The sequence below is a fragment of the Lichenostomus cassidix genome, chromosome Z, assembly GCF_008360975.1.
Source record: "Lichenostomus cassidix isolate B80296 chromosome Z, HeHo_3.0, whole genome shotgun sequence".
Lineage (NCBI taxonomy): Eukaryota > Metazoa > Chordata > Aves > Passeriformes > Meliphagidae > Lichenostomus > Lichenostomus cassidix.
Window position 1 is genome coordinate 74,493,193 of NC_139511.1, and position 120,892 is coordinate 74,614,084.

General features: G+C 45.3%; 1 protein-coding gene and 1 long non-coding RNA gene across 11 annotated transcripts; one reads left to right on the forward strand and one right to left on the reverse strand.

The window, feature by feature from the left end:
* Positions 1-8,141: 8,141 nt before the first annotated feature.
* Positions 8,142-13,939, forward strand: LOC146425255 (uncharacterized). The gene is made up of 3 exons (XR_014846849.1): positions 8,142-8,883; positions 11,461-11,829; positions 13,591-13,939. It is a non-coding gene; the product is annotated as an uncharacterized LOC146425255 (long non-coding RNA).
* Positions 9,997-105,853, reverse strand: NEDD4L (NEDD4 like E3 ubiquitin protein ligase). Of its 10 annotated transcripts, XM_085042715.1 has the most exons (32): positions 105,645-105,853; positions 76,403-76,476; positions 59,799-59,880; positions 56,408-56,446; positions 55,548-55,601; positions 34,213-34,263; positions 33,345-33,406; positions 33,125-33,227; positions 32,707-32,873; positions 31,678-31,810; positions 30,997-31,173; positions 29,435-29,509; positions 28,221-28,280; positions 25,822-25,953; positions 25,259-25,378; positions 24,389-24,586; positions 23,927-24,004; positions 22,546-22,600; positions 22,400-22,456; positions 18,709-18,767; positions 17,561-17,626; positions 16,862-17,091; positions 16,087-16,208; positions 15,259-15,329; positions 15,060-15,155; positions 13,933-14,006; positions 12,861-12,921; positions 12,502-12,561; positions 11,949-12,056; positions 11,616-11,712; positions 11,291-11,363; positions 9,997-10,387 (listed from the first exon to the last, which is right to left on the reverse strand). In XM_085042715.1, the coding sequence occupies exons 1-32, from the start codon at positions 105,690-105,692 to the stop codon at positions 10,285-10,287; spliced, it is 2,985 nt and encodes a 994-aa protein (XP_084898841.1). In that variant the 5' UTR covers positions 105,693-105,853; the 3' UTR covers positions 9,997-10,284. The 10 variants fall into 10 exon arrangements, with proteins under 10 accessions (XP_084898841.1, XP_084898842.1, XP_084898846.1 ...); XM_085042716.1 differs by lacking the exon at positions 22,400-22,456 and having other exon boundaries at positions 105,645-105,850; XM_085042720.1 differs by lacking the exons at positions 59,799-59,880; positions 105,645-105,853 and adding an exon at positions 95,732-95,954.
* Between the last annotated feature and the right edge of the window lie 15,039 nt (positions 105,854-120,892).

The following is a 120,892-nucleotide window of genomic DNA, read 5'->3' on the forward strand; positions in this document are numbered from 1 at the left end:
TGGGGTTGTGTTTGGAGCTGAGTGGTCGGTGTGGCAAGATGCTGTGTGTTTCACAGTTCTTAAATGCTGGTGGAACATTCCTAAAGGCTGGTGGAACATAAAGTCCAGTTGTAATTTGGGATCGGTGAGTAACTTAGCCAGACACAAGTGCTGTGACAAGCAGCCTGGGAGATTCCTGGAGTTTGCTGAGGAGGATTTTTTTGTCACAAGTGCTCAGCTAGCCAAAATAGGAAAGGTGCTCTGCCACGAGGGTTTGTGAATAGAGTCATGGCAGGAGTGACTCTTCTGGTCACAGTGGTCATGAAATGGTTGGGTTTGAATTTTTTGCTGTAGTTTTCTTAAAAGCTGCTGTTTACAGAAGTAAAGCACCAGGGAAAAGAAGATGACAGGGATGGTAGGGAACATGTTGTTGTCCCTTGTGCAAACAGGTGGCCCTCAGTTCCCCCAGCTCTAGGTGGGCTGCAGAGGAAGGAAATTCCTAGACTTTTACACTAGGTTACTCCCCTTTGAAGCAGCTAGGGGTTATTTAGTGGTTGTGTTGTGTAAAGAACCCCTGAAACTAAAGGTCTGTTCTGCACCAGCACCCTAAAACATGCAGAGGGACAGCAGAGAGGTGTCTGCCCATGGCATGTGGCTAATATTTGCCAAGTGCTGATCTGGTGTGCATCTCTGTTATCTTTTAACTTTGGCCCAGGGTTCGAAGTTCCCCTTTTGTTTAAAAACTGATTTCACAGGGAGGTCATGGCTTTTAGCTAATCCAGCAGCACTAGAGGTCTGTGAAATGTAAAATGGAGCTGAGGAAAGCCCTGAAGGCCACACAGAAAAGCCCTGTGGGTGAATCCCCAGTCATGGCAGTGTGCAGAGAGCCTGGGCAAGTGACAGAGGGGAGGAAGTGATTAATCTGCTGTGGAATGTTCTAGTGTTGGCACAGCCAGCCTCAAAGCAGAGGATAAACCCTGATAAATCCACTTCAGGCACAGCTCTCTGACAAGTAACATTTGAGATGTTTAAGTGTTAATGACAACTCTCCTGCCTTTTGATCCCAGAGATTTGGTCCTACAGTGCCAGGGCAGCGAGGGAGAACAGGCACTTCTGTAATTCATGGCAAAGCTTCTGTTATTCCTTGTGCAGCCTTTCAATTCTGCTGTAGGATTTACTGTCAGGTGTCTTTCTAACAAAAATTGTTGTGCTTTGAAGCTGCTTTTAAGGGATGATCAGAGAACATTTGGGAAGCTCTTCCCAAAATTCCATTGGGAGCTGGATCTCCCTCCAAGTGCAGCAGAAATTCCAATTGCTGTGGTTTTTGCTGAGGATGTGGTGGTCACCCTGAGAACCAGATTAGAACTGGGGTTATGGTAAGAGGGTCTGAGGAATTGCATCCCTAAATCTGGCAGGATCCAAATGAAGTCCCAACCCCAGGGGCTGATGGCTTCTGGTCACTGCTGTCCCTCCTTGTCCCACACAGGAGCTCCAGTGACACCTCTGCGCCGTGCTGGAAGTGTTTGGGGCTTGAAATGGGAAGGATTTTCCTTGGGAATATCCTTTGGGTCCAGAGCTTCTGGCCTTGGCAGCTGCAGAGTTGGTTGGAAAAGTCACTGGGAAGAACAGTGACTGGGAAGTTTCCCAGTTCAGCCCAGCAGGTCTCAAAGGCTCCGAGAGGAATGTTTATTCTTTCCTTCCTTTTGGCATAACTTAATCTCCATCCTGCCATGAGCTATTAATTAATTAATTAATTTTTCACGGCAGAAATATTTTCTGAAACCTTTCCTCTTTCCTCCTTTGGACTTTAATTCTGATGTTGTTCCCTGATGTCATTTTGGAGGCAAAACTTGACAAAACCTCTGGGGAAGAGAATGAAGACTTTGACGAGGTGATGAGTAGTGGAGAAGTAGGGAAAATTGTGGGGGTGAATCTTGAGAAAAGCTCTGTGGTGTTAAATAAATATTAAATAAATATTTTGAAGCAAAAATGAGGGAATCAGTGGTGGAAAAGTAGGGGAATTTGGGGGAGGGGGGGAAACTTAAAAAAAAACCCCTAAGAGCTGAGAATGAGTATTTTGGGGTAAAAATGAGCTAAAAAATTGTGTTAATAAGGAAAAATCAGATGATGAAACTGGAGATAATCAAGAGCTGAGAATGAGTATTTTGGGGTAAAAATGACCTAATAAATTGTGGTAATAAGGAAAAATCAGGGGATAAAACTGGATTAATAAAGAGCTGAGAATTAGTATTTTGGGTAAAAATGAGCTAATAAATTGTGATAATAAGGAAAAATGGGGGATAAAACTGGATTAATCAAGAGCTGAGAATGAGTATTTTGGGGTAAAAATGAGCTAATAAATTGTGGTAATAAGGAAAAAATTGAGGGATAAAACTGGAGATAATCAAGAGCTGAGAATGAGTATTTTGGGGTAAAAATGAGCTAATAAATTGTGGTAATAAGGAAAAATTGGGGATAAAACTGAAGATAATCAAGAGCTGAGAATGAGTATTTTGGGGTAAAAATCAGCTAATAAATTGTGGAAATAAGGAAAAATCAGATGATAAAACTGGAGTAATCAAGAGCTGAGAATGAGTATTTTGAGGTAAAAATGAGCTAATAAATTGTGGTAATAAGGAAAAATCAGGGGATAAAACTGGATTAATCAAGAGCTGAGAATGAGTATTTTGGGGTAAAAATCAGCTAATAAATTGTGATAATAAGGAAAAATGGAGAATAAAACTGGACATAATAAAGAGCTGAGAATTAGTATTTTGGGGTAAAAATGAGCTAATAAATTGTGGTAATAAGGAAAAATCAGATGATAAACCTGGAGATAATCAAGAGCTGAGAATGAGTATTTGGGGTAAAAATGAGCTAATAAATTGTGCACAATAAGGAAAAATTGAGGGATAAAACTGGAGATAATCAAGAGCTGAGAATGAGTATTTTGAGGTAAAAATGAGCTAATAAATTGTGGTAATAAGGAAAAATCAGATGATAAAACTGGATTAATCAAGAGCTGAGAATGAGTATTTTGGGGTAAAAATGAGCTAATAAATTGTGGAAATAAGGAAAAATTGGGGGATAAAACTGAGATAATGAAGAGCTAAGAATGAGTATTTTGGGGTAAAAATGAGCTAAAAAATTGTGGAAATAAGGAAAAATCAGGGGGTAAAACTGAGATAATCCAGAGCTGAGAATGAGTATTTTGGGGTAAAAATGAGCTCAGAAATTGTGGACAATAAGGAAAAACCAGGGCGTAAAACTGGATTAATAAAGAGCTGAGAATGAGTATTTTGGGGTAAAAATGAGCTAATAAATTGTGGTAATAAGGAAAAACCAGTGGATAAAACAGGATTAATCAAGAGCTGAGAATTAGTATTTTGGGGTAAAAATCAGCTAATAAATTGTGGAAATAAGGAAAAATCAGATGATAAAACTGGAGATAATCAAGAGCTGAGAATGAGTATTTTGGGGTAAAAATGAGCTAATAAATTGTGGTAATAAGGAAATATTGGGGGATAAAACTGAGATAATCAAGAGCTGAGAATGAGTATTTTGGGGTAAAAATGAGCTAATAAATTGTGGTAATAAGGAAAATTGGGGGATAAAACTGGAGATAATGAAGAGCTGAGAATGAGTATTTTGGGTAAAAATGAGCTAATAAATTGTGGAAATAAGGAAAAATCAGGGGATAAAGCTGGATTAATCAAGAGCTGAGAATGAGTATTTTGGGGTAAAAATCAGCTAATAAATTTTGTTAATAAGGAAAAACCAGTGGATAAAACTGAGATAATCAAGAGCTGAGAATGAGTGTTTTGGGGTAAAAATGAGCTAATAAATTGTGGACAATAAGGAAAAATCAGATGATAAAACTGGATTAATAAAGAGCTGAGAATGAGTATTTTGGGGTAAAAATGAGCTAAAAAATTGTGGTAATAAGGAAAAATGGAGAATAAAACTGGAGATAATCAAGAGCTGAGAATGAGTATTTTGGGGTAAAAATGAGCTAAGAAATTGTGATAATAAGGAAAAATCAGGGGGTAAAACTGGATTAATCAAGAGCTGAGAATGAGTATTTTGGGGTAAAAATGAGCTAATAAATTGTGGTAATAAGGAAAAATTGGGGAATAAAACTGGACATAATCAAGAGCTGAGAATAAATATTTTGGGGTAAAAATGAGCTAAAAAATTGTGGTGATAAGGAAATATTGGGGAATAAAACTGAGATAATCAAGAGCTGAGAATGAGTATTTTGGGGTAAAAATGAGCTAATAAATTGTGGTAATAAGGAAAAATCAGGGGGTAAAACTGGATTAATAAAGAGCTGAGAATGAGTGTTTGGGGTAAAAATGAGCTAATAAATTGTGGACAATAACGAAATATGAGCAGGCAGGGATGCAAGGGGCGTGGCCAGCACAGGTGAGATGGGCGTGGCGATGGGAGTGACGATGGGAGTGACAATGGGAGTGGCGATGGGAGTGATGATGGGAGTGGCGATGGGAGTGATGATGGGAGTGGCGATGGGAGTGACGATGGGAGTGGCGATGGGAGTGACGATGGGAGTGATGATGGGAGTGGTGATGGGCGTGGCGAGCACAGGTGTGCTGGGCGTGGCGACGGGCGTGGCGAGCACAGGTGAGAAGGGCGTGGCGAGCCCAGCGCGCCGGCGCGGGGCGGGGCCGAGGTGATTTAAGCCCCAGGAAGTTGTTTAGTCGCCATTTGCCCTTCGGCGCCCGGAGAGGTAAGCTGTGCCCGCCCCGGGCTCCCCAGCTCTTTTCCTCTGTGCCTCTTTCCTTCTGTATTTCTCTTCCTCTGTGCCTCTCCTGTACTTTTCTTCCTCTTCTGTACTTCTCTGTGCCTCTCCTGTGCTTTTCTCCCTCTTCTATATTTCACTGTGCCTCTTCTGGACTTTTCTTCCTCTTTTCTTCTGTACTTTTCTGTGCCTCTCCCGTACGTTTCTTCCCCTATACCTCTTTTCTCTGTGCCTCTCCTGTACTTTTTTTATTCTGTACCTCTTTTCTTCTGTACTTTTCTGTGTGTCTCCTGTGCTTTTCTTCCTCTATTCCTTCACTTTTCTGCTCTCCCTTCCTCCATCCCCCTCACTTCCCTCCCTCCCTCCCGGCCCGGCTCCCCCCTACCCTTCCCCTCCTTCCCCCTTCCTTCTCCGGTCACCCCGGGTCCCTCCTGTCCCTGCTCCCCTTCCCCGCCGCCACTTTCCCTCACCTGCCCGCGATCTTCCCTCTCACCTGCCCGCAATCTTCCCTCTCACCTGCCCGCAATCTTCCTCCTCCCTCCTTTCCCCCCGGCACGGTGTCTCCCCCTGCTGGCTCTCCCTGGGCATTTCCCTCCAACCTGCTCTCCATCCTCCTTCCTTACCCCTCCCGGCCCGGTCACCCCCCTGCCCCTCATCCCTGGCACACCCCAACCCTACCCCTCATCCCTCCCGCTCCTCATTCCACCCTTCCTTTCCCCCCTGTCCCCTCTCCCTGATCCCTTCCCTTCCCAATCTTCCCCCACCTTCCTCCAACCTTCCATCTCCCGTATTCCTCCCCGAATTCCTCCCCACCTCCCTCCGTCCTTGTCCCACCCTGACCACCCTCTCTGCCCCCTGTTCTCTTCCTCCATTCCCCCTCCTTCTTTCCCCGCAGCCGCGGGGCTGGGGGCGCCGGGGAATAATAAAGCCCAGAGGGCCGGAGCCCGGCGCCCCCCTCCCTCCCTGGAACCCCCACACGGGGCCGGGCCCGCTCGGCGGGTCCCCCCATGCAGTTCACAAGCACCGCCCGACACCGCCGGGGCTCCGGCTTCCCCCACATCACACTGGGGCTCCCCGGGAGGGTCGGGGCTGGGGGTTAGGGGGGCCCCCTCCTTAGGAGGGGGTCCCGGGGGGGCGGGGAGGGAGGGGGGAAGGAGGAGCCCCTCCGGAGGAGGGGGCCCGGGGGGGTGGGCCCTCCGGGAGGGGGTCCCCGGGGGTTGGGGGGCCCCCTCCGGAGGAGGGGGTCCGGGGGAGGGGGGGGGGCGGGAGGGGGGGGACTTCCCCCCCTCCAGTCCCCGCCCCCTCCTCCGGACCTCCTCCTCCGGAGGGGACCCACCCCGGCCCCCTCCCCGGGACCCCCTCCCCCGGACCGGGGCCCGGGGGCAGAGGGGGGAGTGCGTTCGTTTGACTGGCGATCTCTAGAGATGTGTATTCACGGAACAGAGTGACGTGACCCCTCCTCCTCCCCCAGGGCCCCCTCCGGGGGAGGGGGGTCCCCGGGGAGGGGGCCGGGGTGAGCCCCCTCCGGAGGAGGGGGTCCGGGGGAGGGGGCGGGGCAGGAGGGAGTCTCCGCCCCCTCCCCGGACCCCCTCCTCGGATCCCCCCCGGGGCCCCCTCCCGGAGGGCCTCCAGGACCCCCTCCTAATGAGGGCCCTTCCTAACCCCCACCCCCCAGGACCCCCTCCTGAGGGGCCCTTCTAACCCCGCCCAGCCCCCCACCCCCAGGGACCCCCTCCTAAGGAGGAGGCCCACCCTGACCCCCCCGGGGAGCCCCCAGTGCGGGCACAGCCCGTGTGGGGGGCTCCAGCGAGGGCGGGGGGCGCCGGGCTCCGGCCCTCTGGGCTTTATTATGCCCCGGCGCCCCCAGCCCCGCGGCTGTGGGGAAAAGATGGAGAGAGGGGGATGGAGGAAAGGAATAGGGGGCAGAGAGGGTGGTCAGGGTGGGACAAGGACGAAGGCAGGTGGGGAGAGAAGGAGAGGACGGGGAATGAGGAGGAATAGCAGAAGATTAGGAGAGGTAGAGTGAAACGGGAGGGGAGAGGAAAGGTCCCTTTTCCCCCAAAGGGAGGGTGGACAGAGCAGGGAGAGTAAAAGGGGTAGATTAGTAGGGACAGGAGAGGACGGAGGCGTGGGGAAAGAAGGGAAGAGGGAAGGGAAAAGGGAGGAAGAAGGGGAGAAGGTAGAAGAGGACGAAGGGGTGAGTGGGATAAGTTTGGAGAAGCAAGGGAAGGTTTGAGGGGAGAGGGAAGGGAAGAGGAAGAAGAGGAGAAGGTAGAAGGGGACGGAGAGGCAAGGGAGGAAAGAAGGGAAGACGGGAGAGGGAAGGGAAGACGAAAGAAGAAGAGGAGAAGGCAGAAGAGGACAGAGGGGTGTGCGAGGAACGAAGGGAAGACAGGAGAGGGAAGAGAAGAGAGAGAAAGAAGGAGAATAGGTAGAAGAGAGGAGCGCGGACAGGGAGCTCCCGTCCGCGCCGCGCTCTCTGAGAGCAAATGGCGGCGGAGGCAATTTCCGGCCTTTAAGTCACCTCGGTTCGCACAGGTGAGCCAGGTTAGCGCTTCGCCCCGCGCAGCCGCACTGGAGCCCCGCACACCTGAGCCGGGTTGGGGCTCCGCACACCTGAGCCAGGTTAGGGCTTAGCCCCCGAAGCCGCGCCCAACGCACCGCCCAGCCTCTCCTGGCCCAGCCCCGGCTCCGCCCCGAGCCCTGCCCGGTACGGGGCAGGACCATCGCCCCGGCTCCGCCCTGCCCGGTACGGGGCAGGACCATCGCCCCGGCTCCGCCCTGCCCGGTACGGGGCAGGACCATCGCCCCGGCTCCGCCCTGCCCGGTACGGGGCAGGACCATCGCCCCGGCTCCGCCCTTCCCGGTACGGGGCAGGACCATCGCCCCGGCTCCGCCCTTCCCGGTACGGGACAAGACCATCGCCCCCGGCTCCGCCCCGAGCCCTGCCCGGTACGGGGCAGGACCATCGCCCCGGCCCCGCCCTGCCCGGTACGGCGCACGACCATCGCCCCCAGCTCCGCCCTGCCCGGTACGGGGCACGACCATCGCCCCTGCTCCGCCCCGAGCCCTGCCCGGTACGGGGCACGACCATCGCCCCGGCTCAGCCCCGCATACCTGCACTGTCCCCGAAGCCGCGCGCCCGGTACCTGCCGGGCACCTCCTCCCGGGGACCCTCCGGGATCCCCCCCAGAGCCCCGGCCCCACCCCGGGCCCGCAGGAGCTCGGAGGGATGGGGATGGATACCGGCCGAGCCCGGTGCTGTCACTCCTGCTCTGGCTGCGGTCCCACCGCGGTCCCCCAAAGCCCACCGGTCCCAGCAGTGGCAGGGGAGGTTTGTTTGGGAATTTTTTTTTGGCCGGCGTTGGCAGCGAATTCTTATGGAGAAAGCCCAAAAGGTTTGAGGGTAGGGGAAGGGCTCTGCTGGTAAGTTAAAAACTCCTTGGGAAAAATCAATCTGTGGAACAGTAATTTCCTCAGTACTTAGAGTTCATGGGGTGGGCTTTGCCTCAGTGCTGCAATCCCCAGTCCCTTCTAGTCAGATGGCACTGTGCATGTCTAGGGGGCTGAGAGGGCTTTGGTGTAGATAAACCTGTTTTAGGAGAGGGGAAGGCCAGGGCACACCAGGAGGAATGGTGGGTTGTTAAACATAACCTGCCTTAGCTGGTGCTTGCCTTTGTGCCTGACAGGGCACTGCAGCTTCACCACCAGGAAAGGCCCAGCAGTCCCTATGTTCTGATGGATGGCAGCAAACTTCACCAAAAATCCTCCCTCCACAAGACAAAACAAATTTTGGAGTTGGACACTTTCCTCAAGGCATTCCATATTAGACTCAGCTGTGCTTAACATACAGGGAGTAAGTGTCTTTATCTATTCTCTCCCCAGAGGCAAGCAGTCAGTCCAGCATTCCTATCTACCACTGCCTTGTGTTCCAGTTCATGCCTCAGTTGGAAAAGGTCAGGCAGGAACGTCAGGAAGCATATTTAGTAGAAGAGGAATCTTGAACTGCATTCAAGTACTACCTCTAATCTTCCTCAGGCATCTTGGGACCATTTGCTGACTGTTAGTGGCAGCAAGGCTTCTTTCCAGCTGGGTGTTCCTGCATGTGGAGCTCTGCAGTGTGGCTGGACAGTCTGAACACACAGGTAAGGGCACTGAGGTGGAAGTTTGTTTTGGCAAGTGGTGTTTTGCTTGGTTGCTGGGGAACAGGCTGGGGCAGAGCTGTGGGTCACCCTGCTCCAGCAGTGCTGTCACCATGTCACTGCACTGGGGCAAGCACAAATCTGTCACCTTTAATCCGCCACAAAACAGATGCAACTCAGACATTATAGTTTCGGCATGCAACATGTCATAGGTAACAAAATGGATTCGACAGCAGTGTCTATGAAATAAATCTTTGTGAGTAAGTAAAAAAGAAATCACAGAAGCAATTGCTGAGGAACATGTCTGCAGGCTCAGGTCTAGAGCTGGTTGTGTTTTCTTTTATACAGCAGCAGCCAAATTCACAGATCCTGCACCAGGAGGACATGTGCAGTGGGAAGGAGTAAAATCCCATTAATGTTTATGCTCAAACCAGGTCTGCCTTCCTGGTGGTACAGAAAGTGCCTTTAGAATCAGTGCAGTTATAAACGAACAACCCCAGTGTTAATTAGGTTCATTTGCACACAAACAGGAGCCAGAACAGAGCTGTGTTCCAGAGTGCCAGATTGCATTCAGAACGCCTCTGTTGCAAACAGGAATGAGAAAAGGATGGAAAACCAATCACTGTACAGAGAGAATGACAGGGTTCAGCACATTTTCCTAAAAGATTTAATGCCAACCCCAGCCCAGATGCTTTGTAGCACATGTACAGCTTGGCAGTAATGAGGCAGTTTTGGTAGAACAGAGATCTGGACATGCTGTGTCAGGGCTCTGCTGTGCCTTGACACTCTTCTAGTACTTATACAAAAATGCAACATCCAGCCCATACTTCTGGATACAGAACAACAGTGATGTGCTTAATGAAGAGTTGCTTTCAAGAGAGAGTCCGTGGAGAAACAGCTTCCAACAGAGCTTTCTCCTACTCTCCTAATGATTTAGGAACACAAGGCTCAATGTGCTTTGAAAAAAAAAAGTCTGGTATGAAATTAAGAAAAATGCTCATTTTTCCAAGTATATGATATTTAATTGTAATGAAAGAAAATCTGAAAATGGCTAAATCAATTCAGAAGTAAACATAAGTTGTAATACTATACCTGTAAAATGATTAATTCCATTCATTGTCATTAGAAATTGTGTAAAATATTTATTTAAGGGCTTTGCCTACAGAGGCACAACATAAATAGAGTAAGTCCTGCTGAAACATGATCAGTTCGCAGCTGCTGCGGGAACATCAGCAAGGCCACCCCAGGTGACAGTCCCAGCCTCGGGGCTCGGGTCCCCACACTGCCAGGGTTTGCTCCAGAGCCCAGGGCCGGGCAACTGCTCTGCCACAGTCCCTCGGAGTCCCTCGGGCAGGTGCCAAAGCCAGCAGAACGTGCTTGGAGAGGGAATGGGCTCAGTTCCAGTTAATCCACCCCTTCAAACCCTTGGGCGTTCTCCACGGCCATGAGGAGCTTCTCCCGCAGATCCTCGAAGGATTCATAGAGAGGTAAGTCTAGGCGGTTAAAGCTGGAAGGAACAAGGAAAGGAATCCTTTAATAATCCAGGGAAAAAGAGAGTTTGGAAAGAAATAGAGAAGGTTGGAAAAACTAGGTGTCCTTGATAAAGAATGCAGCTTGTGGTCCACCACATCCTGCCCAGGGTGAGCTCTCCAGTAACTGTGTGCTGCCTGCCTTTGCAAAGCTACAAGCAGGAATTTGATAAAAAACACCTAGGAAAGGAAAAAAAACAGTGGAAAGCCCCTCGCTGTATTTAGCTGATGGAAAACAATCTTTGTCAAAAGACCCATTTCTTCAGGCTCAGCAAAAGTATTCTGGATTTAGAGGACAGAGCCTCTGTTCTCTGTGGGAGGAAAGAAAATTAAACATCCAAGAGAAAGTCTTCCAAAGGTAAAAGCTAGCAGAGAATTGGAACCCAAAGAGGATGGGTTGATTTTGGAGTGTGTTCAGGGTAGTGTTGTTGTGGTTTTGTTTTGAGGTTTGTTTTTATTAAAGCTCATTATTCTTTGGAATGATTAGTTTCACAGAAAGATCCCCAGTCTGTACTGACAGTATATAAATTAGTTTTTCAATTCACACAGTTTTTTGTTAAAAAGCCACCTTCCTGAAATGCAACAGAGCAAGATAGACTTGTACTGAATGCTTTTAAATGTTTGCAAAATCTATAAATCAGGGTTAAATTATCTTACAACCTTACATTTGTTTTAAATTCTCCAATTTATGTGTTTTCTATGACTGGTGACATCTGACTTGCTGTAGTTCATTACATCCACTTACTAGGATGCAGAAAAACAAAATATCCTCCAGTTTCTCAGTTTGTGAAGGCACTGGAGACCCACAGGATCAAAAGCTGTCTGATCCAAAGCTGATCCACTGCAGGAGCAGCTCTGAAATTCATGCTTTGGTGACTTACCAGGTGTGAGCTCGGGGTAGCTTATCAGGACTTCCCCACTGCTCTATTGTAAACAGCTGAGGACCATTTGAACCTGGGTGAAAAATGACAATCACATGAAACAGAAATTAGAGACTGCCTGAACATTACTTTTAACATGAAATGTTGACTGAATTTTTTCCCTTTTACAGGTACATTAAAGCATCAGGAACGTGGTGATTTCTTTCCAAGCCCGATGAGCTGGTTTCAGAGTTGAGGAAGTGAGCTCAGACATCAACATTTAAACCTCAGTGCTGTTTGGGGGTTGGAGGTTGGCTGGATTTCCATCGTGCCACGAGCAGCTCACCATAAAGTTCAGCAAATCCATTCATAGGCACACGTGACGTCCCGGTCACAAACTGCAGGAGCCGGATCCGTTTCTCAGCATCCATCAGCAGAACAGCCTGTTGGCAAAAGGGAAACCATCAGCCTCATCTTCCCACCCTGGCCTGGAAGGGCAGGGCTAAAGAGCAGCCCCAAGCCAGTGTGGATCACCTTTTGCACCTTGTCTGTGCTCCCAGGTATAGCTATACCTGCCCTTCACCTGTGGGAACACCCCTCCCCATATTCTCAGCAGCTTTCAGGAAGAAAAATGATTGCCAAACAGGTTAGTAATTTTGACTTCCAGGGCCAGTCTTACCTTCCAGAACCACTGGATAACAGGATGGTTGGGGCAGTAGCCATTTTTGTAGATGGTGTGTTGTCTCCAGTCGTTGACATCGACGTCACCAAGGCCACACATCAGTAACTGCAGGGAAGCAAAACGGTGGGATGTTAATGAGGGTTTGTTCCTCTTAGGGTAACAAGGTGTCACTGCCTCTCAGGGCTCTGACCTTCTGACATTTATGCTAACACAGGGGAGACTCAGACCTTCTCTTGAGGAGAATTCCCAAAATATTCCAGTTACTGGAGGATGGCTGCACACTGCATAATGTGTTTGGCTCAAGTGTGACTGGCAGAGGCATGATGGCAGTGATCCACTAAGTTACTTACCCCCAACCACCTCCCTGAGTAAGTGCAGTGCTTTGAATGTCATTTTTATTTATTAATTGGGGAGAAACATGTGATTTCCCACTCTGAGCGAGGCAGCTGTGTCTGCACATTCCCTCAGGGAGAGGGGTGGATGACTGAAGAGCCCAGAATGTGGCACATCTGTCTGAGAACTGTCAGCTCAGGGCACCTAATTGACTCACCTCTAGTTCATTTTCATCAAAAATTTTAATCAGATCAATAGGCAGCAGTTCTGTGAATCCCTAAAAAGAAGCAGAGCAAAGTTAGAACTTTTACCCCACGTAAATCCTAATTAAAAACATCAATGACCAAATTACTTCAAGCTCAAGTAATTAAACTTGAAGGAGAATGACCTCATTCTCATAAGGAGAAGATGATATATTCTTACACAAGGTAAAACTGTAAAATCATAAACTGTAAGTATTCCATTTGCATTCCCTGCCAAGCTCCTCACTCCCTTCATGCAGACACCAGTGGGTAAGAAATCTGCATTAGAAAAAAATCCCTATTTTTGTGAAAGAAAGGAGCTAAAGAGCCTCACCTCCAGAAAGGCATTCATTTGTTTCTGCACTCTGTTGACAAACCTCCACTGGATGACCAAGCTGCAGAGAGAAACAAATCCCCATCAGAAACACAAACTCACCAGCAGGTCTCAGCCAAGTGTTCAGAGGTTTCAGCAACCCCAGTGCTTTCAGTTTGTCATTTACAACTTCAGCCAGTTCAGGAAACTGAGCTGCTTTTGCCAATTGTTCCAATTAATTGGCTGTGACTGATGGAATTTTTGAAGAAACAAAAAAAAAACCAAACCCAGGGACTATGACCAAGTCACAGTGGGAATATTTTCACTGCTGTAGGTGAGTGAGCAGACATTTTATTCTTCCAGAGCACTGGGTAATTAACAATTCCCAGCAAAGTCTACAAGCTCTGAGGACAGCTGGCAGGACACAGCACCTCACCTTTAAATAAAGAAATAATCTGCAGCATCAAAGGGATGCCTTGCTTTCAGTGCCAGCCACCCACAGCACAAACACCTCACAGGTCCAGGCATCAAAATTCAATTCCAGGCACAGAACTGGTCCAGGTCCAAGCAATGGAAATGAATTCCCAATTTGCATGAATGTAGTAATTTTAATGTCTTTCACCTTGGAAAAGGCCCTAATTAAAAATGCCAGCGGCAAAAACTGAATTTAGCATTTTACATCCTGCTAGGCAGAAAAACTGAGAAAGCTGAAAAGTAAACCTAATTTCAGATTTGGCCATTTTTTTGGTAGGAACACTGGCACTGGAATCCAAGCTCTGGTCTGTGACTGGCAGAGGAGGACGATGGGATGAGGACCAGCCTGGAGAGTACCTTCTGGCTCATCAAAGCTTGAGCCAGATGTTGGAGAAGATTTCCATGGTCAGGAATTTCAGGAAAACCAAGCATGTAATTTAATTTAGTCTTTATTTTTATTTTGGTTCTTATATTGGACTGGATATAAACAATCTTAACAGTAAGATTTGTCTTTTCCCACACTCCCTAGTGTAGTACAAACTACAGGAATTGCAGCAGGGTCAGTTGTAACTACAACTGTTCTTCCTTCCCCCCAGACATATTCCCTAATGATACTCACTCAATGTATTCCCTCTTGTTTTCATTCGTTACCATGATTTCAGACCCATTGGGCTTCAGGTCCACTTGATATGTCTGTGTTTCAGAAGACCAAAAAACCTGTTATTTGAGGAATTGTTTCTCCCAGAACTCCCTGAGCAGTGTTTTACAAGCAGTATCAGGAAATCATTAGTAAGTTGATTTATGCTTTTGAACCAACTTGCCATGACAAGAGGGAAAGCTGGCAGAAAGAGGCTGGCTATTTACTAAAAAGTTTATTATAATTATTATTTATAATGACATGATACATTTCTATACAAATATAACCATGAAATATGTACTTTATATATAAAACATTATAATAGTTATTTATTTATAATGTGAAAAATAAATGCATAAGTGTATAAAAATAAGCAAGATGTATAAATGTATAAAATAAGCAAGATCACACATAAAATTGCCCAAACCCAACCAGTGCATTGCAAAACCTCTCTATCCTTTGGCTTCAATACTCTGCCTAGTTCTCCTTGTAACCCATAACCTTATATTGCTTCAGGAAAAAGGCAGGAAGCACTGGGAAGTGAGTCAGAATGTTATTGACAGGACATTGAGTGCATGGTTTAAAATGTTCCAGTCAGTTTTTATAGAAGGCCCTACAGTCCTCAGGTTCAGTTGTACCTGGAGCCAGGATCTAGGTGAACAAAGGGAAGATGCTAAAAAAGTCATAAAAACCTCCAAGCCAATTAATTTATTAATGTCTGCAACCTTTTCCTTTGTAATGGGGAAAGATACCCACAGACTACAACCCTTTAAAATCTGGCAGCTTCTCTTTGTGCTACCAGCTGCCTCTGACAGGCACTGCAGAGAGCACCTCACTGGTGTCACTCTGCCACCTCCTCTGAGAACACCTTCAGCCTCACAAAGCCAAATGGTCCCTGGCCTCAGACTGTCCCAGCTGGACTGTGGGACTCTTTATTCCTCCTCGTTGCAAATATTTCACTCAGCTGCACATCTGGCTTGTCCCAGAGATGTCCCAGCTCCCTGGCAGGAATGTGGCATCCCCAGTCCCAGCTGGGAACACAGTGAGGCTCAGTACTGAGGTGCTTGTTGGCAACAACCAGTCCTGAAAGGTGAATAGCCTTTACATACCTGTCCAAAGTTTTCCTCATCAATGCAAAACATGAGATCCAGCTCTGTAGGGTCATTTTCCAGGATCCACTTCAGGGAGTTGTAGTATTCGCTGTCCTAGGGCAGATCACAATTAGGCAGGTTGAAAATGGGCACATCAGTGCAGAGTTCTAGAAACCCACAGGTCTGTGAGCACTGCAAGGGTTAAACAGGCTCTTACCACTGACTCCATGTCTTTCAGAGTTATGGGCTTCCCCAGCATCATCTTGTAGAAAGGTCTGATGAAGAAGCCTGGGAGAGAGAGGAGAGCATCACCTGCCCTGCTCTGCACCTTCCAAAAAGGTATGTTTGCTCGAGGGTACCATCCCTAGCATTTCCTGTTACCTCCTGACTCTAACAGCCCTGCAACTGCTCACAGCATCACAGCAGCTCAGGTTTATTTAGGCACAGAATGTCCAATTTTTCAGTTTCAACTATTATCCGCTAATTACCATGCTCCACTGAGCACCCTTAATGGCAGAGAGGCCCAAAAGCTGGGGAATTGAGCTCAGGGCACTCTATCCCTTTTAAAATCATCCCTCCTCTCTCTCCAGCCTGAAGACCAGGCTGATGAGCTTCTTCTGTTCAAGTGCTGCATCAGGGCTCAGCAAAATCTGGACAGTAAAGTCTGTTTGGCGTGGGATTTCAAAATTCAGCAGAAGTCTTATTTTCTCATTAAATCATTCAGTAATAAATTTACGTATCAGAATATGCTACAGTTGACCTCCCCAGTTTGGCTGCAGGTTTGCACGGAAATCAACTGATACCAAATTCCATGCATTTCCTCCATGGACAGTGCTCATGCTGGTTCTGGAGTTTTAACTCAAGTGGGGAAACGAGCAAAACTCTGTATGAAACCCATTTCTCAAATAAGCTACTGTAATTCATGAATCAACACTCCATTCCCCACAGTGACAGTCCCAGACTGTCCCCAGAACCCGGGGCTCTAAAGCAGGTGGATTTTCTTCCCTAAAGCCCCGTGGAGCAGCAGGGCAGGAGCAGGACTCACCGTCCAGCAGCTTCCCGTGGTACACTGCCAGGCCAGCCACCCGGCCAATGAACGTGAAATACGACAGATGGTCTTCGTTACAGAGACCTGAATTAGGATTAATCTGAAGTGTATAGTTGTCCCTTTTTTGAGGAAAGAAAAAAAAAACCAGCTCAAGAACCAAGTCTTTTAATAAGCAGAGAAACATGTTAATAAGTAACTTGTGCTTAGGGGCATTTTCCTTTATTGTGGGGCTGTGTCCAAGTCCTTTCCAGTCTGTCCCACACTCCCCAGAGGGGCTGAGCCTGATGCTCTCACCATGGGCTGACACAGCAGCAAACCAAACCCACTGTGAGCTAGACAAGAGGCACCCTCTCTCCCTTGGAACTAAGGGATTGCTCCAAGATTTTAAAGCTGGGCAGCCCCCAGTTGGAAGTTCTGGGATGCCACTGCTGGGCAACTCCTGCAGTGTGAACAAGCAGTTGCATTCCGAGCTCCCTCTACAGCAGAGCTGGAGGAAAAGGCCGTCGTGTGACATTGGTCCCTTCTCCATTACTGGCCTCAAAAACTGCAGGGGTGTTGAGAGCAATATTGTCTGAATTGTCTGAACAATGGACATGTTTTCTGGGCTCTTAAGGACAATTCCAAAGGCTCTCTGACATGCAGCAGCAACAGGGCACTGGGGCTGCCCAGGAAACCTGGGGAGAAGGAGCTACTTCTGCCCAGAGCAACTTTGCCTCTTATGCAAAATGTAGCATTTATCCCTTGAGAATAGAAATACTTAATGCACACTTACGTTGCTGAGTATTCAAAGAGACCATAGTAAGGGTTAAACATCTCCTTGGACAAGAGGAAAAACCACTCTCTGGCCACTCCTCCATAGTCAAGTCCTTTTTCTGACTCAAATTCAATCCAGAGCCTAGCTTTTAGTACATCGGGTCTCTTCACAGACATGATTCTTCTGTAGGACTCCTCAAAAATATTATTTCTGTGTAATTTCATCTCAAATCTGTTGGGTATGTCAGCCTGTGTCAAAGAAGATTAGATTATCCTTGTTAGTCTCAGGAAAATAGTCTTTGGGTAAATTACTGACTGGTAACAACTCAATGCCAGATCAGACACCTGATGTTCCAGTTTAACTCGTTTTTATTTCCCAGTGCTGTCTCAGGCCACTGGTTGAGAGCATGGGGGGAACTGGGCCAGTTCCAGAACAGTGCTGCAGAGACTTCTATGGTAAATATTTGATGAAAATGAGAAGAAAAGTATTAAGCAAACAAAAAAAAAAAAAAAATTTGACTTTGCTCTACTTTAAGGGCATTTGCATTCATCTAGAAAAATGTGAGTCTTAAAGACTTTGAGAAGTTTTTTTGTTGAGGAACCCATCCGAACTCAAACATTTCTTTGTGTTTTGTCCCTGTTTGAGCCCTTCAGGAGCAGCACAAAGGAGTAACCTGGCAGGTGTGTCCTGCAGCCCCCCCATGCTGGTTGTACTCACAGGTTTCTTTAACTTCTTGCGGAAATAATCGTATTTCTGCTTGAACTCCCTGGAGTATGGCACTGCCTGTTGGGAGCACAGGGAGGACACATCATTCCAGCTACTCAGCAGGTTGATATCCAACCTTATTTAAAAGGTAGTAAGAGCCCATGAGGGACACCCACCCACGAGGGACAGCAGCCAGGAGAAATTTAAAAATCCCACAGAACTACATCATTTTACCCTGATGATAATAGGACTTTTCTACAGCTGTTAAGTAATCATTCTGTGTGTTTCCTTTACTTAAACACAATGTGAAATGCAATTTGAGTAATTCTGTTTGTCATGGCACCAGAAATAGCATTATTGAAAGCATTCAGGTGAATCCTTAGTGCTTCTGTGAAATGGATTAGCTCCTGCTTTCCCTTAAAAACCAACAAACACAAACCGCTGTCAGTCACTCAAGGGGACTGTGATAATCTCATTTCCTTTAAACAAGCTCTCTTGAATAGTCTCTCTCATTTATGCTCAGCATTTCTGGGGAGAGGCCCATCAGCAATTTGCACAGTGCTGTGTGTGAGGATCTCAAGTTTTAAGTGCCTGATAAATGGGTAAATCCCTCCAGAAGCAACTATGGTCTAACAAGTGACTATTATTGATATTATTAATAAGCAATTGGAATTACACCGTGCAGCAGACTCATCTGCTGTGTCCTGAAACCCCTTAAATGTCCTGAGGATTCACCCAGAATACAAAGCCACTCTTGGCCAGGAAACATCTTGGGATTGGATGTCTGATCTCTCAGAACACCATAAACTCACATAAACTGGCATAACTCAGCATGAAAAGTCAAAGAACCTCTCCTCAATGTTTTAAAAATCTGATACTGAAGTAAAATGCTGTGCTGATTTTTTCTAAGGCTGATAATCTTCAATCTCTGTTTACCTTGCAGGAAGTTTTATCTCTTAAACTGACTGACCCATTTTTTGTCTTTTTTTTTTTTTTCTTTTAACACTTTGAATCCACCTAGAGTGGAGATTCCTTGGTGTGACTTAGGACGTGGAGCAGCAGAGCTCCTGTTTCCTGGGCTGCCCATCCCTAATCCTGCTGCTGTTCCAGCTGTACCCAAGTCAGGACATTTAATGGAAAATCCCACAAGCAGTACTTACTGGGCCTGTGATGGCTGGGTTCTGCAGCCTGGGATCTTCCCACTGGGTAATTTTATTATCTGCAAATAACAAAAGAAATTATCCCATGGCTTCTCTGGTACCACACTGTGAATTTCTGATGTTTTTTTCTCCCTACTGCTGCACAGCTCTGTCTGTCAGGGTTAGCAAAGGCTGTGTCCACCCACCCTCCCCAGCCCAAACACACTGTTTAGTTGAAAACACTCACTGAAAAATGCAAAACGACCCCAGAACCCAGGGAATTTGCACTGCTTTGATGGTAACGTCGGCAGGAGTGAACATGTCCATTTGAACATGGGCTGGGATTGGAGATACATGGTCTGACAGGTAAAGGAACCCAAAACCTTTGCCAATGACACCCTAAGTTCCTGTTTGGAAATTTTGCATAAGACAGCCAAAACACAATACTTAAAAATTTGGAGGGAATAACATTTTTTCCTAGATTCTGATTTAATGACAAGGTCAAGGTAGGCAGAACTGTCCTGTTATGGTGCAAAAGAACACCCAGTTATGACCAAAGGAGATGCTGGCAGCAGCACAACACAGCCCAGTTCTTTCCATCTACAGCTTTGAAGAGCACCAGGAGCATGACAGGAAAGGTTCTACAGGACCATGGTGGGACCCTCCCTTCCCTGCCTCCAGACAGCTCCTCCTCCCAAGATTCTGAACACGATGGAATCACAACAAAACGATGGTGTTGCAACAATAAGACAATGCTCCAAACCCCAACCCAGGTGCCACCTGCACTGGTGGGGTATTGGTCACCCACAGCCTGTGCTCCCTCTGTTCGTTACAGACACTGCTCTGGGTCAGGAACTGGATATTAGGAGTCAAGATTGCATTTCCCACATGTCTAGAGCTGGAAAAGCCCTGTAAGTTTTGAGCATCCCAAGCTGGTTTAAGAGGGACTGGGATCTGAAAGGTGTCATTCAGGAAATATTAACTGGAGAAAATTCTAAAGGATGCAAGCATATTTCAAGCCATTTGATATATTAGTTAATTTAATAGTAAAATACTGTTTTATTTCCCTTCACACATTAAGGCTCTTTATCACTTATGGGAATGCTGGAGGGCTGCCAGCCTGAGCTCGAGACCCCAGAGATGCATGGAGCAGAGCTGCCATCAAGGTGAGATGCCCAGCCTGGCCCTTTCCATCTTCAACCCCTTCTGCAAAGTTCTCTGGTTTCCTTCTTGACACCAGCAGTTACAAATTAGTGACAATTTGCTGTGAAATCAGAGATAACACAATCTGGAAATGACTGACAGCGTGTCAGCTCTTTGCTCGCTGTACTTTGGAGAGCACGATGCCACCAACAAATCTCAGGCTAAGTTTCTTTTCAGAATCTTACAGGGATTTCATATTAAAAATGGTGTTTCAGGGCTACAAGGGTCTAGCATGAACCACTCCACCTGGAATTGTAGCTCAGGATTCTTTGTCTTATCCCAAGTGGACGTGGGTAACAGACTTATTCCTTTGCAGAACATTTTCAAAAGTATCACAATTTTCAAAAATTGGCATCTTCCCACCAATACAAGTCTCTGTCATAAACCAGGCTCTCAGGCCTTTGAGGATTCCCTCTTTTCCCTCCCTTTCCAAGGGGCCCGCTATTTCCCTGAAGTTTGGGATGCCCTGCCAGATACAAAACTCTCACAGCCAAACATTCCCAGTGCTGATGGCATCAGAAGGGTTACTCCAGCTTGGATTTAGACACTCCTGTCAATACATCACAGGGTGAGATAACTCATGACCAGGTGATTGTATTTCTCACACCCTTTTCAACCAAAATTCTGCTAATGATTACCATTCCAAGTAACACTTTGCAATTCTCCCTACAGACCCTTTTCCTGCACACTGCATTTGCCAGACTCCCTCTGACTTCCCATCCCATTCCAGTGAGCCTCTCTCCCCTCTCCTGCACTGCTGTTTCCTGCTGAACTAAGGGTTGCCTCCCCCTAATTCCTTGTGCAAATCATGGATGCAGACTGTGAATATTACCAGGTGCTAGTAGATGTGGACAGACTTTGAGGGGAACCTATTTAATGCATCCATCACTCTGTCTGTAAACCACCAGGAACTGTTTGGAAAATGGTTGCAAAATGGTTGTTCTCCTTCCAACAGGTAGCTTGGGAGGCTCCCAGGAACAGCAGCAGTGTGTGTGTGCTGCAGGGAACAGGGAACACAGTGTGTCCATGGAAGGTAAGGTGACTGAGGGCCCAGAGAGCCAGGGAGGGGTTCACTGTCACACACAGACCGGTACCAGTAACACCAGTAACACCAGTAACTGGTACTCAGCACTTCTGGTCCCTGTTTCTCCCAGGAATGAGAAAAACATTTCAAAAATAGGATAAACGGCGTTGGAGGATTATGCAGCAGAGTTACAAAATGTATCAGGGAAGGAGGACATGACTGTCAGACTTGCCCTGCTGGATTTGTGTCCTGGCAGTGGCACTGTTCAGGAGTCCCTGGCCCTGCAGATCCCCCAGCCCACCCACCACAGCAGCACTGGGTTGGGACCAAAGGGACATTTGCTGGAAACAGGCAGCATTACCAAAAGCTTCGCCATGCTTTTGTGAAAACTGCTGAATTAAAACTAAATCCACTCGGATCAAAAGAGACTAGAGGGAGAATTCAGATGCAAATAAATTTTGCTTTCTAACAGTTGCAAACTCTTTGAGGAATTCTAATTAATGTACAACTTTAACATTCCATTTTAGGGACTAACACATGCTCAAGTAGCTTTAGGAGACTGCAAAATTTAAGCTTTTAAAGAAAGGTTGGAAGGCTCAGCAGTTACACAGGTGTTTGATAGGGGACACTTTTATCCTGTGACTTTATCCTCAGTGGCAGCTGGTTAGAATTATTCCAGATCTCTGTTGGGAAAAGCAATTACAGCAGGGATAAAGGATAATAACTCTGTTCTGAAGTTTGGAAGAGATTCATTGGTATTACTTTAGAGGCAATCTTTTAGAAATTACTTAATACTGTCATCTCTATGGGAGTCAATGTCACTGATACTGAGGGACAAACCTAGTTCTGCCAAACATGGGTAAGTTTAGGTTTTAACTCTCTGTGCATGTTCCTCTGATGGTTATGAGAGGTAGCTATGGCTGTGAAGAAATGTCACATTATAAGTCTTAAAATCTTGAAAAAAACAACCAAAAAAAAAAAAAAAGAGTAAGAAGACCCAGCCCAGCCTTTGTGGGCTGCTTTGTTTCCAAACACCAACAAAACTCACACAGCAGTTCTGAGATGCTCTAGGAAGACAAATCTACAATGAAACATCACTTACACTAGAACTCCACTAACAGAACTGGAGAATATTAATGGGCTGGTGCAGTTTCACATGCTCTAAATAGGAAATAAGATCAGAATCAGCACTGCCACAGACCTTCTGAAAGCAGAGAAAAATACTTCTCGGTGCTAATTGCTCCACTGCCTATACGTGGAGCTGTGGCTACAGGATCTTTTCTCATCTTATTTTCTATTCCTAGTGTATATTTTAATTTATTAAGTGCAAATAAGCCATGGGATCATCAACAACAACAACAACAACTCCAAAATATCAACAAGAACAAAAGAAACCACAGAGAGGAAATGTTAATGCTTCACAAGTCAGAGAGGGACAAAGCTTGATGAGCCAATTAAAGCAAGTTTCCAGTGAATGTACAGTACCGTAGGAGGGCACTAAGTCTCTCGTATCAATGTCTCCACATATCAACACCTGGCTTCCTAAATGAAGAGTAAAATCACAAAGCTTTCACTTCAATACTTAGTACCTCCCTTTGTCTATTTGCTCTAGTACCTGAGTGCTTACTTACTATGGTCTATATAAAACGTTCTTCCATCCAGGTGTATTCTTTCCTCCCAGCCAGGCTGGAAATGGGAAACAAAACCAAATAAAAAGAGAATAAGTGAAACAGTACCAGTCTCACACAGCCTGAAGCAATGCATCACCCACACCTACTGGAATTGTCTGAAAGATGCTCACGAGGTCAGAAACCCCAAGTGACCAGATGCATTATGGCAAAGCCAGAAATCCAGGCAGACTCAGGCCTACATAGTACACAGGTGACTGCATCCCATGTAGGGAATATTTTTTAAAGCTTGGAAGTGGAAACCTCTTGCCTCAGGATTCCCACCCATTTCCTGCTGTGAGCACACAATCACAGAGAACAGATGGTCCATGGTGGCTCAGTTTGAAAGTTTCTGCTCCTACTTCTGAAAGCCACGTGGGTTATTTAGTGTAAATGTGTAACCCAGGCTCCCTGTCCGGTGGCACAAGAATGTCCTAACCTAGTGCTCAGTGCTTCCCTTTTCATCTGATCCCTTTTCTCACATCCCAAGAGCCTGCAGGGCAGAAAGGAGAGCGGATGGCAGGCTGCAGGGACAGGCAATGCTGGCCAGCCTAGGGCGCCAGCAAATACACAGGAGAAATTATTTCACTGCAATCTTGTTGGAGACACTCATGTTAAATCCTGTAGTCGTCCGAACCTCACTCCAAACCAGGGGGTTTAACTGAGGTGAAATCTGTTCCTAATGATCTGTTCCCAGTGACGAGTCAGGCTATCCTGGTTTCACTGTGTGTCACCCCTTGCAGTTAACAGGACACATTGTAATTTGCCCTGCAGTGCCTCCAAGGGTAACACATGGCCCATGTACCTGGACTACTGCAAAAGCATAGCTGTTTCCTAAAGCCAAAGATCATTCCTGCTGCTGTGAACAGGAATGTGTCAGCTTTCACACTTTACTCTCTGCCACTAAAGTCTGGTGGTATTTTAAAAACAAAGCTCTGCATTTGACATGTCTGTAAACCTCCATTATACTCTAGGTTACAAGTATGACAAAATTCCTGACATGAAATTGATTATTTTCCCTGCAAAACATGGAGATTTCGTTGAAAAATCAAAATTTCTTCAGATTTCTAAATGCTTGAATATGCTGGTGCACTGACAGAGCTTGCTTGGCACAACCTGCTCTGTTTTTCCTAAGCAATAAATGATTATCTAAGAGCACAGTCAGAGATTCAGCCCAGGTGAGTGTGTGCAAAGCTCAACACTTCAGTAGCACAGACAGAGGCCATGAGTTAGAGCACTCTGGGCTGGCTCTGGACAGCCTGCAGTGCCTCCAGAGACAGGCTGCAGCAGCCTGTGCCCAGAATACAGCAGGTGTAGGTTAGAACACAGGCACAGCATCACTTACAGGAAGAGGGCCCAAGTCATTGGGGTTCAGAGATGCTTTGGATCTCAAATGCACTGGAAACTTCAGCCGTGGATCCTCCTGGAACACAGGTATGGAACTGTAAACCCAACAGATCAAGGCAGATCTACAAACTAAGTCAGGGACAGACTTATCTGGAAATCCTCCTACGTTACAGTTATTCTTTAATTTTCTGAGATTAAAACAAAACATGCCTGATTAGGATTCCTACAATGCAATGAATTTTCCAGTGCTGAGCGAGTTAGGGTGATACAAGACCTGACTCCATTAAGTGTGTATGCTTCACAAACCACAGCCCTGCTCTCAGGATGCCTGCACTCCGCAAGGGCTTTCAGATCCACGTGCACATTTTTGGCTCTTCAACCCACACAGACAAGGGAGCATGCAGGCAGGAAGACACAAACAGGAGCGTGGCTCCCAGCGCCTCGGCCGGGCTGCCCTTACCCAGGTGGTGGTCTTGGTGTTGTGGTCGATGAAGAAGGGGCGGCCGTTGGGGGCGATGCGCATCTCCCAGCCCGGGGGCAGGAAGCTCTGAGCCCCCTTGTGCTGGGGCTTGGGGGAGTTGTAGGGGGACGGCTGTGGGGACTGGGGGTTGGAGAGCGTGTCCTTCACCGCCCTGCGCACCGGAGAGTCCTTCATGCCCTGTGGAGAAGGAACCAGCACCATTGCTCACACGGCACTACTGAGGGATGCAAAACGAATCCAACGTGGCTTCACAGCAAATAGCTTTTCATTCCAGACGGAATTAATACTAGAATTAAATGCTTGGACTGATTTACTAGAACTTAATTAGCTCTATCTGCACCTTCTAACACACACAGCCTTTTGCTGTGAAGGACATGGTTTTCTGTGCCTTCCTCTGCAATGACAATATTGCCAGTATTTACTGGGACTGTACCTTCCTCTGCACCTGCTCTGAATGTGTCCCTATTTCATTTTACCACGAAAAAGACAAAAGCAGTGTTTTGTGCTTCAGAGGCAATACATCTCATTTACAAGAAAGCCTTTAAGTGCAAGGCCATGTGAGCCACAGCTCTTCAAATTTTTAAGTGTGAAGAGAACACCTGAAGAAATGGCTCTCTTCAGCACAGCCATGTGTAGCTGAGGCAAGAGCTTGAATCACACTCTCAGAAGTCAAACCCACCCAGGCTTTGATGGCGTAAGGAGCCACTTCATCTACTTTTTAGCCACAACACAATGAACATCGTTGCACAGCATTTGGAATGACTTGGAGAGAGATTTAAAAGAACAGCCCCCATCTGAAGGACAAAGCGTTTAGGAGTGGCTGTGTGGGAGCAGTGCAGAGGGGCTCACCTCCAGGGGTGCTGACAGGGTGACAGTGGGGGAGCTGAGGCTGCGGGGACGCCGGATCTGCGGCTCGCTCAGGTGGTTGCTGCTGCTCGCGCCTGGTGCCACCATCCCGTCCTCGGCCAGCTGTGCCAGAGCAAAGCCAGGTCACAAATGTCACAAACCATGCACACAACATGTTAAAACTGATGTCATTGCTACCACCATTACTGTTCTTCTTAAATGTGTTTCCTTCAAGGCCAAGTATTTAATGCAATCCCATTGGAAGGGCCAACAATGTATGGTTCTATCAATGGCTCGAGCCAACCTTCCAATTCAATCCTAACAACACATTGGGCCTACTTTTAATATTTCCTCTGCACCTCTGGAAATTCCTTCCCTTGCAGCAATCAGTCGTTAAAAGAAGTAACCAGAACCATCCCAAACTGTCGCAGCTTTCTCTGATTCATTTGTATTGTCACTGCAATGCTTAGGAGTTTTCCTTGAAAGTTCAGAGCTCTGCAAAAACTGCTTCTACTGCAGTGACCCTCAGCCAAGCCAAGTGTTTGCTCCCTGGATGCAGCAGGTACCTGCATGATGGGCCGTGTCCATGTCGTGGTCCTGTTGTTGTGGTTGACGTAGTAAGTCCGGCCCTTGGCGTCCTTGCGCTCCTCCCAGCCCGAAGGTAAGCCAGGGGTGGTGTGCACGTAGGCCACAGAAGGCTGCTCAGGTAAAAAAATCACTGAATTCTTATTTTATAGTAGCTAAAATAACATTTCAAAGTCTGTTGTTTGTAAAAAACCGCAACTTGTTACACCCTTCTTAATCACAACAACCATATGGAAAAATCCAATTTCTGATTTAATTTGAACTCTTTCTCATGTGCCTTTGAATCAACTAATTTTTCTCTCCCAAGAGATCTTTTGGGTCAGTTTGACACAGATTCAGCAAACAACAAAACTTATATGCCCTCAAATATTCTATTTTGTTGCATGGAATGACAAAAAGAACTCTATGATTAATTAATTTTCCTTAAGAAGCTGGGGTTTGTTCCTTTTATCAGGATGGATAAGTAAGAGTTAAATAACCATGCAATCAAGACCCCCCAAGATCTTGTTCTCTTCTTTACCCTGGGGTGTCTTGAATCATTTTCCAGAAACTACAGTGGGTTCAGGAAGTGAACTTTAACCATTTTGCTCTGTCACAAATGCTGCAGTCAGGGTTCCATGTCCCAACAACAAGAGATAACCCCAAACTGCAGCCTCAACTTTAGCATGACGAGAATTTTTACTAAAAGCTCCACAAGTCAGCCCCTGATCTAAGAGAAGTGTACAGGTAATGGAGGAGTCACATCTGTGTCACCCACAGGAGCTGTGGCTGTCATTCTCTCGTGTCCTTCCAGTCTGGAAAATACCCAAGAACAAGTTCATACACATGAGCTAGGAACTGGAACCAAGATGGAAAAACAACCTGCATTAACTCAGAGGCTGATGCACTACAACTGAGGTTTTGCCATGAACCACTAGAGGCCTCTGAAAACGCCTTCTGAAATCCAGGAGGATTTAATTCTTTTCCTCTCCTCTATATTCCTTGCTCCAGCAAGAAAATGAACTTAATTCTTGTTCTTGCTTCATCTCTGTGAGACCTTTCCCAGAGCTCCTGCTGAAGGCAGTGCAGGTGCTGTTTAAGAGCAGAGCACAGCTGACACAAGGAGCTGGAGAACTGCAGGGAGCATCAAGAAAGGAAAGGAGAGAAGATACTGGATGGGTCAGAAATCTGACATATTCCCATAGGGAATAGAAACCAGAGGGAAACAGATGAAGAACCTAAGTATAAACTCTCCAACTCATTTCCTTCTCTAGGAAAGACAAGAAGGAATTAGTGACTGCAGCATGGTGAGGTAAAACATCTTGGTACAGCTGTACTGATGATGAGTCACTGATGTTTGAACGCAGTTATTAGCAGGAAAATATTAATATTTTGCTCTGAAAAGTCTAACCAAGACAAGATGCTCTGCCAAGAGAGTACCACTGCACTGCAGGTTCATCTAGCACAATTAACTAACCACTAATGAGTCAGGTATTTTATTTAGACTTTGCTATTTGCAACTCTGCTCCTCTGGTTCTAAAATTAAAAAACCAGGGAATATAGATAGTATTACAGAACAATGCATCAGCACCCAAAATAAGATTTATTTATATCCCAGATGTAAATAGCAAACATACCAAGTATAAATTAAATTTCTTTCTCTGATCAAATTCTCTAGGAGGGCATAAATTCATAAAAGCTATTTATGATGGTTACTGTGAACTATTTCCATGAAATAACTCACTTTAGACTGACAGGTTAAAGAATGAGATTTTTTTGGACAAAGTTCAATATAGATTAAATCCACTTTCCTTGTATTATACTTTCAGCAGAGCATGTAAGGAATTTTATTGGATGATCAAACTACAAATTCACTTGGACTACTGAGGAACTGCTGGAAAATGAACCTAGCATTCAATAAGATGGTTAAGAGTTCTGTGGTACATCACTGTACCTCCACAGCTCTCAAATCAAGGCCAACTTTAAGAATTAAAATTAATTAGTCTAATGGAGAGTAAGGGAAGATAGATGCAAGATGCAAACACATCAACACGCACAATTATTTGATGTCTCTAATCAAATCTAATACTGCTTCCAGAGTCACCTTTTAAAGAATTAGCTGTTGTATCTTTCATTTTTCAGGAGCCCATGCCATTTTCTTAGTGCACAGCTTCCTCATAATTCCATGTCACATCCATGTCCCTAAACCATGCCAGTACTTGAGTGCAACTGCAGTGTTTTGAGAAATTTTGAGACAAAAATATGCAACTTTTCATTCAATGGCTGTATTTCATTCAACACATGGCTGCTTTGTGAAAAAAAAGGAGAATTCCTCATTGTACAAGACCTAGATGACCCCCCATTTTATTTAGAGATAGTGCTTGATAAAGAGTTTTATTACCGTTGGCTCCTCTCCACCTGTGACAGTTGAAGAACGAGCTCTCCTAGAGGGACCACTCTGCTGTTAAATGATAATTAATGTTACATGTATTTACTGAAAAAGGTCACAGATTACTGTCACATCTTTAGGAGCAAAGCTACTAAGAGATAACAATCAGCTGGATAATAGCAAAACTAAAAGTCATCAAGCCAGAATCCCAGAGGAGCACTGGATTTAGGAAGAACATGGACTCAGTTGCCAGAGGAGAAATGCTCATTAGCTCAGGAAGAATGAAATGTGCTTAAGATCAGGTAAGATGGTGTTTCAGAGCAAAGCTCTCAGTGCTGCTGATTTGAGCAGGAAATGTGTGTTCCTCAAGAAGCAGGGGAAAGAGCTCTCCCCAGCCCAGGTACAGCCCCAGCTCCAACAGCACTAAATAGAGCAACAAAGCAGCACAGCAGGCTTTGTTCCCCCAGCAGGCAGGCAGAGAGCAACAGCTGAGGCATGGCTGCACTGGGACCCACCCCACTGCTCATCCCCAGAGCCAGGGACATGCTTCAGCTACACGAAATAACTGCTGCAGCACGGGAAAAACCCAGCCTAGAGAAAACCTCTGCAGTTTCTGGAAACGTTTGCCCAAAAGTAGCAGAGAGAACAGCAACACGGAGACAGCAGCTTCAGTAACAAACTACTTGGTATGCACAGGCTTTCTACTTGCAGATTCACATGGGACATATCTATAATAAAAACTCTTGGAAGAAAAGTATAATTTTTTAAACTATTCTTTTGCAATCTGACCAATTTTACTCGAAAGCACACCTTTCACACTCCTGTTTTAAGTGGTCTCTCTGTACCTACTGCTGAGAGGTGGCAGAGAGAACAAACCTGCCACCTCTGCAGCCCTTGTACTTGGGCTGTAGGACAGGCACCACTTTCTGCCAGCTGGAGCAGGCATGTGCATCATTCTGATGGGAGAGAGCAGCTTTGTTTAGAATAAATCTTTGTATCTTTTCCTGTTTGAACAATCTCCTTAAATAAACCTGCAGAAGTTGCTTCACTTAGAATGTCCTCCTTTTTTAGCTCACAAGAATCTGGTCTCCATGACTGTTTGGGACAATCAGATGCCCACCCTGGTCACTGATCCATGTCTGACTAGAGCTGACCCAAGGCAAGGTGTTATCCAGAATCAGAGAATATCCAACCAAAAGGGAAGAGCTAGAAGGATTCTGGCTTACCAGGGATAACTGGGACTGTTCGGCGACTGTGTCTGTTACACTGCAGGACCTCAGTCGTGAAGAAGGTTCTCTTTGCTGGAAGGAAAAAAGGGAGAAAGGAGAAAGGAGGAAGGAGGAAGGAGGAAGGAGGAAGGAGGAAGGAGAAAGGAGAAAGGAGAAAGGAGAAAGGAGAAAGGAGAAAGGAGAAAGGAGAAAGGAGAAAGGAGAAAGGAGAAAGGAGAAAGGAGAAAGGAGAAAAGGAGAAAAGGAGAAAGGAGAAAGGAGAAAGGAGAAAGGAGAAAGGAGAAAGGAGAAAGAAAAGGAAAAGGAAATCTCCAAGTTAAGGTGTCTTAAAACATGACAGTTATTCAGTACTTTCAGAAGATTCAGCAATTACAGGCACTAACCTCTTGGTTACAAAATCTCCTGTAAGCAATTGTTATCTACTTCTGTTTTACCACAGAGTGGTATATCCCATTTCTCTGCTGACAGTGACCCTTCATATTTACTACCAAAAAATGGGCCCCTTCATTTTTCTGAAGGAGAAAATGTTAACATAAAAAAACCTCATGAATTACTGAAAAAATAAGGCATTAAGAAATAAATCCAAAATCAAATACTAGGGATGAGAATTCAAAGTTCATTTACTTAAAAATTGATGGTATTTCTTTAAAAAAAAATCAGTCTTGATTTTCCTCTTTGCCTTCTAACTTTTGAATTAATTATGTCTCTTGCCAAGACACAGCCTTCATGACTGTGAACTAGAAACAAACCCCCCCAAAAAAGCAGATATGCAGCATATCTGATTGACACTACAATGTAATTTCTTCCCACCAGTCCAGCTGGACATTCCAGGGCTCAGCAGTGTTCAGGAAAACACAGCATGGACATAGCTGCAGTAAAACCAGTGGAGGGCTGCTAAAATTTCAGTTCTCAACACAAACCCATGCAGATCCAGCAGAGCATCAGAGCTGTCACTTGCTGACCAACCTCCAGGTGACACTACCATCAGTCAGAGACCAACTGCACTGGCTCTTTGAGAAAAATGCACCTAAATCAAGGTTCTCTTTGATGAGAGCAAGAGTCAATATCATTTCTTATCTCTTGAACTGCAGGGATACCTTGATAGCATAATACTAAGAATGAAAAATAAATAAATCAGAGCATGATGTTCTGTTTAACATCAAGTTGCAAGTGTATTATCCTGATTATTTTATGGTATTGCCTGTCTGACTTTACAGATAACACAAATACAGAGAACATTTTTTGGTCTTCCCTTTCCTTTGAAAATTCCTAGCTTGATACCCTCTACTCTCACAGATTTTGTTTCCCTAAAGGTCTAACAGTAGCAGAGTCTGAAGTTAAACTCATGCAGAACACTTGAAACCTGAACTGAAGAATTCTGTTGTCTGAGGCAGTTTGTTCTATAATAAACTTGTGATACATTTTTAGGAAGGGAATTCTACCTGCAGGCTCAGGTTTTCCTGAGACCAGCAATCGCTCCCCATGCATGAAATGATTTAGGTTATGCCAAGTAACAGCACATTTCTGCACTACAAGTTTACAGATTCCACATTACTTACCATCAAAGAGCCGAGTTGTTCCCCATTGGAATCAGGAGTGACCTGGAGTCTCCTGCTCAGCTCCTCAGACAGCTCCTGAGGACTGGTCCGGGACACTGGAGATGCAGGAGGAGGTGGCAGTGACAAGCTTAAGGAATCCCCACTGGCACTTGCCTCCTCTGAAATGGTTTCCCAAGGCTAATGAAAGAGAAGAAACGAAGTTCAGGTTTCATACAGACTGAGTTTTCTTTCCCTTTGCCTTCTGTGTGATCATCTCACTGTGCCCAACACACAAGCAAAAGCTTCTCTTCCCCCTAAATCAAGGCACTACAGAAAACTGAAGCACAAGGCAGTTCTGGCCAGTCCACTTCCCTTCTTTTTATAATTTATTCCACTGTTATTCAGAGCAGAATATGGAAGTGTTTCTGTCAATGCATATATGACATGGAATTATCTGGAATGATAAATGTTTCTCCCAGCATTTACACAGGACTCAGTGCTGTCCATAGACCACCAGCTGCACAGACCCTTGGTAACAGAGCTCTGGCTGCATTGTCATTGTGCTGCTGGCATTTTCCCAAAGCAATTTCCACAAATGCTGTGTGAAGCCATGACTCTATGTGATGTGTGGTAATTAGTTCACATGAGAAACACAGCAGTTCCAACTTCAGTCAGCTCCTTAAACCCAACACTTGTGCATACCTCAGGAATGTCTCCACTCTCCATAGGCTCTGGTTCCAAATCCTCACTGATGTGGCGCCGGGAGCGGAACCGCCTGTGAGCTGCTTCTTGGTTTATCTGCCTGATATTGTTATCTGACTCAGATCCCACATCGCTGCAGGGTGGGACACCCAAAATGAGAAGGAGAAAAGAACAAGAAAATAATCCAGCTTAATCTAAGCCCCCATTTTGTCCATTGCCTTCAAAACCTTGATAATGCTTTTGATTATAAAAATCATTATTTGTGCATGTATCAGGCTTCATAACTACAAGATTGTTTAAGCCCTCCGTTGAAAGAAAATCAAACTGGAAGCACTTCCCAAATGTCACAGAACACCAGGTTGGGAAGGACCTCAAGGGTGATCTGGTCCAGCCTCTCCTGGCAAGGAAACCATGGCCCAGACAAGATGGTCCAGCACTCTGTTAAGGAGCCCAGCATTGGAAGTGTTCAGTGCTGGGGAATCCAGCACTTCTCTGCATGGTTTAGTGGTGGCCTTGGCAGTGCTGGGTTAAATATATTATCTCAGTATGACTCTTATCACTGTCAAGTTATTCACATTCTGTAAAATGTAAGCTGGCCACAGCTTTCTAAATCTAATCCTGAGAACACATCCCGACAGCCTGCAGACCGATCTGTTAGCACATCCAGGGAATGCAGCCAATGCACAGAGTAATAACCAGGATCTCCTTCAAGCTGATCTGTTCACTTCATTAAAACTTAATAGAGTTGCCTTTTTTCAATACCTCTTCAACAGTCTCTATAAACAACGTCATTTATTCCTGTTCAATTACTTTCTGAAAAATTCCTGATCTGCCTCCTAACATTTTACGGTACATTATTAATGCACTGCCTTCCCTCCCACTCCAGAGCTCCCAGAATTTCCCAGAATGCTGTGTCTCTGTGATTTTCTGATGGTGAGGAACCCTCTTTCAGGCATTAACAAAGTGCAGTTTCCTTTCTGCCTCGAGCCCAGCGTGGTTCTCCATCCCACACACCCCAGAGCTGCTTACACGAGGCTGGGGCGGTGCCACTGGGTGGTCCTGTTGTTGTGGTTCACGTAGTAAGTCCGCCCTAGGTTGTCCACCTTCTCTTCCCAGCCAGGAGGCAGTGGAGGAGGTGGCAACTCCTCCTGACGTTGAGATGCGGCGTCACTGGAATCCACCACGTCCCAGCCATGCTTAGGAATGAAGGAAAAAAGATTTCTGTGGTTATGGTGCACACCTCATTTCGGTGAGAAAAGAACTAAATCCACCCCCTGGCATTAAAGAGGGATTCCCAGAGGTGGTTGGATGTTCTCCTGGTGGCTCCATGCCAAAGAAAACCGACTGCTAACTCTGTTTTCAGGGCTTTAGCCTTCAGAGTACAGCTGACTACAATTTTAATTGAATCTCTAGTAGCTTGAATGCTTGTGTGAGGATTCTGCCTTACCTCAGAGTCGTCCCTCTGATCACTGTTTTCATCCTCTTGGCCACCGTTTTTAGGCATATATGCCATCTTCAGTCTCAAGAAACCCTTCACACGAGATTTGTGGCTAAAAGACAAGGAGGTACATTTCATTTAACAGCTCCTAAATAATTGCAAATAAAAAAAATCACGAAGTAAGAAATGTTTTAAAGTCCTTAAATGTTTTAAAGGTCCTTTCTCTCACCTTCTTGGTCTGAGGAGGAAATCCTTAAATGTGTATGGCCTCTCCATGGTTGGGTCTTCAGTCTGTAAGCAGTGGAGAAAATGGCAAATTAAAGGGCTTGCCCACAAGTCCAGCCACATTGAGAACATTCACACATCAGGCTGACAGCTTATATCTCTGATTTCCATTGAATCCTAAATTACTTACCAGTAACTTAAGATTCAATGGAATCCTATTTATTTATTGAATAGATGCTAATATTAATAGCAATATAATATTATTTATTGAATATGTGTTAATATTAAGATATTAATATTAAATATTAATTTTATATTTCTATTTATAAATCTATAAATAGAAAGTGCATTTAATTTAGCCTCTAATTTTGCAGCCCATGCAGAATCCTGGCTGCTGGAGGAAACCAGACAACCAGAGCTTTACTGAATTACAGAACCAGCTTTACACTCAATTGCTCCATCAATTAAGAAACAGAAACAAACATCAACACCCTCAAATCAAACACCTCAAATGTCTGTTGACAACAAAATTATTCAAACCCTGCGACAATTACTTTCAATTGATTGCTATTGAACTCTTACTGCTGGCAAAGAATTCAATTTCAGCTAAAATAAGGAATAGATGACATAATTCTGGCAGCCTTCTGGTTTTCTGCACATTTGCTGAAGCAAATCTGCTATTTCGGAGCTTTTTTTGCACAGAGGGTGCATCCCTTCCAGGCACACTTGATGCCTGTGCAGGTGAGGCTTGGTTGTCCACAACAGTTTCCTTAAAGCTCTGCTGGGAGCACTTGCTTTAAGAGAATGTAAGTGGAGTGTGCATGGAAATGAACTGTACACAGCCCCAGGGGTTCCCAGAGATCTGAACTTACCGGGAGGTGACTGAGTGGCACATCCACCTGGCCCAGGAAGTCGTCTCTGGTCTGTCACACAGCAAGAAAACTTACATCAGAAAAGCAAAAAATGGTAAACGTCAATCTAGTCACAACGAGACAAAAATAAAAATGGTTGAGTACCATTATTTTAGGAACCACTGGTTTCTACCCCTTCATTGTTGCCCATTATTTGTTGCTGTAATTCATTTATCTCAGCACAGCATTTCCTGTGACACTCCAAACAGGCTCCTGAGCCCTTGGCATGTATGGTGGTGCTGACACAATTCTGCCTTTGGGAAAATCACCAAAATCAACCCACAAAGCACTGAGGAGTCCCAGGTGGTTTCCTATGGAAGAGGGAATGATCCAAGCGTCCCATGATGGACTGACAGTCCTACACTTACCCATCATGGGAGCAGATCAGCCAGGCAGGGTGAATTCTGGCATTTGGGTCTAGACTGGGAATGCTACCCACAGCAAGCAAAGCATGGAAATACTGGCAGCAGCTGAGGCCAAAGGACACCAGTTGCAGAGGGGTGTTTGCTGTGGGATCTAGGCCCTGTGCTCGAGGGACACTTGGGATTCACTCAGACAGGAATTTTCAAGACCAAGCAGTTGTGTTCTTCCAAACCCAACCCTCTACCAGGGAATGCAGTTTCTCCCAGATACTGTTTGTGATAGCAGTTATCAGCCCCAGTGATTCCCAAATAACCTGCTGCCTATTTATAACCACGCTATGCACAGAATTCCAGGAAGTGCATGCTGCTGCTTCAGAGCCAAGTTTACATATTTCTCATAGCAGAGAATTAAGTTCAATATTAAAATTCGTATTTTGTATGATAATGTTGTAAGAATTCTGCTTCCACTACCAAGATAGGATAATGTTCTGTGATCCCCACAGCATGGATCCATCCTGCTGTGCTGGATGCTATGGAACAACACAGAAAGCACATCTGCATTTTCTCTTGCAAGCCTTCACAGCTCTAATATTTAGGCATTCTCACCCTGGGGCTTCCTGCTTCCAGCAAAGGTTCCTCATGAGCCACAGGAACCTTTCCAGTGCCTTCTTCCTCCCATTTCTCATTATAACAGTGTCTGTTTTGAGAACCTCTTTGTCACCAAAATCCACAGAGCCACCCAAGGTGCCAGCCTTCTGTTGTGTATCACAGCATCACACTGCTAACTCCAGCTCCAGTCTGATCCCAACAGTGAGTAATCTGTTCTCCACAACAAAGGCACAGGATGCAGATGCTCACCAAGCTATAGACTGAATCGACTTTCCCAGCCAGAATTGCTCCCTCACAATTGCTCCTGTCCCACCTGGGATGTGGCCTCTGAATGTGGGCAGCAAGGCAAGAACACACAGGGAGGGCTGGGGCAGGGATCAGATGCTTTTGCTGCATAGCCCAAGTTTAACAAAAGCTATCCTAGAACTTCCTGTTAGCTTTTAACACTCCAGAGCAATTTTACAAAGTTTCTGACTTCCCTTCTGAATACACAGATAATACAGAATAGCATCTGTGTGCCATGAAGGGAGTTAAGGACAAGTAGCATAAGTAAAAACTGCTGGAAGAAAAAAAGATACTAGCTTAAAACAGATTTTGGACCAAGTAAATAACATGTTTCATTTCCCTGTGTACTAGAGTTTGTATGTATTTACTTATGATCTCATGAAAGCTCAAGATTAGAAAACAGTCATCACTAAAGGCAATGCCAGGAGGAAACAATTAAGTGTAATTAGTAGTCAGTGACTGAAAGAGCTTTAAAAAACAACAGAACTACCTGGAAATTCTAACTTGTGCCAACCACCTTAGAATGTGAAACAACTGCTCAGCATTGGAGATTCAGGTGACAAGGTGACACTCCCAAGCCAAATGCATGTAAAAGTTAGGCTGCAATTTGGTGCCTATCCAAGCTGCTAAGCCAGGAGGAAAAGCCTCCTGGGTGAAGTTACAGCACCCTAAAAGCCCTTAGTCTCCAAAAAACCACAAAAGGGAAAAGCATCCACTGACATCTCAATACCAACCAGGAATGTTTAGCTGAACCTCAGGACTGTATACATGCAGCTCAGCTTTACTTGGGATCACAAAAAATGGGAGTCACATTACAAAGAAAAGTATAAATAAGCTGTTGTATTTGATATATGTATTTGATATGAACATAATGAACAAATCAAAGTTTGCTGTTTTCCAGAAGGAAAGTGTCAATAGATAACAACAGTTGAGCTGTTAAACAGACTTACTCCTTCCAGCTCTGGAATACAAGGTAAACATTACCTCAGATGTGCACCCATTATTTAACCTAACCTCTAAGAGTGGTGAAACTCAGTGTTCACTCTAAGACAAAACAGACATTGCAGCTGGATAATAGCTGAGCACACGAGCAACTACTACAGACAGCTCAACTCTGCTTAGCTTTATTCCAGCCTGAACAGAAAGCAGAAGTTAGAAAACAGCAGAGGTCAGTCAGGACTTTGACCAAAAGGTCACACACACAGCCTGAAGGATCTGCAGGAGATGTGGGCAGGTCTCACAGGGATTAAGATGTTTAGCTATGTACAATATACTATTAAACCCCCTCCAAGTGTGTACACAAACTGACACCCCCAACACATGCAGTTCTGCCAAGCCAAAGGCTCTACTGCTGCCATTTAGTACCAGGCCAAAGTCCAGTCTTGTGCTGTGTCTGCTGGTCCCTAAAACCAACATCACTGTGGACAGCTCTCCCAGCAGTCCTGCTCCTGCCTGTTTCCAAACCTAGACCAATACATCATGTTGTTACAACCGATCACCAGCAGTGCAGAACAAACTCCTGAAAGTGCCTGAAAATTCCACAACGTCCAAACAGCAGTAAAAGAAAAAAGAATTTTGGCTGCAGCAACACTTGCTAAGTACATACTTAATTCTGCCAGCTGCACAACTGACTCAAAGATCTGAAGGGTGTACTACCATGCCAGTGGATTCATGGCAGTGATGAGGACTGGCAGAGGCACCAGCCAGGACACTGTGAGTGCTTTAGTTCTCCCCTGGGATGCAGCACCAGCCAGGACACTGTGAGTGCTTTAGGAGTTCTCCCCTGGGGTGCAGCACCAGCCAGGACACTGTGAGTGCTTTAGGAGTTCTCCCCTGGGATGCAGCACCAGCCAGGACACTGTGAGTGCTTTAGGAGTTCTCCCCTGGGGTGCAGCACCTCCAACACCGACAGGCTGTTATGGGATGAGTGCAAGTTGTGCAACTGTGTGACTCAGGTATTCACAAGAAACTGTAAATAGTGTATAAACAGCTGCATCCAGTCATTTACTGAGTAAACATGAGAAAATAGTTTAGCTGAAGGCCTGCCTGAGATTCCAGTTCCAGTCAATGCAAGGAAATCCCCCTTTACATCACTGCAATTAGTAAGCAGTGACAGAAGCAGGGCGAGTCATTCCTGCTCCCAGGCCTTCTGCTGGTTCCCTCCCTGGCACTGCAGCACCCTCCACCTCCCATCATGCTCCTCATCATTACACCAAGAAATAGAGCTGGGTTTAAACCCAGAACATGAATTGCCTGCTGTACTCCAGAGCAACTCCCTTAATGGTGTCACTGGCACAGCATGGCAGCAGGAGCCAAAGCAGGAGTGGGAGGTTGGGAATGATCCCATGGAATTGCCCTGTGTGAAAACATGCTGTTGGTCACCTTGGCCTGGGAACCAGCAACATGTGCAAACCACAGAGCCATGGCTCAACCAAACTGAAGCACTGCACAGAGACAGTGGCAAGATGTGGAAAGAAGAACAGGCTAAAAGGCTTCCCAGGGCCTGTGCTGCTGCCAGCTGACACCCTGGGGATGTGGAGCTGAGTCCAGAGCACTCCAGAGTGGGTACAGAGCTCTCAGAGGTGCTTTGGCTCCCTGGCCAGACAGCAGGCTGGGTAATAACATTCCACCCACCTACAGTTCCCTTGGCATTTTGAGATGATCAGGATGTTCCCAGCTTCCTGACCTGAAAATTGTTGCGTACTATTTCTGGGCACTGTTTAAACAGATGCTGCATTCCAACCCAGATATTGCTTCATTTCAGAGCAGGCAGACATGATCCCTACAGTAAATTTAACTGGTTTTTTAATGCCTTGAAGTAAACCAGAGTTCACACCTTTCTCAGACCACAACCACCCCGTGCCATGCTTCAGCACACAACTATGTGCCTAAATTATCCAGGTGGAAACAGCCTGCTGAGGCTCAGAGCGTATCTTCTTTTAAAATTTATTCTAAATATATTACAGCCACATTATTTCCAAACTTGTCAATTTTCTCAATCTAGTGCTTAGGCCTTGACTTGAAATGTGATGTGCCATCCCTGCCAAGTCCTGGGAAACTGCTCCAAGAGTGGTCCAGACTGTCTGGCTCAGACAGCACCACATTTCACAGCACAAATACAATAGAGCTGCACAATCAACAGGAAAAATGCAAGAGCAGAAGAAACTGCTGCCTTCCCAGAGAGCTGAAGGAAATCACACATCTCACTTGGGGGGAAAACTCTTCTGAACTGTGTTTTTACCAAAGATTTTACACATGAAAAGAGCCCTGAAAAGCCAAAGAGGACTTGTGTTCATGTAAGTATTGGTTGTTATTAAAAAAAAACCCCAAACTAGCAGCTAAACACAATTTCATTAATTGAAACAAAGCAGATTTAACTGCTCTTGACTAAAATCTTGACGTATTAATTAGCCATCATAGATGTCTCTCTGCACCTAAGGCTTATCAACTCCCTGATCTCATTCTTATGAACAAAGCTACAACAATACTTTTATGATATTACTTTGCCATTTGATGAAAGGAATACTAAAATTCTTAGATGGCAAGCTTCAGCAATTTTTCTTTTTTTCTTACTGACTGAACTGAAATGAAACTCTTTCCATTTATATAAACCTGCAGCAATTCTCCCACTTGCCACTGTCACTGCTCCTTCCTTAAGCAAAATATTTTCAGCAGCATTTCCGAAGCAGAACTAAAATTCCATATTTAATTTCCTAATAACAGCAACTTACTCTACTTTGACGGTAGATCTCTGCAACCTGACTATGATATTTTCACTGATATTTTCTTAATCAAAAATACTCCGCTGTAACCACGAGGAAAAAACCCAATCAGTGTGTGTGTGGTGATGGTTTTCCCGTTCCAAATCTCCCAAGTGCAAGGAGAACAAACTACACGGGTGGGTTATTTCCTAAAAAAAAAAGATCTCGTGTTATTCCTTCTCACCAGAGTAAACAAACGCTGACTTTTCCTGCGGGCAGCTCGATACAACAACAGTGTCAGATTACAGTTTCCCCGATGCCTTCCCTCTCAGATTGCACTTCACGACCCAATTACTGCTCGCCATGGTGTCAGTGCCACGCACCGAGCAGAGGGAGGGATGAGGCACCAATCGAGGCTCCCAGTGTCACACACACCCCTTGCTCTCCAGCCTGGGACACCACAGAACCAGGGAACATGCAGGCAGCCCCTGGGGGCTAAACCAGAACGGAGAATTCTGAATTATTTATCGAGCTGCAATTTCCCAGATGAGGCAGTGGTGCTCCAAAATCATCACAGCTGAGGGAAAAACGCCTCCTTCCTGGCACACATGGACATCCACAACTGGATCTGTTCTCAAATGGATTAAGCAACTTGCAAGACATAAGCATCAGTTATTTATTCTCTTATTTATTCTCTTATTTATCAGTTATTTATTCTCTCTGAATTATTTCTCTTGCATTGCCACTGCTTACTTAAACATAACAAGAAATACTGAGCACCTATGCCAAGATCTGATATGCTCCTGAGACACACTAATAGCAAAAAAAAAACCCTCTGGACAATGTCAGGGAGAAAGCAACCAGTTAGACTTATTCTGTTCGTTACAGGAAAATGGTTTCCTACTGAGCTGCCCATTGTAACTAAAGGTGTGACACAGGATGGCTGCAAACAGGAGGCTGCTCCTCGCTCTCAGTCATCAAAGGCTCTCTGGCTGTGATGGACACAGTGAATACCTGCTATTATTAGCACTACTGCATTACCAACAGCCTCTGGAGAGATGGGGATCCATTCCTCCTTAGACACTGAACAGACCAAATGTGGAAGAAGTAAAGGAGTAGCCATGGCAGGAAGAAGGAGCTGATGCTTGAGATACTTAACACAGGCCTGAGCTGGGAGAGGATGTGGAAAACAGGAACAGAATCAATGTACTGAAGTGAAAGAACAGGTGGAAAGTGCAGAACAAAGTAAATGTGTTAGGACAGCTTCTGTCCCATGTGCTGTAAGAAATGAAGGAATTATTGAAAAAAACCTCTCAGAATAAAAATGAAACAATCTTAAGAAGTTTCATTGAAACTCCCCAAAAAAGAACAGTGAGGCACAGTGGAATGGGCTCAGATTCCCAATGCCATAGTCAGTAAGCACCACTAAGTTCTAAACATTTTACACAATAATCTGCTCTGTGGAGTGTGAGAAAATACCTGCACACCTCTTGATTGCTGAGGTGTTAAAAGGTAAAGAATTTCAAAACCAGCAGCGTTCCAAGTTGAGAAATTGTAGATGTGAGGCCAGTTTGGTAAAGCCAGCAAACAAAACAAAGGCAGGTTTACAGCAGAAAGTTTGTTCCAAGGAGGAGAGGCTGGTGGCTCTCCAAAGCACAAACAGCTGCATTTTACTACTTGGAACTTGCACAGAGGGCCCCAAATTCTTCATTTGCTCAGCCTGATCTTTGGCACTGGTCCCGCCTGGAGAGGGTGCCCAGAGCACACTCCAGCACTCCCTGCTTGAGTAGAGCAAACCCAGCTGCCCCACAGCTCCCCTCAAACCCAGGCACTCCCAGCAAATGCATTCCCAGAGGGAAGAGCATCAGGAGCTGGGATCTGCTGCTGCAGAACCTGGCAAGCAGGCAGGGGAGGCTGGGAAAGCTCTGCTGTGCTGCACAGCACTGAGCAGAACAAAAAGAGTATAATTAGCTGGCAAATTGTTCATTAAGGTGACAACAGACACCGGGAACTATTCAAACAACAGACCTCTTATTGTCTCCACTACCGTTTTTTCTTTTCTCCTCTGCACTAATCTACTTATCCACTTATTCTACCTTTTCCTTCTGTTCAAAGAAACATCCTACTTTTTCTGTTTCTTTTTCTCATCAACAGCAGTTCAGATTTTTGGATATATTCAGACTTTTGGATTCCACTTTACATCAGTCATGACCAATTTTTCTATGTAAGTGCTTTCTTGGAAAAATGCAATTAAGAAATATAAACCTCAGAAAAGCCAAGTAGAGTAAGAGAAGAAATGCTCTGGTGTGCTAGGGGGATTTATATTCTCCCTAAAGCTGTTCCAGTGCTTCTAATATGTCCTGGAGAACTGCAGCAACTGAGATCTGAAGGACCTGAGATGCAGAATGTATGCAGCTGTTGCAAGTGTGCTGGAGGATAGCTGGTTTGAACAGGAAGATTAAAAAAGGTCACCACCTTCCTTTAAAACACTTTCACCTCCTCCTGCTTCTTGAAGAAGACAGCTGAGAAAGAAGAAAAATGTTCAGACTATGACTTCTGTGGGAATTGAACAGAGACAAAACGGAAGAAATCCATAATTTCTCTCTCCCAATCAGTCAAAAATGGAACTGCTGTTTAATTAAACGGCTTAGAAAATAGAAGGATTAGTGGTGCATCACTTCCAGGAGCATAATGTGTATATATTCTGCAGAAACATGCTGAGTAAGCAAAACCATGCACTTTGGAAATGTTCTAACTACTGATTCTTCTCTCTGCAGCTCTTCCATGCTTTCTGGTCAAATTTACTGGCATTCTTCATAAAATTAGAATAGAGAAGAGTCAAGAACTCTGCAACAAAGAATTGCTCTTGAAGAACAATGAAATTTTAGTCATCAATCACACACATCATCACACTGACGTAACATGCTTTATTACTAAGCACTGTCCCTGAATTTGCTCTCCTTGATATGCACACTGCTCATTGCAAAGCAGCACTAAAATAATACAAAATGACTCATGGCAAAGTAAAAGTCCCCAGTTTTCCATTCAGCAGAGACACTAATTTCTGCCATTCCACCCTCTCCTTATCCACACCGTGCACTGGGGCATCAGCCACTCCCAACAGTTCAGAGCAGCCTCAAACATCCACAATAATCCCCACTGTAACTTGAGCATGACACCCTGAGCTCAGGGGACCAGGGACAGTTTGGAACCAAATGTTTATCTGAGCCTCATCAACTCCCTTGTGGGCACACCAACAACAGCTCACATTTATAAAAACTGTGATTCCCATGCCAGTCTGGTGGTTGTGTGGTGGCAGCTCCCAAAATCACAGCTCTGTCGAGCTCAACTCCCTCTCTCTGGGGAAGCTGAGGGTGCACACCTTTACTAGCAACATTCCAGAACACTGCAGTTTAAGTTAGCCTCACTAACAATGTGAGATCAGGCCTTCATTTAAAAATTACATCCTAAAACTGCAGCAGCGCTGGGAAAACTCCGCTCTCCCCAGCAGCGTGAGTGTCCTATAAATTGCCAGGGATGAACGGGAGCAGAAGTCCCCTTGCCAAGTGTCCAGCTCTTGTCACATCAGGAGCATCAGCACACTTTTCTGGACCCTGATGCAGTGCTTTAGGCATGTGGGCTGAGGTTAAACAGCACAGAAGCCGTGGCAGGGAAATCAAAGTCGTGAAAGGCTCCGGAGGCAGGGAAATGAGATTGCTGGAATGGAATCAGAGAAGGCACGCTGACATTTATTCAGCCTGAATTTTCCAAAGGTACTAAGTACGTTCTTTCAACTGGCTGATCCCAGCAGCACTTACGCTCGAGAAGGCATTAGGCCTGGCAATATGTGAGATCATGTTTTTGCTTTAATGATTTTCCTAATGTTACGGAAAAAAGCAAGATCCACTGAAAGAATTCTAAAATTCACTTTTGTGGGATGTGAGGCTGTGTTCTACTGGGTGTTAATCAGGATCCTGAGGAGAAACATGGCTGTGCACTGATGAGAGGGAACTAAGCTACTGCTGAGGCCACTGACATGCGAATTAGTGGACAGTAACAAGTCCTAATTTCTGTAAATTAATCATCATTTACACCAACACATGTTCTAGCACTTTTCCCTTGCTGAGACCAAGAACCTTCACATCTGCTCAATTTTCGAGGTTAGAAACAACACATTTGTTTGTAACAGAAAGAAGAGCCAAGATTATATTGACTAGTTCACGTGGGTCAGTCAGTAATATTTACTGCCACATTTTTTATGGTGGGTAATTTAAATTGCAGTTAAAAACCCAGTGGGGTAAGTAGTAATATGAACTCTCTGGGTAAAAAATAAACAACACAGGAAAAAGCTTGAAAAGTTTGTCACACACATTTTAAAAAATCTGTTTTGTTTGTATTCTGGAATTCTGCACAATGATTTGATTAGAGCAAAAAAAACCAAGAGAGGCCAGAACTCCAGCACTATCTGCTGCGAATGTCTGGTCACAACTCCTAATCCCTGTCAAATTCAGGAAGAGAACAAAAGGCAAGGAAGAGTTCTGTCCAGCCCCAAGCTCCCAGGAACCCTCTGCAGGAGCCTGCCTGTGCTGAGAAGGGAGCACAGGGTGCCAAGTCCCACATCAGCTCCATGGAGAATGGAGCTGGCCCTGCCAACCGGCGGCTCTGCATTCTTTCCTCCCTCCTCTTCCCACATCTGTTTTGGCTGCAGCTGGCACAAGGAACCCAAGTGATGTCACCTGCCCAGTGTGGCCCTCTGGAACTCACTGCTGGAGGCACAAACAGTGCCCAGCACAGCCAGCTTGGGGGCACGAGGGACTGTCCCCTCCCAAGCCTTCCTGAAAAAACAGGCATGACTGAGACATTTCAAAGGATCAGGTCCTACAGTGGGATAAAGATACATCTATTTAGTGGAAAATAAAACTACATGTTTACACACAGACTGGCAAACGTGAGGCAGTTGGTTAATTGTACTGAATTCACAGGATTTGCAAGCTTAGAAAGGGAGAGCAACTAAAGCCCTTACAGAAACCCTTCTCTCCCTCTTCTTTTTAATTTACCCTAAGTTAAGGGAAAACAAAATACCCAAACCCCAGCACAATGCAAGATTAATTCCCTAACAGAAAACCATTGCAAGGTTTACTGAGGGGAAGGCAAGAGCAAAGGGAACTTGATTTCAGTTCTCTTTTTAAATATAATGCAGGTAAGGTTTGCTGGTCCTTTAAGATCTTTGCATTGGGCTGGATATTGCAAGGCCAAAAAGATATTAAAAAATGGTGACATCAGACCAAAACAAATCTATTTAGACCAGTTCCCACAGTGAAACAGTTCCTGGAAGGTTTTCACTACTCAGTCAGTGTGCCATTCCCCACATTTGCAAACAACAAAAAAATTGTATTTCACTTGCTCAGTTAAGATTAGGTATTTTTGCACACTAAATTAAAAACATGTAACAGATCTCAAATAACATCACCACGAATTAATTGATTTCTGAAAACCCCCCTTTCATAGTTCATGTGTTACTAAACCCTTTCAGAAATTGCTGGTATCCAGCCTCACATCAGAGACACGGCAACCACTTGAAAATGGAAATATCATTTATTTCATAATGCAATTTTTATGCCCAGAAGTGACTCACTAAAGTGCATTTAGGCCCTGGATTGCATCCAAGCTAATAACCCATTATGTTTTGAACTACTTGCAGTGTATTTCCTAATATTTCTCATTTTACCTGTTCTGTTTAATGCTATAGGTGTGACTGCACATGACTCACTGGTGAGCAAAAAGGGCAGAAACAAGAAGAGACCCTGACTATTCGACAGACACGAGGTAAGAGACAGAAGCAATCACAGAATCAGATTGGTTTTCTAAAATTCATTATCAGAAAATTAAGTGTTAAACACCTTTGAGGTGCTTCCTGAACACCTCCTCCTCAACATACTTCCAAATGCACCTCAATAGGGCAAGCAAATATTCAGTACATAACCATCTGACTGCCACAGAACCAGCAAAGGCTGCCTTTGCAAAGGACCCCAGGAACACAGGAAAATGCAGATGGAGCTGCAGCTTTTCCTTCCCTGATGGCTGCCATGCAAATAGAAGCAACCTTTCGGGAGCACAGACTGTCCTTCCAGATGCACAGCCGTCCCGAGCACATTCTCTTCCTTTGGCAGCACTCCTGCACAACTCTTTCCCACACAGGCATGGTCAGACAAAGCTCAGTTTACAGCTCAGAGGGGTTTGGGTCTTCCTTTTCCCCTTTTTCCCCAGGGATGAATGACAGCACTCGAAACAAAGCTGACAATCATGTCAGGCCATAGACACTTGGAGCTGAATCTCTCTCTTACTGAAGATCAAATTCCCACCTTACAACAAAGTTGTAAACATTCTTTTCTGGAATCCATAAAATACAGCCTGGAAGTTGTTATTTCCAACCCAGGTTGAAAGGGAAGCTGCAGCTTTCCACCAAAGTACTGACAGCTCTGGACTCACACCACAGCATGAAGTGCAGTTTTTATTTTATTTGAACAACTCATCTCATTCCTTTGCCTTCAGCTCTGGAAGTAGCTTTTCCCACACACCCTTTTGATTTTTTTCATTCCTTTTGGAGACAGAAAGCTTGGTCATCCTGCTGGTTTAATTAATTTGTTTTTCTGTACATAATTGCTGATTTTTGGAAGCTCCCAACACCATCCTTATAGATGAAAAGATGGATAAAAGCATGAGATTTTAGATGAAGAGATGCAGTAATACATTTTACAATGAGATTTAATCTGGAAACTAACTAAACATAGGGTAGATCTGACTTTGGAATAGCTGCTGAACTAAAAACTTCAGTTCACATGCAGAACTTCTGTTTCTGTGCACAAAACATGCACATTCCAAAACTCATCATTACTTGCTAGTTTTTCTCACACAGAAAACAAGCTGAACAGCACAAAAAGCAATCAAGACTCTGGTTTCTTATCTGTAATTTTCTGTGGCTAGATCTGCACCAAGGCAGCTCTGGCTGGCACCTGCAGCATTAAACCCATGTCAGCATTTCCATTATAAATTCTCCCCTTTAGAGATTGCTGTGTATCCAAACTCCACATACAGTTTTTCCATGCAGGAGCAAAGAGTTTATTACTGCTATTAAAAAAAAAAGTGATATTATTTCCATCTCTGCTGCTCCAAGTTTTCTTCTGGTTTCTTCACAGAGAAATACCAATAGCTTTCAGGGAGAAAAAGAAAAATGCCTGACACAAAATTCAGAATCATTTCCCAGGGAGCTCTGGGAATGTGGAAGGATGGGGTAAAAGACAGCACTGCCAACTCTTGACTCTCTGAAAACTTGACTAAAAATTACAGATGGGTTTCTTGATTCTGTAAGCTAATTTACACTACTTGCCTTGCACTATTTGTTCTCCACTCACAGGGGGTGAAAATAAAAAATGCAAACCAGCTCCTGGCCCTGCCTGGGTCTGAGCATGCCCACCTGTCCCCTCCCCAGCAGCCAGGCTGGCTCAGAACAGACCTGCAAGCTGATGGACAGGAGAATTAAGAAGGGGGGCAGGTGATTTCTTATTGAGAAGAACTGATTTTGTCCTTAACAGATAAGCTAAAGAGACCCAAGGGATGGAATTCATCATCCTCTACCTGCAGCTGTCAACAAAGTCCTTATCTGCAGAGAGCAGAGGCTCTCCAGATGGCCATCTGCACTCCTTGCAGAGCAAGCAGAGAGCCAGGAAATTCACAGCACTATTCATTTGAGCCATTTAAACCTCCAGCTAAAGCCACATGAATTATTTTCTAGAAATGCCTATCAGAGTCCAGGCAGCAACCCCTGAAGTGGGACTGCAAACTCACACGTGCAATCCAGAAGGAAAAGCCCCTGTGCAGCTCTGAAAGGTGCCCAACACCTGCCACACACCTGCCTCCCAAGCCCCTGCCAGTGCCTAAGAAGGCCTAAAAAAAGGTGGGAGAGCAGCTCTTTACAGAGGCACACTGTGATAGGGCAGGTAAGCAGTTAGACACAAGTTCCTTAGGAACAGGATTGGTCCTATTGTTGTCTATTCCTTGGACTTGGCAGATGTTTAGACTTGGGGTTCAGGAACTGTAAGATCTTGAAGCCATACCAACTCAGCTGCTAAAAATGTACCAGAGTGGGGCCAGTGTCTCTTACAGGAGATGAGTGATTTAAATGAAGAGCTGAACGCTGTTGGTGACTGAGCACAGGAGTGGCACTGGCAACAAGGGCAGTGCTAGAGGAGAAAACAGAGATCCCTCCCTGAACTGCATTAACCACCAAATAACAGTTGCCTCTGGTCATGGTGATTTGAAGGGGTGAAAATCCCTTTTTGTTTTAGTGAATCAAAGAAGATTCCCATCAGTCTTCCTTGTGCTGATCACAATACACAAAGCATTTGGTGTCTGGAACAACTCAGGAAAGAGCCAGAGCTTACCCTGAAACATTGAAGTTTATTTATTTTTAATCAAACTGTTTACTTTATGTATTAAAGTAGAAAAGCAGAGTATTAACCTGGAACTGAATTTCATACCAACCAACATATATATCTTATTTTGCAAATGACACTGGTGAAAAACTTGAACAGTGCTGTTCCTGCACTGCCCTTTCCATTGTCCCCAGAGACAGCACTTTAAAAATGAGGGCTGAGCACAGGGCCAGCATAGCCACGTCCTGCCTCATCACTCCCGTTGGATGAGCCACAGGGTGGAACTGCTTGTTATGGAATTCTTCTTTTCCAACCAACTGGATCCGAGACAGACAAGAAATTGGAAACACTTGGATAAGGACAGAGAATGGTATCCCAAGGCTTCCACACCATAGACTGTGAGTATCTTGGAGCACAGCATGTCAAAAGCTTTTGACCCAAACCAGTCTGACAGTAAAAACCAGTGCACAGGGCAAGTTAATGGGCATGTTTTCCCTTTTATTTGGTAATATGTGATAATATAGTATGTCATTATCACATCCCTTTGCTGATAATTCCTGACTACACACACAGCTGATGGTTCAGCCACATAGCCTTTTTTGCAGGAAGAATCTGTAGGCATTCCTGAACAGAACTTCCTGTAGAGCTCATGTCAATCACAGTCCAACCAAGGCAGAAATCCTGAAGGAGGCCTTGCCCATGCAAGAAAGATTTACAGAAGTGCTGAGTTCTCTTGATAGACATTTCTAATCCTAGACAGAGCAGAAATGTGCATCTTTTATATATGTGAGTTAGCATTAGCTATACTATGTTAGTAACACTGCTGGCCACAAGAAAACTGTCCCCAACAGCTCCTCTAAGTCCATCAGCAAAACCCATTGACCTACTTTTTCTTAGGTTAAACTCACAAATAAACAAACCCCAATATGAATAAATTGACTCCACCCACAGGTCTCCAATGCAATAGAAAAGAGGATGGTTTCAAGTTTTAAACTTGCCTGGTTGTAGCAATTTTCTGCATAGATTGCTATCTATTCTTTCCAAAGTTTTGCCCAGGTATAAATCTTTTCCAAACCACAGGATGTCACAAGGGTACAAAGGGGTTACCAGCACTCTTTTTGTGCTGAAGGGGTGTCACTGAAGCCAAGAAAAATGTGGAGTGGAATGAAAGGACGAAGAAAGCATCCATCCCCTCTAAAAAAAAAATGGTCCAAATTCACTGTGCATCAGAATACACAGTCTGGATTGTATTCAATGGATGGTGTCCCCATCCCAGTCTGCCAGGTACCCAGCAATGCAGCACTCTGGCTTTGTGACTCCTGCACTGCCTTTATCCCAGGATGGAGTGCAGTGCAAGGGATCTTGTTCCAATCCTCTGCTATGGGCAGCTATACCTTCCACTAGAGGAAGGTTCCCTTCCCCTTATCTGAGCTTGCTCTTTTTGGTTTATGCATCCCAATCCCAGCTGGTATCTTCGCAGCATAAATAAATTCTCTGTACCTTCACAACAACATTTATTCTAAAATGATTTCTAAGAAAGGAGAGGAAGAGCTGAGCTGGAAGAAATGCAGAACCCAGAGGTGCCATTTCTGTTTGTTTACTAAATACAATTCAGTCCTACTCCTGCAACACTTTGTTAGGGCATGTTGTATTTTGCTCACAAAGATGCCTTTGTCAGCTCTCTCCAGCAGTTGTCCAATACATTTTTGAAGTGTTTCCCACAAATCCAGCTTGGCACTCACAGCCCTCAGTGATAAACAGCAGTATGTGGGATACACACAGTGCACAGACATTCTATTGCACGGCATATAAAATATCAGAGCAGGCAAAAGAATTTGCAACAAGGCTTCCAAATAAAATCTTTTCAGTTTGAAATGAGCGCAGCCTTTCCTTAATATTTCAGTCTGCCTGGTAATGAAAGACATCCTGCCTGCCCCAAAGCACTTGTCTAAAAGCACAGATATTTGAAAGGTCACAACCACTCGGAGCAGCAGGACTGCAGACGCCCGCTCGGATGTTTGCTCTGAGATAAATCAGGCTGCAGCAGCTGCTGCTCCCAGCCCCTGCCCAGGCCCTATATCAATCACATACACACAAACTTCTTGCGCTGGGACATGCCACAATTATTTTTTTTCACACTATCAACTATAAACCATGGCAACCTCTCGCCTCACCTTCAGAGATCGGATATTTCAGGCACTCACTCACATCATAGATCTTCCAAACAAACTTATGTGGGTTAGATTAAAAATGGCACCTCACCAAGGAATGTTCTGTGGTCAAAAAATACAACAAAACTTGCACCAAAACCCTTCCAATTCCCCACACTTCCCATGGCATCCTGCCCAGTCCGTCACCTCTACCCACAGGATTTCTGGATTTACTACAAAGATGAGAAACACCACAAAAAAGGTTTAAGTTTCAATTAGTTCTTTTCGTTTGAGAGTGTTTGCCCTGCAGGATGCAGTGCCACGTGGGCTGAGTGCCTCTGTGCCTGCCATACTGCACGGCTGCCTCAATCCATTCCCCACAGCCACCCAAACCAAGAGCACAGAGGAACAAACTTCCTCATTCTCCTCTGGGGACACTGAAGCATGTCTTTGGTATGGGAATGTTACTACAGGGGGGATGAAAGCAGGGACTTTTGGGGGGGAGATCCTTTAGGAAAATGAGACCTGCTGCACAGACCTCAGGGCACATCCCTGCAAACCTCTGCTGCCTCTGCGCTAGGTCTGACATTCCACAGCTACTTATAGCATTGGCTACAGTGGGACTCCATGAACAGCTGATCTTGGAAAGGAACAAGGGATAATGAACAGGAAAGAAAAAATCAGACATACTTTTTTCTGCTCCCTTACGCGTCCTGGAACCAAACCCTTACCAGCAAGGGATTTATTTTCATTTTACTCCTTTAAATGAAAGGCTTAAGGATACTCTGTGATTTTATACTCCTAATGCCTAGTGAGGAGTTCAAAAGAAGGTTACACTGGAAAAACACAGAGTCCATAAGCTTTTTCATGGGAAAGCTGCACAGTCATCCCTGGCCTTGCTGCAGGGAGCAGCTGTCTCCGTGCTGCATTTCAGTGCCTGAGAGCACAGGAGCCATGGAGCCTGAAATCTCTTCAGCGACTGTGCCACAGCTGGAGGCAGAGCTCGCTATGCTAAATACAGCATCCCTGAGCTGGGAACTCGAGTGGGCCGTGTTGGATTGCACAGCGAAGCAATTTAAGCAAATGACTAATCTAAACCCTTCAGTTTCATTCCTACTTTGGGCTTTGAAAAAAGTGGCTGAAAATCATCAACCATCAATCCTCACCCACTGGAACAAAGCAAACCCAGAAGATTAATTTTGCCATCGTAACAGCAAATCAAGGCAAATCCAAACAACAAGACTGTTTACTGAGCTGTGCCGAGCCACTCGCACTTGGACTTGGATCAGGACTTGTAGCATACAAAAAACATGATGTGTTTTTCACTTCCAGAAGGAGGAAAAGAAAAATTTCTGTAACAGAAATTATTTTTTCCCCAGACTTCTTGGTACCTTATCTAAGCCAGTGTTTTGATAGGAATTATCCTAAGATTTCCATAGTCTTAGCAACTATTTCATTACAATACACATTTTAAAAGCATGCAGAGGTACATGTGTGTGTCCATTACACTTAGAAGGTGCCAAAGTATCTGTTTTTAAAACCAGAGTGCATGACAAGTTCTTCATGCAGCAAGGTCTCAGCCAACTAAACTAACCGGAACACTTAATTTGCTATTTGAATGCTCTGATTTTTAAAATCTTTCCAGCTGACGTAACAGAGAATTAAGAAACATGTGACAGGAGGATCTGAAAATATTTCACTGGATGTAATCATAACTGAGAGCAATGTTACATGAGATTAGAAATAAAGATGATTCGTGGCTTGCTCCAGAGAACTGCAGAACATTCCAGCACTAACAATGGAAGTGCTGCAGTTGGCTCTGGTCTGGCAGCCTTTGTAAGGCAATCTGTGTTTTACCAGCACACATACTTCACCAGCACAGCACACTCAGCATCGTACTTACTGCGGCGCCTGCTGCTGTAGGACCAGGGGTGCCACAACCCTCTTTACCAACACCCTGACTTTGTTCTTCAGGCCCACGTGTGACAAGAATCCTGAAGTGCTGCTGCCTCGTGTTTTGATCTGGTCTGATTTTAAACAAGCATCCCTGCCCTTGAGGTATCCGCTCTACTGAATTGCTTCGAGGTATTTCTGCCCTGTTCCTGCCGTTTCCAGGCAGATCTGAATTGAGCCCATCAGGTGTGGAGCTACCTCCTTCTGCTGGTGGCTGGACAGGGTAGGAAGTACTCCTTTCCAGCCGTATCCGAGGGTACCTGACCAACCTGTCCCCTTTTGTTCCTGTAAAGCCAAAGTTACATCCACCGCCCACACCAGTACTGCTTGGCTGCGGCTGCTGTAACTGGAGAACAAAGAACTTTTTCCCTGAATTTGCTGACGGATCTGGCACATGCTGCAAGGACCAACGCCGGGGTTCAGGGGTGGGAGCACTATTTGGAGCATCAGGATCAAAGGGAAGGAGAGTAACTTGAGGCACATCTGCACTTGAGGCCCGATGCTGAATCCTCACACCACTTATGTTTAAACCTGAAGCTGCTTCACTTGCTTCATCTCGTTGGGCAGTCAGCGAAGCCTCCTCACTTTGGTTATTAGAAGGAATACTACAAAATACCCTATGGTTACAGCAAACAGTTCCATCTGTCTGCTGCCCTAACTCTTCTGTCAGCCTGGGTGGAGAACTTCCAGGAGTCACCTGCGGACTGCTCGGAGAAGAGTGATTTTCAACAGGGGATGCATAACGCTCCCTGAAGTCCGAGAATTTGCAGGGAGGTGTCTCCTCTGGAGATTCCAGGGCCACGCTCTCGTTGGCACAGCCATCGGCAGCTTTGCGCTGCAGCGAGATCTGCATGGACGAGCTCCTGGTGGGGCGCGCGTTGATGCCGTTCAGCAGCTGGGGGATAAACATGGATGTGCTCCTTTTCAGGGAGCCCACTTCGTGCAGATCTCCGTTGCCGCCACAATCCGCTCCGTGCCGCGAGAAGGCGTGAGGGCTGCTTCTTCTCGGCAAGGTGTGGAATGCCATGAAAAAGTCATCTTCTCTCTCCCGGGCAAGGATCTCCGATTCGGGGGCTGTGTTGCTTCTCCCAGAGCCAAAATGAAACCGCAGCCGATGGGCCATGGTTTTACAGAGAGGAGAAAAGGAGAGGGAGAACAGCAACAATTCAGGCACTGCCAGAAGTTAAAAACCAAAGACATAAACTCCGAGAAAAAGTGTCCCATCTGCCAAACGGTTAGCACTGCAGCCCTGGGAGCGACAGATAGCAGAAATAGCCCAAGTGGCAAGCAGCATTCCAGGCATGATTGGGCAGGAGCAGTCAGCGCTCCTACACACACGGTGACATAGGGTAGGATGGTGGGAGTCACGTGGCTTGGTTCCCCCTCTCCAATGTAAGCGTGTGGGGAATTTGTTTTTTCCTTTTTTTTTTTTTTTTTTTTTTTAATGCCAGCAAGAGCCTGAAACAGCACCTTCCCAGCTGCTCCTTTTCCATCAGGGAGGAGTGGCCCCAGCAGGAGAGCTCTCGCAGCTGACTGAGGCAGCGAACACACTCAGCACTCCTATAAATCTAAACCACATCAGATTCACAGGGTACACTGGGATAAAACACTTGCAGAACAATGTAACTGCAACAGAAACACTTCCATTTTGTGTTAAAAGTTTAAGTCAACACCACATGCAAATGAGGAAAATTCTTTCAAGCATAACATTTTGGTGTGTTACAGCTCTGGGCTGTCACAGCAGAACAGGAATAAATATAGCATGGTTATGCTTTCAATTTTAACCCTGCTCATAACACAATTAAGCAACAAACTTCTTGCTTTTAAAAAGCCCCAACAGCAATATAACCTGCACTCCCCTTTGAGTAACTACAAACAAAGCAATCATACATATGGCAAAGATCTCTCATACAGTAAAACCAGCAGAAATGATCAGGACAGCAGGACACAAAGCTCCTTTTCCATCTTTACCAGGCAGTGCAGCTGAGCGAAAAGCAGAGCCGGGTGTTGCATGTCCGTTTGTACTGATTTGTCTCAGACCCTGTCCAGAACTGCCCGCTCCTGGCTGGCCTCCAGTGAGGGAGTCAGCAATGCCACCATGCGTGGCACTGCCAGCACGGAGTACAGTTACACCCTCCAGAAGAGCTCAGGAGCAGGACAGGCTGCCAGGATACACCAGAACGTGAACCAAGCACCCCAAATCAGCTCTGTTACGACGCAGATACTCAGTGCCCCAAGGGTGCTCACATGTTAACACTGCACACACTTGTTAGCATGTACCAGAAAAGAAACTCTGGCTAGCCAGAAGTGCAGCTCCATCTCAGGACCTGGACAGCTGTTCCCTGGGAGAACTGGAAAGCCTAAATCTTGTCAACAGCTCTGAAAATCTGTATGTGGCAGGTTAGTCCTCTGCCTAGACATCTGAACTCTGCTTGCAAGCAACTTGCTTTCAAAAACCAGAAAATTACCAATCCCAAGAGCAATGGCAGCTCAAACTGATCAAACTGCCAGCAGCCAGCACAATCCCCCATTGTTTTATGTGGATTATGAGCCACAAGTAAAACGTCAATAGTTTCCACACAGCAATGGTCCTGGAGATTGTCTTATAGAAGCACAAGTGTTGATATTATTTTATCCTATTTTTCAGCTAAAACCTACTACCCAACAACATGATCCCTGCACCCAAAATGGAGCTGCATCATATTTGCTCTATTGAGACTGGGGAATAGAAAGGCAAGGAGACTGCAGAGACAGAGAGTGCTTTGGTAATTTGGGAATAAGAAGAAGGAACAGAGTATTTAAGTATTGATAATAAGTATGTCAGAGTAAAGCAAAAATAATCAGTTCAGTGTCTCCTCTTTCTGCCAACACAACCTGATGGGAACTTGCCACTCCAAACCCCCCAAAGTATCTGCCTTGCCGTAGACCTCCTACAAGGAAAGCAATGTCTCCAAACCCCAGATGCTGCCTTGGCCCAGAGGTACCAAGCCCAAGGACAGACTGACTTTGGAGGTAGGACCACAGGGAGAACACACACAAATCAGTTCAACGACAAAAAGTGCTGAAACTGCCAGGGTAAGGCCAGTACTGCACACCCAAACTTGAAAATCCAAAGCAACGTGTCTGAAATGAGTATCCCAAACCTGTCATTTCCCAGCTGTCACTCCATAAGGAATTCTTTGCTCTGACCCACCTCCCTGTTCCTGTGGCACCTTTACATTCCAATGGCACATTGCAGTTTGAACAGTGCAAGTGGTCATTATGATCATTATTTGTAAATACATATGCTCCAGGTCAGCCCACTGTAGAGGCACACTGCTACTGGCTTACCAATTTACGTCCTCCTGAGGAAAGATCCAGTCCCTTGGCTGCCAAGTCCTCTTTTCCCCCAGATTACAGCTGGCATGGTTTCCTTTGCTTTTTATTTATTAGGAAGACAGAGGCAAAAAACCTATTTGTTGAAGACAGATGTTTCTATGCTGTTTTTTTAAAAAGGAAAGTATCTTTGCAACTCTGATACTAATCTTCAGAAAGTAAACAAGTTTGGTAGAGGTTGCACTGGTCCCAGGAGAGAAAATGTTAATTTCGGATCTCATGGTGCTACAATGTTCAAAAGGCAAAGCCTGAAGAGCCTTGCACCAGTTTAACCCTGGATGTGCAGACGGACAATGTCATTTATCCCATGGATCATAACCATAAAACAAGCAAGCAGCAGTCAGATGATGAAAGCCTCCTCTAGGAGAGCTACTGCATCATCCAAATGCAGGCAAAGACTAAGCCCACTGACAACATGGGAGCACTCACCAGTCTGTTTTCATCAAACACCTCAAACAGGAGCCGATGGTTGGTTGGGTTTACCTGTGAAAAAATCCAAACTGGCAGTTCAGTAGCTGGACAGTAACAACATGTGGGTAACCCGCTCAGGCAGCAATTAAACCAAGGCAAACACGACAGGACTAACAGGTCTCGTGTAAATCTTTACTTAAACTGGAGCACCAGAACCCTACTGCAAATGGGAAGAGCCTAGCAGCTTTCATTTGCTGTGCTCAGTTACTGCATTCTCCTAGCAGAGGAGCCCCAGTCCCAGGCTGGACAGACTATCAGGGCTCCCTGACTGACTGATTTAGGAGGAGCAAGGGTTTTGCTGCATTTCGTTCAGAATTTCACATTCAGGTACGTTTCTGCCTGTCCATCGCTCACCATCTCTATCCCATTTATCACACATAGCCTTGGAACACCCAACACAAGTCTCCCCAACATTTGAAAACAGCAAATATCCCTCCAGAGAACTGTTTACATTCAATTAAATTGAAGCAGAAAGACTGCCAACATTTAAAAGGATAAAAACAAACATAGGAACAATTCTGTCAGGCAGACAAAACAGCTGCTATTAAACAACAAAAAAGTTTTATACTGTTTGAAAAACTTTGTAAGCCAGGTTACTATGACCAGCATGTGTAATTAAGAAAATTCAGAAATAATATACCACAATGCACTGGTAAGGCAGGGGGCTGGCAATGGACTTCCCAGCAAAAATCACAGAATTATGACACACAAAATAGGCTATAGGTCTTTTCAGTAAACATATAAACAACAAATATAAAATAAGATAACATGTGCATGTCCCAACAGTGCATAATGACTGCAAATAAAGAGAAACTTACTCTAAAATAAAATTCTTCATTCCATTTTGGGTTCAATGTCTGCAAAAGAAATAACAATATTTACATACTGAAGTTTCTTTACGTTTTCTGCTTTGCAATCATAAAAACACACATGCAAGTGACAGTTTTCTAGGAAAAAAAAAAGAGGAAAAAAGCATGTAAAAAATTTGAAAAAATACATTGCCATCTAGAAACTCTCTACTGAGTAAACCAAACATGGGAGGATATTTGAGTCAGATGATCCTAAAATAGATGTTACATATAAATAGAATTTGATGATTAAAAGACAAATCATTGAGAACCTATAGAAATAAAACCTGAAGACATTTTGTTCTCCAGATTCATTTAAACCCAGATGAAAAAAAAAGTATTTTTTAAACACAATGGTAGCTTTAAGGCTACAAAAATAGGCTCAGATTTATAGTATGAATTAAACAGGAAAATAAAAAAAAAGAACAAAAGAAAATGTTATTTCCTTGGAATAGGTACGATATTCTCCCTAATCTCCTCCCAGCCCAGGGATTTTAATTTTGTTTTAACAACCTGACTAAAATGCACAGAATAAATGTGCATCTAGATTGCAAGCTGAAGGGATCTCAAGCATGACATAATAAATTGACAAAAAAAGAGATGAGAACAACAAACAGTAATTTGGGCAATTCAAGCTCGGGTAAGTATAAAAACAATTGGACAATATGTCCAATGTTTTTGTGCTCATGCCAAATCATTCCCTCATGCTCTCACACAGCAGAGATTTACCGGCAGAGCTGACAGGAAAAATTGGCTCTACACCCACCACAATTCTGCTCTAGCAGAGAAAGGGAATCTTGGCTGTTTATCTTACTCCTTGCTATAGATCCAATAGATTCCTCATGTGCAGGACACAGGGGGACTATACTGCATATCACTACAAACTGGGAATACAGGACCTCATGGCATGTATGCAGTAAAAAATACATTAAAATGAAGCAGTAAGCAAAAGAAGGTTACATTTTAAACACTTGTATTGTGTTTTATAAAACACAAATGCTACTGCTGTTGGCAAAAGGGGGTCCATGTAATTTACCAAACAAAGAACTGGGTTAACACTGAATTTGAGGACACTATTGCCCATTGATAACCCATTAATTCCAAATGCTGCTTAAGCACAAACACAGAGTTCAGGGAAATCTGATGGACAAGGCAGCAGTCTTTGGTAAATGCCCAGCAACTCACAGAAATTTCTTCCACCTTTACAGGTCCCACTCTTAGTGGGCCAAGTCAGAAAGTACAACCACTTGAGTCCCAGCAAAGGAGAAGGAAATGCAGCAATAGCTCCATATAGGACATGAGCAGGGAAACAAGAACAAAAACTCGTCCTCAAGAAGAGCTACATCCTAAAAAGGGCAAGTGCTGCACAGATAAAGGACTTCCAGGAGTCAAGCTGAGCTAGATCTTCCTCAGGTATTTGAAAAGGATTTTCAACCCTACACAGAAAATGAGAACATGGAGAGAAATGATGCTCCTGAACACTGGAGCTCGATGGAGAGACTAAGCATTCTTGGAGGCAGAAAATTATATTTAATATTCCATGTGGGAAAGGTAGAAGTCTTCAGAGCTCAGCGCAGTCATGGTGAAGAAATTGAAGAAACCGGATAATCTTCATCCAGACTTTTAAATTCCAGCAGGAATTTAAAGAACACACTGACCATGTTACAGGATCAGAAGCCAGCAAGCTGCAAATCCAGCTTTCCCTGCCTCAGAGAGCCTTTCCAGCAGGGCATTCCAAAAGGAAGCACAAGGCATTAATCAAACCTTACAGCTGAAGTAACTGTGGAGGGAGGTAAATGGAAACAAAAAGCCTAAAAAATTCAACGCAGGTAGGTCATGCCACATGATGCTGACATTCTTCTGGGAACTTTGTTTTTTTCAGAGTAAGAAAAACAATGTGCATTTAATCCCTTTGGCTGTAAGGCAGCATCTCTGAGGCCCAGCCCAGCTGTGCAGTAGAATATGGATGAGACAACAGCACAGGTCATGAAAAAGGAGAACAAAAAGGGGACACTGCACAGTCCCTTCTGCTTTCCCAAAGGCACTTGTGCCACACAAAGTTACCCATTCAACTGAGGAACACAAAAATGAGGAGGAAAATGAGAAACTTGTGAAGGGTTAGACACAGTTACAGAGCTGAAGGAGATAAGTGCCAGCCAGTCACTCATCACATTGATTGTGCTCAGTATTTATTAATGATTTTAACTCAAAGATACACTAATGACGTTTGCTATTTACAAAATAGAGAGAGGACTGCAAATTGCACAGTTGAAATTTAACAATTCAAACCAGGAATTACCAGCTAGAACATTCCAACACATGAGTCAATAGCACTATTACAGAAATGACTGAGAACGTCCAGGCTTTAAATGACAGCAGCAAGAAACAGTGAAAAAAGGTAGAGGCATTTCCAGGAATGAAACAAGCACCAACTGCTAACCAGGAAACCTTAAAAAAATTCTTTTTCCACATCAAACATGCCCTGGCTCTGTTACAAGTTCCACTTGGGACTTCCACACCTCCAGGATTCCACAGTGGTTTTCTCATGACACCTAATGTCCTGATTTTAGAACCACATCATTCTAGTTAGTGTTTTCATCAACAAAATTCTCTTCATTATTCTGTTTTGCAGCAATGATTTCAACTGAACCACTGCTGATTCTAAACACCTCCATAAAAAATGACAACTCATTATTTCCCCTTACTTTTCATACAGGTTGTGACTTTTTTCCTGACTGCCACCAATAACGGCAAATTAAAAATATATAAATATCCTTACAAAATCTTAGGGTCCTGATAATGACAAATACCTCCTGGTAGAATTTTGTTTGTGTGGACTGAAATTAGGAAATTAAATAAAACTCATTTTTGGTTCTAATTAAAAATGTAAGCATTCCCAGGCTTTCCTTATAGCATGCCATCTGGCTGTTTTAAATTCCCATAGTAGGAAAATATTTTGAAAATGGAATTTTTAAACAGAAATATTAAAGAATGATTGTTTTTGCAAAAAGGCAGACAAATTATAATTAAAGCAGAATTTCTCAGTCCTTTATTTCAACTGTGTCTTTCAAGGAAATATGAATTTAATAAAAGAACCTGTGAATGACACAGTGGGATTTGATAAGCCAAGCTTTAGGTAACAATATGCTATAGTTATGGTAACATTAGGTGCTCTCTCCAGGCCAGACACGTTGAGGTTGCAGGCACTTGTTCTCTGATTTTGGTCTGGAGAAAAACCACATTATCCAGTTGCTACACATGTATGTAACAATTTTAATTAGCACTGCATTCTGTTATACAATTGTGTTCCAGTGTTCTTAATGTTTCCAAACCCATGGAATTAGGAAGAGTCTATACATACCTTTTTAATAGTTTTTGTCTGCACAAGAGCAAGTTCTCTGTTCTCATCTGCTACATACAAGGAGAGTTTCACGTAGGGGTCACTGTAAAAGAAGATGTCAGATTTAATGACCTATAACTGTACAGCCAAAGAGCATTTCAGAAGGAATTTGTCATTTAACTGCATAACAACAGCACCTCCAAACATTTCTAGTGGAATGGTCTTCAGTGAAAACTCAGAACTCTGTAAGCTACTGACACATTGAAAATGAGTGTTAGAATGTGCTCAGTTAAACACTGCAGAGATCACTGCCCTGCAGCTCTGTCCCTGCTGGCTCCCACACAGCTCCTGCCCACCAGCACGCCTGTGGCACTCCATTAAAACCAGTCAGAAAAATGGGAGCCGCAGGGTTTGGAAGAGACTGGCTGTAACTAACCCCTGGAGGCTGACAGGAAGTGCAACAGCAGTGGTTATAATTGTTTGGAACCATAAAACCCAGTTGCACATTATCAGCAATGATTCAGACAGCGCAGAGAGCAACCTGCTCTAGTGGAAGGTGCTCCTGCCCACATCAGAGGGTGGAATTGGATGGTCTTTAAGGCCCTTCCAAGGGAAACCATTCCGTGGTTCTGCGCTCTAAACTGGGAGAAACAGCATCCTGCACAAACAGATGAACTGCACACAAGTACAATGTCAGGCAGTGAACCTGGAGTAGAGCCCCCCTGAAGGGAAGAAATGGGTGCATGACTGAAACCAGGACCCTGACCTGCTCCAGTGCTTCCCTCTCCAGGCTGCAGCAGGCTCAGCAGGATGCTGACCCCAAGTTTCTTGAAAGCATCAATACAAGAGATATTCACAATACCACCAGACACTCAGATTACCAACCAAGCCATTCAGATGCTCTCTGATGCTTTTTAAATGTAAGAAACTATTTTGCGACAGTATCACTACAGAATCAGTGCTTGCCTGTTCATTATACTGGATGTTCCATCTACTTGCAGTATAAAATGCCACATAGGTGGAAACAAGAATAAAAAAGATTTCTTGTTGGATTGATTATTTCTATCAGTAGAAGCAAATAAATGCCTCTACTTAAACTGCAATTAAGTTCAACACTAAGCACCAAGGTTTAGAAGAAAGCAAAGCATCACTGTGATTATAAAGAAATGCTGATGCAGCTTTCAATTGCTTGATGTACCATGCTGTCTAATATTGACAGGTGTCCTCCCAGATTCACGTTATCAATCCATATTGTTTTCAGAAATGCTTAGAAATACTACAATTTTTTAGTGCTAAAATACCCTGGATGAATCTTCTGCCTACAGAAAATGAAAACTGTGAAAGTGGCACAGACTATTTTTAAAATATATTTCTATTTTTAAAAACAAGAGAATAATTAAGTTTATTACAAATTTCAGTAAGGAAATTTTGCCTTCACTGAACAGACTCCTGACATCTCTGCCTGCTCTAAAAGTGGGACAGAGTGAGTCAGACTGGACAATGGACCACACAGAACACAGAAGGTCCCTTCCCAGCTCCAACAGGCTGTGGGGAACACAGAATTCATCAATATACTCCGACAATTCTTCACACTGCAGTTACAGAAGCTCTTAGTGACTAGAATGCACCTGATTAGTATTACAATTCTTGTGTTTTGGAGTCAATAAATAAGAAACATCATCAAGCTTTTATGAAACTTATTACTTAGAATGAAGCTCAGATTCCAACAACTAAATAAGCAGTCTAATTTGCAAGTTATTTATTGAGCATCTCCAGGTGAAACCCAGGGGTTTGTAAATCCAGTTGTTTGGATCCCAGAGTGCCACCTGCTCTGCAGGTAACACCACAGGCACTCCCAGGATCCATACAGCTACCAGGAAAATGAAACAAGCTACAAAGGAAAATAAGACAGACTGGCTGAGACCTCCTGGGGAGCAGACATTGTAATTAAGCAAACTGGTGAAGAAATTAGAGAATGGGCAAAGAATAGAGGAAGGGAGAACTGCAATTAAGAACATAACTACAGCAGCAAAACAAAATAACTGGGATCCCAGAGAACAGACACTATCATCTTAGACAAAACCATGAAAATCAGCAAAATTGAGGAAAACTTGTGGAATAATGAAATACAGCATCTGGTCTGTTAAAAGTCACTAAAAAATCCATCCACAAATTGGAATGAAACAGACACAAAGACAAGCAGTAAAATACCAGATTCCTATCTCACAGCAGTGTCTGCAGATATGTTAAAGAAAGGAAATCCTGATGATTCAGATGACAGAAGACACAAAAATAAATGAGACACCTGCTGAGAGCACAAAAAATCCCCAACAAACCAACCAGGCAAGTTTGGACAATGCCCTCAGGCACATGGTGAGATTCTTGGGGTGTCCTTTGCCAGGGCCAGGAGTTGGGACTTGATGACCCTGAGGGGTCCTTTCCAACTCAACTTTTCTATGGTTCTACAATTCTAACTCCTGAGCACAGAAAGCAGACTTTGATCAACATGGAGTTGAACCTGCCAGATATTCTCACCCTGAAATCGACTGATTAAAAGGAAGGGAGACAGGAATTACAATGGAATATTGCTGTCTTGACTTTCCTCAGGCAGACACACTCATTCCTCAAGAAAGCACTATAAACCCCCTTATGGCACTCCTGGAAAACACTGTTCCAAGTGGTACATGAATACTTTCTTTGCACTCTAAAAACAAGTGGGAAATAAAGCAGCTCATCCTGCAGCTCCTTGTGAATGTCAGTCTCTGTCCTGAACTGCTGATTTGCATCAGGATTTAAAAAGGGATGCTGGAAAAGCTTAGGAGCATGACACTGGATGAGCAGAATGAAGCCCTTCCACTCACAGGGATGACATCATGTATCTGACATACAGAATTAACAGTTCTGCACTTTGCTTGGAGAACTCACTGCAGAGGTCACTTTGAGAAAAGTACTGGGTTTGCCTTGGGAAGATGATAAAGGACTGAATGTAGAAATGTCACAAAATAGAAAACTGCAAGTAGAAAACCTTCTCTATATGAATTTTTACACCAGTACCAGTGTTAAAATGCCATCTTAATGAAACCTGCAGCATGACAAATTGACAGCCATGGATTGCTGGGAAGCTGTTAATGCAGGAAATATCCAAGTTTCTGCAATACCAGAAAACAGATACAGAAAATGAACCACAGTCCTGGAGCCTGGGGACACTACAGATGGCCCATGCCCAAAATTACACCTGGCAGCACTCAAACAGGATTGCATCCACAGGAACACCAACACAGAGGCACAACAGGCTGACAGAGAGCTGCCCAATGCAGCAAGGTCAGCGTGCCCAAGAGGTGATCCAACTGTAGCAGCAGGACATAATAAACCTGCATTTAGGGGAAGAGGAATTTCCTCACATCCTCTGCCTGTGAGGGTATTCCTCAGTGAAAGAGAAGCTGGCTTTGTAGTGAAGGCTTACTGGAGAGGGGAAACACAAGTTTCTTTTACCCACTATAGGGCTCCTTCTATTCAGATAGTGCCAACCTCAATGCACTCATAATAAAATGCAATAAGATATTAAAAGGCAGTTAAAACCCACCCCGTGTGCAGTGAAGGCACAGCAATACTCAGTCTGAAAGATACAGTATTTAATGCTTTACATTTCTTACACTTGACAATACCATCACATAGGAGAAGTCAGTGGATTTATTCAAATGCATTATCAAGCATTCAAAGGACCAAGCAGTGTTTAAAAGAGAAACAAGCTCAGTCATTGCCATACCAGGGACTGGAGATGAAGGAGAGTTGATTTGTGGAACATCTGTCTATAATGCTCCTCGCTACAAAATCAAAAATGATTAAAAGCACTAAATCTCACTTATTCCAAATGACTGGCCAAAACCTAAAGAGAACATCAGCACCTGTCGAAATCAGGAGAACCTTGAAGCTGATAACAGTTCTCTGGAGAATAAAAGGGAATCCTAAGAAAATGATGCTAATAATGAAAGCTATGTTAATCATAATCACAAGTTAGTACAAAGAGTTTGGCAGAACAACAGCCAGCCAAACAATCTGAGGTCTTAGGAAATCCTTTTCCTGACCCCTGGAATCCCTCAATTATCCAGATATTTACCATGGTTTTGCCAATTTGCAGTATTTGGTATTTTCTTAAAGCTCAGGCAATTGCAGATATGTAATTATCATCTTTCGTTTGAACCTCAGCATGGAAAGACAAGCTTCCAGCTCTTCTCCTGGAGGACGAAAAAAGCACTGATGACTTAAAAACCCCAATGAAAAATCTCAAAGAAAATCAGCCTCCTTTAAAAATGACATAATTTTGGAGCAGTGTGAAACTGAGGCTCATGAATAGTTTCCTATTTGTTCACTTGAGTCTGGAATTGCATTTGCTCTATACTTTTGAAACAGTTTTGAAAGCAAGTCTCAAACCAGCTTCTGCCAGTGACATGACGTATTATTTACTTATTTTAAGCTCCAAAAGAAGGGGGTGGAGAGCACAGGCACATGTGAAAGAACAATAGAACTACTAAGGCCTACGTGGCTCTATCTTTATTTTAAAACCTGAAACCGCCTCCCCACATGTAAAATTTAGTAACACTTGTTATGCAAGTGCATGAATGCCAGGCTTGTCACATGCAGGCAAACTTTGCATTTCAAAATAGCCTGACTGGCTTCCTTTGGAACAATCTTGCCCAAGTTAATTTTGCTTTTGTAAGAGACACAGACCCATTCCCTTTTTGCTGCTCCTCTTCTGCTTCTGTCCCATGTACATGAAAGAATTGATCAACAGCTCCTGTAATTCTGGCTACAGAAATACCAGCACACTCCAACATGAAGGCACAGAAGCCTTTTGCTAGAAGCCACATGCCAATTTGATTCCTTCCCTGGTCTTGAAGGGACTCCTGTTTGGTTATCACTTAATATCCATCCATCCATCCATCCATCCATCCATCCATCCATCCATCCATCCATCCTATTTTCCCTGACCCTCACCCCATCCAACCTACCTGCACTCTCCCCAGTACAAGTATACACAGAAGAACATCTTTATCTTTTGCCCCTTAATGCATGTGCTCCCCTGTGTTCTGAGTCAGTGAAGTCGAATGTTTCACCATTGCCTAAAATGACCAACTTCGGATTTCTGTCAAGAGCAGTGGAAGACCTCAGGTCACCTCCTCCCCACAAACCTGGGATGGCTGAGGGCTCTGGGTTTGTCTGGTTCAGGATTCCTTCACCTGCAGGCAGGTACAGAGGCAGGTGTGTCCAGGTGCCCACGGCAGCTCAGCACTGCAGGAACCAACCTGCTCCACATGGATGGACACTCTGGTAAATCCACAGACTGCAGTCTGGATGTACTATTGGAAATGTGTACAAAAACATCACTTCCTTCACTGCCTTCAAAAACATCACTTACAAATTCAGATCAGTAACACACACCATCTTCAAAAATATTCATCTCAAGGAGTTTCCACAAAATTATGGGAGCCCCATGGACAGCAGTTAATATCAGGGCTATAAAAGCAGGTTATGCTTGGCGAGAGGTAATTCCATGAACCTGAAAATTATTTTCAGAATCATTTAAACACACTTAGAGAAACCCTGTCTGTGCATGCACTTAGTGAAGCTTAAAAAGTTTCAAGAATTTTTTAAAATCCCAATGTTTCACTTGGTCATTTTTAAATTCAAAGAGATGAAAGAAACAAAGCCCAAAATATGCATCATTAAAGAAGATTAGAATAAGAATGAGATACTTCTTAACCAAGTTTTATAGAGAGCAGTAAAAACAATTGTCTAAAGCAGAATTTCTTACAGTCACTACCATTTCATCCCAATAAACATTCCCCCTGGTGACTCTCCCCACTCCTGCACTGTAAGAAGGGAGAAGTACAGTAAGACTACACAGCAATTAACTACAAAGAATGCTCCAGAGCATACTGGCTGTGTTTTCTCCCTGCTTTTATTTTAGCATGAGGCTTCTGGGTTTCATCTTTCTGTCTGTACCAAGTAATAACCATTAGGAGTTTTTCTCAAGGAGAAGGAAGATTTTGACCCCACTGTCATACAAATCTCCTGTCCTGTGACTAAACCAGAGCACGAAGTGTCCAGTCCCACAAAGATAAAGGAACATCAGCTTCTGAAAAGAAAACAAAACCTTACCTTACCCTTCACCGCAAAGCCCAACTTGCAATCCATTGTGCCTAAGCATCCCAAACTCTCACTTCTCCATACCAAATCGCAGAGTAGTTTTACAGACCTCCCATTTCCCTTCTAGTTTGTTTTCCAAAGAAAGGCTCACACCTCATCTGACTCTACAAGAAATGTAGCAAAGCTATACCAAAGAGCTGCTAGAGATAATGACTCGCACCACAGACAGCTGCTAAGAAGTGCCTGCGGGTGAAAAAAGGAGTTAAAAATTATATATACCTCAAACTCCACCTCCAGTGTCTCCACCTTCATTTACCATGCTGTGTTCTAATAAAGGGTAACAAGACAGATTCCTTTTGTACTCATGCTCTCTTGGAAATCTCCCAAAGCATAAAGAATATTTTAATCTTCCAAAACAGATGGAAGTGTAAATATGGGTTTTTTTCCTCCCTGAGGCCATTTTTTTTTGCAAAGGTTAAATAAATGCTCTAACAGAATATGCATACATCAGCCCCTGGAGCTGAGGGGCTGATGTATGCATAGATCTTCCTATGCCATTTCACACTCCCAAAATATCTTAACAAGTTCCAAAATCCAGCGGGGGTGGGGAAAGAGAGAGAAAACTCCACGACACCTGGCTTTTGGAACAGAAAAGCTCAGCACAGGAATTCCAGGCAGCATCCCTACCCATGAAATCTGTGCACTGTGCACTCTACCCAATGCACTGTGCTCGGGAATAGGCTTATCCAGCCTGGCATACACAGAGGCCCCAATTCCTGAGGCACGTTGAAGGATGTAACTGAGCACTGCTGCTGGAGCTCACCCACCACCCACCCGCCCCTGTCCCCATGCTGTCCCCTGCTCTGCCAGCAAGCACATACCTTGCACTGCAGAGATGAAACAGGCAGAGAAGTGAAAGTGGATTAAACCTGGGACAGCCTTCCCTCCTTCCTTCAGCCCAGGCTGCCACAATCCCAGGCCAGGTCCTTATCCTGCTCACCGCAGCGCCCCACAAGTGCTTGTACAGACCAAGGGGAGCCTTGCACAGTGCCCAGCTGCAGAGCTCTGGGTGACCTTCGCCAGGTTCTGTGCCCAGCAGAGGCACGAGCGGTCTGAGCAGGGCTCGGCAGCATGGATTTAGCAGGTGTAACTTGCCATCCCCTTCCCAGAAAGCCTGGCTCACACTGAGCTGTTCGCCCGCCCACGGATGCAGAGCTGTGTCCTCAGCTGCTGCAGGCAAGCACAGCAGCAGAATGGCATTCAACAACAGAAAAAGGCAGAAAGCAAAGGAAATCTGTAATAAGTCTGTGAAATGCACTGCGGTTAAGGAATTAGTCAGGTTCAAAAGGGACAGAATTGGCCATGTGCTTAATAAGAGTAATGAGCTAATTGCATCAAAACCTTTTGAATCTGCTTGCCTGAGGTCTCACGTTAATTTCCAGTTATTGAGGTAAAACCAAACCCTTGAGAAGCACATTACCGTGTTGCTAATACAAGGCTGAATAAGCTGGTAGAGACCACGGTGAGGGACAGACTTCCAGCAGCCTCTGATCTAAAAAATCCTGAATTCAAGCTGAAAAGACAAGCTAACTCAGGACAGTCTGCTAAGCATGAGGTTTTCTGTGCAAAACAAGGAGCTGGCAATCTTTCATCTAAATATATTTAGTGATCCTTATTGTGCAACAGGCCAGTGAGGAAATAATACCCTCACAGGCAGGCAGGAAGATTATTTTTCCAGGTATTTCATCCCTTTCCTATAGGAAGCCTTTACCAAGAGCATAAAGGTTTCAAAGTGATTACTCCACTTTTCCAGCACCACTCAAACCTGTATCCTACTGAAGTCCTGAAGTGCAAAGTGTTGCCACAAGGCCCAAAGATGTGCAAGCAGCTCAGCTACCATCATCCCCAGGGCTGGCACAGGCATGAGGGACACACAGCACGCTGTGCTTCAGCTCACAGCCTGGCTAGTGCTTCCCAGGAGGGACCTGAAGTGCTTTCAGATCGCTGGGAACATCCACCCAAAAAGCAACAGAAACTGGTTAAGTTCTACTGGCTTCCAAAAAGAGAGAGGTCTGATAGTCCCTCTTGCATCAGTATCTATCTTTGCAAACCTCTAAGTCTTATGGATGATGAAGCCACATGGAAAGGGCGAATGAAGACTCACCTAATGAAATTGAACCTTAGATAGATCCCAAATAACTTCCAATGAGATAGCTTAGAATGCTAAGTCTTTCAATTTGTCACTGAAAACATTGAAAACCACAGAAAACATCATGCCAAGTGCCCCAGCAAATACCCTGCAGGAGCAGCAATGGTGTTCCACATTGTGTCATCCTCAGTCTTCACAGAATGAACTGAACAAATGTCAGCTGATGAACTCAGATGACTATCAGTAAAACCAGTGATGTTACGTCTATTTCCAGGCACTAAAAACTGGATTTCAGTTTCAGAAAACTCCCACATACTGATGGTCTCAGAATCCAGTGTCAGCTTCTACCAGAAAGGTGTATTTCAGCTGTACCAACAGGAGAGATGTCTTATAACCAGACACAGAAAGTTTGTATGCCATCAAATCAAATACCAAACAGGCAAAATGAAAAAAAAACCCAAACCAAAACCAACCCACAAACCAGAATAAAACCACTGTTCAGGAACTCAACACCAGCAGTGAATACTCCCCTGCAGACCTTCTGTCCTGATCCATTGCTCTCATCTTCAACCTGCTCTCAGCTAATGCACCAGATCTATTTTCAGTTAAAGAAAGGAAAAAATCTCCAATTCTTTTCCTTCCCAGCAGTGTCCTCTGTGTATGACAGCCTCAATTTAAGGATATACAGAGCTGAAACTGTTTGTCTGACTAGACACACCATTCTGCAGTGTTAAACAAATCACTGTATTTTTCATTCCACAGGAGCACAGTGTAAGCTGGATCATTAGCATGTGAAATCACATAAAACATTCAAGATGCTCAACGGAGGCTAACTACTGCTAGTAAGTTCGGGGTGATCCCAGTGTAGCATATTGAATATAACCACAAATTACTCAAAAATACAGTAAAGAATGAAAAATTAATTATTTACATTGCACAACACATAACAACATCTTTCAAATCTTGGCTTTTAACAGGCAGAGAGAACACAGTTAAAAATTCACAAGGCAAAAGACATTTCTATTATGTTTAAATTTTAAGGAAAGCAGCAGAAGGAAAAGTTTCTTACTCTCTTGTGTACTTGGGGTACATAGCAAATTCTGGCTTTCAAAAAAAGCCCTACCATTAAGAGACCTGAACCATTGACCTCTACCACAGGAGGGGAACTTGGAACGAGGGTTGGGTTTAATGGATTAAATTCCCCAGCAGTTACTGTGCCAGCCATTGACTGAAGAGTTACACAAACACCTTGCAGAAGACACCTGGCATCCGCTGTCAGTAGTGGGTGGAAGGCCCAAACTGTGACACAACCCAAACATATTTGTCTCCCCTGGCTACCAGGTAAATGTCTGAATCTGTTGTTTCTCCTTGAAATATTTGATGTTGCTACTTTCCTTCCTGAACCTGGCAAAGGCTGTGATTTCCTGGGTGTGCTCCCTGAGCCATGACCCTCAGAGAGCCAACCTTTAACTGACACTGCTGAGGGAGGTGGCAAATCCAGGATATTAAAGGAAATGGATATCATGTGCTTGTGGACAGAAACAGTTTCATTTGTTTCTCCTCAGGAATGCAGCATTCCACCCAGCAGTCTGAGATAAGGCTGCACTTCTGTTCTGGAATACATGTCTCCTGCATTCCTGGGAGAAAGCCCTGAGGAAGGGATGCTCACAACTGATCCCTGATCTGAGCATTTTTATTTTTAATCTCCTGGTGCAGGCACAGCTATAGCTTCAAGACAACATGCATTTGCTATCATGAGATAGTTCCCGAGACTGCAGTTTAATTAAATTTTCTTTCCACACCTAGAGCAGACAGGAACCATAAGCTGCCAGAAGTTCCCAAACCTCAGCATTTGTTGGTGCCACTGGAAACCTGCTTCATTAAAAATAAAGTACTGCTAAACGACTGTGAGTACAACACTGACTACCAGGCCAGTGAAAATCAGTGTAACTGAGCCCAGGGACACCTGGATTGGGATGGTCCTTCCCTCAGCCAGCAGCAGCTGACCCACCTCCCCTCTATAAAAAGGCTGACATTAAACCTGCTGTTCTGTTCTGTTCCCAAGGCAGTTACAAAGAGCCCAGCTGCCTGTCCCCCCTTCAGGGCACAGTCCCACCTGCCTCTGCCCCCTCACACACGATGCCTGCCCACAGTCTTTGTTTCATCTCAGCTCATCTCACGCTGCGTGCAGCCTTGTTCTGAAGGCTGAATGATTAATCTCCTTGCTGACTTTCCTCAGGCTGCTATTTCCAGGGTGCCAGACTATTCCATGGCATCAATCCTGTCCCTGCACACCTGTGGAAGCTGAGGGTCGCTCCCTGTCACTCTCAGCGACCACGGCACTGGAAGGAAAGGAAAAACCAGACCCCAAATCCCTAGAAAGTCACTTTTGATGCTGGTTCTCTGACCTGGATGCTCACAGGGCTGTATCTTCCACTTCTGCCCTCGCTCCCTGCCTCTCCAGCCCTTCCAGGAGCCCTTCCTGAGGTGCACAGCTCGCCCTGCCCTCATCTGGCGCTGAGGGCTACTAACTGGTGAGAACCACTCCCAAATTGGCGGGAACTGACCCTGGGCACCCTCAGGGTCCTCACAGCAGCATGGCAGCACCTCGGCATGGGCACTCAACACACTGAAAACCCACTTTTTGGAGATAATTAGTACTCCACAGCATTTCCCACCTGTATTAAGTCACTTTTGCAGTGAATACATGTTCTGTTCTCCAAGCCACAGTGATAGAAACTGCAGTTTGTGTCAGCTCTGGCACTTGTCAGATGTCACCACAACTCTGTCAACTAAATTTAATAACAAGTGGTCTTCTCCTATATTTGCCACCTCCTGGTTAAGGGAACTGAAGTGGTCCAGCATGTGGGACTGGCACAGGGCAGCACGGGGGGGGTGGAGCAGAGGGAGGGCAACAGGGATAGGGGCTGCTCCCAAGGGAAAACCAAATCAAACCAAGAAAATTCTTCCTTAATTTAGAGATGCCAGGAAATTTGCCATGAGTCATCACCTAAGAGTAAGTTCTCGGTTGGCAAGCCGGTGATTTGTCATCAGAACGTGCTCAGTGAGATGGATTTTAGGAAAGCTCGTGTGCGCAGGGGTCAGCGACAGCCTGTCACAGCTCTGTGGCTCCGCCTGTGACACACCTGGCAGCTGCCCTCAGATCACACAGGGAGGCTGCACTCAGGAATCACCAACAGCTCCAAGAACACTATCAAACAGGCTCGGAGGGGGAGTTTGGTTTTGTTCTGGTGTGCTACTACTCATTGCTGCAATGAGGTTTTGATGAGATTAACCACACACTTTTCCACTTTACCAGACTGCTCCTTCTGGCTAAGGAAGTAGCAGGGATAACAGTGGCAGGGATGAGTGATTTCCCCATAGGACAGTTTCACATCAGCCTACAGTAAATAGTTACATATTTCCTGCTAAAGTTAATAAGTCATCTTTTAAAATGATTTTCCAACTTGGATCACATAGGCTGACATTATCTCTCAAATACAGGACTCCTGAATAAGCCTCATTCTTCATTTTATTTCTGCTTTCTGTAGCTACTTATAAAATTTTCATAGATTTATAAAACATTCACTTGCAACACAGCATGTTAAAGTGACACAGCTTGCTGTGTTAATAATGGGCACTGGTGAAAAGGTATTACATGTTACCAGAACAACAGCATTATCTGACAAACCATAACCAATAGCACAACATTTTAATACCAATACAGGCTTTAAAAAAACACTATGTTTGATAGCAGTGTATTATTTATTGATCTATTTCTGTATCAATTTCCTCACATTTATTTTCAATTAGAGTGTTATATATTTATTTACAAAATAATAGCTCTGGAGAAGCACTCCCATTAATCTACTCCAGGGGCTCTTTACAAAGGAGCCCAAAATGTCATTCCTCTTCGTACTGCTTGGAAGAGCAGGGAAGAGAAAAGAAGAGCCAAACCTCAGTCACCCACCTAGGGGCTTTTGCTACAAAGCTGAAAATTCAGCATTACATTTCCTGATTGGTATCATTGAAGTATTTTCTAATTTACCTGCTATGGGTAAAACAGTTCAATGCATTATTTATTTCTCAGAACAAGACACTCTGCCCTCAGCACCCCCAGACCACTCTGGGCAATGAAGGCAAGCCAAGAACTGGCCTGTGCACCCCAACACCATGGCTGCAGCCTGGGAGTCTTCTGAGACAGAAACAGGAATGAGTATTTAAGGCACCCTAGTTAAATCTGCATTAAAAAATTCAATTTAGAGGGATAACCCACAAGTTATTACGTCTGAAAACACCAACACGATTTTTACCAACTAGTGAAGATTTGGACAACTGCAAGAGGGGCAAGTAAGCACTTGGGACAAAAGGCAAAGCTGTCAGTCTGAGTGGACACAAGCATCCCTCATACCACCTTCACCTACACACTGTACAAAGAAATTTTTCCGTTGAGCAATTATGGGATGACAATTATTTTTCACTATGACATTATAACCATCAGGAATCACTGCCAAGTCCTCTTACTCAGTAGCAAGAGCCCATCTTCGAATAAGCAGCATTTCTCCATTTACAGCTCCTGAAATATATACCCAATACATCGCAAAGAACATAACGCAGCAATGGGTAAAGCCCTGCTAATTTTGGTGAAAAACCCATAAGCCTAACCTGCTCAGAAGCCATTAGTACCGGTTCGGCGGGAAGCTGCGGAAACTCTCTGGTGCCCTCTGGTGGCCCAGGTGAGATGGAACACCGCACCAATGTCATGGATGCACTGACACTCTGTGCCCACACCTGGCAGCCCAATATTCATTTCACACGCCAGAATGAGCATCACTACTAAGGTGTCACAAATAAAACTATCGGTTATCCGGCATATTTCTACTGAGTAGCCTTTCATCTCTTCCTATCCCAGCACTCTCTCCTACACTGGCCACACACTTCAGACAAGTCCTTGCCTTGCTGTCCCTTTGAGGGCTTCCTTCAGGTATGCCCAAAGCATTTTCCTTGGGGGAAGCAAACAGTTCTGGCCTGTGCCATTCCTGGGACTGCCCATCACGTGCCCTGGGGTGCACTGCTACTGACAATAGCCACTTTTGGAAAAGCACCTGCTCTGCCTGTGGGGTGCCATTCCCATCCTCCCCAGGTAGGTGCAGCACACACCTGCTCTGCACCCAGCAGCCTGAGATCATCTCAACACGTGCCCATAGCTGCTCTCTGTGCCCCACAGCTTTCATGAGAGCACACTAATTCCACAGGCAAAGCATGAGCCACGTGTGCTGGCTGAGCAATGCAGATGCCACTTTTGCATTCCCAAGTCCAGCTCAGGTTGGATCACAGGAAGGTCTCTGCTGGTTTCTTTCCCTTTCCCACACTCCCTTAATAACATGTTCATTTCCACTACACTGGGAAAACTTCCACTGCAAATCAACTAGAAAAAGGAAAAAGCAACAACAGAGTATGAACTCTCTCCTACTTGAGCAACTGCCATCTAGTCAAGTGGCTCTGGGAATTCGGTCACAGCTCTGCTCCACCTCTGGGGCTTCCCTCAGCTGGGAGGCACACAGCACTCTCCCTCTGGCACACGTGCAAATGTTGAAGAGACAGGCCATTTGAAAAGGCATTCGGCAGCCAGATTATTATTTTAAATGGTTTGACAAATTTATGAAAGCAACTCTGTTCAATGGATTTGTCTCTGCTCTTCAGAGGAGCCATAGGTACGAGAAGGGGAACAGGCTGTTGTCCAACCCAGTTCCAGGGCAGTACTGTGCCAGAGGGGATAGCTCCAGAGGTACACCTATCAACACAGTTTTTCCAGGAGTTAAAACCACATATACTGTAACTGGAAGTGGACTAGAAATAGTAATAGTGGATTTAAAAGAATAGCTACAAGGTAAACATCTGCCATCTTTGTCATCTGCAAAGCCACAGCCACATGTGCTCTGCTCCCACCACAAACCACAGTGACAGGATACACATGAATTAAAGAATTCAGTTGCATTTGAAGCAGCCTTGGTCACAACAGGAGTATACAGCATGACTTCAAATCCCACCAGCAGCCTGGAGCCTGCCTTACTCCACTCCATCATGGATCCTGGGCACAGGAAATCAAACCAGGAAAAGGGCTTTTCAGGAAAGAGCAGGTAAAAGCAATAAACCCAGAGGCAATCCATAACAAACTCTTATGTCATTAGAAGCACAGCTCCCTGTCAACGAAAAACATCCACAATTTTAACTGAAAAGCACTTTACATTTTCAACTTTCAGACAGCCACAATTTTCATTCACTTCATTATTTAGAAGGCAAAAACCAGCAACTAAGGCACCCCATCAGATGTACCCATTTATGGGATACACACAATGTCTGAGTTCAGCCAGTACTTGGATTCTTGTGTGAAACTTATTAAGACACCTCAATTAAGAAGTTGTAATGGAATTAAAAGGATATAAATGTCAAACATTCGCACATGCAAGCTGATACTAAATACACAATCTGCAGTATCTATTAGCCATCAGTACATATCACAGACTCCTAATTTTACAGGGCAAAATATAAAGCAGGTTATAAACTCCCACTTACATCTACACTAACCAGCCTCTGCACCTATGCAGATGACATTCCCCACATTTAACTATCACCTCTGGGTGCTCACAGTTACTATTCCACTCTACCTTCTAGTTACTTTGTGTCATTGCAACCATAATTCCATAAATTTCTGAACTCTTAGGAGAATCATAGGCAGCTAAGAGGTTGGAGAAACCCTCCAAGATCATTGAGTCCAGCACAAATCCACATCCCCAAGTGCCACATCTCAACAGTTTTTAAATTCCTCCAGGGATGGGGACTCCACCAATGCCCTGGACAGCTGTACCAGGGCTGGACAGCTCTTTTGGGACAGATATTTTCCCTAATATCCAACCTATACCTTCTCTGGCACAGCCTGAGGCCTTTCCTCTTGTCCTGTCCCTTGTTCCCCAGGAGCAGAGCCTGACCTGCACCTGGCAGCACTTTCCTGTCAGGGTGTTGTGGAAAGCAGGGTGGCTTCCCCTGAGTGTCCTTAGATATCCATACTTGCTATTAAAATTATTTCCTAAGTCAAAAAGACCCCCAAAAAAGCAAACTCAAAAGCATTGAGATTTCTTTACTGCTACAATTCTTCAGAAGAAAAGTACAAGTTTCTCCAGTGTTCTACACTGGTAAGAGACTTTCCTTGGATTTAATCAAGCAAGAAATGGCTTTCAGACTCTGCAAGCCCACAGGCAGTATTTTATAATGGTAAAGTTGATTAAAAATGGTCAGGACAACCCACTGAGATGCAAAACACAATGTATGCCTTGTAGTTAATCTTTCACAGCCAGGCAGGAACACAGTAACTGCTCTGCCCCAGTCTGAAGCCCTGCACGGCTCCACCACAGAGACACAGGAGCTGCTGGGGCTATAACTCCACAATACCAACGTGTTTTCAAAATGACTGCAGATGAATTCATTTGAAAGAATAACACAAATTTAAAAACACATGTAGGGAATATGTTCTTAACTCTTCACTTTTCTGGAAATCCTACTGACTTAAGACCAATTTCCTAAAAATGTTTTAAGGGCCACATCAATGTAGTCCAAATTACACTTGGATTTAGCTTCATGCATTCTGAAAGATAAAAGTTACATTGCTTATGGTCAGCATCAAAAAATGTTCTTCAAAACAGCACATTTGGAGGAAGAAAATAAAAAAGCTTTGGCTTACCACATTCTGCACACAGCTACCAAAGGAATGCTTGTTGCAAATTTCACCAAATATATTAAAGCTGATTAAACTTTTAATTGCTGCTTTCATGTAGTTTTAAGCCAGATACACAAGTTAATGAACAATTTGTAAGCATCATTAAAGAAATACAGGAAAACCCACAGGGAGGCTCATTTATACACTAAGAAATTAGTCATTTCAATGAAAGCTAAAATTGGATACCACTAATTTCAAACTGATAAAATCCTTGAAGTAGATTGGAACATTTGCAGTAGAGCACTTTGTCATGCATCGGCTTAAGAGAGCAAAAACATCAAGCCTGAATTAACCTTCAGAAAAAGCAAATTACTGGGTTTGGGTTCATTTTCGCTTGAGAACCAGCTTCTCCCCCAGCTATTACCTGGTTGGGTTCTGCAAGCCTGGGCTTTGAGCTGCGTGCCGTGCTCCCAGAGCTGTGGGAAGGAGAGGGTAGGAGCAGCCAGAGCTGCGCTAACAGCTGTGCCAACGCACACCCAGCACCTGCAGGGCTGCAGCCCTTGCCCTGCCAAGCTGACTGTGCTCCAAGGACCACAGGCGCTGTGCAACACCTACCTGGCTCCAAAGATGTCTTTCTTCGCCAGATCAATGCCGGAAACCACCTTCACCCTGAGGATGCGAGACTCCTCCTGGAATAAAAAAGAAAGTGGTTTTAATGTTTGTTCTGCAGGTCAATTTGAAGATCAACAGTTGGCAAGAGGTTAACAGATAGCAGGAGTCTCTCCTAGGGAGGATTTGGAAAAGAACCATCTCTTGGAAGGCTTATCTGAATCCAACCATGAGGAGCATATGACTCCAGCCAGAGCTGTTAAGAGTTCAATAAAGGCAAAGAAAGAGTAGATAACAGTAATAACATCACGGCAATAATAATGTAACAATAATAGCAATAAAAGTTGAAGAGGATTTGCTGAACAGGGCCATTTCACATGCTAAATGATCCATATCCCACAAATTCATTCTGCATTGACACTAAAGCTCTTCAAACACAAGGAAAAATATTCATAACATTTTAGTTATGAGAGACGTTTGTGGTGTAAAAAGCGAGGATGCACAGTTAAAAATAAATCCTTGAAATGAATTTTTTAAACCTGTCTCATCACCTTGGTGTACATGGAGAGCTCAAACCCAGCACTCACTGACAGATGGTAAGTCCTGCAGATGCACATCACTGGAGCATCAGCCTGATGCTCAGTTTATCACTTCATTACATGAAGCACCAGAGGAAGATCAGTAAAAATTTTTTTTACTTTATGTTTTTTCGCCCTGTTTGAGCAACACAAAGAGGCCATCAAAATGAAACCTGGAAAGCCTCCGACAGAAACAGGTTCTGCAGTCCCCCATATCAGTTATACCTTCTCTCCTCTGATAAGCCTCCCAGAACTGCAAGATACTGGATTCAATTACAGTAACTTGAGACTCCATTCCTTGAAGCCTGTTCAGAAAACAATTACACTTTCCCACAGGTTTCTCCCGGTCTGTTTGCTTTAGGCAGCTGAAAGCCAGACACAGCTTTGTCAGCTGTCTTGGCACGGATTTTTCCGACTGTGAGGAAGGTCAGGACCAGCCCTGAAGTAAAGCTGTACCTGGGCAGCCCAACTCACACCTCTGGAAAGAAGGAATGGAGCTGGGCTGCAGTAAAACAACACTGAAACCTAAATCCTTCCTCTAAACCTGGGTTTTGGTATTGTCCCCAGCAGCACTTAACACTGCAAGGTAGTTTCTAATTAACAGAATAGGATTTCTTCCCCTAAAGAGCCCAAAGCTTTCCTGAGAGGTGAACAAGAACAGTGTGTGAAAAAGAACAATTCAGTGGACTCACATTAGTGGATGTTGAACTTTTTTTCCTACGCACCATGTGCCTGGTTTTCTAGAGCGGTTTTAATACACAAAAGGCAATGAACTTACAAATTGTGATCAAGAGAATTCCTTCCATAAGAGAAGACAGCACAGAAAAACCCAAGCAGGAACTCAAGGCCATTCTGACCTCAGTGAAGCAGAACAAGCAAAAATGCAACAGCTATTTCCATATTATTACTGCTACTCAGATCCCTTCTAACAAAGTCCAACATCAGATTTGCTTGAGTGGCATCTCCTTCCCGCACTGAGGGCACCTCTACATATTAACTGATTCAAAAGAAATAAAAACAAAAACAAGCAAACAGACAAACAACCCCCCCACGTCTTTAAAAGGGAAAAAAAAGCAAGAGGTGGTCCCACTACTAGAGGATCTCTAATTTGGTTTTGCAAGAAACAAAAGATGATGCTTCAGATGATACATACAGACTCTTAAAAACATACCTGAGGGGTCACATCCCACTTTAAGTACCCCAAAAGTATGACCCTGCTCCCTCCTGCGAGGAGGCTCTCAGCCTCTGCTCAATATTCCAAATGAACAAGCAAAACAAGTGCTTTTGCTAATGTTTGTTCCAATTTTCATATGCATGAAATATGTATATATATATATATAGGTAATGCTTTCAAAAGACAGAATTAAACCACCTCAATTAGTGATAAGGCCTACCATATCTACCCTTAACTTTTGCTGGTTCTTTGTGTCCCAATTTCTTCCTTTATTTCCAAGTGTGCTGTGTCTAGGTAAAAAAGGAGTTAAATTTTTACAGCAACAGCAAGGTAGTCTAACCTCATTGTCCACCAAAAAATCAGATAAAGGATTGCTTGGCTGGGCACAGCCTGACACTCACAGAGCATCAACTACCTGATGCAGATTTCCATCCAGCCCTCTCTGAAAAGACTGTACAAGAAAATCAGGATTTTGGTTGGCTTTTGTTGTAAACTCAGGGCACAATGACAGAGAGTAGCCAAGATAAGATCACTAACCACAGAAAAATTCTGAGAAGACCCATAATCCAAACCCCAAATAACAGTGATCTCCAGCACAAGCAGAGAATGGGATAAGGAGACAGGTTTGGAGGATTAAGGAGAAGTGGGAATCCGATGCATGGCAGATAGTGAGGCTGAAGGATAACAAACATACAGGTGGAGTCCTAATTTGCAAGTAAACAAACAAGAGCAAGCAGAGCAGGGCAATGAGGCTGATCGGAGCCACTGCACAGCTCTGCAGGACTCGAGTCAGGGAACCACCATGGACACCCTTCCCCAGGCATCAGATGCAAAGTGGAAGTGAATGAGGGACAGGTCCCTGACTGGAGCAAAAGGGTTCTTCTGTTGAACTCTAATAAAGCTCTTGCTTAATGAGCCCAGTCATATATCAAAACAGAGAGATGCCAGAAACAATGGTGTAACTGAGAGTTCTCCCAGATGAACAGCTTCAGGCCCCACATGAACTGACACTGCTGAGCACACACTCAGCCTCAAACTGTCCAGACCACAACCTGATCCACACAAAAGCTGCAGAGCACAATTTACTGGCAGTTCAGTTAAGTATCTTGACTGTAAGACTTCCATCAGTGATCAAACACCTAACATGTTCTCAAAGAACATTTTCCCAACACAAACTCCCATTTTCTGGCAACAATATCCAAAATCCCTTTAAGTTAGCAAGAAATGGAGAGGCAACTGCAGGCTCCAGGCTAATCTTGAGATACTCCTTCCCTTCTCCTACACCCAAGAGGCAGTACCCACCCTTATCTGCTCACCATCCCCTCCATCCTTCCAGGAGCAGCCCAATTTTCCTCCTTACAACATCCCAGGGATTAGGAGGCAGGAAATGGCAAGCTGGGAACAGTTAAGGGAAGAAGACAAGGCTTCAGAAGTCACTTGCAGCTCAATTTGCCATTTGCCATGGAAGAATCTTTGGTTCTGCTCAGAGTTGTAAATATATAGCAGAAAGAAATACTTGTCTGGTGGTGAGATTAAACCGTACCCACCTTCTGTGAAAGAAGTGGACACCTGATTCTGCCATTTTTGTATTCCACGGAATTTTCCGTGTTTTGTAAAGTACATATGCTATGCTGCTTCTTGAAGCACAGTTTGAAAGAGAAGTTCAGCTCACCCCACAGAGATATTTTTCTATTCTATTTCAACCTTGCCTGTAGCATACTGAGCCTGGAAGGGGCTCCAGGTGCTGCCACTCCCTGCTCTGGGCAGCTCCTGCTTCCAGAGACTGGGCTGTGCTCTCTGCAGCCCCAGAGCTGATGCAGCAGTTCCATTCCTGCCTCGCTTGGGTTTGGCACCTACAATGCAGAATACAATTGGCAATTCCAAGCAGTGCTGTCCTGAGCCCAGGATTCAATCTGCACGAGTCCAGGTGGGGATGGCTGTGGGGCTGTGAGCATTTCTGCAGCTCCATGAGGACATTCTGGCAGCTGTCCCTGCCAATGCTCCTGTCCTGTCCCCACGCTCAGCCGCCCCACCTGCTGCAGCAGTCTGCCTTGAAGGGCCTGGTTACCTATTAGTGCTGAGCTCCACCACTCCCCACATCCATGCTGACTTCTGCTTTGTCCAATCATTAACATGAAGTTTATGTATTCTTGCCTGCCCAAAACTTGCCAAAGGTTACAGAGTTCTCCTCTTCGCTGAAGGATAATCTCTATGCAGGTTGTTTTCTTAACTGCAATTCACAATGGCATTGCGGAGGACTTAATTTATTTAGGTGGAAACAAGCTATGGAACTTGAAGTCTATTATAGATCAAAATCCAGACTTCAACAACAGTGAACAAACTTCAATTCAGCTCAGAAAAGATAAAGTAACACAGATGCACTTCCAGATTTAGGAGACTTTTGTATGTATATTTATCTGTATGATTCACATTTTGTTTAATTCTTCATTAAATTAACGCAACATTCACTTTCTCCAGCTGCTTTGAAAAGCCAAGTAATTTCTAATACCCATTAAAGCACTCACATAAAGAAAACTTATTAAGCCCTGCCCTTGGATTAGTAAAATACCCTGGAGCAGGGAAGTTCAGAGAAGAGTTATGACAGCAGAAGAGAAAGAATGCGGGCCAAACAGTGTCCTGAGCTGCCTTCTCTCCCACCAGCAGGGTTAAATGCCACCCCTTCAAAGGGTGAGCCAGGAGACGCAGCTCAGCCCACACCAGCTAAACCTACATGGAAGTGCTGTAAAACCAACCTCAGCAAGGTTTGGAATACACATCTGTATGTTCTAAATGCACACTGAAAGAAAGCCACAGCAATCCAGTCTGGTGTAAGAAGGAAAGCTGCAGATGTTAACTTGCAACAGGACAGACAATCCCATGACACATGTAGCGTACGCATTAAGAGAACAGCCTCACATAGCAATCGATAGGGGTATAAAATTAGAAGGTTGGCTTGTTTAAATGAACAGACAAGTGTGAAAGGCACAACGGCTGGATCAATGCAAACCAATATTTGAACAGCTGCCACGCAGACCAGGAAGATTAAACATTTAACGTGCTTTTCCAGAGGTATATAAAACAGTCTCCGAGTCAAACTCCCCAAGATGGACGGATTTACTCTCCCATTTGCCGAGCCGCACACAGCTGCAGCCAGCCCGTGTGGGACACCGGGCTGTACACCTGGAGCACACCCTGCTGTCACACCGCGGCCCTCACACCAACACCGAGAGCCGCACTTACCGCGGGACCCCCGCGCCAAGAGCTCCGCAGCACCGCCGCTCGCCCGCCGCCTCCGCCCGCACACGCGGAAGTTCAGCTGACGGAGGCGGTAAATGACCATCACCAAGGCAACGAGGGGAAAGGCCAGCGAGCTTGGGTTTCACCTGGAGAGAACTTCACCTGAGCCGCGGTGGGGGAGTGTTGGTTGGGTTCCCTTTGGCCTTTTTTTTTTCCCCGTTCTCTCTGTGTAGAGACGTTTTTGATCCCAGCCCACGATAGGAGCCAGCGAGGTAAATTTCCACTGACTGTAAGGAGAGAAACCAGATCCCACTGGAATGTTACCTGCATGCAGAGACTCTGTGAATCCGGTTTCATCCACTGAGCACCTCATCTCCAGTTTTATTATATTTGAAAGTTTGCAAAACATAACATACTAAAAAAGATAACAGATCTTTAACTCAGTGTTTTGGTGGCAAAACAAATCCAAATGGAAAAGACAACAAATCTTTAATTCAATGTTTTAACTGTGGCACTTCTGGTTTCCTGAAAGAAAACCCACACACAGAGCCCTGTGTGGTCACCCAAACACACACTGCTCTCAAATCTCCCCATCTGGGGGGAAAATCAACCAGAATCTTAAGTTCCAAAGCAAAATCAAGCCCATGTCATCTACTTAAGGGCCAGTGTTGGCCATAGTAAGCCTAATAACCGCATTAGGCTTCCCCTAAATCTCTCAGCAACTGAAACCAAGTTCAATGGCAGAAGAGTTGAGCTGATTCTCACTTTGATTTGTTGGTGGATTAAACCAATCCACATATGGTTGAGTGAAAAAAACATGCTCTAGGAAGCTATTCCACACCAACCTCCTGCACAGATTATTCCCAAATCAGCTTATGCTGTTCTGACTGGCACCTCCCCAACATCACACAATGCTGGGCAGTCCAAGAGGGAGAACCCAGGTGGGGTGCCCTGCCTGGTGGGCTGTTGCTATCAACCCCAGGGGAAGGCAGCCAAGAGGACCCCAAGCGAACAGCTCAATCTCTGAGGACATCACAGTGACTTTCTGAAGGCCAAAGCAACAGAATGTGGTACGTCTCACTATAATGTTTGCAATATCTTACTAATCTTGAAATTGTCAGTGGCAATTTTGCCAACAGTGTTTGATAAAATCTCAGTTGTGCAATGCAAACAAAACCATGCACCAGGGCTATGACCCACATCTCCACTCTCCCCTGCAAGTTCAGCACAGGAAAACAAACTTAAAAGGTCACTTGGTTAAAACTTATCTGGCTGAAGCAGGGACAGCTTCACTACATGCAGCCTGGGAGTCCAGCTCAGATCTTCATCCTTGCAAGTGTTCATCACATTCCCCCTCACCAAGTCCAAGAGCAAACCAAACTGTGCCTTTTCACACCCACGGAGTTCTCAACCCTCGCTGCAGGATGAAATGTATTTGTAAAAACCCCATTATTTTCTCTAAAGGAGATCTCAAAATCAGAGCAACTAAACCTAACGCTTCGGGAGGAAAGAAGGCTGTGCAGTTTGGATCAGAAAGACTCTCCTGGCTACACTGCATTTGTCAGCTCATGGAGCACCCATGGTCTTCCAGAGCACTTCTGGCTGAGCAAGGATTCTCACACAGCAGAAATCAAAAGATCAAGCAAACACCAGTAAGCATTAAAAGAACTACAGGGTTTGGAGAACTTTGGGATTCATAAGCTCATACAACAGAAAAATATTGTATGTTTTACAATAGTGATTCAGGTCCTATTTCTAGGACTTCAGACCTCTAAAGAAGAGGGACTGCATTCATATTTTCATTGGCTGGAATAACACAGCAGAAGAAAACACCAGGCAGAATTTCATCAAGGCACAAGTTTGTCTTAGAGGGAGACTAGCATGATGCTGCTCTTTCCATGGGTACAAACCAACAGAAAAGAGCACCCAAAACTGGAATGAGCAAGTTAGGACACAGACATCAGGAGCAGTGGATGGAGATCAAAGGTACCTGCACATCAGTGACAGTATGTGGGATCAGGATTCCAAACACCCAATCCGATGCTGAAGGCACACTATTAACAAACAGGCTCAGACCACGGTACTGCCCTCATGAAAATCTGCTTACAAGGTATTTTTGTTTTAAGATAGTAAGGGTTCCAAGTGAATTGTGATCTGTTTTTATAGAAACCTGCTGAACTCGAAACAGTTACATATACTTGAGCAATTTTAGCAAGTGTGTTGAACCAGGTCACCTGTGAGCTTTGGAAATACCTAAGAGGATGCAAAAGAACTTTCATTTAATGGACTTGCTGTACTGCACAAGACTATTCTCCTTACTTAATTTTTAGACCTATTTATATCACTTATTAAAAGAATTCATCTAAGCGAAATATTGTTTTCTGCACAGTCTCACTGACAGAGTTCTCCAGTGTCTCATGCAGGAATCACAGAACCATTACAGTTGGGTGAGACCTCCAAGATCATCAAGTCCAACCTTCAACCCAATACTACAATGCCCACTAACACCCTAAGGGTAGGAAGGTATATTTGCTGAATCATCTATACATGCCATGAATTTACAATCTAGGAAATTCTCTTTCCAAAGGAAACCTTGACCTGCTTTTCTCTGGACAAGACAAGAGAAGCATTTAATCTTTGGTGGGAGCAGAGAAAAGGAAAATCATTTGGTACATGTTGCTATTAAAAACCTGAACAAAGCTTTGACTGAAAGTTACTGGTGCATTTGCAGCAGTCTGTGACCTGACAGTGACTCTCCTGTATGGACTTAGCTTTAAAAATGAAAAAATCCCATGAAACCACCCCAAAACCCACACCCAATCCTGATATTGAATGAGACCAGCACCAAGACCATCTGCATCCAAGCTGAATATTTACAGGCAAATTTCCACAGAAAATTCCTAAAGAGAAGTCTGATAAAACTTCTTTTCCTTTCCTTTGGGGATACAGAAACCAAGCTGATTAATTAAACCCCCAGGGTTTTATTTAAACAAGTTATCCACTTTCTGACATGCAAAATCACCCTTCAAGTACAAACTACCATAAAACAAAGGAATGATGATTCTTTGTGTAGGATGATAACAGGACACTGGCAAAAGAACAAGGCTGGTTGGTTTAATTTCAGATCCTCATTATCCTCAGGTCAGGCCCCACACAGATCCATTACTTTCCAGCAGTACTTCAAAACTTATTAGGAAAAAGAGAACCACTAAAAATCCATGTCCCCAGTGGATGTCTGACAACCCTGTCCAGTAATGAAAAAGGGTCTGAATTCCCAATTAGCAGCCTGCAGAAAGGACTCAAAGAAGGAGCTGACAGGAGGACTTGCTTTCAAAACAGCTGCTCTAGCACAGCACAAAGGTTTTTCCCTTTCACTAAATCTACCTGTGATACATTTATATTTTAATTTTTTTTTAAACACAAAACATCTTGAACTGGTGGGTTTTGATACCATGAAATCCACTAGACCCCTAACATTCAAAGTTTTTAAAAGTGAAAAATTATGACTCACACTTAATACAATCCTCTTCATTCTTCCTATGTGAAATGACACACATATCCAGTGTAATGCTGTATTTTAGACTACCAGTTTCCATTAAAATACACTGATTTATCCAAAAGCCTCTATCAGTATGCAGTAGACATGACTTCAAAGAGCCTCCCAGAAAGAATGAGGTTGGATGAAGTTCTGGAGGACTCTACCACATCCATCTCAGAGCTTGCTCACTGACAGCAAATTAGACCAGGGCACAAAGGGGAAGGCAGTGTTTGCAAGTTTAAATGATAACACCACAAATGACAAGTTTCAGATGACCTGAAAGCAGATAAAAGTAGAATTCCCAGAAAAATGGCTTCAAAATAATTGTGGCTGGGAAACAGGCAGGTGGGAGAACATGAAGCTCAGGTTTCTCCTGGAGGCAGTGCTGTGCTCAGCTCCTAGCAAATCCATACTAGTGAAAGCTGCTCTGCCAAGAGCCAGCTCTGGCTGTTGCTGGAGTGTCCACCTGTACCTGGGCTCTGCCACCCTCCTGCCTGGCAAAAGCATCACCCACAACAGCACCAGGTCCAATGAATTCCTAGTAACTCCAGGGTTACTGGTGTAAACTGAATTTGAGTCTCATCATCACATCACTACTCAAAACCACATGGAAGCTCTCCAGGCTGGTGAGTTTGGGGTGATTTATTGATTGCAAACCATCCAGGGAAACTCATGGAGCAGGAATAAGGTCTGGTTAACCCTTCACATATATCACTGTGTTTATGTTCAGGAGAAAAATAAGGAATCTTAGCTGATTCTTATGCACTTGGTTGTTATTCATTGGAACTACTGTCTCAGGCTCTGCCACAACAGTAGCAAGTCCTGATGCATCTCTGGACTATTTGAAATTGGGCACTGGAATCATCGGCCCAGGGAGGTGGTGGAGTCACCATCCCTGGATGTATTTAAAGACTGGCTGTGGCACTCAGTGCCATGGTTTAGTTGATGAGAAGGTGGTAGGTCATAGGTTGGATTTGATGATCTCAAAGGTCTTTTCCAACCTAGTTCATTCTGTGATTCTGTAAATAAGGCCAGAGAGCAAGAGTTTCACATGCTCGGCTCTGCCCTGAGCAGCACTGTATGACCACGAGCCACCAGGTCCCAGGCTGAGCCAGAACCAGTGTGATTTCAACCCTGTGATTTCACTTCCCATCTCCACTCTGGGGCAGGCACACATTCCCCACACCCCATCGGACAGTGGTGACTGGACTGGAAGTTACAATGCCTGTGTGTGTGGCCCAAGCAGCACCAGGCAGCAGGTCACACAAATTGTGTCACAATTTTGTTAGACACTTGGAGATAGGCTTCGGTTTGTTTTGCAGGGTTTTGATGCTTGGTTTGTTCTTGAGTGTGGGGTTTGGGGGTTTTTTACATTCACTGTGTCTGAAGGTCATGATCCTGTATTTCAATAGTTCATAGGAAGAGGTTTATCTGTAGTTTTTCACAGTGGAATGGTAGTATGAGAAGAGAATCTCTAAAGGATGCTCTCCCCTCTTGGAGGAAATAAGTCCACTTTCTGATAATCACTTGTTCCTTTTCCAGAAAAGGGGGAAAATGTTGAGGAGAATAAAACAAACTCACCTACACGCCTGCAGTGGCCACACAACCCTGATACAGCCAAAGCACACACACAAACACCCCCAAATTCAGCAGCAATGTTATTCTAGTTAATGATATGCTGAACTCAAGGCCAGGCTGGGCAGGGCTTGGAGCAACCTGGTCTAGTGGAAGGTGTGCCATAGTAAGCAAAGATCCTGTATCAAACAGGGAAGGCTTAGCTGCATTCACTCCAGTAGCCCAACTAGTTGCCAATGGATCACGCAAACTTGTTTATGTAACCACAATCTATATTCTAGTTAGATATTTAATGATTCCAGACCATAAACAGTCAGTGGCTGTACTGTTTAATGACAGAACACACATTCAATAAAACCATAATCCAACAATAAACTGTGATTGGAAGGCTCATTTCTAACCCAGATAACTCCAGAGATCGATTCCACAGCACACACCCACAGCCCAGAGCTGCACCGCTGGCTGTTTCACCTGGAGAGACACAGGACAGGGAGCTGCTTAAACAGGCTTTCCTGCAAAAACCTTGACAGCAGGAAACCAGCTGACAAGAAAATGCCAGTGCAACTCTTAAAACCTGAAATATCTCTGAACTTCCTCAGTCTGGGAAAGACACAAGGCTCAGGTACCCTGGGTGACGAATGCTCAGCTGGCTGGGACACGTGTTTGCCAGAGGGAAGAGCTGGTTACACTGCAATTACTTCAGGATATCAGAATCCACATGTCACCTCTCTCAATGGCCCATGGAGTGTCTGATGCGAGCCAGTGCTCTCATTACTGTTTTACAGAGACCGGGAAAAATGGATTTACTTGTGTCAGAGGCTGCTTCAATGGTCAAAGGGTGCTGGAGGCAGAAGCAGGAGAAGAGATTGAAGGTGGTGGGTTTGCTCAGCCTGGAGAAGGCAGTTACTTCTCATTCCTATGGATCACAGCCGGACATATCTGCAAGGAACTCAGCCTGTATTTTTCACTTTTTAGCTTAACTGCAGCAGCTTCAGCTGAGAGCAGAAGTCAGGAATGCCAGTTTTCAGAGACACTTTATTTTCTGACACAGTTTGTTTTGCTGCATGAATCATCCTATTATCCAACCAGAAATTAAATTAGATCTTCCAGCTCCTGGCTGCAGTTAATAATTAATGTTACTGTATGAGTTTCCAGCCTCCCCTGGTAAAGAAATTCTTCCAAACACATTAACATTTCAGTGAGTGGTGCTGTCAGTCACTCCAGCAGTTCACTCCTCTGGCGTCTCCTTCATCTTGATCAAGTTGGATTTTTTTTTAAAGAATAACAAGTCATAGCCTCCAGCAGTACCTCTTCCCCCTTAAGGGTTTGCTCCCCAAGGATTTCTTATTTGGGGTAAGAATCACTCCATTACAGCCTCTGTCCAGATTATGGGAGAAAAACCAGTCACTCAAGCCAGTGCAGAGGCCAAGCCAATGGGGAAGGACTTGCTCTCACCTGAAACATCTCATGTCAGGCTTTTGGATCCTGGTTGTACTCCTGCTGTTTCCAACCTGCTCACACCCCATGTTCTGCCTCCTTCTCTTCCTTCCTTTCCAGCTCACTTTACAAATGGCAGCACTTGACAAAGGAGTGACTCTTTTTGTTCATTAAAGGTATTTATTTGTCATTTAATTAGATAGCCTAGGGCTAGCAGGCTCTTCCACCTGGGAAGAGGTGTTTCAAGGAACACAAAACTGTTCAATTACTAACCCAGGCTCAAGGCTGACTAGATTTGGGCAATTCAGCAGGAGCAAACACAACTCCTCCTGGCTGGAAGGACAAATCCCACAGTGGAAGTCTTCAGTTCTCCAGTGCATCCACTGACATGCAGGGATACATTATGAACAGCCAAAGATGAGAACAGAATTTAAGGTGGTGTGAAAAGTACCAGGAGTTAAAAAAGAAAATATTAACGAGAACATTCCCAATGCAGGACACTGGAAAGTTCTCTCCTATGCATACATACACTGAAGGTGCTTTTCAGGAGGAAGAAAAGTAGGCACTGTCTTAATTTAAAGGCTTTTTCTTTTCTTTTAATGAGATATGATCATCTTTTACACACTGTAAGAGAACAGACTCTAAAGAAAAACAAATACAGTGATAGTGATACAGAACACTTTTTTGTTTTCTGTCAGTAATTTCTGCATATATAATGAGGGTGGAAGGCAGGGAAGGGTTTTAGAGGGGGGTTGGGGTGTTGTTTGCATTGGTTGTTGGATTTGGGGGTGGCTGTTTGTTTTGTTTTCTAGTTGTATTAATTGCTTATGGGGGATTCCTTTAAAATTTGTAAAATCCTGTCAATAAATGGATTGTTGCTGGACCAAGCTCAGAGGTTAGCTCAGTCACTTGTTCCCAAAACGGTACTTGACACTGACTAGACTAAGAAACACTCATTAAAATATTCACCACTCATTATCCAAAACAAAGGCTGCACTTTGTGTCCTGCCAGGCATTCGGGATGCAAACTGGGGCTCGATGCCCCAGACAAAAGGCACATTCAGAATCCATGTTTTGCAGAAGCTCTGCAATAGGGTCAGTCATTCAGCATCCCAGAGCAAGACCTTGTCCCGGGGAAGCACAGATGCATGTTCCTCAAAGAGGCAGAAAAGGAAGAGAGCAGAGGGCACAGCAATGCTGAATTCCTCAGGCAAGTTACAGGCAATGGATCAGCTTCTACAGCAACCAGCTGTGCAAAGAAATTATTGCTTCTACCTGCATATTCTTCACTCTGTATCACACTGCTGCCTGCAGAAATTATGAGGTACACACAGGGCTGGTTGCTTCTGACACCACAAGAGCTTTTACTTTTAGGGAGCTCAGTCAACAACCTTAGGAATAAAGAATGAGATTTTTCTTCCGAGACCCCAAAATGCCCATCACAGTGACTGAAGAACAGCAGTGGAAAGCTCTTGGGATCACACAAATTAACAGAAGTCTGAAGAACAAACTCCATTTCCTCCAGGCAGGTTTAAATGAAGTCATGTCTCCTTCCAGAAATTACCAGATGATCTACACAAAGTCCAATTTTGTTTCTACATGGTGACCACACTGCACAAAGTAAAGGCAGAAAACCAGCTCGGAGCTGCAGAGTCCTAATTGCAATGGCACAGAACTGCTTCCTTTTACAGGCTCCCATTGGAGATGGGTTGGGGCTCCACAACAACATACAGCCTTAGACATTCCATGTGATGGTACTTGTCCTCTATGCAAGTTCATAGTGCAGCTGTTATACTGAACACAGCAAAATCTGCCCCAAAGATCAGGTAACAGAGTCAGAAAACACAAATGCTGTTAAGGAATTTGTGACACTAAGAAAAATACTAAAGTGGTCAGGGAAAAAAATCAGGTGAAGTTGACAGGCACAGCAATGCCCCAAGGGTAACTAAATCAAACCATACCACCCAACCGGGGTCAGCAGTTTGGTTTGCCAAGACTCAGTTTGTGTTAAAGCAGAAGACCTGAAATATGAATGAGGGTGGCTACGCTGAGATTTATTGAGCAAGCAGAACGTTTGGTGCATAAAGGAAAAAACCCTAAACCTCCTGGAATTGCTGTGGCATCTGGGTAACTTCACAGAATTGCTATAGCATGCAGATAACCTCCTGTTCCCAGCTGAAATGTCACCCAGACAACAGAGCAGCTTTCTCCCAGTTCAGAGAATGATCAAGGGGGAGAACCAGCCCAGCACACACAGACAGCACCACTGAGGCAGTCTGTTTTCCCAGTGTGCTAAGCTCCCCTCTCATCCAGAGCTCCACTGCAAGGAACATGAGAGAGCATCGACTATGCTTTTGCAGGGCCTTAGCAGTGCATCCTAACCCAAGGAATCAGTTTGGCATGCAGGACTAGCTAATATCTGCTGAATCCCAGCTTGCTTTCCAACACAGCCTGTGGAGACAACAGGAGCAGCTCCAGCCCTGGGCAAGGAAGAGATAGCAGCTTGTGTGGCACAAATCACAGCCTGCTTTGTCAAGGGGAAGCCTGAAAGTCACTGGCCTTGAGAAACAGGCTGCCAAGGAACAGCTCCATGGAACAGGTATCCTGCAGAGGGATTTATTCTCTCTCCCCAAGCACTTTCATAATGAGGAAAAAAAAAAAAACCACCACAGAACTCCAATATCCAGACAACCCAAGGAATTCAGAGTGATGCTACAGTTCCTTCCATGTAACCAGTATCTACAGAGGGATGGGAACACATCTAAACCAGAAAGAGGTCCCAGCACAACAGGTAAGTTGCCAAAGATGCAGGGCAGCAATGAATGAGGAATTAATATTATTTACTGCTCCTTCAACTTTTTGCAACAACTTTATCTTGTTTTGCTTTGACCATCTTGGAGGCAGCGTTTCAGTTCAGTCACTTCCCACTGGCCCACTGTCCATCCCTGCAGCAGCCAGGCCAGAGCTACCACTAAACTGGAGTAAGCTGGAATAATGAAAGATTCTCAGAATTGGTCTTTCCCATGTCACTGGTCACATGCAAAAGAGTAATTTTTATTTAATAATAGGAGTGATGGCCACCCAAGCAGACACAACAGAACATACTACATAATTTGGTACTATCTTCTGATAGGAATATCAAATATTTCTGCATCCATGGCAGCAAAGTGCTCTCTCTTCCAACACTCCCATCTCTAAAACAGTGATCTGGCCATCTTCTTTCCTCATCCAGCCTTCCCTAAAAACTACAAGTGAGGTCAGAAAATTGTAAAAAACCAGTAAATCAGTGTACTTCCTGTCCTATGCTGTCATGTACCTCCTGCCTCTAATGCACCTTCCAGGCACTGAAAGCATTTATGGAATATTGAGGGGAGATGGAGCTTCTCCAGGAAAAAGCTTTTCAGAGGTGATCACAAGTGCAGGTTGTCCTCTGTCTCAATTACCTACAGTCCTGTCTTTCCATCTGACTGGAAGACTCTTGATTTCTCAAAAAGAAAAATCTCTTTAGTGTCACTGAAACAGCAAGGATGTTCCAGACTGAGCAGCATCACTCCAAGGACTGACAGGACATTAACAGCCAGTTACACAGTGGAGAAAGACTTAAACCTCTCCTGAAAACTGCAAGGACTACCACCTCTAAGAAAACAGAAAGAGCACAGACTGCAACTAGAGATCAGAGATGAAATCCAAAGGTCAAGAACTGCCTCCATTGCTGGTCACAAGCCCCTCACAGCAAAGACCACCACGTTGGCCCTTCAGGCTCTGCTCAGCACCTGAGTTTAACACTGAGCCCCAAGGATGCAAGTGAGAAGACAATGGGCAGCAGAACCGAGACCACCAACCATATCCAGAGGAAGGAAAAACAGAATATCTCAGATGAAAAAGCTGTTGCTAGGCAAACACACGACCCAGGTGAATGCCAGAGCAAGAGGAATTCAGGAAGCCCAGATAAGGGCTGTGAACAGCATTTTCCACACAGAGGTCCTGAGTTTTCAGAGATACCACGCTCATAGGGAACACAAACACACACAACGTGTTCCTCCTGACCAGCTCTCTTCCCCACATGACCTGTCCGCACCAAAGGTCAACTCTGCCCTCCAGCACAGGGACAGGAACAGTGCCCCAGCCCTTGGGGTCAGCCCAGTCCCACGGCAGCCCCAGTGTGGCCCCAGGGCCCAACACCCCAGAGATAAGCCAGCAGGAGATGCCTTGAGGTGCCAGGCCAGCCTCAGGACACAGGTGGTGGAGCCTGTTTGACCTCCTAATGGCAGCTACCCCAGGTCACACATCCGGCAACACCTGTGTGACAGCCCCAGTGTCCACCAGCCCTGGCACGTGATTCCAGGCTGGGGGATCAGCTACAGCACTGCCTCACCTTCCTGATAAACATCAGGATGCCAAGTGCTAAACCACCGAAACCAGACCGTTTCCACAGCAACAGTCAGCAATGACAGAGCTTCTGTAGCACATTCCAGCCTTATCAAAGGCTATCTATGGGCATGTGTGCTCCAGCCTGCAGTGACACTGGGCAGAGCACCCCAACTTAACTTCCCAAATGCCACAGTCCTCGTGTCCAACACACAGAAGTGACCAAAAGCGGTGAGTGCTTAAGGATTTCCTCACCAAGTGCAGGCTGCAGCATTCATTTTGACACTCACCTCCAACCTCCCTCTCACCCCTTCCTCCAGTGCATTTTGGGAATTTGAAACAACTTCATCCCCTGTAGGGCACAGACACTTGAGGGCTGCAGGCAGGAGCTGTGCAGCATGCACTAGCCCAGGGTACAGGAACCTGCACTGAATCAGAGCTGATCATCTCTCACTGGAGTGAAATTAAGAAACACAAATGCAGGTACAAGTAGCTCAGAACTGAACTGACCAGACTTAAAATAAAATCAGGCTCCATGACAACAGCACAAGGGATTAAAGGTAAATTCTCATGATGTCAGCAGGCTGAAGAAACCACTCAGGGTTTTGCTAAATCAATTCAAGCAGTGTTAAGAGGCATTTCTTTAATAACAATGTCAATCAAAACAGTGACTAAAGCTGCAACTGAAATGCTTTAAAATATGCACTGGCTCTAACCCAAATTTTGGACAACATTCTAAGGAAGAAAGGGACGCAGGTAGGCACATGGTACCAGAAAGTCACCATAAGACTTGAAAACACATTAGTTACAAACTTGAGCATCTTAACTCTGCAGACGTTGAGGCCACTCACTAACAACTATAAAAGGCCCATGTTTTAACAGGTCCAAAGGGGCTCTGCCAGGAGCTTCCATTAGGAGCACGTGCAGGCACACGGTGACAAATGACCTGGCAGGTAATCCACACCCAGCCTGTAACCACTTAGCACAGTCTGGTTTACAATGTTTGACTTTCAAACTACAACAGAAACTAGTTAAGACAAAACCAAAACCCGATTGTGTGACTTGATTTGGCAAGACCTCTGGTACAGCTGCAGGATGTCCCTGGAAAACACAGCTCCAACCTTGCTCCCAGCCTGGCCAGACCTGCCCAGCACAGCACCTGCAGGACAAGGGGGTCTGCTGGCCTTTGCCACACCCACCTCTCCCATTCTGGGGCTCTAGAGTGGCACTGCCACCACCCCTGGTTTGCAGCTGAGTCTTTAACTGGAACAAGTGAAATCACAGCCTCGAGTCAGGGGAGGAAAATGCACGATATTCTTTATCATGCTAATTAGATCACAGAGTGAAAAGGTAGCTCCTGGATAAGAGGCAAGAGAAGCATCAGGATAATCCATTTTGTAAAAAAAAAAAAAATCTGGAAAAAATATCTGTAGTGCTGTGGAAAGATAGGAAAAAGCTGTGGGCAGCCTAGACCTAAATAACCTACAGCTGTGCCCTTAAACAAGCGAGGTAAACAACTTTGTTAGAGAATGAAGCAGAGAATGCAGACATGTAGGACTACTTAGAAAAGGCACCTGTGGATAGTTTACTGACCAACGGTAATATAATAAGAAACATCTGTTATGTATGTGAAGAAAGAGTACAAAAAAAGGTACCAGGTGATAATAAATTGCTGATGCCTAAGGCCATCTTGTGTGTCAGCATTTGAGTCCACTGTTGTAGTGCTACCTTCAAAAGAACAATCCATTCTTAGATTCACTGCCCATTATCTCTGCTAAAGGCACACAGGCAGCTCTGGTTTCCAGACCTTCAGCCAGGATCGCTGGTGGCCTGGAGAAGCCCATCCTGGTTCCTGCCCAGCTCACAGGTTGCTGTGCCTCCAGCGAGCACCCAGTGGCACTGCTGGAGTCCTGACATCATGGGGACAACCAGAGAGCAGCTTGTGAGGAAGGAGAAACACACCTCTGGGACTCTGAGGCTACCAATACCCTGGGAACAGCTGGTTTTTAAACAGAATGCTCTTACTTGCTTCCCACAAGCCTCCTAGCAAGTATGACTGTTAAGAGATGAGCCCCAGAACTGTGAGAACCAGGAGCCAGCTGAGGTGTGGACAGCACAGAAGCCAGCCCTCTTGCTGGGTGCAGAGGAGAAGAGGCACTGCTCACAGAGAAGGCAGGAAACAGGATTCATCCCACTCACAGCACTCCCCATCACCCCTACTCCAACAGTAAGTACTGTGAGTGACTGGTAAGGACACTGGCTGGACCCAGGTGTGTCACAGTACTGTTGGGACCAGCCTACCCTGCCAGGGAAAAACCACATGGCAAAGCTCCTTCCCACAGGGAATGGAAAGGAGAAGTGCCTCCTCAGGCCACGGCAGCAGCAGTGGTGTTATTCACATACAGTCCAGGCCAGGCATGCACAGGAATTTACCTGACCCTGAGAAATGATAGTTTTTCTGTGGACACTGGAAATAAGGAATAAAATAGTAAGTGACCAAACTCGACCAGCTGGAACTGAAACAAGCCAAATAGCCAGCAAAAATAAAAACAGTGGTCTTTCTGCCACCCACCCAAACACTTATCCATCTCTTATCCAAAACAAGCATAGGCTGTGCCTAACAGCATAGAAGGAACAAGCCCCTTGCTGTGGCACACACCATCTAAGCGGCCCAACTCACCACTCCTTGGATCAGGCAGCTCTCCACCTGAAGTGTCTACTCATCCACTAGGGTGGGTGTAAACTTTAGCTTAAGACTAGCATTTAAAAACAAAGAGAGGGAGGAAAAGGTACATACAAAGTGAGGCAGAGAGGTCATCCAGCAACTCTGAGCAATAAAATGGAATTACATGTACACCACTGACATATGCTCTCCCTCAGTTCACTAAAGCAAGACCTGTCCAAGACAGAATTTTCAAGTTCTATCAGCTCAACATTTAGAAGCAATGATCAAGCCAGTATTCTATAATACATCAAACATCATTGTACCAAGAGCAGGGGTTAAAGAAGCAAGTCCATTGTCACTTATTTGTTGCTGAGCAGCAAAGCTCTTGCTTTGTTAATGAGGCTGAATCAGCACAAGCACAAAGCACAGACTCACAGTTTTGTCCACATATCACTTGTCCCTCTCACCACTCCCTTCACCACAAACAACAGGAGCAGCACACTCCAGAAATCTTTAAAGAAAGGTTAAAAACTCCACTTGTTTGTTAGGGAATTCATTCATTTAACATTCCTGTATGGCTACAAACGAGCTGCTTTTAGACAAACTTACCACAGACTTCAGCAGGGTCAGAATTCTAGCCAAAGCATTGCATTCATGAGATCCAGACAGCCAACTACACAGCTCACGGCCACCAAAGAGCAGGTGCCCTGCCCTCCCTTCACGCACACCCTCCACCACCACCCCAGCAGCTCCTGCCACATACCTCTGACTTTCGTCACCCTTCCAGAAGTTACTGCAATTCAACAGCTCCGCAAAGACATGGAAGGTTGTCCACAGATTTGTACTGGGCTACGGGTAGCTCCAGCATGCAGGAGAAAAAGCAGCATCTCCCTTTCAGCAGTGTAAATCCACTAGATTCATGTAAGCTGCTCCAGAAGCCATCAACCCTAACTTCCTCAAGAAGGTGGAGGTGCTAGTGAACTGCCCCGGGATCAGGCACTGAGACTAAAGCCCCTTAGCACATCAGGGACCAGCAGCAGCTGAAGGCCCTTAGCACATATCACACACCAGTACCAAATGAAGGTCCTCAGCACGTACCAAACACCAGCACCAGCTGAAGGCCATTAGCACATATCAAACACCAGTACCAAATGAAGGTCCTCAGCACGTACCAAACACCAGCAGCAGCTGAAGGCCCTTAGCACATATCAAACACCAGTACCAAATGAAGGTCCTCAGCACGTACCAAACACCAGCAGCAGCTGAAGGCCCTTAGCATATCAAACACCAGTACCAAATGAAGGTCCTCAGCACGTACCAAACACCAGCAGCAGCTGAAGGCCATTAGCACATATCAAACACCAGCACCAGTTAAGGCCCTCAGCACACCAGCACCAGCTGAAAGCCCTGAGCACACCAGACACACAGCTGTGCCACAAGGACCCAGCTGCTAGGGAGGCAGTCACAAAAGGCAGCTCTGTAGTACACCCAACCCATAAACTCATATTTGGTTCATTTGAATAAATTGGACTAAAGTATCTCTGAGGGGAGCAGCCAGTACAGCCTCATTTCCAGGCACCTGGGCTGTCTCCATGACTGAGGATCTCAGCTTAGCCCCCTCTTTTCCATCCCCAAAACCAACACTTCTGTGCGGTCTTCATTTGTGTCCACGTAGCACAAAACTCGTGTGCAGGAACCACCTGGTCACCTCTCTCCACCAACTCCTCTCCACCAGCAGGAACTCACATGTTCACTTGACCATTGCATAGGACTGAAAGCTTTAGAAGTAATTTTGCCTTTAGTAGCACCTCTGAGCGATGTGCTGTGACTTACCAGACACACAATGTCAGCTGAGAGGCGAGATCCAAGATGACAAGGCCATATATAAACACATCTCGCACTCTCCCCCAAAGCTTTGAGGGTTCTGGAGAGCTGGGCAGTGATAGCAGCTTCCCAGTGATCCCCCATCACTGCCAGGTGGGTCCAACCCTGCCTTGGGGTTGCCAGCATCCAGGGTACCCACATGCTCACCCTGCACATCCCACTACGGCACCTGGTCCAGAGCAGGCTCTTTCCCATTTCACCCTCTAGAGGGGTGTGTTACAAAAGTACACAACAAAATATGAAAAAACAGGACAAAAGAGAGATCCTTCAACTCACAGGTGTAGTTACACCAGCCAACAGCACAACTGGGCTAGCAAATGGCTTCCCTCAAGAACTAAGAGCAAACACTAAAGACAACATACAGGCAAACATCTGCCAACATCACTGTGGTATGACCCCAGCTTCAGGGACTTCAGGCTCATGGACCTTTCAGAGGTGAATGGGTACCTCTGAAATCCAGCCCAACAGAATGAGGCAATCTGTAACAGCAAATCAGCCATTTGGTTTCTTACAGATGTTATTACTGTTTTGGGTTTGGGTCTTTTTACACAACAGAGCTGGGTTCTGATGAATGCAGAACATGTTTACTTCACACATTGGCCAGAACACCTTATCACTACCTGATTCTAAGGAGGGTTGGGCCAAAACTTATAAAATCTGCCAAAAATGTTTTTTTCCAACAAAAAAAATTGTCTTTTATCAAGTTTGTTCAATCAAACAGGCAAAAACATTTAAGTGAAATGTCTCTGCTTTCATTTAGCAGCAGCAATAAGGTAAGATTTCATAGACATACCAAGAGTTGGGAAGAAAAGCAGCCTGCTGGTGCTCTGCAGGAAAAAATCAAATCCTGAAAAGGTGAAGCAGTGTCTCTATTATAATTTCTCAGTGACTAAAAAGTCCAATACTACTTCTGGCTTATTTAAAAAGTTGAAGACAGTTTATGTCAGCTGCTCCAAGGTGTGACGGAGACCTGACACACTGTCTCTCATCAGAGTTGCTGAACAGAGGGAAGATGGCAAGCAGAGCATAAGGCCAACAAAATTCCACTGGGCTTTCCTCCCTTCCAACATGCCCCCAAACCCCTTTTCCTTGCTGTTAGTTCACCTTCCAGATCACTTCACTCTTGGAAGACAACAGCCTCTTCATTCTTTAAAGAACTGAAACACAACCACAACCTGCATGACCACCTTAACACAAACACTGACCACAGCTTCCAAAGCAACATGCTCCAAACCTCATATCCTGTCCCACCAGGAAGAGGCCAAAAGCAGATATTCCCCACCACACTGATTTCCAAACAGACAATCCATGAGAGAGTCATCCTAGGATACCTTCTCCTGCACATTACTCATCACTCCCATCTCTCCAAAATCCCGCCAAGAAGTCAGTGTGATCATCTACATAACATGAAGATGCTCAAAGAGAGTCAGATTTGAACTGCTTTCAATTAAAACCAACACAGACTACAGGAACATACTTCCACCCTCAAGCCAGGATTATTCCACACTAGGATCTGCTGAAGGAGAGAGGATGGCACAGCTGTGCTCCCCATTCCAATTCTTTCTGCTCCTCTCCAGCAGGTAAGCTACAGGAAACAGGAAAACCTGACTTGTGCTGGCAGGACACCAATACAGCCACACTGATCCATGCAGTGAGGCACAAAAATAAGATGCTATGGCTTCATGGCAAAGCCCAACACATTCATGGAATGATTCCCCAGAATCCCAGTGTTCTCGCAACTGGAGATATTTATTTTGATTACAGGCAAGGTTCCTAAATCCTAGAAATCAGGATTCTGACAAACACGTGTAGCCTGCTAGCATATTACATAGCAGGAACTATGGTCAAAGGGAGGGAGGGAGGGAGGAAAAAATGAACAATTACAAATATACACACCAAGTCTGTTGCCCAGTCAAGACATCACCTGGCAGACATAATACATCACAATACATTCCACAATACATCTCAAGAATCAAGTTTCTGGATTTGTTTTGTTGGGGCTTTGCCTCGCTTTTATAGGTTGGTTTAACTATTTTAACTGCAATTAGCTTCCAGGCCTGTGCAATTCAACCACATCTCTTATTGTAAAATTATTTACTAATTCTCTGCAGAAAACAACCCCTTTCCTAAAGATTTGGTTTTCTTCCTTCTTTCTAGCAGGGGAGAGGAAAAGACAGTGGGAAGGGAACACTCCAGCACTAGAAACTGGGCTGGTTAAGAACCCCATGCTGGAAAAAGCTGATGTGACAGTGTGTTAAATACTTCTGAAAGCCACAGTTCCAGTCCCAGGTAAACTCTGGCAGGTGTTAGTACTGACCTGGCAGCAGCTCCAGTCCCGAGCTGAGCATGCCAGCAGTAAAACCACATTCCTTCCTCCCAGTGCTCAAGGTAGGAGTCACCCAACCCGCACCACATTCCGAGCCAGCTTACCCAAAATAACAGTGTGCACAGGACTGCACTGCACTTCTTTCCAAAAGCAGACAGCTGCCCAGCAGTACTCCTACTGCTACAGTAAAGCCCACTTACTCAACACAATGAAATATTTAAGAGCAAGTAGCAGTGAAAGCACAAGAATGGAGAAATTTATGGAAGTTAATCAGATTTCTCTGCTCACCAACACCAAAATTTGTCATTTAACCAATCTATTTCTGCACATTGTTATCACATCTATAACTTTCTGTTGGCTGAAGCTGTTGAATAATCCAGCCCTCACTGCTATTACAAGGCTGGAGGTTTCCAGCTTGCCCAGAAAGTCTCAGTTTATATTGCACAGAGTTTAATTAAGCAAAGGTCTTGGTTCCATCCAGTCTTCAGGGACTGAGAGGTTGTCAATTTGGCCCACTCCAGCGGCAATCAGTGAGCTGCCAACAGGCTGCATCCACAGCACCATCTCTGATGTGGTCTCCAGATCCTATAGCACCTGTGCAGACAGCCCACATCACAGCAGGAGCTGTGTTTGGTTCAGAAAGAGTAAGTATTATATCCCTTGCAACCTTTCACTGACTGGAGACACAACTCCAGCCTAGCAGCTGTAGGGGTGAATTCCTTCCCACAACATCCTAAGATATGACACTGATTCCCTTCTGACAGATAAGCTCATCTGGCACTCATACCACGCCTGGTGATATTTTCCAAACAGAACACAAACCACCCTCAGAGATCTGCTAACCATAACTCCCAGAGCAGGCTGTGCCCTGGGGTGAGGAGCCTGCTCCTCAACAGGTATGGGGCTCACAGTCCATGTTCACTACCCAGGAAAATGGCCTCTGTGCAGGAGCAGAGGAACCTCGAGTTCCCATTTACCATTACACAGTGCCCTCCAACGGCCAGCCCTTCACACAGAACCCACGGAATGCTTATCCCCCCTTCCCACAGGCAGCAATGGAAGCACTGATCACACTACTTGCATACCACCTTCAGAGGACAGGACAACAGCCAGGGGAGACAGAGCCATCTTTGAATGGGGCTATAGCTAAAACAAACACTTGTTCACTCCCTCAGCCGCACATGTTAATACAAGCCACCTTAAATGTCTATGCATTAATTTTATAATAAAAGTAAAATTTACTGATGTCACTACTAGTGACCAAAACATGCTGATAACTCATTAAAAGTAGGTTTAAAATGCAGGCTTTTAAAAAAAATCTATTGACCTCCTGAGAACCACAGCCTATTTTGTTATTCTGCCACACAAGTAGATATGCAAGCCCTGTCATTTATGAAATGCTTCCTTACCTGGACTTTTTAATTATCATTTAAAGCTTACATGCTATTCCTAAAGCCAGTGCACTTAGAGTCTATAAAAACAATTCCAGATGTTTCGAGGTTTTTTTTTTCTATTTAAAAAGTCAATTAAAAAGTCACTATTCTGAATTGCTTATTGCTAAGACATTGTCAGTGCTGTGACCAAGGGAGGCCCCTCTCACACTCAGATGGCAGAGTGAGGCTTTATGTAACTGGAATATTCAGAGCAGAAACAACAGAGCTCTCATTTAAAGGGTCTGTGTTCAGTGGTGATGACAAAAGCTGCAGCTTCTCATGGAACTCAAGGGTTTTTTCACATAAAAGCCTCCAGGTTCAGGTACCCAGCAGGCTGGGCTGGAGCTCATGGGGCCAGGGGTGCACCTCGGGGCAGGCTGGCCACTCACATTGCCCCTTCCCAGCTCGCAGCTGAGGAGCCACAGCTGCTTCTCCAGCACATCAGTGCCCTGGTCCTTCATCCAGCGTTCTTCCAGTGCCACAGTGCCCACTGCTGCTCCAGGAGCCAAGCTGAGAACCAGCGCAATGAAGGGACACAGCTCTGGAGCCCCTTCCCAGCACCAGTCCTGTCAGGGGCTGCGTGGGAAAGCCTGGGCTCAGGAAACATCTCTGGCAGTGCCAGTGCAGCACAGAAGCCAGATAAGCAGAAAGGTACAGCCTCACCACCAAGGCCACACAACAGGAAACATCATCTGAAAGCTAACTGAAACAATCTACATTGCTGACACTCCCCCAGCAACTCAGCATCATCATTACTTCCAAAGTTTATGGTTTGCTTCAAAGCAGAGTAGAGAAATCCAACACTGAACTCCCACATGTCACTGCTGTCACCAAGTCTATGGAGGGAGGGAAAAATCTCAGCCCTTTTCCTCCCCAGTAAATCCTGCTGATCATGAGTGATAACCTCTTCCTCTTGAGGCCTTTCCAGCCCCATCTCATGGATCCATTAACATGACACTTGAGTACAGGGAAGAAGACACCCTCAAGAGAGATCATTCCAGAACAACAAATCCATCAGGAACATGTAAACACAAGGCACAAATGCCAACCTCCCATATGCCTCAGTCTGAAACAGTTTGCACAGACAGGCAGTTTATCCATCACGGCACAAGCTGCACTTCACCACAGCACCACTGTAGCAAATCCTGGCTTATTCCTTACCCTGATGTCAAATCCAGCACAGGCGGGACTGTGCTTTACAGGAATTCATCCTGTCCACAGGAACCACCTCCATCATATCTAGAACTGGGTTTGTTTCCTTTTCCCCAAAGTGTGTCAGTAAAGTGAAGCACCACAGAGGCTCCTGAGGTCCTGAAATCCTTCAGGATTCATTCTGTGGACACAAGGCTTTGCCCAGCACAGCACACAAGAACTAAGATGAAAGGTTAGGCTGCAGTGACTACATGCAGAATTATTTATCTTGAGGCATATGGGATTGTATCTTACACATTGAGATATTTTCAGGAACATAAGGTCCTTTTGACAATATCCAAGGCGTGACAAAATGTCATCTCAGTAGGAAGCTTCTCATTTCAGTTGATTCAATCACAAGTCACAGAAGTTGAATAGAGCTTGAAAAGAGAAGAATGCTGGAACTGCAGAGAGCAGTTTCACATATGAACCCCTTTCTCTCCCAGTTATTTTAAAATATAAAAAAACCACTCCTTCTTCAAGGAACTTTTCCCTGAAGTTCCATTATTTATTCAACCAAATGAGATCCAAGGAGTTGCAAGTTTTGCTTTCACCCAAGGACACTGAGAAAGCAAAATGTTTGTGGATTTGTGTGGGAAACATTGTACTCTTGAGAAACTCAAAGTGAAACAAGTGAGAGATGCACTTCATTCACAAATATTTTCACCTACAAAGTCCTGTAAGATTTTATATACACTGATAGTTAAGGATTGCATGAAAGCACCTAAGCTTCCAGGAGCCTGTGTACATGTTAGTTGACAGAACCACAGAGAAGCTGAGGTTGGCTTGAGCCCCTGACCCAACCTCTGCTTAAGGCAGAGCTGGCTGCCCAGGCCTGTGTCCCAATGGTCCCAAACAGCCCCAAGGATGGAGCTCCAACACCCCTCTGGGCAGCCTGGCCCGGTGCTGAGGTCACCCCCACAGTGAAAAACTGGCAGGATATTAATCCAATTTACAGCTAATTTTAACCAATTAATCTCAAACACTTTACAGTTCAGGTTTACAAAGAGGCTGAACACAACATGGTCTGCCATGACAAACCAATGGTTGGCTCATCCCGTGTGACTCAGTGATCCCCAGATCCCCCAGCTGCAGAGTGTCCCAACACCTATCAGAGGCCTCGGGCAAAACAGAACAGATGTCCACGCGGAAGGCAGCCCTGTGAACCACAGCTATCCACAGGGATGAGTGCAGGCCCAAACTCTGCAGGCACGCCGGCACACGCGCAGCCTAGGCCTGCTCCACGCCTACCACACACATCAACCGTGCAAGCAGGAGGGAAGCCTGTGCTGTGATCTGTAGGAGAGATTGCTGGTTCTCTGGAAAGCCACGCAGCAAGTCCAGCTCACATGTAAATCACTGCATTTTCCAATCAGCAAATGTGCCAGGAGTGGAAGCACTGCACAAGGCCAACTCAAAGTCCTCCAAAACCCATCTACATCAGATCCTCAAACTGCATTTCAAACCCAGGCAGGAACAAAGGAAATGAATAGGCTGAATATTGTGTCCACATACACAATTCAGCCTCTCACAGCTAATAGAGCTCTGCTTTCCAAAAAATGATGAGCCAAATCCAAGCCAATGCTGGCGGGAAGTCATTACCCACACAAGCCAGCATGCAGAGAACTGTCAGCACACCTTCCTCAGCCCTCTTGAGCTTTACCTTTACTGGAGCTTCCTTACAGCCAGCTTCGTGAGAGAGATCATCCTCCCCCTCCTCCATGTTCTCCTCTGCCCATTATTAGAGACTCGATAGTGGGTCAGGCTCTCAGGGTCATGAAATTACAGCCCAGCAGGCTGCGACTATTGCCTGCACCCTTCTCCATGCCCCTCCCCACTCACACCCTTTTCCCTCTTTCTTCCATCCTATTTCCATTTGTGGAGTCCCATTGTAGTGGTCATTGGTCTTCCTGAGAGGTGTCCAGCATCATTAGATGCATGGCAAAGCAGGAAACAAAGCAGTCTCCTGTCCCTCAGGCAGTGTGGCTGTGGTCATCACTGCAGATGTGACACAGGTCACTGCTGAGAGACCAGAGCCTTTCTTTTCCCAGCAGCTCCTATTCCAAAAGCTTGGCTTTACCTCAGGAGGTGAGTGACAGACACATCTCCTTGCCCACTGCTCCACAGCCAGGTCCCCAGCACCAGCTGGGGCTGAGCATCATGGCAGGAACAGTCCCTGTTCTCCCAAGATCCCTCCACCTCCAAGCCAAGGTGAGAGCAGCCAGCAGATTTCTCCCTGTATCCGTTTCTCTTTAGCATTCTGTGCAAGTACCAGCATATGTCGAGGCGGGAGGCAGGGACAAAAGACATAGCAAGCGCACGCACCACAGAAAAGGCAGCAGCCAAGCTCCAGCGTGATGTTCTCAGCCACCTCCCTGGGACCTGGCAGGATGGCTCCAGGTTTCCCTTTTCCTCACAGATCACACTTGCTAACATAAGCACAGAGGCACCCCCAATCAAGTGTTTTGGCATGCCCATGTTGGGACAGCAAAGCCCACTGCCTTTGGCAGTTCCCTAAGCCTGTGCAGACCCTTCAGTAGCCCAGGAGCAGGCAGGATCACTGCAGGCCCTCCAGCAGCCCAGGGCCAGGCAGGACCCTGCAGATGGCTCTGCAGTGGGTTCTGCTACATGCAGGGTCAGGCAACACACCAGAGCTGGCCCAAAGCTGCTTGGGGACTGGTGCAAGGTACCCCTGTGCTCAAACAAAGGCTTATGGAAATAGCCCAGGGAGGAGAAGGTTCGCCTCTGCTGTTGTGCTCACTATCTACCATCACCCAATGCTCCTGCAACACCCTCTCCTCTCCCCTATCTTCACACACATACAAGAGCATTTGGGATCACTCTGCTCTCATTTTTATAATTTAACAACAACGGAATGACCCCTCCCCTTACCAAAACACCCACTCCTGCCCAGGAATCTCCTTCCCAATGAGAATGAAACATTACAGTCATCTCGACTCAGTGCCACTGAATTACACCAGGTAATAAACATTGTCTGTGAGCTTCACAAGGCAGAAGACGTTTTTAACGTCAGTATTTTCCACACCACAAACAGACTGACACATCACCCGTTGTGTTCAGCCTCACAAAACCGGAAGCAATGCTGTTATAATTACGATTCACTCCTGTAAAAATAAAAGCAATAGGTGTGCTTGTAACAGCTGATACCCTGAAACCACAGCCCAGCAACGCAGCCTGCCCATTACTGATGCTCTATGACACGGGTTCCTAAGAAAAAGAGCACCTGGCCAAGGCAGTGAAACAAAAAGGGCATTAAATTGGTTTTTAACATTCACCTAAAGTAAACCGGACTGTTCTCCTCATGCCTGTGTGATTTGTTTGGTTCTGCAGAAGACATCGGCTGATAAATCCGGCACACGGCGATTAGTTATCGCGGGTCCTACCCCACTTATCGGCTCCATCTGCATTGGGGCCAGCCTGTGTCTGACACAGTAGCCGGCGCACCGGCCCCACGGCTGCTCCGCTCCAGCCCCGCGGCCGCTCTCTGGGGACACCGGCAGCGCCGCGGGGAGGAAACGGAGTGGGTCGACCGCCCCCGCCCGCAGCACCGCCGGCCGCGGCTCTTTGTTCGCTGCCGGGCCGGCCGGGGCATCCGCGGGCTCTGGGCGGCCGCACCTGCCGGCGCTGCGGGCGGCGCTCCCCGGGCCGGGCCGCCCCCGGGCAAGTGGCCGCTGCAGGAGGGGCGCGGAGCCCTGCGGGGCGGGCGGCGCTCGCCCTCCCGGACCGACCCTCGACCTTCGCCCAGCTCCCGAACCTCCGCCGCGGCTCCCGCCAACGGGGCCCCGGCAAACCCCGCACCCAGCGCGGCCGCACCAACCCACCTCGTCCTCCGAGAGTCCGTACACCGGCTCCGCCGCCGCGGTCGCCATGGAGCCACTCCCGGGCCCGCCGAGCCGCCAGCCGCGGCCGCCGCCTTCTTCTCCGCCTTCTCCTCCTCCTGCCGCCGCCGCTGCTGGCCCGCAGGCGGCGGAAGGCGCCGGGAGCCGAGCCCGGCGGAAAGGGGCCGGGGGCGGGGCCGCCCGCGCTGCCGCCGCCGCCGCTGGCCGGGGCTGAGCGCGGCCGCAGGGACGGGGAGCGCCGGCGGGGCGGGGAGAGCGCCGGGCCGGCCCAGCGGCGGCGGGCGGGGCGGGCGGGGAGCGGCACAGAGCGCGGGGGGGCTCCGCTCCGCTCCCGCACCGCCCTGAGGGACGGGCGTGAGGGGGCGCGAGGGGGGCGCGAGGGGGGCGCGAGGAGCGGGCGCGCGGAGGCGCGAGGAGGCGCGAGGGAGCGCGAGGGGGGGGCGCGCGGGGGGGCGCGAGGGGGGGAGGCGAGAAAAGAATGGGAGAAAGCGGGGAGCGCGAGGAGCGGGGCGGCGCGAGCAACGGGCGCGAGAGCGGCGCGAGGAGCGCGCGAGGAGCGGGGGGGCGAGGAGCCGGGGGGGCGCGAGGAGCGGGCGCGCGGGGGGAGCGCGAGGGATGCGCACGCGAGCAGCTGGCGCGCGGGGGCTGCGGGCGCTCGTGGCGGGTGCCCCCCAGTGGGCGGGAGCGGCGCCGCCAAACCCGGGCTGCGGGCCGTGTCCCCTGCGGGGCGGGCCGTGTCCCACGCTGTGTCCCCTGCGGGGGGGGACGTGTCCCACGCTGTGTCCCCTGCGGGCGGGATGTGTCCCCTGCGGGCGGGACGTGTCCCACGCTGTGTCCCCTGCGGGGCGGGACGTGTCCCACGCTGTGTCCCCTGCGGGGCGGGACGTGTCCCACGCTGTGTCCCCTGCGGGCGGGATGTGTCCCCTGCGGGGCGGGATGTGTCCCGCGCTGTGTCCCTCTGCGGGACCGGACGGTGTCCCAGGATGTGTCTCGGTGTGAGCTTGGGATGGGCAGGAGCGAAGCCCCCGCTGCCTGCGGCTCTCTGGAGCAGTCGGAAGTGGTCGCTCACCGTGGCATTTCTTCCCTCGCCATTGTGGATTTGAGGGAAACAAAACGCTGTGAGCACTTGCAGCGAGGACAGTTCAAAATCAAGTCACTCTTTAGCTCTAAATAAGCTTTTGATTTGTCTTCTGTCCGTGAGCTGGCTCTGCCCCCAGCCGTGTCCCTCCCTGCACTAATCTCCAATTTATGATCTCCGTATCCCCTGGCAGGATGATGGTGCTTAAGTGGAGGCTAATGTGGAGGTTCGATGGCAGCGGTGCCCAGACACGTTTATGCTCTATTACATTTACCTTTAAGTGCACAATGTGTTACCAAAGGCACGTGGGGCCACTGGCACGGGACAGATCTGTCACCACAGCCCAACACAAGGCTGCTCTGGGCACTTTGGACAAGTGCCACTAGCTCTGGCTTCAGCAGCCCAGCTCTGTGTGCTCAGGTACTTTCTTCATACCTGTTTCTCTTCCACGCAGCCGAGTGGACAGGAAAAAAGGAGATTCCCTTTTCTGAAGAGATTCCACAGCAGTCCATAGGCCAGAAAGCATTTTTCCAGTCTTTCCAAAGCCCTTTCTGGGGCAGGAAGGATGTGACCTCTGCCCAGGCAGCAGTGCCTTGGAGCTGAGCACAAGCTCTTAAAAGTCCAGCTTAGGGAGGCATCAGCCTTTGTCCTCCCACAGGTCCCTCCTGGCCATAAACTTCACGTGGTGCAGGCAGTGCTGGGCATGGCCAGGCAGGGGCTTATCCAGCACTGTGGCCAAACTGCTCCTGTTTGCCAACCCTCGGATGGTCAGGTCCACAGGAGCACCTGACACCAGGATCATTCCACAGGCCTCATCTTCAAGAGAGATTCAGTTTTATTCCCCTTTGTTCTGAGCTCAGCAGATCATTCCCAGCTCTGGATGTAGCTTTTTCCCCCCTGCTTTTCACTCACCTACTTGGTTGCCTTAAGAGAGGCAGCACCACCACCTTCTATCCCCTGGATACCACTGAAACCCAGGATTTCAGGAGCCCTTTCATTCAGTTCCAAAACCACATCTCAGTTCTTTGCCTCCCAAATCTTTCTGTGCTGACACCAGGAGTTGGAAACCATCAAGAACCTGGCATGCACTATCAGGAGTGTTTCTATATCCAAAGTGCAGAATGAAAAAGAAGCAGGTGACTGTAATTCAACAGCTCTAACTGGACTGTAATCCCAGCACTGTAAACGTGGAGGTACATGGAAATCTCAGAATCCAGATTTTTGCTGCAGCAAATGTTCACGTCCCTCTGGAACCACATCCATGGTTTTTCCTTCCAGCTCAGAGCACCTGGGCTGCTGGTGGTGTACAGTCAGCCAGCATTCCCACCAACAGGTGCTCCCCAGGGAAAAATACACCTGTACACAAGCAGAATGAAAGGATCTCTGAGGCCAGAGCAGAAAATCAGAGCTCTCTGCCACTAATAACCCAACTGAATTGCAAAGCTTTAGTACCAAATCCAAGTTGAAGATTACTTGGTTTTTTGCCTGTGCATGTTACATACATAATTCTTCTTTGCAATTGTGTTTACAATAATAGATGGCCCTGGAGAGATGTAATTCATGTGATAATGCTGACATCAGAAATCTCCAGGTGCAGCTCAGATGATTTATAACTGGCCTCTATAGAACCAAGCCCCATGAATTATTTACGATTTTCTGAGAAAAAAATAGATGTAGTGTGTTTTATGGCTGGCAATTCTCCGTGAGACCTGGTGCTCCAAGCACCTGTGCAGCATGGGAAGCAGCAGGGAATGGGAGGATGCAGCCCCCGCTGCGAGGGGCGCATTGAGGGGAGCAGCTGGGTGGTACCTGTGCATGGGGACATGCAGAAAACATGAAGGAATGCCTTGCTGGGCCAGATCTCCAGTGACTGCTTCACCACTTCCCTAGAAATCCCAGGCACCTGTGATAGAAAATGCTACCTGGACATTGCTGCATATTCCACAAGGACTCTTCAGGAACTACTAATAAAACTCCTGGTAAAACACTGTGAAGCTCAGCTATCCCCATTCCTTGCAGCCATTCTGCACCACCAAGGCTCAGCCAGTTCCAGTATTTGTGGCTGTTCTTTGCTCCCCTGCTGGACTTAACTGTACCAGCCTTTACCCAAATATTGGGAGATGCTACTTAGAAGGTCACTGTAACATGCCAATTGAGAGACTTTACACTGCAAATCCCTCGTACTTTTAATCATCCACTGACAGCAGATACAAAGAAAATCCAAATAAACCATGATCTTCCCAAATACAGATGGTTTGGATTTTAGAGAATTGGCTTGAACAGATTAATAGAGCCCTGACCTAAGCAGAAAATGCTCTTTAGGAAATGAGCTGGATGCGTCCAGCTCACCAAACAGCATTAGGAGAGCAAACTGCTGCCAGAGGCTGCCCAGAATGACTTGCTTTTTGCTGTTCAATTTATTATTTATTTATTCTGAACAGCTCTGGTGAAATACAAAATGAGAGCCAGCAGTCCCCAGCCACTGAGGAAGTGAAAATCAGCCAGACAAGGCTCCCTTTGGTTTGATATGGCACCAGCTGCACGTGGAGTTTTGTAATTCCTGTGTCTTTTAAATAATTATTGTACTTCAGTGACTGCAAAGGGATATTTAAAATGTTCTGTTCATGCTGTATTACTCATTCCACTGAACAAATCATAAAAGTAATAGTGGCAAGGTACAGATTTATCTGATTGGCTCTTCCATTGTGGTTTAAAACAGGATTTCATGATTTCTACAGAGGAGGAAATAAAAGCTGCATCACACTGAGCCAAAATGAGGCTGTGTATAGACACACCTCAGCATCATTCAATATTTAATGGTGTTACTTAACAATCTTTTGCTGAAAAAAGGCTTTTCTCACTGGTGATGATTTTTCTCCTCCCTTCTGGAAAAATTTCATAAGAAATGTTAATATTTTATCAGGTTGCTGTTGGGCTAACATAATTGCCTCTGTGTTCTCAGTATATACCTTCCTTAAAGCATTATTGAAATAGCTGGGGGCTGAGCATGGTTCAGAACACAGAAAACTAGCAAAAGATTAACTATTTAAAAACACGTCAGTATTTTAAAATGCATTATTGAGCATGTCATAGAAAACTCATCAAAGCTATAAGCTAAGTTGAATCCAGCTCCCACAAAACATAAATTGTTAATTGTTGCTCAGTTCCCAGTGACAACACTGCAGGCATGAGCAAGAAAAGAAAGATTAACCGTGGAGAAGTCGAGAGAAGTCCTGTGTTTCTGTCAGTAGTAGGTAGCTTACAGGAAAGGGAAAACCCAACATTTTGGGGCTATTTAAAGAGTAATAATAGAATTGCATGAGGTGTGGTGCCAAAACGCTTTGAAAAAAGGCTGCTAATTGTTCTGAAATGCCTTTGATATTATTAGTGACCCGTTTTCCAGACAGCTCCATCCAGGTCAGCGTCTCCCACGGCACGGGAGTGCTGTGGAAGTGTGGAAGTGGAGGGCTGAGTCCCCAGGGAGCAGTGCCACCGGCAGAGGCCAGCTGAGCAGGGCTGTCACAGGGCAGCAGCTTTTCTTCCTGCTCAGTACTTAACCTGAGAATGTTTTGCCTTACTTAGCCCATGAGCAGTCCAAGTACCGTGAGATTTGTTCTGCAGATGGTTTTTCACTTGGGTTTCACATTCTGTCTGTGTTTAACACACCTTGGGTTTGTTGGGATGTGTGCAGTACTGAGAATCCCAGCCAGACATTGCTGGGGAAAACAGCAAGAAAGAGAAAGAGGAAAAATTAAAAGAAACCTGAAGCCTTTGTGAAATAAAGTTGCTCAGCTTTACACCATGTCAGGCTCACTCAGTGTGTGAGTCCCACTTGTGTGTGACACTCTCCTGTCTGGGTGGGTGGCAGGGAGGGAGGGAGAGCATCCAACGGAGCAGCAGCTGAGAGCTGGGGATGGACTGACACAGCTTCCATGGGAATAGGGGTGCTCACATGAGTCACATGAGCCACGCACTGCCTGAGTCAGGCCCAGAGCCTGTAATCTCTGGGGCATCTCCGGAGCAATGCTGTCCCTCCTGCTCCACCCCACCACAGTCCACTGCAGGGACAGGAGCTCTCCCAAATGCTCCCTGGGCTGCTCACCCCTTGGGGGAAGAAAAAAATCCAGACCCAAAAGACTGGTGTAATTAACATTCAGGCTCATCTTGCTTGGTCTCTTTTCTCTGGAAGTGGCCAGGGTGAAAAATTACCTCCTTCTGTTGGCCTCTCTGTAATTCTGTTCATAGGAAATAAGGGTCAGCTGTCCATCTTCTCCAGAGACTTATGCTTTTACAGGCCCATAATCTGCTCCTTCAGTCCTTTTCCTGCTGCAAATGTGTAGCACACCCAGTCCCCCCAAGCTCTGCAGATTTCCTTAACCTGTGGGACCTCTCAAAGAATCCATTTCAGTTCTAAGCATTTCCTTTGCAATCCTCATCCTCTTTTCCTCCCCTCCCAGCCCATACCAGGGTGGCTCTTTGGGAGTAAGAGCCCTGAGAAATACAACCCTGGGACAACAGACCAGCACATTCCTGTAAAGGGCTTTTTGGCTGCAGATTTCGTACTTGCAGCATTGGGCTACCCCACCAAATATGACTTTTCTTAGCTCACATCGTGTTAAAGCTGATGTGCCACCTCAAGAGCTGGCAGCACACCACCCCAGTGCATGGCCATGGTGGGACACTCTGTATAAGCTTGAAATATGTTTGCTGAGGGCACAGTTCCTTGTTCAGGATCCTGCAAGGGTATTTTTGGCTGGCATAACCCCGGGGAAAATCCTGCACCAATGCTTTCTGGAAGGAAAGAGGAAGGAAGGGAGAGGTCAGGTCGAGCTCTGGATCCCTGGCCCTGGGAACAGGGACACAGGAATTTGGGTCTCAGAGAAATTTCCAGATTGTTGTCTGCATTGCCCATTCTCTGCAGGATTATCAATAGGGAATTTGCACTAAAATCCCTCTCTACAGACCTTTAAGGAGACGTTGCCTTGTTCAAGCTGGGGAGCTCTGGGAAGGAGCCCAGCTTTTGTAAATCCTCTATCATTCCTGCCCCAAACACGAATCAGCACACCCACCCCACCCATCCCATTGGAATTCCAAATCAGGCATGCATATCTCGTTTCAGGGTGGAGATTTCTCCTGCACTTGGGGTTTCGTAACCCCAGTGTTTGGGTTGCAGCTGACAATCATTTCTCCCGTGTCTGCAGGGCACGGAATGGCTTCTCCCATTCTAAATGCCAAGTGCAGCACAGCAGCTTTGTGGAGGTTTATCCAAGTTAGGACAAGTCCTCCCTCCTCCTCCTCCTCCTGCTCCTGGGAGGTTTTGGAAGCACAAGGACAGATTTTTCTCACACAGGCTGCTGCAAGAGGAATCATTGTCCTCAGCCTATCACACTTGCTAACATCTTCCACTCTACTGTCACTACTTTTCTTCTCCAGCTGGGACTATGGGATTAACCAGTGTGCACAGGGACTCTGCAGAACAGCAGGGAGCAGGGATCATAGTCCAACAAAAAAGTCGGATTGGACATGAGCTTTAAGGACCCTTCCCTTCCAAACCATTCCACGACTGCATGATTCTAGGAGCAAATCAGGAAGGAGAGCGACTTTATAGCTACTTCAACATGAAAGCCAAATGCAGTCAGTCAGGTACTGCTCACTGTGGTCCTACTGACATAACTCAGGAGATTTAGATACATTTGAGTATCTGTTTTTTCTTTCTTAATCAAAATCAATTCAGCTGGCTTTCCCAATTACTGAAATTCTTGATTTGAAGAGCTTTATGAGCCCTTTGTTCTCTTCTACTAAGGAAAATATAGGAGTACTTCTGAGAGAAATGTAGAGATTGATGGGGAAAATCATGGACGTTGAAACTAGGAAAGCTGATTTGATGATCCAACCCTCTTGCCAGTGATATCAGTTTCTGTTAATAATTGAGATACATTATTAGAGCTATCCCTACTTTTAATGTCATCCTTCTAAAGGAGAATTCATTCACTTACCTCAAATCCAGACAACCTCAGGCATTTGCTTCTCGTAGAATTCAATGCAGGTCAAACTCACAGTCCCACCTGACCATGTCTGAAGGAGGAGCAGGAGTCATCCCCAAAACATGACATCCAAACCCTTTAAAGTGTGACAAACATGCAATTAATAACAGACAAACTACTTCAAGGGGGTTTGGTGAGAAATCTCAGTTCCCCATCTTTGTTCCCATCCAAAAGAGACGTGTTTGATCTCCCTCTCTCAAAAGCAGCCATGAGCTTTACCATTTCTGTGGCTTAATTTCAGTTGTGTGAATTCAGACAATACTGACAGGTGTTCCTGAAAGGAGGTGTAAGAAACTTTCAACCATATCCATACAGGGCTATGAAGATTTGGGAAAAATTTTGTGGTTTGCTTCAGGTGATGCCCCCATATCAAATCTTTTAGGAAATACATGCTCTTGAATGAAACATGCTGATACCCTGGAGACCCTGGAAGATCTTCAGGCACAGAAAACAACAGCATCCCCCTGAAAGGGATGGAAGATTCGGCTCCAACCCCACGAACTGCCTGCCACCATGTGGCACCCATGCCACCAGCTCACACTGAGGCATTTGGATATTCCTGTTCAATGAGCTGTTTGGTTCCATTTGGGTTTATATTGTTTTTAAAAAAAAACTGTGCATTCAACCAAAGCAAACTGTCACAGCACACATTATTGACTGATCTTCCAAGGAGCCTTAACCCACAGGAAAACTGCAGCAGTGGATACTGCAGCAATACAATTGCAGAATGTTAACGTGTTTCACTAGGATTTCTGTGAGTGTGAGTGTGAGTGCAGTAGGGAAATTAATCAGTTGTCTGTACTTAGTGGAATTATCTATATAAACAGTTCATTGCAGGCTGAGGGGACTGTAGGGCATACCATGAAAGCAACCATGTGCAAAACAGCCAGAATATTTTCCCTCTGTTCTCTCATTCTATTTGTCTAACTTCAGCTCAAGCTGCCCAAAATGTCCCCAGAGACTGGGGATGGTTTGGAAAAAGCAGGATCTCTCTCCAAAACATGTTCAGAGCCATCTAACAATTAATTACTTAGGATTAACAGTACAAGAGAGTTCTGGTGTAGGATAAGGAATGCCAGTTAAGAAAATCCATATTCCAAAATACTGCTGGAAGTACTCAGTGTCAGTCTGCCGAGGAGCCCAGCAATGCACTTCCCCCTTGGCTGTAAAGCCCACGTGGGACTCCTGGCCCAGCATACCCCAGCTGGACACGCTGAGCACCACAGAGGAGGGAAGAAGAACAGGGAACAAACAAAACAGAGCAGAGGGAAACAAGAGGGATTAGTTGGAGAAAAACTAGGAGGAGAGTAGTGAGCAAAAGGGTGAGTAGGAGGAAAATCAATCTGAGCTGTAGGCGGGTGAGAGGTACATAAAGCCATGAAGATGGCACCGGATTAGAGTCGTGAGTCAAACACTGAAGCATGAAAAAAGTCTGCAAAGGGTATCCCAGATTCTTCTAATTCACACAAAAACCTGGGGAAATAACCTCTCTGCCAGAGCTCTGTTGCACAAACCCCATATTCTCTGTGTGCCATAAGTCATGCTCAAAGGTGAGTCATGGAGCTGATGCACTTCTGTGAGGTTAAGGGGTGCCACAGGTTCCAGACATGCCCAAAATACAACAATAGAATGGGATTAAGAATTGTGCAAAATGTAAAATCTGAGATTACTTTGAAAGGTCTTCCCCTGAAAAAGGAAGAATTTGATGGTTTATACTTACAGAGCCAACTTAGGCTCTGAAGAGGAATCAGTTCAATCCACTCAGCCTCTGAATTACTCATGGACATCTTTCCTCTATCAGCCACAGGAGCACTTACTCTGGCAAACCAAAAATGGCCAGTGCCAGATTATATGAAACTTGTGATGTTTTCTCTTGCCTTAAAACCTTATCTGCCTTACTATTTTTTTCTGTAAGTTTACACTTCTTTATAGCACCCTCTAAACTTCTTGGGGCCATGGATGAAATTGAGTCCTGAAGTGGCTGAATGTCATGTGGAGACTGCTCTCCTGGTGCTTCCATGTTTATCTCCATCTGGTGTGCTGGGACAAAGAGCCAGAAGGATGCAGTGAGTGACATCTCCTCTTGCCAGAAGACCCTCCAGGTAGCAGCTCATGCCAATGACAGAACATGCTCTCCAGGGAGGGAATTACATGCCTCATGGACTCAAATGACCCTCAAAAGTGCAAACTCCTTCTTTGACAAGGAAAGATCTGGAGATAAATCTTCATCAGCAAGAAAGATGTACAGTTCCATCTGAGGCTACCTGAGGTTCAGCAGCTTGGCATTTTGTACCAGACAAATCTATTCTGCTTGTCTGTTCATTAAATTCTGAACTCAGCTGTTTCTGCTAACACTCATGGGGATGGCAACACATGGCAGAGGGAGGCTGGGGACAGCACAGCTCCATCCACCCAAGTCAGGCTCCTCGGAGCTTCTCTGGCAAGACAACAATTTGCAGGAATTCTGAGAGCAAGAACAGGACATCATAATCAAACAGAACCGAAATGTGTTGTTTTGCTGAGGATACAGGTTGAACACTGCAGGGAAGCCAATTCCCCACCTCCCCAAACAAGAGTCAGGAACAGTTCTCCAGAGATGTGTTACATTAGTCTAGAGTAAGGCTGATAACATGGCATCTGTGTGAGCCTGTGCAGCTACTTTCCTTGCTGAGTGGGAGGAGGATTAGTAGGGAGAGAAAAAAGACATCAGTGAAGGTATTCTGTGTTGTCAAAAGCCCCAGCACGTGTAACTCTGTGGGTGGCTGCACATCCACACGGAGTCCCCGCGGATTGTGGCAGAGCTCTGCCTCCCTCCTCATCAGCCAGGGCTGGATGCATCCTCCTGTGGGCACACACCTATAATAGGAATATATTATGGATTTTCTGGGTCCAAACAGCAGCACTTTTGGAGAAGCTGTACAAATTTAATGCAGATGTGCCTACATCAAAATTGCTGACATTTTTATAGATCAACACACAGGAAGCATAAATCACACTTACCAGCCAACCAGTGCTTAGGCATTTCCACTGCACATACTTTGGGAGTTTAATCAAATGAATGCTATCACCATCTAACATCATTAATCAGCCATTTTAACCAGTAATGGGGGCTTAAAGTAGGATGAGTGAGTGAATTTCTAGTTAGCTCATGTGTCTCTGCATATTAATTGTAAGTCTTGAATTGAATCATAAAATATCCTGAGTTGGAAGGGATTAGCAAAGTCCAACTCCCAGATGGCCAGTACAACCTCTCTCTCATTCTGTTTCAAATCAATCTTTGCCATGGCTCCACATGAGCTCTGCTCAGTGATTCCTTTGATTCCTTTCCTGGAATCCTTTCCCCTTAATTTCAGGCTTCAAGCCACGCTGATAGGGAGCAGCATTTTAGCTTCCATAAGGTACCTTCCTTGGTACATGGAAGAGGATAAAGACCAAAAGAATTTATTTTCTCTGTGTATATGGAGCCTGCAAAAGAACCATGGAAGCTGTAAGCCAGGAAAGGAAGAAGGATGCTGTGACAAGTTACATATATATGTGGCTACTTTATTGTAATGCCTCTATTATATATACATATATATATGTGCTGACACACATACATACATATATATATGTATATACGTACAGCCATGGCATGAACATGAACCCACTCATGAACATAGTACCTAAAATGACATTGAGAGGTGGCTAAAAGCAGCAACTTCCCTCAAAAACAAACAAACTGACTCACTTTCACATGTCTCTGGTAAAACAGGGATGCTGCCACGTGCTGGATAAACCCTGTGGATCCTGGGCACAGCTGCCTTCCCAGGCCCAGTGGAACTGTGTGGTCCCATGGCAGGACCTGGCTGCTCACAGTGGCTCCTCACCTGTTTCCATGTGCAGGGAGCCACTGCTGGATATCTGTGCACAGAGCCCCTTGCAAGCTGCTCCAGCAACAGAGAAAAAAATAACAATCCACACAAGCTATTGCTCCTTTTATGTCTCAGAGCTGTGCTTCCTTGCCCAGACAGGCTGCCCGAGTGGCAAGAGAGCAATTGTAGGGCAGAATAATCCATTAGGAGCATCTGGATGCATACCCTGCAGCCACAATTTGTCCTTGGTGTTCTTACTTTCTTCTCCTTAATCATATTCCCTGCCAGCCGGAGTGTGAGCAGCATTTCAGTCACTGGAATCACTTTACCAGGACATATCTCTTGGAATTGCTTCAGAGATGATTTAATCTTTGTACAATGCTTTGAAATTGTAAGTAATGTTATTGCTATAGTACCTCACTCTCTCCTGGAGGATTCCCCTGCTACGGCAAATTTTCATGGAATTACAGCTGGAATTGCCTGGCAAACTGGTTTCTCCCATCTTTTTATCAGGCCAGCCAGTCAGGAGAACAGCAGTGTGCACTGTCTGGGATAACATCCCAAAGTAAACCCCCGCACAAAGGACTCTGAGTAATGTAGTAATTCCTGATCCCAGAAGTGCCTCCAGGGAAACACGAGATGGATTCCCTTTGTAAACCACATAAAATAATAGCAGGGTTTTGTTGCTGCTTTAGTCAAGCCAACATACATTCTCTTCCCTCAGAAAGTATGAAAGCAGCAAATTACCCCAAATGGGCCTGGTTTTGTGCAGACAACAATGCAAGTCATAAAATCAATAATATCCCCAAACAATTGCTCAGAGCGGAACAATGGGATACACTGGGTGAAAGCTAAGCAGGAATAATGCTCCCTTAGGGAAAGACTCATCACAAATCACAGAAGACAGGATGCAGCAAGGAAGAGTGACAGCCAGAAAAGCCTCAGGTTTGATTTGTGGCAACACAGACTCATAGGGAGAAAAAAATAAAAAGATAATAAACCCACTGTAAAAAACCAAAAAACCCAACAAAACCAACCCAAACAAAAACCACCACCACAACAAAAAAACAAACAAAAAAAAAAAAGGAAAAAAACAAACAAAACCCCCCCAACAAAACAAAACAGAAAACAAACAGCAAAAAATCCCCACCAAAAACCAAAACCACCACCAAAACAGAAAAATAATACTTCCTAAGAGTACTCTGATGGGAACATTTCCGTGTTCAAAAGGGTCCAGAGACCAATCTGTGAGCAAAACTCACTTTCTAACTGAAATTCCAAGTGGGAACCTGAGAAGGAATGAAGTGTTGAAACACCTGCACAGCTCCACGACTAAATCAGTTCAGATCTTCTGGGGGAAATTCAGAAAGGAAATACGATGGAAACAGGCACAGGAGTCAGGTCAGTGATTTTCAGTTTCCTTCATTTCCAAATTCCCCTGCAAGATCATGTGTATATTCTACAGCAGCATTTATCATTTTCTGGATCCCACTAACTCACAAAGCACCACAACAGCTGAACAGTTTTTCCATTCCCTCCTGTTTCCTGAACCAATCCTGAGTGACAGCACATAAACCTAATGCCTTAAAAGCATTACTTTAAAGCCAAATGTGCTCCTGTCAGGAGCAGCAGCAAACCTGGAAGCAGCAGGTCAGTCCATGCTGCTCCGCAGAACTCACACCAGGAATTCAGTGGTGTGGTTCCCCATCTGTTGGCAGGAGCAAGGAGTAACACCGGAGCTCCTCAGGAAAACAGATTTGGATTCAGGTGGAGTCCAGGGCCCCATTCTGTGTCCATTAGAAACATCAGCCCCTGATTTCACTACTTGGGGGAAAAAGCTGCTCTCCAGCTGGGAAACATCCCTGCTGTGCTTGGTGAGAAGTTTTACAGAAACAGGGACTTATACAAAATCCATGTGTATAGATTTGATGGATCACAACCAGGAAGGGGAATGCATAGGAAGAATTTTTGGAATAGCTGGAGTAGGAAAAATCTCCACACCTCCATGTCCATGCCATGCAATTTGCAGTAGGATTTCTGTATGTCTGTAAGCATGAGAGGATCCCTTATCCAGGGAATAACCAGGCACTCTGCAAGTGCAGTTTAGCAGGCACTGCTCCATCTCTGTGGAATTCCCTGCTGAGCTGCCCTAACCCCAGCTATGGTAATTAATAATTCAATTGGAAAGGAGCCTCATTTAAAGCTGAGCTCTCTCTAGCAAGTGCCAGACATGAGGCAGGAAACTACCTGGGCAGAGAAAAGCTCGCTGGAGAAACTGTACACAAACACACGAGTCTCCTGCTAATCTGTTCTTAGAAGAACTTCACAAGGTGAAACCACTCCTTTTGTTGATTCAGTGATCGATATTCCATCTGAAATCACATCGCTGTGTGAGGAGGCATGAAGGTGTAGGCATCCCTCTGCCCTGAGGGTTTATCTCCAGAGCTGTGTCTGCTATTGATTTGTTGGTTCCTTCTCTTTTAAATATCGATGTTAGGAAATTGAAACTTCCAAAAGATCTGGGTTCAGCCTCCTTGACAATGAAACAGGGCTTTAGCCTGGGAAGACCTATAATATATCAATTTTGCCTGAAAGTTTTAAATTAAAATGGGGAGGGAAAAAGAGGAACACCCCCCCCCCCCCATTTTAATATAGAAACACACAATTCTTTTAGCATGCAGAATTGTCACCATTTATCTTCTGCCTACAAACTGTACAAGCCCTAGCATCTGCCCTTTTCTCAAATTAATAATTTTCAGAATTACCATCTAAATTACTTTTGATTCCAGATTAGCTAAAAGGTATAGAGAATTAAACTTTTTCCCCCATTTGGGTTAATTGATAGAGAAAACAATGGAAAGATGAATGGGGAGAGGATTGCATAGCAAAACAAGCTGCATCATCCCCTGGTTTCTGCATATTAGGAAATTAATCAAATAGGAATGTCAATAAATATGTGTGTTCAGAGCTGCTTAAATATAGAATTACTGATATGTATAACCCTTGCTACACAGGAACAGCTGCTAGTGCCAGGCTCAAATCCAGTGCCCAGCAATATTTGTGACCAATTAGTTACCAGCAGGGGTGAACCCTGCATTGACATGGTGCTCCTTCTTTAAATCAACATCTGCCCACTGCTTTACAAAAGCCAGCATTAATACTGACAGCCAGGGGTGGCTTTGGAATACTCTATACTTGTTTATACAGCCCATCTGGGAGAGGACTGGCTTGGTGGTCAAAATAAAATACAGCTTTTGGTTTTGGGAGGCAGAGCAGTGCTCGGAGTTTTGGGTGTGATCCAAGTGGAAATGGTGTGTTTGTGTGGGCTGGCAGCAAGGAGAGGCTCAGCAGGGACCACTCCTGCTCAAGGACTCGTGTAGTCCCAGGAAATGTCAGATCTGATGTGGTTTGACCCAAACCCTGACAAAATGAGACAAACAGGAATAGAGGGTGGGAAGAAGAGAAGGAACAGTTGGACAGAAAGGAGTGTATTTTTGACTAGGGCATGTTGCTATTTTGGGGCAAAGAGGCCTGAGTGAAAGATGAGCGGGGAATAAAGGAGAGGATGGAGGAGAAAACTGCTGAAGCAGAATTGGAAATACCTGCTGGGACTGACCAGGACCGGGGTCTGAGAGGGGCAGTGGTAGATGCTCCTCCTCATGGCCCCAGCGTAATGAACAGCTGCTGTTTCCTTCAGACAAGGACCTGTACTTAGTAAGTGTAAAACTAATATTTGGGCTGGGCCATTAATCACTGTTAAGGGGCCCTTTTATCTTTAGTAAACTCCTTCCTGACAGGGTGTCCCACAAACCAGGCTTTGCATGCAGCAACCTTGTGAAAAGTAAAGCCGAAGCCAAATGTTCAGCCCTGGACAGGAATTAAGATCCTGCACAGAACTGGAATTGTCAAAGGCACAAGCAACCTCTGCTGCTTTGTTAAGCCAAAATGTTTCTGATTTTAATTAACTTTGGTTTTATTCTGGTGTGAGGAATTTGAGGCAGGCAGTGAAACAAAAAAGTGCTGAAAGACACAGCTCTGGAACTCAGCATCACATTTTTGGTGTAGGAAAAACAAGTCTGCTTGAACAAGACTTTTCTGGCACAAGAAAATTGGGTATTGTTGTTGCTGAAAAATAAACCAGGTCATCTCTCCAATACCTGCCAGTCCAAAACAAAGATCACCTTTAGTACAGAGCAGCAGCCCATCATCACTTTGAGAGACAGGGAGTATTTTCCATTTTTTTCTATTAAGTCAGAT

Coding starts and splice junctions, on each gene's coding strand:
- NEDD4L (XM_085042709.1), bottom strand. CDS start 52,866: ATGGCCCATCGGCTGCGGTTTCATTTTGGCTCTGGGAGAAGCAACACA. Junction 22,457..22,545: donor AACGTTTTATATAGACCATA/GTAAGTAAGCAC, acceptor CTCTTCATTTAG/GAAGCCAGGTGTTGATATGT. Junction 10,388..11,290: donor CTACCCCGAGCTCACACCTG/GTAAGTCACCAA, acceptor TGTTCCTTCCAG/CTTTAACCGCCTAGACTTAC.